This window comes from Xyrauchen texanus, chromosome 50 (genome assembly GCF_025860055.1).
Source record: "Xyrauchen texanus isolate HMW12.3.18 chromosome 50, RBS_HiC_50CHRs, whole genome shotgun sequence".
Taxonomy (NCBI): Eukaryota; Metazoa; Chordata; class Actinopteri; order Cypriniformes; family Catostomidae; genus Xyrauchen; species Xyrauchen texanus.
Genome location: NC_068325.1, coordinates 17,426,257 through 17,570,435, shown reverse-complemented (window position 1 = coordinate 17,570,435; position 144,179 = coordinate 17,426,257). Strand labels below are relative to the sequence as shown.

The window sequence follows — 144,179 nt, the reverse complement described above, 5'->3', positions numbered from 1 at the left end:
CTTCGGAGCACTAGACGGGGCCTATGCCAAAGAGAGGCATTACTTTTCTGTTTTATATTCATCAAATAAATGTCATCTTAAATTTCACTCAATTCTGCGAGTTTTCCTGATAGAAAAATGGTTCTGTCGTCAAAAAGATACAGACTCTATGAACCGATTGGTGAACTGATACTAAGAGCATATGGAGTGTTTGACTAATGGGGTGAAAAAAGTGTTTTAAATAGCCGGATAACAAAAATGCTAATTAAAACACATGGGAAATATGTTTCTGATTTGATTGTACAGTATAGCAGTTTTATCAACAAATACAATATACGAAACCGAGCTGCATTTAACCAATAGCATTTTACTAAAACATAAAAGCTATTTTTCATCCAAAAGATGCCAATTCATTTAATATTGTTTATTGTAAATGCAGATCATGTTTAGGTTTTAAATGACTATGATTTTATTAGCAGAAACATGGCTGCAGAAAACTGGGACACATGAAATTACAGTAAACACCTATTAATAAAATTGTATTAAACAAATGTAATAAACAACAATATCTATGCCTACATACTGTTTTAGAGCGTGAATAAGTCAGGGACTGTGTGTTAACATAATGTATGAAATGCAAACGCGATGACATAAAATAACTTCTGATTCGTTGTTTTCGAACTGGTTCTTTGAAACTAACTGTTCAGAAGAACCTATTTACACAAATGAGTCAGATTTCCAATCACTAGTTTTAAAGAAACCTGGCACATTCAAAGTTAATGCTATTGTATTAGCTATTAGTCACACTTGACTTTGAATTAGTAGAAGAAATTAAAACAAATAAATAGCATAATTGACGGAAACTTAGTCAAAAGCAAGCAATCTGTAACAGATTTAATAATTTTCGCTAACTCCTGGGGAAAATGGCATTTGCTCATTTTCATAAGGTCGTCTGATGGTGTTGGTCTGCAATATCTAAAATTCCCTGATGGGCCGTGTTATTGCTTTTAATTGTCTAATTCATTTACAGTAATTCACTCATACCAGCGTGGTATTCAAAATGCCTGCACGCATTCATGCGGCCACACACATTTACACTTACACACATACACTCTCCGAGTTGAGTGAAACCCTATGTCGAGACTGCAGAGTGCCTCCCCTGGAGGCGTTTTTTTTTACCCAAGAGTTAATTATATGTGCACTCGTGGGCTGAATGTTAAACAGCACTGAATGGGCCCTTCTCGGATGGAGTGTTTGGATTGTATTGGCAATTCATCTAAAACGGTGCATGTTTAAAATCAATAATACCAAGTAAAGTCATACACGGCCACCCCGTCATGTTAAAACGAACGTCCAGTAGATTACTATGGAGAGTCAGCAATGTGTCAGACCGTTCAGCTAAGCTTAGCATTTTGCTGTAAAGAATCAATACGGCGACCACAAGGGAACTTTTTTAATGACTGCTTGTTAACTCGTACAAGCAGAAAGTCACACAAATAGCTAATTTTTACAAAAATGTATGACTCAGCAAATCGATTGCATGCTCCAGTGCCATTTGTTTTGAATATGGCATCATTGTCATAATTCTATTGCAGTACCATGTTGTGATGATCATATTTACACCACTGCAAAGTCATAATTACTAGTATGAAACAGGTTCATGAATTTCTTTAAACCTGACGTGTGTAATTTCTACGCCACTAGTGTCAGAATGGCAAACAAAATGATTGATTTCAAACAGATTTCCCCGAATACTCACTAAGTCTGCTAATGGTCGAACAAACAGATAGTCCTCCCCCAAACTCATGCCACTGGTTAAGCCAATGTTGCTATTTCTCTAGTAGTTCTGACAGCACCACAGTGTTAACACTTTTTTCTGGGAGATATCCCTATAAATGGCTAACTTGAACATAGCAACTCTTGAACAATGCAGAGAGACTAGCTTTATAGTGTGTAAATACTTTATATGGTCTGTTCAGGGAGAATAGTTTCATATTTTTTGCATTGTTGTTGGGTTTTAAAGAGCTCTCTATGTGTGGTAGATTTTCAGAAGAGCAGATTATGCTAATTGGTGCTGGTAGCATTGATGTTAAAACTTAATGAGTGTAAAAACATAGCCTGATTCATTTTCACTTAAACTCTGGGGATTGTCATCCATTTTTATAGAATATGTTGTTGCAATGATGTGAAATTAAGTTCAAATTGACTTAGCTCTTCATTAGTTTAGTTTTTATACCGATTAGCCTATATGCTACATTCTTATAGAACTAAGATCTTAAAAATCATTTGAAAAGGAGACTATACAGACAATTTTCTCTTTTTTACGTATGTATGCAAGTTACAGATCACATCTAGCATAGCACGTTTTTCCCAGGGTGACAAATGGTTTGTCTAGCATAGAACCATCTGTGGGCTATTAGGCAATACTTGCGGACTCATTGCTGGTTGTTTCAGTTGACAGTTAGGTAAACTGTTGGAGCACTCTGAGGCTAAAATAATGATGGGGTATGCTAAAATGCTTGGCATGTGATTTTAAAAGGGGCAGTGGTGTCTCAGGGTTACTGACCAGAAGGTTGGGTGTTCAAGCCCCAGCACAACCAAGATGCCACTGTTGGGCCCTTGAGCAAGGCCCTTGATCCGATCTGCTCCAGGGGCGCTGTTTCATGGCTGACCTTGCACTCTGACCCCAGTTTAGCTGGGATATGTGAAAACAATTATTTCACTGTATATATATGCAAAAAAATAAAAAAGTATGTATAATGTGTGACCATAATTAAGGCTTCTATTCTTCTATTCTTAAAAAGCAACAGTCACATTTATAATGAGGGGGACAAAACGTAGGGCAGGATCAGTGTAAGTATTTCAAATTAAGTAGAAAAAAGTATTTCACCACAAATTACTAATTACCTTTCAAGAATTGTAACCGGATTACTGACTTTACTAATTACTTCTTCAAAAAAGTAATCACATTACTAATTACTTTTAGGTTACTTTTGAAAACACTTCACAAGAAAGCTTTTTTTTCTACTCAACAAACTCAATTATTTCTATATTTTAATCCTTGTTCATTGACTCGTTTGGGGTTCACATTTTGTAATTAGATTACACCCAACACTGGGTCTTAGCAATTAATTGGATTACAAAAAGTCTTACCTTACGAAAACCGAGAGTTCAGATAATTTTCACACTCAAATGAGCTTTTATATATTTTTTTATATTATGCAGTGGTATAACCTGTTATTTTGACACCATCACTGACACTTACAGTGCCACCATGCCTCAATAAATTCTCACATCAATCAGTCATTGCTCTCAACACGTCTAATTTAACCTGAGCTGCCTCTCAGTTTTTCACCAACGCTGTTTGCTGTGGTTGCGAAGATTAGCTTAGCTGACAGCCAGTGACACCTAAAAGCTTTGTCAGTTTTTGCATTCTTAAAGGTGCAATATGTAACATTTTTCATGTAATATTTGCCTTTTTTTGCCATTGTGTGAACGGCTTGTAAAACAACTTTAAAAAATGACCTCTTCCCGGACTTCCTAGGTTGCCTATTAAAGCCTGTAGACTGATTTTCATGGGAAGGGAACGGGTCGCTTTTGCCGGGAAAATCCAAAGGATGTGACAGTAGCGTCTCTTCCGCTATTCAACAGTGACAACAAAGTGCAACACTAGGTAATGTTATCTTAGAGATGAAATCCAGCAAACGTCCTGCTCCCAGCACAACACCGACTGCTACACAAATTCAGAGAAAGCCAAAATAAAAAATAAAAAAAAATTCTACTGAATCCCGTCTGGCTAAGCGGGAATATGATTGTGGTTGAGAGAAACTAGAGTGAACATCGGCAGGGCATTTGATTCCTGGAGGGATCTTCGTTCGGTTTTGGGGATCAAAACCGACTCTGAATTGGCATTCATCGTATTTGACAGGAAACCTTACATAACAGCAAAGCATGTGAAATATAGTGCCATAAGTATTGATCTGTGTCATTTTAGCTAACTTGAGCTTGCCTGCCAACACTGACGAATTTCAAGCTACCATGCTTCATCTCATTCAAATAATTTCTCGTTAGCTAGCTAACACCGACATAGGCTATCTTATAAATGCAGTCAATGTATCATGCAAGAAAAGTGATAATTTCAAACTACAGTCTTGCATAGTCAGACATATATCCACACTTTGTTTCAGCCCTGGCGAGTCGAATATAATATATAGTCACAAAGTTTGTAGTAAAACAATCATAACTGTGTAATTTTAATTATGCTACCTCATCTGTCAGCATGAACACATTCAGTCTCTTTATACTTTACGTCGTTGTTTTGAATGCTCGCTCACTCATGTCCCTATGGAGTGTGTGCGCGTGCACAAGCAACAGGCAGCTGGTTGCAGTTCACTTAACGGCCACAGGTGTCATTAATAACAAGGGTTTCTGAATCTTACATACTGAACCTTTAAGCTTTTGACAGGATTTCAACTGTGTCCTTGGTTGTATTCCTATGCTAATCATAAAAGCCTTCTTGTTATTTTCCACCTTTTAAATACATTTATTTAATAAATGTATGATGGAAGAGGCTTGCTTATCCTCATCTATAATGCTGCAAATGTGCACATGTAGACTGTAATATTTTCTTCATTCCTGTCTGGGCTGTTTAAAAACCACAAAGCTCACCTCAGCTTCTCGGTATTGCTGAATAGCGCTTGTCCAGCATGATAGTCCATGTGCACACCTCAGCGTTGATGGGAGGGGGGTCTGATTCTGTACATTTTTTTGTTTTGTTTCTTGTTTCCACTTAACATGTGATCCAGTGTTGGTCTACTTCATGGTATGTCCCATACAGAAATGTGATATATGGCAATACATTTAATTAAGCTCAAAATAATGTTCATGTATGTTTCGATGGATATATATATAGAGAGTGCTTATATAGTGCCACACAAATATTTCAAATACTATAACAATGGTTTTCATATACAGTATGTACATACACAACATATTTTCCCATTTCCACATATATATGTGCGTGTGGTCTGCATTGTTCTCAACTTAACAATTCACTGCTTTACCAGTTCGTTAAGTCAAAGTAGATATAGATTATGATAAATTCTGAGACTCTCAGCCTGAGAAACTGCTGAAAAATCCTTAAAAAAAACTCTGATTTGACATTATATATCTCATGGTGTAAATAAGTTAGCCCCCAAAAAACGGCTTTTGTTTTTTTTTTCCAAATCATGTCATCTGTAACTGAGTAAAATTGTGTGTTGATGTGATAAAGCAATCAAAAGTTATAGCATTACAAATATAATTAATTTGACACTGGATACTGTATTACATCATTGCCAATGAAAACATCGGATCCAGGAAATCTAAGATAGCCAGATAGCACATTATCTGTTGGGTGCACATTGTGCTTTGTGTGGATTATCTAATGATCTATGCATCCGATTATGTTGTGTGCTGGCCCATTTAAAAGGTAATCACCTCTTCTAAGTAATGTTATGTGATATCTTATGTTCCGTTTATTTTTCATGAAGTTATACGTGAAAACGTTACATTTAAGCAACACTATTCTACTCTTGTCTACTCTGTGAGAGCTTTTCAACGACATATGACACACGGCTATTTGATTAGTTTGATGTTTTTACTGATTACAATAATATGTGCAGTGCAAAATTATTAATACATTATCCACGCAGGCTTGAGTGATGTTTAAGATGCCATTTATTTGATGAATGTAAAACAGAAAAGTAATGGCGTAGGCCCCATCTGGCGGTCCGAGGGAGTTCTACTCGAAACCGTCATGTCCTTCCAGAGATAGGAGGCAGGGGCGAGGAGCCTACCTCTGTGCGGGACAGGACTCAACTGGTGGTGGTGGGGTGGTGGAGGTTGCCGTGTTAGCACACTGAAACAGCAATTTGATAGATTGTGAGCAGACTTATAAAGCAATGGCTTACATGCGATTGGCTAGGAGTTACCCAGCTAATGGTGTGATGATGAACAGCTGCTAGTCTTCCCGCTAGAACTATGCTGCGCTTACATTTCTGATTCGTCTCCAAATTTCAAAGCACTTCAGTTTTGGTCACAACTCCTAAATTCATTGTAAAGTACAGCTTCTACGCTTTAAAATTATATGTATTTTGTGGTGGTCAAGACTGTAGTTATTTATAATGTGATAATATTTTTTTCTCGGCGGGCCCACCATCCGAGCTTTAAGTGTTAACAAGCCATGATAAGTACATTCAAAAGCAGATAAATCTGTGAACACTATGAAGTCCTTTTTCTAAAGTTATTTATTTATTAATTCCTATCTTCCTAAAGTGGAATCATGACATACAGGCTGTTTTTTTAGCATAAAAGGGTTCCCTATTGTCAGTGTCCCTTTGTAGTACAACTGGATGTCACCTGCTAACAATGACTACTGTTATCCCCAAAGTGCTGTCTCAGTGTTTTAGCTTCTCATTTTGACTAATGCTTTGCCTTTCAAACATGAAAATTATGGTTTGGCTTTGAGACCCTTATTTATTACACTCTCAAACTTTAAATGTGCCACTTTCTTGTCGTATCAAACGGTCTCTGACAGAGACTAAGTCAAATCTTAATGAGAGGTTTGACATGGTCCGTTGAACACTGTAATTTAGCATTAACAAAAGCCATGTTAAGAAGCAATGAATTATTCGTGATAACAACTGCGATCGGAAATCTTGTTAAAGTCCCTCTGCTTCCTGCAATGCCAATGTTCACACTCCCCATCTTGGTGATCAAGTGTAAACTGTTAAGCATGCATTCAGTTCTCTTGCAGAGGTTGTAAAAGTGTGTTAAATTTACTGCATGTTATCTTGGTGCCACACAAAGGTGCATCCAGAGACGACTTAATTTGCATCTGGCTGGAATAAGCATATCTCCATTATGCAAGTGAAGGTTTCCAGCATATTATTGGAACGAAAGCGTGCATTTTCCTTAAATCACCACGTCTGGTTCCTAGAATATGCAGCTGTCATTAGGGATGTCTGGATGATGGCAAAGCCCCATTTCTCAGGGGAAAATAGCTTGAAATGAAGGCAGGAGTGCTTTATTATTGCCATGACAGCTCTTAGTAACTGAATGAATCGACTTTAATTTGTTAGCTCAAGCCTTGACCGAGGAAGATGGAGGAATGGGATTGGTGGAAGGAAAGAGGATAATTAAGCCACGAAGAGTTAGAAACCAGAGCTAGAATTATAAAAAGTCCAACATGTAGAGAGACCTTGCTCAGTAGACGAGATTCCGTTTTGTGTAAATTTGCCCTTAAACCTCACAGTTTATATCAGCATGAATATGCATTCTCAACCTATTATACTTCCATAATCAGACGCATTTCTAAGTGAAACAAGATGTTTAAAAAAATGCAGAGTGTAACTTTATTTTATCCATTTGGAATTGAATGTATATTGAAAAGTGGGCGTAATAATCTTAAATAGAGCCAGGCAGTTGGAGGGGAGGGTTGAAACATAAGTTGTTACATTTTGATGAAAGATTATGAAGACAAACATTTTTTATTTGGAACTAAATAGGTAATCTTTGTCAAGTAGAGCAAAGGCATTTTTAGGGTTTGTTTACGTACATTTGAATTTTTTGACAGTTGGAGTTTGAATTAACGAGCATTCTATTGGCCTGTTTGAATATTCCGTCTTTGTGACTTTTCAGATTTAAAATTTTCCGCTGCGAAAAAACTGTACATCCGATTAGTTAGAAAAGACATAGCACATAATTCCAGAACAGTCTAAAGGTCTGTACCAAGTTTGGTGGATGTAGCTTGAAAGCTCTAGGAGTAAGTGTTAGAAATCTTGGTTTTGGTTTAGAGATTTTGAAAAAACCCTAATCCAAGTTTGTAGAAATGTTTGTATGTTGATTTTGTCTAGCAATTTTCATGTCGAGTTGTAATACATATTGCAATGTGGTACGAAAAGTACAAAGGTGCCAAAAGCTGAGTACTATGAAGACCTTTTCAGTCGTTTGATGCCCCTCAAATAATTTGATTCGATTTGCTTTTACATGGTCTTGGGTTAAATCAAATCGACTTTAAGGCAAGTCAGGTCTCTAGGTGTCCACATTTGTAACACCTCTGGGAAGCTATTTTGTATAACTAAAATACAATGAGCAATAAAATCAATGGTGTCACAAACTGTGCTTCTTTTGCTCATATCTCGTAAAAAAAGACTGTTTTTCAGGCTGGTCCAGCTAATAAGCATGCACGATTTCAGGTGATGTCTATATTAAAATGGTGATTGGCTCTTTTAACTGTATGGGTGGATTTTCAATCCTACAATACTGAATCAACAACATATTTCATACAATACTACTACAATATTTCTTCCATATTTAGTGTTACAATGTCCCCCATTTATACGAATAACCCGTTTCATGCTTATATTGTCTCTGTGCAAAAGTGAGCCATCAGGCCAACAGAAGTAGACCTATTCCTTCATTCAACATTCTCTTGGTCCGTTTTTCTTTCTCTATGCATCTCTAAGCTCCTTTTGGGTCAGAGAGCCAGTTGCCTCAAGTACAGTAATCCTCCTATGCGTTATTATGGGTCTCACAAGCAATCCACTAAAGAGAGATTTCAATAAGACAGGAAAATGAGAATGCAAGCAAGACAGAATTAATCAAGAACCGGTGTACAACCCAAATAACAAAGCCTAAAATCCTCATGAAAATGCATAGCTTCTGGGAAGACACAGTGAACGAGCGCTAACTAATGTGCTAGTCATCCCAGTGCTGTTTGCTCACATATCCCACTGCGTCTAAAGCCTGGTGCACACAGAGCAAATTAATTTCTGTCCATTACGATTGTTGTTTGTCAGAATAGACGTCATGACCCCCTTAAGAACTTGCATAATCCAAAGCAAACTGTGCAAATTCAACATTCTATGTCAGACTATACAAAATACTATCTTAGGACTAAGGACTTCAGTCACAATTGACAGTGTTGACTGGGCGATGTCACGTTCTGACATCCTTATTGAAACACAAAAATTGTAATGGTAATGCACAAACCCAAAGCAAGCTGTTGCGCTACTGTCAGCACTGCAGGACAGCAATCCAAAACTTCTGACACTGTCAGAACTTGGACAAGGGCAAAAATTAATCGGTTAGGCATTTATTCAGCTGTCAGTGAGCATGTAACACAAAGCAATCCAAATATTTTTGTGATTTCATTCAGATGGTGATATTTTGGCTAAAATCCACATTGTACATGGGAATTATTGTGGGACTTTATGACTGACACTGTAAGAAATTCGTTGGAGGCTAAGCTACATCACAGAGGTAAGCATGTCACACTAAACATTCAAAAAATTGTGGCCAAAATTGTACAATGTGCACCAGGCTTAATTCAGAACTGGAGGACTGTGACCCAAAATAAATTTGTCAAAGGCAAAGATTCAGTGCAAAGGAAATCGGCCGTTAGAAACATGTCAAACTAAGCGATCCCAATAGTTTGTCTCAGATGGCAAAATCGAGGCCAGTAGAGCTGTTCAGCCATGACATCAATTTGTTGGTAAACCTTGAAGGTTAATTCGTCATGGGTTCCCACTGGATTTTCAGTTTTTGAAACAGGGTTTGTTTTACAGCAAACATTACACGCAGTCATACCTCAAAATTGGTAAGAATAAATTACCTCAATTTCGAAGCTGCTGTGTTTACAAAAAAAATATGTTGCCAACGAGTTTAGGACTATGAATACCACAAGCATGTAAGTAAACTTTCCTGACGAAATGGAAAACCATAGTAGTTCATATTTAGCAACTTGTTAGGAACATACTTTTTTAAAAACATCAATTCAAAATTCACTTTTGGGGTATGACTGTGTGTTATATCTGTTGTAAAACATCCAAGTGTTTTTCAGTACTGTCAACCACAGAACTTATTTTCTCATAAATCCAATACTGCCCTTTAAAAAATCCATTGGAAAACCTCCAAGGCTCGAACTAAAAATGTTTATATTGTACATTGTTTCATGCGGATTGCCACATATGCTTAGACAAAATAAATTGGTAAGCTAAAATGTACTTAATCAGCCAATAGTAAGCATGTCACACTTAGGGATGAAAGACAGAGTTTGCCTTACAAGGGAAAAAATATTTTACGAAGATTGTCTTAGACAGCAAAATCGTGGGCAAAATTGACAGCATACACCAGGCGTAATGCAAATCTACACAACTAAATGGTAAAACAAAATAGTATTCAATTAATTTCTGCAATCTTTGCTCTCTCGGCCTGGTCCATATGTTTAGCCATTTAGGGTTGGGCTATAACAGTGAAGAGGGGCTCTTCAGAGTTGCTGAGTATCATTCAGCACTCTTATGCAACTGTCAGGCCAGCGGCAGGTTTGACGCGGGTCATCCGTTCCTCCCAGCATGCTTGGCCTGTTGCCAGAGTATATCGGCCATCCACGCTATCAAAGTGCACCATCTCACTCGTGCTGAGTGCATACTGTATGGGAAAGAAACAATGCCTGCAATGTCACCATGGTAACCTTGTTTCATTTTAGCAGTGCCTTTCTAAAGTTGCTTAATGTCTTTTAATTGCACGTGTGAGCACTCAAGGCAAGTCTTTGCATTTGAACATTGTACCTTATCCAAAGACCCGTAATGCACTACTCACACATTGTCCATTTGTCTGTCCATCTATCTATCTATCTACTGTATCTCTCTATCCTGACCATTTCCTATATTCTACACAGTTTCCATTCATCCATTTCAAACAATAGCATCAGCATAGCAGCTTCGTATAATACCTTAGCAACCGCCTTGCAGGTGCAACTCATAATAATTTTACGAGATGGTGAAATCATAAGATATTGTGTGACCTAGCTCAAACAAAAAGGTACGATTTTAATTCCCATAGTGACCAACCAATCAACAAACAGAATTTCAAATCGATACAATACAGGCATCATTATTGTAGGAAAATATACGTCTATGAACATTATTGGTTACTCATTGGATATGTATTTGTGTTATTCAAATGATTGATATCCATTACTTGTACATTTGTATTTGTACATTTTTGAACGAGCCAACTCTAAAAAAAAATCTACTCATGATTTTGCCATCTCCTACTAATTATTATGACTTTTCATGAGACCAGTTTGCCTGGCAATCACCTAACAACCATACAGGATACCCTACCAACCACACAAAATTCATGATATGATACGATGCGATATAAACAGCGGACACAATTTTTTTCCCAACAATATTGCTCCCTCACTGGCAGTGGGGGCCTTTCGATGCCATCATCATTGTTCCCGCTACCAACCGACAACAACCTGCAGGCGGCAGCCAATACTACTGCATTGACTACTACCACTCGGAAGAGGAGAAGAAGGGTACCTACTCTTCAGTCGTTGCCTGGGCCCATGGCCATGGAGTCCGTTTCCCTGTCACTGCCAGTGCACATGACCATGGAGGTTATTCCCCTTTCACTGCCAGTGCCCACAACCACTGAGGTCGCTCCCCTATTTGTTTTTGTTTTGTTTAATAAATATTTACATTTTCTCATTCCTGCATTTCGGTCCTCATTCACATTCACCAGTTCATGACAGCAAATCCACTGATTTGCACGGTGATATCGGCATAGTGTTTGATGTACTGTAGCACCCGGACGTGACACTGTTGTTTGGCAAATTCGACAAGCTGTAACACTACAATCTACTTGCCGTTTGCCATCGATCTTCGAGCTCTCAACTCGCCTATGTAGACCAGTTGCTTTGTTTTCTTGTGAGTGCTCTGGACCACCTTTTCAGGGAGGAGACTGTTTGGCAGCTCTCCATGTTGCATTGCTTGGTTTTAATTACACTTATTTATTATACATATGATATTTAATCAAGCATTGTATTGCATGATATGATTTGATATTTTTTATACCCCAACAGTTTTTTTTATTTCACTTCTTCCAATTTCTATATTTTCTCTATATATGAAAATAATATGATAAATGCATTGATTCCTGTCTTGTTCAGAAGGAAATGCTGAACATTTCAAAGCAGACACGGCTTGGTAATGGTGTCATGCTTTAGTTAGTACACTCTTGTGACTACTTTTAATATCTCAAAAAGAGAGGGGGTGAGATTTTCAAGCCTTCCTGCTTAAAACTGCCTACTCTTATCTCCTCTAGAATGTCAGCATTGGCACTCTTGGGATTAGACTCCATTAAAATGGATTTGACAATCATGATCCAATCAAGAAGAGGAAGGAACACTGGATTCAGAATTTTTATAATGGCACACAACGTAGCCCTAATTGGCGCATGGGTTGACAATCCATCTGAATGGCACATTGATCCCCATTATGGGTTGTTGAAATTTCAAGCTTAATATCCATTCCAACTAGCCCCTTTGATTGTCATAGATACCATATAATATAAAGACACTATTCTTTATAAGGTCCAAATTGTAAAAAAATAAAAAATTTCTTAATGTCTGTAATCGGAAGTTGCTAGTGGGCATTGAAATTGTCGCTGTTGTCGCTTTTGTACGTTCCCATTGCTGATTGCTCAGGAAATGTCATTATTGGTTTTCATTCCTTGTTGCTGACATCAAATTAATGTTATTGCTTCTAAAAATAAATATTCTGGCAGGAAAAGATTGTATATAAATGGAATATCAAAGATGAATGAGAAACAACGTGTGCTCTTTGCCATTTTGTTTATTTAAATATTGACTCTTTATGTAAAACTTACTTTTTGATTCTGATTCAGATTTAAATGTTTATTGTGTTATATGTAAAATGAAGATTGCCATGTATATGTTGTTGTTTTTATAGCTAAATATGCTTATATGCAATTGTTCTACTTTAACCCTTAAATTGTATTTCCACAGGTTCCTTGCAACAGGGGACCCATACCGTAGCATTGCCTTCAGCTACTGGCTTGGGCACAACACTGTGGGTGGTATAGTGACAGCAGTGGCAAGGACCATTTTGTACTTACTGGACAAAGACTACATGCCAGTTCCCACCTATGAAGATTGGCAGGAAGTTGCAGCAGAGTTCCACCATCGATGGAGCTGTCCAAACTGTGCTGGGCCTATCCAGGCTCCCAACAATTCATGATTACTTTTCTACAACTGCAAGAGGACATTCTCTGTTGTCCTCTAAGCAGTTGTAGATGCCAAATACTGCTTCCGCATAATAGACGTTGGCAGTTATGGAAAAACTCTGATGGTGGAACTCTGGCAAACAGTCCCTTTGGTAATGCAATGCTGCTCCCAGGAGCAAAGCACCTAGGAACCAAGCCTCACTCCTTTGTGGCAGATGAAGCCTCTGCAGATACCTGATGAGATCCTTCACAGGTACCACCCTTCCCAGTAGACACAGGGTGTTTCATAGGCTTTCACGAGCAAGGCTGACTGTTAAGAATGGGTTTGGCATTTCCCAGTGTGTTATTGGTGTCAGCCCTGCCAACGCAGAAGCCTGTGTGAAGGCCACCTGTGTGCAATACTACCTGCGGAAGACAGCAAGGACAACAATGGACCCGATTACTCCTGTTGGAGATTGAGAATGATTTGCATTGCAGTATGTCATCAGAGTAGGGAGCAACAAGGCTGCATGGGAAGCAATGTGAGTGAGTCAAGTCAAGTCAACTATATTTATAAAGCACATTTAAAAACAACAAAAGTTGAACCAAAGTGCTGAGTGGGAGATACATATGTTGAATAGTTCTGTGCTGAGGGTGCAGTACCCTGGCAGCTAGGATGAGACGAGCAAAAAAGTTCTTTTAGGAAGGGCTCAATTAATAGCTAGCCACATTTGAATAAAATATTAATATTTTCATCTGTCATTTATTATAATAATGATATGCCTGCTACACTTCTGGATATGCCCATAAAACATACAACCCCCAAATACCTCACAGCATAAAGTATGGATAATAAAACTGGAGCACAACACCTAGAGCGTCAATGCAGTACGGTAAGCCTCTGCCTGAATAAAGGCAGCCAAGAGGTGTTTTTCAAACGCTGTCATCTTCCCAACCCTGTGGCTTTTTGATTTAACATAGGGAGAGCGCTCTATCCCTTGGCTGGCTACTGGCTAGGTCTGTCAAGTTTCTAGGCATTTCAGTTGCCATCATGGACTTCCTAACCCTTTCATGTGTAATGGGAGCCAGCTGGTAGATAGTGTGTAAACCTCACACTCCTGACCTCAAGAGGTGCACTAGCGACTGACGCTAGAGGCTTTAGCCTTTAGCCTCCTTGATAGCGCACCCACCTCCCACGCCGGAGATGCAGGTTTGAGTCCCGTTCGGAGCGGGGCAACCAGGGCTGCTTACAATGGTGCCATGACCCGGATATGAGTGAGGTTTAGGGCAGAATATGACACACGGAGACCTTTTGAAATTAGTTTGTATGTGTTGTAAATTATATAAAAAAAGTGTACTTCTGCACAATTTCTGAGAGACAGGTTTCAAAGTTATACATTTAAATTATATTTACCTAGGTTACGACTCAAAACACGTTCAAACCACAGCCATGATTCGTTTTAACCAATCATCAACACTCTTTCATCTAGCAGAGTTTGCCTAGGTCAAAGATTTGTGTGTGTGAACATGTGGAGATGTGTGTGAACAGGAGAAATATCACCAAACAACTTGGCAAAGCAAAACCGTCACTGCATGTCATCATCATTTTAGGTGAACTACAAATAAGGCTGTTCGCAGAGAATGTATAAATAAGCCCATTTACTGGGAATGCCTGTGATTTTTCACATATTTTTCCATGCATATTATTTTTTTTTTAAATATGTCCCGGTTTGCAGCCAGAGACATATTATATGATTCAATATCATTGATTTCTCCTTCATGTTGCCGACACTCCACTGACAGGAGATGAATGACGTGAACTCAACTGCCTTCAATCTGTTGGTAGTCGCTCCCAAAAGTCGCTCCTTATTTGTAAAAGTTCAACTTTGCGTGTCACATGCCATGGCCACATGTTGTCGCTAGAAGTAGCTCTGCTCACACTGAAAATGAATGACATCCTGTTGCATTGTTGCTGTGTGTCTCTGGCAGTATGAACAGGGCTTTTGGGATTTTTTTTAAAAATCCATTTTATGGTATGCTTGACATAAGTCATAAGACTGATCGCTTATGAAAAGTTAATCTTAAGTTAGAAGTATGCACAGAATTTCAACACTTTTAGGTGTAGGGAGATGTTGAAATCCCTAACCCTAACAATGAGCATAGTAATAGTGCCGCTCACCCTTCTAGATGGAAATTGTGGAACTGGATTTTAATCAAAATCTTCTCGCACATACTGCAAGAAAAATTATTAATTAAAGTCCATTAATTTAATTAAACAGCCATCGTCCACTCGTGTTTTTGAGACTAGTAAGAACAATAATTAGCATTTAAGTGTCTGCTTTGTAGACATCAGGTGAGAATTAATTTAGAATCGTGTTGCTGTCGTAATCAAAAAATCGAATGGTGCATGCTGCCAACTGTGAGACATAAATATAAGCTTAGCAGAAAAAATACACAGCCATCAGACCCAGCAGTGGAATATAGACTGTAATCTGAAACTTGCAACTGTGGCGTTTATTTTCCCTGAGTTGCTCATCCTTCGCAAACAGTAAAGACACTCCGCTGACCCCAATATCTGAGAATCGCCACCCGTATGGCTGCCTGGACATTCTGCCAGCGAGGTGGAAGGGGGCAAAAGGTGACAGCAGAGATAGAGTCCACAGAATTTAGTACGCCATCTGGTCTGAGTAATAAGATATATCAGCTTTCATCATATATCTATAAGGAAATTCTAGGCCCTTAAAGCTGAAGTTTGTAATTTTTCAGATGTTGAAAGACTTTCTCATATCCCAGTTTAGTATGCAGAAGCAACTAAAAGTAAGTAATTCGTAGGTTGATTTCACCCAAACTCTTTAAGCGTACCAAACAATGGTGTAAATTTGAGGCAGGATTATTGGTTTGTTACGCAATTGTCCTCGTGTTCCGTCGCCGGACACCAATTCCGAATAAACTTCCCTTCGCCTTTGAAGGAACGCAATGTGATGGTTGTACAAAGTAACATTTATTTTTTAACAATGCTATCAAAGTGAGTATCAGGTATAACAGCGCCGCTATAACACTGGCCGCCATCTTGATTGTTTTGGTTGGATAGATTCCATGACATGCGTCACATGACAAAAAAAACATAATTATTTACAGATATATCTGTTCACAGTCCACACTACAACGCGAAAATGACATTTTCAAATGTATCCACTTTGGATATGGGAAAGTATCTGCACACTGAGTCTCAGTGTGGAAGGAAGGACAAAACGGAGAGAAAAAGATGCGTTTTCAAACTAAAACACATTAGTGTGGACAAGGCCTGAATCAACAAGAAATGGCCATTGCAACTCATTTTTAATTGCGGAATTTGAAGTATTTCAGAGTGAAACAAAACAATGGGAGGGACATGATTTTATCCAACGCAATTGATTGAATCCAGAAAAGTGGGCGTTATTCATCAGAATGGAGCCAGGTACGTGAAATTTGTAGATGCAAGAATGTTCAGAATTGTTTTACGGGAAAAAAATTCAAGCACACTTTTTGCAGTGTAGAAACATATATTTATGTACTTATTTTTAACAAGCCTTGATTCTTGGTACTATTGATAGAAGTGCTGCTTTTAATGTTTTGTAACTTTTTTAACCAGATTGCTCTGCCATTTATTCCAGGTCTCCTATAAGCAAGTAGTGACTATTCACTCAAATTAAATATTTGCATTCACTTGCATTTATGCTTTTGTCCATTCAACCTTGTTTGTTATGTCAGTAGGTGAATCGAATGATTTCTTCAGAGATATAACAAATTATGTCTGACATTTCATACCACAGCCTGTGGTGAAACACAAGCCAGGTCTTTTTAAATGAGTCCAGTCCACACCGAAAGAATTCTCAAGTAAATAGATTACAGTCCGACAGCGGCATGCTAACAGAAGTAATGCCACCTGCCTGATTATATCTGACATTTTCAATGACATTTAAACAAAGAAACAAGGAATTATTACTATTGCTGTTTTTGTGATTGCAATGTAATACTTTTGTTTGTATTTCAATTTTTCTTTTGCCTTGTTGTGGAGATCCATTTTGAGGTGGTCAGAAGTTTAGTGTGTGTGCATGTTGGTGGCGAAATAAGTTGAGAGAGATAGATTTGAAAGGTTTGGAGCTAAAATGCAACAACTGGCACAACACACACAATAATATATATATATATATACACAAATATATATTATGTTTATTTTATTTTTCATTTTTGAACCCCCTATTTTCATTATCCACTTAATTATTTCATTATATATATACACACTCACCTAAAGGATTATTAGGAACACCTGTTCAATTTCTCATTAATGCAATTATCTAAACAACCAATCACATGGCAGTTGCTTCAATGCATTTAGGGGTGTGGTCCTGGTCAAGACAATCTCCTGAACTCCAAACTGAATGTCAGAATGGGAAAGAAAGGTGATTTAAACAATTTTTAGCGTGGCATGGTTGTTGGTGCCAGACAGGCCGGTCTGAGTATTTCACAATCTGCTCAGTTACTGGGATTTTCATGCACAACCATTTCTAGGGTTTACAAAGAATGGTGTGAAAAGGGAAAAACATCCAGTATGTGGCAGTCCTGTGGGCGAAAATGCCTTGTTGATGCTAGAGGTCAGAGGAGAATGGGCCGACTGATTCAAGCTGATAGAAGAGCAACTTTGCCTGAAATAACCACTCGTTACAACCGAGGTATGCAGCAAAGCATTTGTGAAGCCACAACACGCACAACCTTGAGGCGGTGGGCTACAACAGCAGAAGACCCCACCGGGTACCACTCATCTCCACTACAAATAGGAAAAAGAGGCTACAATTTGCAAGAGCTCACCAAAATTGGACAGTTGAAGACTGGAAAAATGTTGCCTGGTCTGATGAGTCTCGATTTCTGTTGAGACATTCAGATGTTAGAGTCAAAATTTGGCGTAAACAGAATGAGAACATGGATCCATCATGCCTTGTTACCACTGTGCAGGCTGGTGGTGGTGGTGTAATGGTGTGGGGGATATTTTCTTGGCACACTTTAGGCCCCTTAGTGCCAATTGGGCATCGTTTAAATGCCACAGCCTACCTGAGCATTGTTTCTGACCATGTCCATCCCTTTATGGCCACCATGTACCCATCCTCTGCTGGCTACTTCCAGCAGGATAATGCACCATGTCACAAAGCTTGAATCATTTCAAACTGGTTTCTTGAACATTCAAGATCTCAACCCAATGGAGCATCTTTGGGATGTGGTGGAACGGGAGCTTCGTGCCCTGGATGTGCATCCCACAAATCTCCATCAACTGCAAGATGCTATCCTATTAATATGGGCCAACATTTCTAAAGAATGCTTTCAGCACCTTGTTGAATCAATGCCACGTAGAATTAAGGCAGTTCTGAAGGCGAAAGGGGTCAAACACAGTATTAGTATGGTGTTCCTAATAATCCTTTAGGTGAGTGTAGTATATATATATATATATATATATATATATATATATATATAATAGAAATAAAACATAGGTAATGGGCAATTTCACAGCTTAACCATGATTATAAGAACAATTAAAAGCTAATGAAAATAATAAAGTTTTAAGCAACGATTTAAAAACAAATAGTGAGGAGGGGGTCCTGAGCTAATCCGGTAAACTGTTCCACAGAAAAGCATGATCTCCTCTATGCTTAATCTTGGATCTAGGAACAAACAGAAGTCAAGGTTCCCTGGATCTGAGTGATCTGGTTGGGTTATGCGGATGAACCGAATCACAGAGATAATGGGGTGCCAGATTGTTTAAGCTTTTATAGACAAATGTTAAAATCTTAAAATCAATTTGAAATCTGATCAGGATGGGGGAGATGTGTTCATATTTACGACTGCCAGTTAAAAGTCGTGCCGCAGCATTTTGGACCGTTTGCAGGCGGGATAGAGGTGATTGGTGCAGGCCAGAGTACAGAAAATTACAATAATAACAAAAGTGTGATGAAATAAAGTCATGTATCACAATTTCAAAAGTTTTCCTGTATAGGAAAGGTTTTGTTTTAGCTAGGCATCGTAGGTGGAAAAACTCGATCTAACCACTTCGTTAATTTGTTTGTCGAACTTTAGGCTACTATCAAAGAAAAAGCCTAGGTTCTTAGCATGAGAAGTGAGGTGAGCAGTGAGAATACCTAAGTCAATGTTGTTCTCTGTTTTAAGCACATTTGGTCCAAACAGGATAATGTATCTTTTATTGTATTAAATCTAATAGGAATCACCATTGAGAATAATCAAAATAATAAACTCAAAAGTAGAACCTGGACATGTTCTTGATAGGTTTCGTGAGATTAGCTTTTCATTACAGTACGTTAATATTATTTTGTTTAGTTTTTACACTTTAAACAAGCACAAAATACTCCATCTGAACACGTTACAGTAATTATAACTTTGGGGGGGGTAACTGTGCTTAATTGTAATGGAAATAATGTCACTATGCAAAAAATCTTAATGGGCCTTATTCAAGAAACACAAGCAGGACACATTTGTGTGTTAAATAATTCTTATGTAAATTGTTCCATTTAATGAAATTCTTATACAGTTGAAGTCAGAAGTTTACATGCACTTAGGCTGAAGTCACTAAAACAAATTTTTTAACCACTCCACATATTTAATATTATGGTAAATGGTTTGCACTTATATAGCGCTTTTCTAACCTTAGTGGTTTACACTGTGAACTCATTCACTCATTCACACACACTCACACGCCAATGATGGCAGAGCTGCCATGCAAGGCGCTAGCCTGCCATTGGGAGCAACTTGGGGTTCAGTGTCTTGCCCAAGTACACTTCGGCATGTGGAGTCGTGTGGGCCAGGAGTAGAACCACCAACCTTGTGATTAGTGGCCAACCCGCTTCACCACAGCCGCCTCACCTAGCTATAAAAAACCTATAGATTTGGCAAGTCGTTTAGGACATCTAATGTGTATGACACCAATAATTTTTCCAACTATTGTTTACAGACAGATTGTTTCACTTTTAGTTGACAATATCACAATTCCAGTGGGTCAGAAGAATACATACACTAAGTTAACTGTGCCTTTAATCAGCTTGGAAAATACCAGAAAATTATGTCAAGCCTTTAGACAGTTAACCAATTAGCTTCAGGTTTACCTGTGGATGTATTTTAAGGCCTACATTCAAACACATTTCCTCTTTGTTTGACATCATGGGAAACTCGAAAAAACCTTTGTCGACCTCCACAAGTCTGGTTCATCCTTGGGAGCAATTTCCAAACTACTGCCAATCAGCTTACAAACAATAGTATGCAAGTATCAACACCATGGGACCATGCAGCCATCAGACTGCTCAGGAAGGAGATGCATTCTGTCTCCTAGAGATGAATGTAGTTTGGTGCAAAAAGTGCAAATCAATCCTAGAACAACAGCAATGGACCTTGTGAAGATGCTGGAGGAAACAGGTAGACAAGTATCTATATCCACAGTAAAATTAGTTATATATCAACATGACCTGAAAGGCTGCTCAGCAAGGAAGAAGCCAATGCTTCCAACCATAAAAAAGTCAGACTACAGTTTCCAAGTGCTCATGGAGACAAAGATAAAAAGATACTTTTTGGAGAAATGTCTTCTGGTGAGATGAAAAAAAATTGAACTTTTTGTCCATAGTGACCATCGTTATGTTTGGAGGAAAAAGTGTGAGACTTGAAAGACAAAGAACACCATCCCAACCATAAAGCATGGGGGTGACAGCATCATGTTGTGGGGGTGCTTTGCGGCAGGAGGGACTGGTGCACTTCACAAAATAGATGGCATCATGAGGAAGGAAAATTATTTGGATATATTGAAGCGACATCTCAAGACATCAGCCAGGAAGTTCAAACTCAAATGGATCTTCCAAATGGACAATGACCCCAAGCATACCTCCAAAGTTGTGGAAAAATTGCTTAAGGACAACAAAGTCAAGGTATTGGAGTGGTCATCACAAAGCCCTTACCTCAATCTGATAGAACATTTGTGGCCAGAACTAAAAAAGCGTGTGCAAGCAAGGTGTCCTACAAACCTGTCTGGAGGAATGGGCCAAAATTCCAGCAGCTTATACAATAATTCTGACATTTCACATTGTTACAGTAAAGCAGTGATCCTAACTGACCTAAGACAGGGAATGTTTTCTACGATTTAATGTCAGGAATTGTGAAAAACTGAGTTTAAACGTATTTGGTTAAGGTGTATGTAAACTTCTGACTTCAACTGGAGGTCCTTTAGTCCATGTCTTTAAGGTTACTAAGGAATCAACAAGTTTGTACTTTTAATAATTTAGCCTGGAGACAGTGATTAGCAACACCAAGACAAGAACAAATCTTGAATTAAGAAGAAAGACAGATCCTTTTCTTAACTGAATAGCTAGCTCTGGAAAAGCAATGCTATGATAACAGCCTTCCTATTTTCTCTGTGTCTAAAAAAAGTATCTGTCTACACCCATACAGAACACTCCAACCCCCAGTTTCATCTGTCACAGTCGACGCAGACTTTTAAAATTGTCCTCTTGCTCATCTTCCTTTGCTCCACCTCACTGATTGCGTTATCAAAGTCTCTCAGCAGAGTGTGGAGGCTAGTTCTAGAAGGCTGAGACACTTTAGCATATAAAGACTCGCCAGGAATGATCATCATTACCTCACATAATGTACAATCATACTGAACCTGGGAGTGCACAGATAAAGGTGCCTGGTAATTTTGTGTCTTCCCTTTCACTTCTTTTTCTTCACCTGTCAACGCGAGCTAGCGACAGAAAGATCGTTTCATTAGCAGCCAGACCCTCAAGCAGTCTATCAGGACTTTTAGTCATCCCGTCTTTCTTTTCGACTCACAGATGAGAGTAATTGGTGTTAGCGTTGCTAAAGTCGACGTGACACTCACGTCGACTTAAGCTCGCTTCTGGTGTCAACGGCTGACTAGCGTTATTTTCCACCTTAATGCTATGCTTTTGTCGCTCTGTTTAATGGGACAGTGTGCTGAGCAAATGTTTCTTTACAAAAAGGGTTTTGAAAAGAGGCAACAACTGAAAAATATATCTGTCAGGTGTTGTTTATTTTGAGAGTGTCATTTTGCTAATTCATAAACTTCAAGAGGAATCGTTAGTTTAACATTTAAAAGGATAAATGAATTGCTAAAACGGTTTGTGTGGTAAATATATACTCCTAACTTAAAAACACTGTACGTAAGTATGTGAACGCAAACTTCTAGCTACAAAAGCTATATTTTGTGGGGGGGGAGTAGCGTCCTCAGTCGTCCGGCAACCAATAAATGTCAAATGATAGACTTTATAGTTGTGCTTCAATAAATGTTCCTTAAAACCACTCAAAGAAATTGTGACTATATTGTTGATTTGTCGAGTCTATATTTTAGGATATGTTAGAACTTAAATGCATATTTAATTTGAACTTTGTCAATCAAACAGCTCCGGAGTTATTACAGATTTTAAGTTGTAGCACCCCCTATGGGCAGAATTGTACGAAAATGTGCGTGCATCGTTAAAATTTCCTATTGTCTATATATACCAGGCTTCATTAAATTTGGACATTGTGTATTGGTCAGTTAATCAAATTAATAGATATTGGTCAGTTAATCAAATTGAAGGAATTCTATCACTAATATCTTCCGGATGATTTGATATATCAAAATTATTTTATATATTTTTGTCAGTGGGGTCTGTAGAGGATGTATACCAAAATTTTACGGCAAAATTTTATATCAAATTTATACCAAAATGTAACGGCCTAGGACAGGGGTGCCCAATACGTCGATCGCGATCTACCAGTCGATCGCAAAGGCAATGCTGGTAGATCGCACAAAATGTAAATGTACTTTCGTTAAATTTTAATAAAAATAAATATAATGTCTTTCCTTCTTTTAGTTTCTGTCTGACTTGCACTTGACGAGTAAATATTGACCAGGCGAGGTTTTGTTTATTCAGTTGCCATGACAACTAGGTTTGCGCATACGCGCCTTCCAAGGACTTCTGAGAACAGAGCGCGAAATTGCGACGCTACTGCCCGGGTTAGGCAAAACTGTCTGATTCCATTCAGTGCAAGTAAGTCATCAGAATAAGGTAAATGCCCTGGCTATTGTAATCTATTGTGCTGTAGGTGTTTTGGGTTTAGATTTAAAACTTAATGATATCAACATTGAACATTATTATATATTCTTTTATTAATTAGAAGATGAATTCCATGTAAGGATACATGCAGTATAGTCCCAAAAAGCATTTTCTTATTTTAAATGAAACTGTGTTTTTTTAGTTGGTAGATCTTATTGAGTTGGTCATTTAAAAGTAGATCATCACACAAAAAAGTGTGGGCACCCCTGGCCTAGGAGGAGTTTGAAAAGGTATGTCTTGTAGGGCTTGACATGTGACTATTTGTATTATGTTTATTAGCTACAAACAATTTTAGTTTGTAGCTAACAAGTTATCTCTGCACTTTAATCTGTCATATCTTTATAATAATTTCATTAGTGGCAGTATAACAGGAATTTAGTCATCCCATCTTTCTTTTTAACTCACAGATGAGAGTAATTAACAGACACTCGTGTCAACATTAGCTTGCTCGTTCTGGTGACATCAGCTGACTAGCGGGGTTTTCCGCCTCAGTGATATGCCTTTGTAGCATTTAACAGGCAGTTTGCTGAGCAAAAGCTTATTTAGGAAAGGGTTTTTGTAAAGTGGCGACAACTGAATAATTAATCTGTCAGGTGTTGTTTATTTTAAGAGTGTCATTTTGCTTATTCACAAACTTCAAGAGGAATCGAAATTAACATTTAATAACATGAATAAATGAATAAAAACATGATGATCAAGGTGGCGCTGCGGATGGCCACTTCAGTGTGGAGCTCTCCGATTCTTTTGTTGTTTTTGTTTGTTTGTCCTATGTTTAGTAATTTTTTGTCCAATCACTTTTACCAGCGACGAACTGTTGAACATTCGGCAGCACATACCAGACAATATTTTCCTGGTTTTAGAATATTCGGACGTTTTACTGGACATTTTAGTCAGAGGCACATCTGTGTTGTTAAAGCGTGCTATGAAATGCAAGTGAGCCGGCGCTCTGTCGAGTATTCATCTAGCGAATATCCGCTCCCCCAAACAAAATGGACGAACTACATCTCCTCACCCATACAAACAAGGACTTTTCAAACTCTGCTGCCTTGTGCTCCACAGAAATCTGGCTAAATGAAGCCATTCTGGACAGTGTACATGTAACAATGTTAAAGAAGATGTGCTGACCTAATTTGGAAGCCCTCAAACTGATGAAGTTTAGTCTTTATTTATTTTGTGTAGAGTGTGTACATCCCACCACAAGCGTGCGTGAATGCAATGATGCAACAGCTGGCTGATTAGATCACAGACATGGAGCAACAATACTCAGATTCACTTATTATTCTTCAAAGTGATTTTAACAAAGCCAACCTCACCTGTGAACTGCCAAAATACAGACAGAACATTACATGCCCGTCCAGATGCAGACATGTACTACATCCTGCTACACAACATTAAAGGATGCATATCGCTCTGTCCCTAGAGCAGCTTTGGGACTCTCTGATCACTGTCTGGTTCATCTTCTTCCAACCTACATGCATGAACTAAAATCAGCTAAACCTGTAAAAAAGACTGTAAAAAGTTGGACCTATGAAGCAGAGCTGGAACTACAAGCCTGCTTTGACTGCACTGATTGAAGAGTTTTTGTAGATGCAGACACCAATCTGGACAAGCACACAGGCACTGTAACATAGTTTATTAGTTTCTGTGAGGATATGTGCATTCCTTCTAGGACTTGTTTAATGTTTAACAATGACAAACCATGGTTTTGATCAAAACTCAGACAGCTTTGTCATGCCAAAGAGGATGCTTACAGAAGGGGGATGAAATCGTGTATAATCAGGCCAAAAATAATCACTGATCCTCAAATCTATCTTATTAAACGAAAGACTGAGGTGATAGTATTTGGCCCCTCTGAGACACAAAAAGTACTTTTAGTAGTGCCAAGGACCAGATTAAAATTGAGAGGGATTCCAAGCATTTTCAGTAGCAGCCCCAAAACTCTGGAACAGTCTTCCTGTGAGTATCAGAACCGCATCGACCATAAATCACAACTTAAAACATATTTGTTTGCGAAAGCTTTTAATCAGTAGTTGGTGCTTTTTAAATAAATTTACATTGACAAAACACACTAAGGAAATTAAAGTGGCTAAAAGATTCTACTCTGAGAAGTTAAAAGATCCTGCATCATTGTGGAGAGGCCTGAAAGACATTACTAACTTCAAAACACCATCCCCCAACACTGTAGGAAATCAAAAGCTGGCTGACGACCTGAATGTGTTTTACTGGAGATTTCAAAAGCCCAGTCTTACACCCCACACTGCTCTGACCTTCACTTCACACAAACACCAACACCTCCTGAAAACACTCTCCTCTCTGATAACTCTGCTAACACTCCTTGAGTGGCAAATATATGCTCTTAAACCTGAAACACACACTACATACAGTAAGTACCATTTTAACAACTTTCTTGCCATAACAACCAGGGCTGGACAGGTCCTTTTCTGCATATCGCGGTGCCGTTTTGTGGTCCGTTCTGCATAACCCGCCGGCTCATTTTAGCTTATCGTGGCCCTCTCGACACCTTTTGTGTGCTGTTACAATCTGAAAAACAATTATTGCAAATTTGTCGGTTTTCTGTTTCAGGTCAACTATTTTCATAACAACAAAAGGTTGAGCCTTTTAAATAATATCATATATGGTAGTAATATCTGAAGCGTTTTATTATTGTAGCTGTTTTTGACATTCCATTACGTTTACATGACCGTGACCACCATATATCCTTAATGTGCGATGTTTCGAGTGCTTTGAAACCGTGAATCATTTTGTGAAGCAATTGGTTTAATTGATTCAAAGTTTCAGAAAGCTTTGTTTCTCCCATTAATAACCAATGCCCTGGAAACCACCAAATGAGCTGCAAACTATTTCTAAGTTATGTGTCTGGTCATCAAGCCTTTCTATACGAATTTGTCCTCATCATTTAGGCCCATTCCATGTTTTCTCCGCTAAAGCTTTTAATTGATTTTACTGCCAACAGAAAAGAGCATAATAGGCCTGCTGACACTCTCAAGAAATCGAACGTAATAGAGTGCGTACATCCCTTCAAGAGCCTCAATCAGAGATGCCTCTCCTGTAGATAAACTGTATGAAATCAATAGAGATCTTTCCTTTAAAATCCTCCCCACCCACCCCCACACACAAAATCCAACATATACACAAAACACAATCACAGGCAGACACTGGCATGTAAAACATTTCCTGGGGGCAAAGTTAATGCAGTCAGGCAGCTCCGAAGAGGATTAGCATTTTTTTGTATGTTTCCAATTGGTTTTTAGTATAGCCCTTATGAAAATCGAGAGTTCGTGGCTAATTTGCCGCAGACTTGCCGGACATTTGCCACTGATCATTTTCACACGCAAATGAGCAAAATTCATTCAATTCCATTGTTGCCAAAGGTTTGGCTGAGGTTCACCACTAACGGTGAAGAGCTGCAAACTTCTGAAAAACAGTTGTGGCGAATCAAAAGCTCATTTGTATGTGAAAATAACGTGTTGCCAATTTAGATTTGTTGTAAGGGAACAGTTTTCAATTTATAATTAAAATAGAAGACTTTCACTATATATTCTGCAACATAAAGCTCCGGTGTGTTTTTTTTTAGCTTTATTTGCTAGCAAGTAGCTAAATAAGGTCTTCAACTACCAAAAATGGGTGAGTTAACCAGATAACCATTGTCGTCTTTATGTAGCAACTTGCATTATAAAAGCACACAATGGCTTCAAAATTCACCTTTGTGGTATGACTGGGTGTAATTTATGTTGTAGAACAAAATCAAGTTCAGTATTCTTGTGATCAACTTATTAATTCAAAATCAACTGCAGAAATATGCTAACGACTAGTCAAACACTGATCAATGTACGGCTACAACAAGAGAAATTAGTTGATGTGCGTATTTGTCATTAGAAAACAAGCAGTTAGCATACATGCTAGCGGAATTCATTAGCAAACTTTGAAAAGTAAATGAATTAGCTAATGATTACAATCTCTTTAAAACACAAAAATACAAGGATAAGGGTGTTGTCCTCACCTCAAATCCCAATACTGAAAGCAATATAAACGGTTATGGCACTTTAGCGCACAGTATTTTTAGCACAAAACGTCTTGTTTACTAACCATCCACAACTCAGTTTAACAAGAGGAAAATCTGCTGGAATAGCATTGTGCCTTGAGTGGGGAAAATAAAGTAATTGTGATTCTGTAAAGTGCAAACGCCTCCTTTCTACGTAAATTTGGCTTGTAATGTTTGTAGAGATTTTGCCTTATTTACAAAACTCAACGCTATTTACTTTGCACAATTAACGTTGTGCTATTACCACCAATTAAATGTTTGCACCATTACCCGATATGCATATTTCCTTTAGCGAATCAGGCACTACGCAGAAAGCGAGTGCAAATAAACGATGCTATCAGCGGTCACAATTCATTCTTGGCGAATTCGCCCCTGAATTTAAAACTGAACTGAATTAAAATGTACACTTTGCAAAAAGTATATCACCCCTGAGAATATGGGTGATATTCTTTTACCCTAAAACACTTTTTTACATTTTTAACATCTGTTTGAATAATTAGTTCTGTATAGCTGATGTCAATAGTGTCAGCCATGCATAAAGGTGTTCCTAATCCAGGTTTTAACAGAAACACTGTATGGCATTTAAATAAAGTGTGGGTGTCTAATAATAATAATTGACATCGACAGGTATTGTACCTAAATGGAACACTTTTATAATAGTTTTTTTTATTTATTTTATATTTATACCATTAGACACCTAGACAAGTCACAGTTTAGAAGAACAGCATGAGGTTTACTGTTTATATTTTCCTAAATATATAAGTGTGAATAGTAGGTTAGAGAGAGAGAGAGAGAGAGAGAGAGATAATGAGTCAGAGAGTCTGGCGGATAGAGGACCGGCCCTGAAGGCTGTTGAATTCTCCTCTCAGGTGCTTCACTGTGGTGGTTTTAAAAAGCCAAATGCAGAATTCTCGTGGGGTTGCCGGGCAACTAGCGGGGCAGGGTTGGGAAGAATTCGAAAACACTTACAGTCGCATATCTAACACCAACACTGATAAACAAAATTAAACTAAAATGAACTGAAAACAACACATGAATTTTCGAAACATTAACAATATTCAACAATTTATTTATCTTTTTTGTACACTGCAATCAATCTACTCATCCCTCTTTGTCTTCAAAAAAAGCAAAAATCAAGGTTACAGTGAGGCACTTTCAATGGAAGTGAATGGGGGGGCATTTTTTGGAGGGTTTAAAAGCAAAAAGGTGAAGCTTTATAAAAGCATTTAAATTAATTCTTCTTTTAAAACTTGCTTTTATTTGAGCTGTAAATTTGATTAAGTCGTAGATTTCAGGGTTTTAGGATTTATGGCTTTACATCATTATCAGGGCTGGACTGGTAATCTGATATACCGGGCATTTTCCCGGTGGGCCGGCGCACTTTGGGGCCCGTCAGGGGCAGACTGGCCATTGGGAGAACCAAGCGGGCTGGTGGGTCGGCTGCGAAAGGTGCCAAATGGGCTAAGATAAGCTAAAATGAGCTGGCGGGTTATACAGAACGGACCATAAAATGTCGCCGCGATATGCAATAAAGGACCTGTCCAGCCAAGACAGTTGTTGAATTGGCTATAACTTTACATAGAAAAGGTTAGTAAGAGATTTTATCCCATTAAAATCGTGTTAACACACAAATGTGTTTACGTCTTGCGGCTATACTTTTGAAACAGCAAGTATTTTAACATTTACGGATTGGCCCTATTCACTTCCATTGTAAGTGCCTCACGGTAACCCAGATTTTTTTAAAAGGAGGGCCAAATCGAAATACATTTTTGTGGTAATCAACATTATGCCACACATGCTGTCCATTGAGCTTAAGTTGAATTGAAGCTGAAATTTTCCTTAAAGTAATTACATCTCGAACCTAAAATAGGAATTTTTTAAATGTCAGACATAGCAATAATCTTCAAGTGTAAAAATGAATCATCAAACTTCTTTTTGAAGAATTAACAAGAAAAAAAACTTAAGTATTAAAGTACAATAAGAATTATGAAAGTTGTACCCTAAAAGAGAGAATTACTTAGAGTACTAAAGTAACTATTAAACTAGTAGTAAAACATTGAAACAAATTCAAGTTTAATGGATCCAGTTTTCGGTCAACATTCAACATAGGATGTTGCAAGTATTGGCAACGTAAATAATAGTTTAGAAGAAATGTCGTACATTTTTTTTTTTTTAAATAATAGTAATAAAAATGTCCAATCCCCACGATGCTGATAGCAACCCTCGATGGACACATTGGAGAATGAATCACCATTGGCTAGTAAATTAGTTTTTACTTGCCAAAATGTAAGCGTAACGCAACTGAAAACTGAAAAAGATATTAAGAAAACTGAGAAAGGGGCATCATCATATATAATTTATATAATCATATATAACTTACTGTATATATATTAGTTTTCATAAATATGATTTCACCCTATATATTATACAAGATTGTACATTTCATGTTCATATTTCATTTTTGATCCTTTTAAATCACAAATGTGCAAATTTCACATTCAATCAATTTATATGATGTCATAAAAATAGCATTTTTAATAATAATAAAAGCTGTTATCACTGTTTGAAATTTACTACATTTAAAAAGAGGTTGGAACCTAATGAAAATAGAATTAATAGTTATATTATAAAAATTATAATTTAAGTGCTACTCCATTCAAATTCAGGATTCTTTGTTCAATTATGAATGGTGCAAAACCTGGTCGATTTTGCAGTGGTCAACAACAACAACAACAAAGAGGCATATGGATCCATTTTGACAACATGAAATCTAAATGTATCTATTTACTTTCTTAATACATGTTCCTGGTAGTTGCCACTTTTGAAGTTGTAAATAACAGAACACTCACTCTCGAGTTGTTGATGGGGTGGGGGTGGGGGTTGTGGAGGTGCTACTGGCTGAAGTTTTCAGATTTTCAGCATATTTATCAAAATTTAAGGACATTTCAGATGGTCCCATTCCAACCGTAGGCACAATTTCCAACGAATATCAAAGGTGAAATGAAAGATTTTGAACGATTACGCCATGATGCCATCGGACCAGCTTTAATCTCGTATTGATTAGATACAGGACACATCATTTCATCTTTAAATATGGAATTATCACATATTTTACGGGACGGGTGGCAACCCTTGCTCCTGGTGTGTTGTAACGAATCCTAGGTGCACATTATTCCAAATAAAAATCAAATGTTTGTCTTTTCTAATCTTCAGAATGTCAAATCAAAATGTAATTACTTTTCACAATCTAATATATAGAGTATATATATTATCATTTAATATCCTGTTTCACTCAGAAATAAATCATATCATAGGAGTAAAATGGGATGAGAATGCCATTTCATAGATTTTATTTACATGGGAGTTTGTGTTACTTTTTTTACTCAAATACAATTAACTACTCTTACAGTAGTTACATACAGTAGCATAAAATTCTGAATACTGCAATCAACATTGTTTCCGGGTTAAATAGTCTTTCGCTCAACGTCTTGACCATGAACCGCCAAATGAAAACGCTCACCAAACAAAACTCACTTGTCATAGACTAAACGCAGTTCCGTTTCACCTGGTGGTGAAGGAAATAGCTTAGAAGTGAACAGAGGAATGAGCAGCTGGTCTTTTTTGCCCATCTGTTTAAATGTGCTAATTTATTCATGTTGATCCTAGGGAATACTTTAACCATTCCGAGTCTGAGTCTTGCATTGTAAAGGAGTCATTTTCACGTTTTTCGCTCATGACTCGTTTAGCACCTTGAATGAAGAGTGTTGTGATGTGAAAAGTCCAGACTTGTTTAAGTGTTTTAAAATAACTTGATTTAAATGGTCCTGTATGTAAAATTGGATCTTATCTGAAAGCCCTATAGTCAATGGGGATTTGTTTTGCACATTCGTTTGCTGACATTATTTTTATTTCCTACTATCTTAGCCAGTAAATACAAGGGTAGCTGCATTATTTACACCTTCTTGCAAATTTTTCGAGCACATCAAATAAAGATGCTAAACTCCTTTTCAGCCTTTCCCAATTCATCCTCAGAAAGGTCATCATCTGCTCCTTTATATTGGCATCTTTCTGCTGTTTTAGAAAGCTGACCAAAGGCAGAACAGTGACAAATATCCTAATATGAATGAAAATTTAATTGTTCTTGGAGGAAATTGACATACCGCATTACACCCACGTTGTTTCGTTTACTAAGTTTCAAAGATTTTACAAAGTTTTTACTTTCATACTTTACTTTTCATATCATTCTGAGAGAAGGCTGACAGACTTGTTTTCTGTGTGTTTATAGAGTAGTTTAGTGTGCCCTATCGCTACTCTGTTTTATGTGTGCGTGTGAGGGAGAGACGCCAAAGCGTTTTCGAGCTGAGATAGCACTGAGACAGATGTTTGTCTATTTTTGCTATGACACATTGGGTTATGTTCTACCTCTCTCCACCTGCTCTGTAAAAAGACAATCTCTCAGTGTCAGCATATGTTGGGGCAAAAAACTTCAAAAAAGATCATCAAAACAGCCTTGATAAGAATGGCACACCAGATAAACTTAAGTTTTGCAATTTGGGATGATAGCAGTTTGTTTTGCCACGAAAAGTTTGCTAATGTTACAATTACGAAACACATATGGAACTCGTTGCCTTTGTAAACAAGTAAAACAAATGTAATTGGCACTGTTCGCCAAAAGGCTTTGGTATCCCATTACCTTTTTTTCAAATATAGGAACACATCTAATTTTATTCGGAAAGAAAACTATTAGCTATCTTAGATTTAAATACAACATTGCTGGAGCGCAGCTAGTTTTAAACACATCAAGTTCCATTTTCTCAATTTATACACAAATTGTAGTGGGGACTGCATTCATCTAGCTCAACCATTCAACCAAAGTTATTGTAAGAGAAAATGCTCATGCAAATGTACTTTTTCTTTAATTAATAGAGTATATACGTTTATTAATAACTACAAACCAGCATTTGCTCCCAGACTAACTTGTATGCTCTGTGTAACAATGGTGAACTATCAGTATCTCATATGCGTGTAAACATACATATTATGCATGCTATTTCTTACTCTAATTGGCCCTGATGTGTTGGTGATTGACTTGATTTATATTTGACATTGCTATTTGACAAAGTAGCAAAGTGGAAGTAAACTATAGCAAGTGCAACACATAAATAGTATGATTTGGCTATTGTCATTTGTGTGTAATATTGAAATGATGTAAGTTGTGCATCTATTCAGGTCTCAAAAAGTGCCTGAGAAAATACATATTGTAGATTATACTTGTGTAGATTATGTGTTATGTGTTCCTCAATGTGTGTTTTAAAGACATTGAAATTTTACTGTGGAAGTATCCTCTTCAACATTTGTTGCATCATCTCTTTTCTATCGGGAAGACATGCACGCAGGCTTGAGTGAAGTTTAAGATGCCATTTATTTGCTAAATGTAAAACAGAAAGTAATGTCTCTCTCTTTGGCGAGGAGCGTACCCCCGTGTGGGACAGGGCTCAACTGGTGGTGGTGGGGTGTTGGAGGTTGCCATGTTATCACACTGAAACAGCAATGTGATAGATTGTGAGCAGACTTATAAAGCAATGGCTTACATGTGATTGGATGGGAATTACCCAGCTAAAGGTGCGATGATGTACAGCTGCTAGTCTTCCCGCTAGAACTACGCTGCGCTTCCATTGATGTATGAAAAAAACAACATAAAAATATATCAGAATATATTCTATTCTTTTATTATCTAATTGTCTTGAAAATGTTTTGAAAAGTTGACACTATCTGGGCATTTTGTAGATCCATTTGTGATAGATATACGTGCCGCGCGAATTCGGCGATAATAGGTCAAAAGTTCCTCAGCTGAAAACGGTCTGCGCTTACCAAAATTCAAACTAATGCCCCCAGATAGAAGTGTTTTTGAATATATGAGCACATGTGATCTTCAGTTTCTGGGTGAAATGTCCATGGAATGGTGGCAAAAGCAAGTTGCAAAGTGAGTTGTTTTTAGTAGAAAATGTCAACAGAAATGCATATTTTACTAACCATATGCCCTAACACCAACCCTAATCTTAAGTGGAGTAAAAGTGTGATCTTAGAGGGAAAATGCAACCTTCAAATTGCTCTCACCATTGATTATTGCTGCCTTCATGTGCTATCGGAATGATCCTACGAAATCACGAGTACATCGCATTCAAGTGCTTTGATGTCGGAAAGAACAGGAAACATGGACAACGCCAGGTTTATTAATACATATTTCTTAAGGAACTTTTATTATGACACCATGCTAACGATAATGGAATTTTGCTCAAATACAAGCTATTTTCATGGAATAAAATGTACAACATGCATCAAATGGATGCTGATATACATAAATTAATGTGACTAAAACGGCAAGCGTCAACAATTAGTTGTCAATCCTCCCTACTCGAAAACTCAGATATTAAAATGATCTCAGAGTTTCCCAGTCATAATTACGACTTGTGGGGTTGTTTATAACTCCGAGTGGGAAACTTGTATTTGTGATAATTCCGATAGCACGCGAAGGCACCACATGTGAACGTGATTACTTCCATGTTCCAAATGTAAATTTGCAGCAAATGTTTGCCAGACGTTTGAACCTCCGTCAAACCATTGGCAACAATGGACCATTTGACGCAAGTTTGCCGCAAAGTTCATTTGCATGTGGAAATGATCAGTGGCGAATTTGTGGCAAGTTTGCGGTCGACAGAATGGGGTCGATGTCAGCTTACAGCCTGATCATGTTCTTCAAGATTAAGCATCTCCTCCCACTGACCATACATTTTTTTTTAAAGTTTAAGCCTTACTTTGTAAGAGTGTAACAGTTACCCTTTTCATGGTAACTGCCATCTAAATTGGAAAACGATAACCTTGTGTTGTTTCTTTGATTTAAATAACAAAATGTGCTTAAAGGGTATTTAGCTCCATCCTCCATAAATGTATCTATCTTCCTCCTACGTCCATCACATCTGTCAGTGCCGTATGCTTCTCTGTCATCATGGAGATTAACATTTACTTACCCAATCCTGACCACACTCTCCTGTTTAATACTAAATCAAGCCTTCCTGATCCATGTCTGTCAACAACGGGTGACATTTTGATTCATGAATGATATGCCCTTCACCTTTCGAAGGGGGATGGGGTAATAAAGATAGAAAAAAAAGAATAAACATAGTAGGAAAGAATGCTAGGGGTGTGCATTCAAAAATGATAGCGGTGTGAAGCCATTAGTTTGACTTGATCTGAGCTGAGAGGCAAGAGTTTTAGGCAGGAGACAGAGAACTAGAGAGATGATCGATTTGGCAGAGAGGTTGTTCATCATAGAAGCGAGGGGGGGTGGGGTAGAGTGTTTCTGCAGCTTTGAGTGATGGCGTGAGATAGTTACGGCTGAGTTCAACTCAGCTCTTGGACTCATTTTAATGAAATTACTGGTTGAAGGCCCAGCCTTAAATTAAAAGCTGATATGTGGCCACAACGCTTGCCATCTTTTCTGCTTCGGTTAAATCCCATCTCTATGCTTGTATCATTTCACCTACGCCCTCTCAGACAGTCGTTTGCTAGTTTTCCACCTTATCCATTTTTCAAACTGTATTACACTGCAGGAATCAGTACGGTTTCAATTTCAGCAGGAGTTCAATGTAATATTGGCTGTAAGGTGAATGAAATTCTTTATCTGACAAATTTATGGATTCGTAATTTGAAATATGGCTAGTTGCTAATGATTTATACCTATGCAACTGGAGCGGGATTGTGGACCAATGAGATTTCACTGTGGGCGGGACAATTTAGCACAGTGCAACAGAACGAGGTTATGTTTGGAGTGTTTAGGTCACTGTGTCAAGTTAAAACGTAGTTTGAAACTTAGAAAAACATGTCTTGAGATCCCCGAGTTCAATTTTGTGTTACATCAAGCTGTTTGAATGCAATAACATGTTCTCATCTTGTGTTGTGAAGTGTGGTTTGTTCTCCATCGTTACCTATACAGCTGTTGTTTCACTTACTGCCCCCTGGAGTAAACAGGTGGTACTCCTAGCTTAAATTGCTCCGATGGAAGGAAATATTCCTTATTGTGCAACAATAGTGCGAGACACTGTTGTCACATGACCTCATTACGTTTCATTATTAATTCAGTGAGTGGTGGTTAAATATATCAGAAATAATTAAAACTATTATTTATAATTTTTGTGTAATAATGTAAAGATTGCTTTTGCCAGTCCAATAAATTTTAGTACGATGGTAGTATGCTATAAAGCGCTACAGTCTGATTCCGGAAGTAAAAATCCAATTCAGTTTTTCCAGAAACAAATACATTTTTAACGCTAACTTATAATTCTTTAGACAGATTACCTTGAGCTTCGAGGTTGTTAATTGATGGTATATGTTTCCGTTGAAGCTATCAGTTCATGTTAATTAAACGTAATTATTTACAAATTGAGCAGAATTCCTGGTGTAGATCTACACTACCCCTGATCCTGAAGAGAAACACTCCTCCAATTGTAGAATTGCAGCTAACAAGCGCTGCAGCGGCCACCCACTTGCATGACATACAGTACCTGTGTTGTAAATATCTAAATATTTTGAAAAAAAAAGTTTTAGATATTGTTTTTATACTTTCGATTATGTTACTCGAAATGCTTCATGGGATTGTAGTTCATTCCCTCATCATCTTTTTGTCCAATTTTCAGATATATTTATTGCTTCAAATCAAGGTTGTAATGTTGTGATTCACCTCAAAGCGGGCTGGTTTGGTTAATGGCTTAGAACTCTTTTATGAAGGACTTTATGCAATCCCTATGGAAGAAATGAATGGGGAAAAATACTTCTGGAACTAAGATAGCTGAAAAAGTAGGTGGGCACTGTTGCGTTCTATTCCAAACATACACAAACCAAGCCTTCAGCAAAATGTCCTGCCACTCCTTGCTTGTTGTAGTCGTGACTAGTTGGTACAAATACATTTAAAAGATTAACAATTAAAAAAATAGCTTTTACTGTAGTGTTTATCGTACATTGTGCATAGTAAGGACAGGTTGTTATATGTAATAAAAAAAACTAGAAATTAGCTAGATAGATTCAATTTATGCAAGTTTTGCCATATCTATTTCCTGAAATGAAAATTTTCAAAACATTCAAAAGTTAGCATAGGCATTAGCATATGCACGACTGCAAGACTAGCATTGTCCAGTCACTTGCTGCAAACAGGATTATTTTTCACTCATTTTCAGTAACATAATGAGAAGTAAATTGACCCCGATGTCCTTTTCTCATGTAAACACAAAACCTTTGGCTAATCACCAAGCTATAGCGGAAAGAGAGGCTATTAGCCACATAGCACTAGAGACGACACTAAAACAGATAATGAACATGGCAAATGCAAACACATTTTAGCTAACTCTTTTTAGAAACCTTGTATGTTTCAGGAGCAGAGCTTATCAAGAGCTCACATTCATGTTCAAAAATGTCAATTTTAACTGGTTTTACATAAAAATGTTGTCCCTTGGATTTACCCAAAAAAACATGGAAAAAAATAAATAAATCCCACAGACTTTTTTGAAGGAGGGACCCAAGCTATATCTAGGTATCAGAATATTAGATACTTTAGGGTGGGCTCTTTTGACTTGTGCCAGTAAGCACCGACCTAGCAACCACCCAGAACACCCTAGCAACCACATACAGTAGCAATGCAACCCTCCACAACATCCGGAGGCAAACACTACTCTCTTTCTTCAGAAAATGCGAAATTCTAGTTAACCAATCTAATTTAGCCCCATTGGATAATCAATAATATAATTTAGTTAAATGAGACAGCAAATTTAATGAGAAAGTCTAATAGTATCTAACATGACAACAGCAGGGAAAACAAAGATATCTCAAAAGGAAACTCAGTTTGAATAATAATAAGAACCAGATTTAACTCCTGTCAAGACTTCTAACCAAGACTACAATTTGTAATTTTTCTTTTTCAGAAATATATTTCATTATTTCGTTTGATTATTGAATATTATGCACTAACAAAACACTCAGCGGCTGGACCAGATTAGCAAGATAAGACACATGAATCTATTGAGATTGTCTGCCCATATGGAAATATTAATTTTGGATCTTGGAAAGAGACAACGTGACAATGAGTCACTTGATATGGTGACATGAATCCAGTCTTATCATCCTCCTCCACAACAGAGCAAAAAAGTAGAATATAAAGAGGCCATGATTTTTCGCAGTGTTAGTTGATACTCAACCTTTTGTCCTACAACTTGTTAGATGGTTGCTGTTGACACCATATCCCTTCCTGTCTGTCTTTCTGCATTAGAGACTCAGAATTACCTCTCTACATTTACCTGTGCTTTATTTTCCCTGACACCCAGATACCTGATACAGTCCCAAAAGTGCTGGCTCCACACAGAGCAATCTATCTGTGCTGGATGTTGAATTCTTCTCCAAAAGCTTTTAACAGAGCTTAATTTGTTTCTCTTTTCTCTCAATATCAGCATCTGAAGCCACCCAAATAACTGAGTTGTTGCAATTGTCGCAAGATGAAACTTGAATAAGACTTCCAGGTTCAACTGAGAGTGATCAAATTCACTAGGATAGTACATGGAAGCTAATTCTAGGTCAGCACTTTAGTTTTGAGAAAAGTGATACAATAGATCTCAACGAATCATGGTTTTAAAAAGAATCAATGCTAACAGTAAAGTTTAGTATGGGACTACATTTTGGAGGTATGAAGCCCGAAGTATGCTTTGGTTTTCCTGGGTGCCAGGACGTCTGTAGCACAGTGTGCGTAATGCAAATTTCTTCATCAGCACAGCACTGACTGCGTTTAGCCTAGTTTTTCTAGACTCACGAACAGTCCATGTCCTCGTGCGTTGTCAGCATGCATCTGACAGATTAGCCGTTGGCTAATGTGCTAAAAGAGTTTTACAAAGCAGTTGTAGTGCACATGTATCAAAAATGTCCAAATTGTATACTTTGAGGTCTCGACAGTGCACAAGATAGAACAGCATGCAGAAAAAATTATCCCCTAACCTTAAGACCGGCCCTAATAATAATCCTCTGTCTTAAACTAAGTTTTTATCCTAAACAGTCACAACCATCAAAGACGTTTTTTGATGTGTAGCTCCGCCCGTAGTAAAATTTCCTTGGTCCAAAATCCTGCTTCTTGTAGTTGTATTCGCAATTTGAAACATCGAATATACTCTGTGGCAGGGCGGAGGGTGGGGCCGGGTCGTGATGCCGCACACCCGGCCCCCAATCAGGCTAATTAGCCCTCGAGAGGGATAAAGGCCGACCGAAGGCGGCAGTTCGAGAGAGAGATATTTCCGGATAGCTGTCCAACACCTGTTTATGTGTCTTTTTGGTTAAGTGTATAGTTAAAATATTATTTATATTGTCAAGCCGGTTCTCGCCTCCTCCTTTCCATTAATCCTTTTACACTGGTGCTGAAACCCTGGAAGGAGGAGGAATGCGCCGTAGTGGAGTTCTCGGCGCTACCCTCCACCCCAAAGGAGCAGCCGCGGCCATCCGCTGGAGGACGGAGGAGACGGCCGCCTGGAAGCGGAGGAATGGCCGCTAACCGCGAGGGGAGGAGGGGCTCCCAACCAACTGCCTGGAGCGGTTACTGCTGCCAGGGGCGTGGGAGACCCCTATTGTCCACCAAAAAGCGGCACGGTGTTCTGTCCGCCAGGGGACGGAGGACTGCCACTATGGACCTCACTGGATGTTTTTGTAATTGACACCATTCTGCATAAACTCTGTTGTGTCTCTCACAAATTACTGTTGTGTATGAAAATCCCAGGAGATCAGCAGTTACAGAAATACTCAAACCAGCCCGTCTGGCACCAAAAATCATGCCACGCTCCAAATCACTGAGATAAAAAAAATTCCCCATTCTGATGGTTGATGTGAACATTAAATGAAGCTCCTGACCCATATCTGCATTATTTTATGCATTGCACTGCTACCACACGATTGGCTGATTAGATAATCACATTAATAAGCAGGTGTAGAGGTGTGCCTAATAAAGTGATCCGTGAATGTTTATATTTATATTAAAAGTTTATATTTGTATTAAAGAGATATAAAAATTATATGTCATGCATATTTAGGACAAGTGTAACTCCCTTAAACTCTCCCAGAATTACATAAACCCAACATTTCTTTCTTTCTTTCTATCTTTCTTAATTTCTTTCTTTTTTTTTTTTTTTTTTGTCTTTATGCACTTTGAAAACTATTTTCAGAGCCATTTCTAACACTTGACACCTTCTTAATGAGTGTAAGCCCTTGAGAACAACAGTCATTGCTAGTTCCTGTCAAGACCGAGACAGATTCTCAATGCATGTCAAGAGCTATTTTAAAATGACTATAACTGATATGATATGCTAATAAGTATCCTGGTTAGACAAAAATGAAACACAGAAATGTGACACAAAGCTAAAAAAGTCTCTGTTTATTGTAATTAAATATACAATTATATACACAATAAACCTGTATAATTCTAACCATAGAAAACAAACTCAAAATAAATAGTAATAATTAGAATACGGCTTATTATGTCCATAACATCATGTGTTTTTTTTATTCATGTTTAATAAAATATTTAAATGCACTTGATCGCAGTTTGCGTATTTTTTTTTGTCAGTTTTGTTTTGTCGTTTTTTTTTTTTTTTTACCGTAAGGCCAAAAACATACTCTATGCGAGTATTTTAATGCTAAAACATCTAGCTACTCAAGCTCGATTTCATGCATTGTTGAATTCAGAGTGCAATTCGTAACGCAACCAAAGTCTGTGTTGCATTCTCGCCATTGCCACAAGGGGTGCTGTTGCAAGTAATTACGTAAAATGTCTTCAATGGGAAGTTTCCTCTTTCAGGGCATTTACTCCCAACAGTATGAAGAGAATCTTGCTGAGCAAGTTTAATTTAGTTGAAACTGTTGACATGTTTATAGCTAGCTACCTGAATGACAATATACATAAATTATAGGCACAGACACAAGACTCCATCTTGAGTACTGAGGGATTTTTATAATCACATTAACCCAAGAATGAACAATAAGATTGTACAACATTGGCCAAGCATTTACATCTGCAAGCGCACTTGCATAGAGTATGTTTCTTGCCTAAGAATCCTAAGCAGGTGCATTGCATTCAGCCGAGGAAATGCAATTTAATTAGTTCAGATAGTAACACAAGCTCTTAGCTGTGAAAGGTCTGTGTTATTTGTTAGTGCTGTCTGGTGTGCTGGATGTTCTAGGTCTCACTTCTAGCTTGTTAGTGAAAAGAACACTGTGTGCCTTACGTGACAGCAACTCAAACATCTACAAAATGGCAAAACAGAACTGCAACGGCTATAAACACGACACTTCAAACCTTCAAAATACAGCAACTACTACTTTATATTCCTGCTTTTAGTGTAAAACAGAACACTTAAACTATATTAACGGGTTTTATGTTGCGTCCCACGTGGTAAAAACGTTTGACAGCTTCAATTCTACTCATCCGATTAATGTACCATCATAAAAAAATTTGCACATCTGCTTTTATTGGTGGAGCTTAATTTAAATAAATAAATAAAAAGTAATATTTGCTAAATCTCTCTTAAGATCACTCTCAGATTTTGAATTTCACGATGTGTTTAATGTAATTTTGAGTGTGACCATGGTTTAAGGAAGGTGTACCTGTATGCTGGGTTGTAAATTTCAAGGATTAGTAGCAGCCTGACCGAAGCAAATCGGGTGCGATTAACCGAAAGTGAAGCGCTGCCGGCTCGTCATGTGCGAATGGCTTGCACGCGCTGCAGGACTCTGTTGGGTATACTGCAGTCTCTTCACATTTAGCATCCCATTTAGCTCATGAAAACATGCTGCGTGAGCATGAGGAAGGATTACATCAAGACTGGAATGCAGGTGCGGAATTTATATAAATAAAATAGTCTGCTGCTCTCTCACTATTGCTAGCATGCCAGTGATTACCCCTGCCATAGGTTGCCGACTCCTGGGCTAGAGTATACTTAGTTTTTCCAAATGCCATTCCATCTTGTGCACAGTTGAGCTCTAAAAAGTATACTAATTTGAACATGAGCCCATAAGGACACATTTGACATATGTGCACTACGACAGCTTTGTGATACTCTTTAGTACAGTCAACGCCAGGAGCACGCAAACAGTCTCCGTGTCAAGATGTAACGGCACTTGGAAAACGACTTTTTTGTACTTTGTTCAAAAACGATTTAACGTTTATAACTTTTTCATTTTCAACCTCTCCCCTTCAACTTCGACCTGGCTTAATTGAGGTATGCAATGCCCATTTTTCACAACCCTATCAATTCCCAATGGATAAAATCAAGTCCCATTGTCCCATTGTACAGTACATATTGTTTTGCTCAAAGTACCACCATTTAAAAGTTTGCACATCTGTGCTTCTAGTGAAGTTTATCTTAATTAAAAACCCATCATATATCAAGCTTTCTCTGGGTGGCTGAAATTGTTGGGGAAGCTATCCTGCTTTGCGTTTTGAAAGTATGAATATCTGATATCTGAGATTCACTGCCTCTGTGAGATGCCCTGAAATCTAATGAGATGAACGGACTGATCGTAGTACATTCCGCTGGTGTTCATCCACGGAGAGATGGATTTAGCTGCAGTTTGGACTCAGCTCTGAGCCCAGGGCGGTTTGAGCGAGGATCTATCATCACCATACCATTGCCAGAATGACATTTACATAGATCACCGCTAGATAAATATCTAGCATTACTGATTCTTTGTCCTGACGCCAATGAAAATGACAAATGAGGGGGTAGGGTGGAGCGATGATTAGATACCGCCTTGAAACCTCACTCTGATGCATTGTATGCGATTATCGGAGGAATTTGAATGTCTTGCCCCTTTTCTGTTAAGAACATTTTCATCCTGTTTTTGAGTCTGGGAACCAATTATAGTTGCATTATATCTCAGAGGTATCTTAAATCATAAATATGATCAAATCCATGTGAGGTTCAGACCAGGCAGCCTTTAAAAGGATGTGAATGATATTTTGGCTCCATTACTCACTTCCTGTAGAATATAATGGAATAGAATCATATCTGGCCCGGAACAGAATGAATTCTCATATTTCCACTTTAAGTTTATTGTGGCCTCATGTGATGCACTTCAAAGTGATTTGTGGTGACTCTATGGAAACTTCATGTTCTGGGAAAAGAAAACCCCATTTCTGCTCAAACTTCACAGGTAAAAGGTTTACAAAAAAGTAATTTTACGGTTTTGGAAAAATATGACGGTGAGTAAATCATGACCTTTTAGTCCATGTCAGTTAGCTTTGAGGCCGTTTATATGCTTTTGTAACCCAAAAAAGTAAAAGTAAAAAAAACAAAAAACATTAGCAGATATTTACATTTAAGGCCACGTCCACACTAATACATTTTTGTTTCTCTATGTTTTGGCCTTCCGTCCACACTGAGACAAAAACTAAATGATTGGGAAATGGACCAAAATATGGACCACCTGCCACTGGCCAGCAATAGCCAATGGTAAATCTTGGACTGTAGGCTAAATGCTGAAAGAAAACTATTCATCAAACCATTTCAAAATTGACAACATGCAGGCCTACTTTTTTTAATAAACATTCTTGAAATGACTTTCCTGCTGAAGTAACCAAGCCCACAGGGGCAAGGAAAAAGAATATCAAACAATATTATCATAGCCCAATTTTCATGATCCAATAAAATTCCAAATGGATGAAATCAAGTACTGTCATTTTTCCTGCTATATATTCTGAATCCCTAGAAATACGTCACATTATGAAAATGAATCTCCCCTATAGTCTAGTATGTAAAAGCTAAAGTATGCTTCGGTTTTATGCATGACGCTACTTCTCAGCACAGTCCGCGAGCATTTCTATTTTTCTAGCCTCATGTACCTGTGCGTGACATCTGTGCACATGTGTTGAATGCGTTCGTTCAAGCTTGCGATCAAAATAGTATACTCAACTGTGCGCAAGACCTAACAGCACGCTGAAAAACGAAGTACACCCTAGCCCTTAATGCCAAACATTAAATGTCTTGTGAATGTTTGTCCATGTTGTCTATAAAATAAGTAGGGATTGCATGTATCAACAAGAAATAGAGGAATGGAAGGAGGAAGTGACAGAAATCCACTGGTAACATCACCTACTTTATTTGTGCTCGCCTATGGCTGAACAAGACCATTCTTGCTGGATTGGTACTGTACCAGAGCTGCTTGATTCGACATGGTCCAAAGACTGGAGACCATTGAGTGTTTGTTTGTCTGCTAGACTGACTCGAATGTGTGCACGCACCAACGGTTTCGTAACCTCTTTGTTGTCTGGTTAAATAATTAGCCCTGATAGCAAGAGAGAATTGTTTTGATTTTTTGTCCTCTAAAAGGGCTGAAGGCCATGTTTGTGTAAAGCTTCATAGCTTTGAAGCCACCTGATCTTCTAACTCCTAGGAACACAATGAAAAACCACTGCAAAGAACCACCGCTGTGAAGACAGAGCCAGTCTGTTGAAATCCACCATTCTGCCAATGCAATTGTGGCATAATCCAACAGTCATATCTGCATCATTGCCATTTGTACATATACATACGATCAGGGTTTCTTTGGCTCTGCAAAACAAGGTGGTTTTATGCTACACAAGTTCACGAGGCTCTAACAATCCCTTGCCTCGGGCCCATTTCGACCACCTGCCCTACCTGGGACCCAGTTAAGGGCACTAAAATCCACAATAGTAGTATCTATTCCCTGATTCCTGTATGCTAAAGGAAGTGGTTTGGAGGGTGAAGGGCACTGGATGTGTCCACAAGGCTCAGCTGACTCCCCAACCTTTGTCCACTAGTTTGGCGCCACAGGCGGGATCAGAGTGACCGAGTTAGTGTCATGAGGTTGGACGTCACAGGTCAGATGAAGTACTCCTTCCTGCTGTCTCTCATGACACTGTGGACGTCCAGCTCAGCACGGTATCTAAGCTCTGGCCTGGGCTGGTGATCTTTCTCCTTGACGGTGGGAATCTGCCGGGTGCGTTCGTGTCGATGACGGTAGAGGAAGCGGGTCATTACGGCCACTGCACAGAGGGTAATGAGCACAACTGCTGCTATCAAACCTACAAGAGAAAGAGAATAAATATGTGGATAACTGTTGGCTAGACATTCTGGGGTTTGCAACCAAAAGGCTGTAGGTTCTAACCCCACAAGGGTTAAATCGATAAACTTTTGATGAATGCATCCACAAAATTATGAATTATTAAATAGTATTGGCCGCAGAAAACCCAATAAAGAAGAACAATTTACAAGCTACCTGACGGGACAGAGACTGTCTGAAAGGTTTGAGGCATACAAAACTCAACATTGCTCATGAATAATAATTATGTTAAGTGACCAGTAGTCCTTTTAGATTTGCTTAAAGCCGGATGTTGGAAGGTGAGCGCTAACCATAGTGGAATTAATTTGTTCAGTGCATTATCGACAACTGTTAGGCAGAGGTTTCTCCTAAGTCTTAAAAGTGAAAAACTCTATGCAAGTATGTGAAAACTGGCACTTCTAGATGTGCAAGCTCGATTTTGTGTGTTGTTGCCTTCCAAAATGCGTCAGACTGCAATTCATAAGAACACAGGTACGCATTGCAGTCTCAACGTTGCCGTTATGGGAGTTATAGTGGAATTTAGAGTAAACTGTCCACTTCTATAATACATTTTCTCTTTCAAGGCTGTGTCAATACAATCAAAATATCAATATATCATACAACACTTTTTCTCATAATATTGTATCAATACTTTAGATCCATGTATTGATATTTATATTAAACTATTTGTGTATTCATATCATGTAAACAACAAAGGTCGCACATTGTTACTTCCAAATTGATTGAATGTGCTAAGTCAGTATATTTATAGCAACTTACCTGAATGACAACATATCCAGGTAAATGGCACAGATTTTGAAGGTAACTCTATCGCACCCTTAAGTAATGAGGTTTCTTACTGTATACACCACAAAGAAAGAACACACGATAAGCATGTTCATCCGGACTGCGCATTGGCAATGCATTGGCCTAGTGATTGCATTTGTGTACTTGAACTTCCGTTAAGCAACGTTTCTGGCCATAAAATCCAAATTTTACATGGCTTGCTACATTTCTTTCTTCGAGCCTTGGCTAAGCTGAACAAAACTCTTAAAATCAAATAATTGTATCGCAGAAATATAGGGAGAGATGAACTTTACATTTACATTTATTCATTTAGCAGATGGTTTTATGCAAAGCGACTTACAAATGAGGAATACAGCAAAAGTGATTCGTCATAAGGAGGCAATAACATGAGATGTGCTGTCATGCAAAGTTTCAAACTGCTCTGAGAAGTACAAGTAGGGAGGAAGGTGAGAGTGGTGAAGAGCGAGGAACAGTCGAAGTGAAAGTCTGAAAAAAACGATTTTGTGCTTCTGTGAGATGGCACCACTAGATGGTGTTCACTTGTCGTTTTTAGGCTTCAAACTTGTCATTGTTGCTATACTCCTGGCTACCAGCTTGTGTTGATGCAATCGTAGATGGTTGAGATTTAAGGGCCGATCACACTGGCAGTGGTTAAATCACTAGAGGTCATCAAATCCCTGTACTGATGGCTGCTAGTAGGCGTTCGCTATATCAGGCATCAGACCACTCAAGTGTCTACCCTCCCAATGAATGATGGCACATTGTATCAATGCTCATTTGCATAAAGGTGAACTCTTCTTAACTTTTTAAGTTGCTGTCGCTCATGTCGCATCAAATCGCCAACTCTCATTGGAAGAGAATTTCTTGAAGTTGCTATATCATTACAAATTGCTATAAATGTGAACGTTAATTTAGTCTTTCAAACCCCCGTTCATTACCCCAGGTGCCTAAATGAATGATGACACCACATAATTGCGTGTATCCAGGCGAAATTGGCCTCTGAGTTTTGATTTGACATCTTGTTTGATTTTGAAAAGCCCTGGGAGTACAAAGGTACAGAAGAGCAGTACGTACCTCCAATTACTGCAGAATCACTTTGGGAAGCATTCATAAGCTTCTTCCCTCTACTTCCTGTGTCTGCATTATCTGTGAATAAATCAACTAAATAAGAGATTTAAATGGTATTTAAATGTGCCTTGAGTTCAATGTTTGACTTCATACCAACCTGATAAAGATCTGGATGAAGATTTATCTGCCAGCTCACCGCAATTCGACTCGACCAAATTGCCGAGCACACTAACCAATGAGCTTCCTCGATTCAGTATGGCCGCCTTAAGAGGAGCCAAATGGTTGAACTGAACAGAAGAAAGACAGCCAATGAAACCTCGCGATCCGGCCTGGAGCACCTCCTCGTCTACTCCAGCTCGGCCTATGGGAGACAAGGAGGTAGTACTTTAAAGGTGGACAGAAAGTTCTATACTCTTTTACACAATGACTAACTTTCATATTTGTCCTATAATACTAGAGATGGTCGACTAGTTTTCCAACAGTGGGCAAGTTGGTTAGTGAGGTCGACAAGTGAGGTCGAATTTCTTTATTTATATAGCTTTAAATGTATAAAAGGTATAGATATTTACCCTATTTATGTGTTAATATGTGATTTACCCTATTGAAGAGCTACATTTGGCGTCATTACAACCCTAAAGGGAGGTTTGCAAGGACGCGTTATTGCATTCAGTCTGTGCTACATTTTCAAAATGGTTTGTTTTGGTGGTCTTCACATGCAGGTGGTTGTCTTTGGGCATTGTGATGTGTCTTGCTGTTTCTTCAGTGTCTTGCACCACGAGTGTTGCATTTTTTATTAATTTTAAGACATCAACTTTTTTAAATGTTTGAGACCCTGCGTTCTTTCTATTTTGATGCTCTTAAACTTGCTGTTTTTAAACACATGTCCAATGTGAATGCCCAATTAGAGACATCTGATCTGGATCTAGACAACATGAACCTAAAAAAACGAATTATTGGAGGATTCCTTAAGACATACTAGTCATTCAGACAACCCGAATAGTCAATTTAAAAAAATATGTAGTTTTGCACATGACCAAACGAAATATTTTTGCACATCAAACTATCCCAAGGTGGATTAGAGTGGTGAAATGAGTCAGTTAAACACAATCTTCTACACCAACACCTTTAATCTAGGAGTTTAATTAAACTGCCTACCTGTGACTTTTCCCAGTGTCAAAGACCTTATCGTGATCAGCTCTTTGTCTGTGGACAGTCTGTATTTCAGATTGGTATCTTTATCAATCTAAGAAGGACAAGGATACAGAAGAGAAAGAGAAAGTCATGTGGCATGACTCATGTATTACTTGTGCAACATACCATTACATACCATTCTGTTATGAGATTCTAAAAATACTCTAATATTTATTTTTTTGGAGCAAAACAATCGGTTGTGGGTTAATTCGCAATGCTGTGTAGAGAATGCTGATGACATCCTTCAGTTTATCCACTGCTCAAGTCTGTTTAATGGGGGCTGAATGAAGACTTCAACATATGATCAGCCATGCACATCAGGCCACTTTAATAAACTCATAATTTAACTTCAGCCCGAAACCAAATCCAGTCGGAATCATTAGGAAGGAATATGATAAATAATACACACAGCAACTTTTTACTTGGCAACATTAGACCTTATTTATGAAATATTTCAGTGTAAATTGTTCATAAAAACATTCTTACGTTAATTGCCACAATTTGTGCAATAATTGCCTTATTCATTAATCAAAAGCAAAGCAAATTTCTTTTCTTAGTCATTTATAAAACTTTATAAACTGTTGGATGAATGTGATCCAAACTATGGATATCATAAAATATTGATATATAAATTATTGATTGGCACTTTGTTTTATCTATACATTTTTGAGGACATTAATAACATGAAAAATTACTATTACAATTAAAAAACAATTGCCTCCACGTGCAGCAATGACAGCTTTGCAGATCGTTCTTTATCCAGATACTCAGGTGACATTTCACCCCACACTTCCTGTAGCACTGGCCATAGATGTGGCTGTCTTGTCAGGCACTTCTCACGCACCTCACAATCTAGCTGATCCCACAAAAGCTCAATGGGGTTAAGATCCATAACACTCTTTTCCAATTATCTGTTGTCCAATGTCTGTGTTTCTTTGCCCACTCTAACCTTTTCCTTTAGTTTTTCTGTCTCAAAAGTGTTTTTTTCTTTGCAATTCTTCCCATGAGGCCTCTTTAGTCTTCTCTTTACTGTTGTACATGAAACTGGTTTTTAGCGGGTAGAATTCAATGAAGCTGTCAGCGGAGGACATGTGAGGCGTCTATTTCTCAAACTAGAGACTCTGATGTACTTATCCTCTTGTTTAGTTGTACATCTGGTCTTCCACATCTCTTTCTGTCCTTGTTGGAGACAGTTGTCCTTTGTCTTTGAAGACTGTAGTTACACCTTTGTATGACATCTTCAGTTTTCAACTGTGTTTGATATAATGGCAAGTGATTTTCTAGCACCAAATGATCAATTTATCATGATTACTCAAGGATAAGGTGTTGGAGTGATGCTGCTGTCTAGATTTGATCAAAAATGACTTTTTTCAAATAGTGATGGTGTTGTTTTTTACATCAGTAATGTCCTCACTATAGTTTGTGATCAGTTGAATGCCACTTTGGTGAATTAAAGTACATTATTCCAAACCTTTGGCCACCAGTGTATATCAATAAACATCGGTTCAATCTTCCGAGAATCAATATATGAAAATGGCATCAATACCAAGCATAGACACACCTTTAATCAAATATCTGGGTAAATTGTTCATAAAACTATTCTTGTATAATTTGTTACATTAATGCAACCCACACATTTAATCAAATTAGTTTTGTGTGTTGAGCATTTGATTCATCTCAAATGTTTGCCAGAAGTTTGCAGCTTTATGCCAGTAGTGGTGAACCTTTGGCAAACCACTACTGGATGGACAATTTGCCACAAGTTTGAAGCAAAGCACATTTGCATGTGAAAATGATCAGTAGCAAATTTGCGGCAAATTTGCCATAAAGACACGATTTTCGTAAGGGTTGTTTTAAACATGACCAATAATGTTTTAAACTGCACAAATATTTACTATGCTCATACTTCATGTGTTGAGTTGCCATGAAATTGTCTCAATTTTGTTTACTTGCAATGTGTTTATTTGAAATTAACATGATTTTTACAATAGCGCCCCATATTCGTCAATTAACTCTAACTCACCTGGACGTACATGTCCCGTCCCTCTCTATGGATCTGGACTCTATGGAGCTGTCCATTGGCCATATTAAGAGACGATGGCATGAAGACATCAGGCTCTTTCTCTCTGTTCAGCCGATACCATATCTGCAAACTCCCTTCAGGAAACCAATTAGACACGAGAAAGACGTGTTTTTTGAGACATGAGTGAGACAAAATCAAGACAGCAAAACACACTCAACTGGCTTATTTCCTTCCCCTCTGAGGAGGGTAATTGCTAGCTTGACCACTGTTTTGAAATGTGAGAAATGCAGGAAAAGATGCTGCTCTCCAATCATCATCATCACTATCATCATTGTAGTAATCATCTACAGCTTCAAATAAGCAGTAATCAAAAAACAGTTCTGGCTGATCCAACAATGTGATTGTCATAACAGGACAAAAGCATCAACAAAGAAACATTTGTCTACTGTATAGCCATTAGCTTCTTATATCAATATCAGTATTATATAAAAGGTAAATTCAGCCCATTAATTAAGAGTGCACAATTTTACTTTTTTTTTTGCATTATTCTCAATGCTAATTCAAATTGGATGTATATTATTTTTAAACAGTATTTGTTTACTGTATTACAGTAAAAAAAAAAAAAAAAAAAATATACACAATTTCTTTACTTTAAATTTTTCTTAAAGCAGTGCAACAATAATGTTGTGATGTAAAAATTGATTTCAACTTAAATTTATCACATTACAGTGATAAGAATGATATTTTTTGTATTACGGTAATAACAGATGGGGGAGAAATGTGCTAAATTGTCTGAAATATAATTTTAATTTAATGAAAATAGGCTTCATTTCATTTAAACAAAAGATACTTTCTTTTTTCTTTTGACTTTGGAGTGAAATATGACCTGTATTACCAATATAACAATATAACAAAAAATAATCAGCAGAATACCATTGTTAGCCAGTATTACAGCCATGTACTGTTGATGGTAGGTGTTGACAGTCAAAAGCATTGCGGGCGTCTGTTTCGTGAGGAAACTGAAGGTGATGCTCTCTCGTGAATTGCTGCTTTGGGCGTAGATGGCTGAGGACTGGCGACTGTGATTACGCATCACAGAATAAGGTTTCTGGAAGGTGTAGGTCACAGAAGACCCGCTTTCAAAAGACACGGAAACTTCTGCAAAGCAGGAAAACACAAAAAGCGGGAAAATGTTGAAGCAAACGCTGGCAGGTAGATTTCAGATACTCATTGGCTGGTGTTTTCAGTCCCCTGTCAGGATATTTATGAGCTATTGAACATCAAGGACACAATACTGAATGGAAAGTCCCCCAAAAAATCTGCGTAAATTGTTTGTAAAACCATTTTTATGTAAATTGTCTCATAAATGCCAGCAAACACATTTTTGTGTGAAATTTCATTGAATCCATTCTTGCGTAAATTGTCCAATAAATGCCACTCACACCTGTAATCAAATTTCTGTGTACATTTTTGCTTGCGCAAAATGTCGTATTGATGTGACTCACAACAGTAAACAAATTTTTTGTGTAAAATGTTCGGTAAAACTATTTTTGCGTAAATTGTCGCATTAATGCGACACACCAGTAAAACCATTTTTGCGTAAATTGTCCCATTTATGCGACACACCAGTAAACACATTTTTGTGTAAAATGTTCGGTAAAACCATTTTTGCGTAACTTGTCGCATTAATGCGATACCAGTAAACACATTGTGTAAAATGTTCGGTAAATCCATTTTTGTGTAAAGTGTCGCATTAATGCGATACCGGTAAACACATTGTGTAAAATGTTCGGTAAATCCATTTTCACGTAAATTGTCGCATTAATGTGACACACCAGTAAACACATTTTTGTGTAAAATGTTCGGTAAAACCATTTTTGCGTAAATTGTCACATTAATGCGACACACCAGTAAACACATTTTTGTGTAAAATTTTCGGTAAAACCATTTATGCGTAAATTGTCGCATAAAAAAGACATACCATTAAACTTTTTAAAAACATTTCAGTGTAAATTCTTTGTAAATCCATTCTTTCGTAAATTGTCGCATAAAAGCGACTCTCACCAATAAACAAACTTGTGTGTAAAATTTTTGGTAAAACCATTCTTGCACACCTGAAACTGAATTTCTATGTAAATAGTTCGCAAAACTATTCGCACATAGCTGTCACATAAATACAGCTCACATCCGTAATCAGATTTCTTTGTGAATATTTGGTTAAATATTTTTATGTAATTGTTACATGAATGAAACCTACAGTATCCTTTTAATCAAATTTCTCTATAAAATGTTTGTAAAACCATTCTTTCACAAATTGTAGCATGAATCTGGCACATCATTAATTTAATTTCGGTGTAATCTGACTGTAAAACCATTCTTACATAAATTGTGTGCTGTTGAATTTCAAGGACACAATACTGAATGGAAAGAGTCCAAAAACAGATTAACGACAGATTTAACTTTTAAATGAATGCATAATTATGCTTGGACTGCGAGTGACCCTATGCATCTTGGAGTGTTCATTTACTCATAATATTATCTGATAGAAACACCAATTCTCAAGAGTCCAAAAAAGAACAAGCAAAGCCAAGAACGTTGTCTCATTCACTGAGCATTCAATGGCCCTGCTGTCTGGTCTATTGGAGGATCAAATGTGACAAAGGATGTTTTAACGGTGGAGATGTTTAGCATTGAATGTGATTGGCAGGGAGGGTCCCTTGGGGTTGGTCAGGTTGCAGCCCTTTGAGGAAATGTACCCAAACAGTGGCAGTTCACGGTCATGAACTAAAGCCATACAGACAGAGGGAGAGTAAGAGGGATAGAGAATAGCAGAACTGCAGTGAATATCTCATGTTTTATCCTTCTCGGCTTTGATCAGGTGCAATCTGTGGGCACATTGCCGTCTACAGAAATTGAGGCTACTGAGCTCTAAAACTTGCTCCTTCTGGAACACTCTTTGATACCTTGTAGAAGCATAGTGAGCATACCAAAGTAAAAAAAGGCTCATTACAGAAATTCAAAAAGCTTTTGTTTCCATGCCTAAAATAAAGAAAAGCTGGTAACAACGCATTTAAACACATGTGGATTTTTTGGTCCACACCAGAAAGTGAAAATACTGTATGAGCAAAAGTGGCAAAAATATATACAATTATAAAATAATAAAAAAAAATAATGACTGCTTTCATACAGGTTTCTCAAACTCTGCCCCAGTCTGCCATTGGTCAAACAAACAGAAAGTCCCGCCCACAAACTCACACCATTGGTCGAGCAAATGTTCCTGTGACGGGCTGGTCAGGATGCGCAAACAAACAAAGCGATATTTTGTTCGCAAATATGGTGATATTATGATTTTTAATAACATACCTTTCTTGCAGTTGGGTCCTCCATAGGCAGAATGTGTGCAGTCGCAAACGTAACCGCTACTCTTCTCGATACACTTCCCCCTGTTGTGGCACAAGCTGTTCTGGCTGCTGCAGTGACCCGGGCATCCCGAGCTGACCCCAGGGGTCATTTTAGCTCGTTCCATAAGGTCAAGCGTCATTCCGTTGATGTTTAATGACCTGATACATCCAAGAAACCCTCGCTGCCTGGATGCTGTTCCTCCTGTTGACAATATATACAATGTTACTACAGAAACTAGTAATTGGTATCCATATAGATCACCGCATTTTAATAGTAATCTACATCAGTAAAGTTGACCGTTTTAATAGATCTTCTAGTGAAAGACAAAACGGAAATAGAAAATGCTTTCATCATTTACCCAACTGCCCTCACCCGAATGCATATCAAGTTCCAGGGGCTATTAAGTCCCAAAAAAGTACAATAAAGTGGTCCATTTGACTTGTCCATATTTACAGTCTTCCCAAGCCTTACGATTGAGTTTGTCATTTTTTACTGAAAATTGTCCCCTCCGTAGCTCTAAAATCTCATTCGCACATTTACGATTCGAGATACGTCGCGCTAGGTTTGACGCTAACAATTTTGAACATCACTGGTTTTCGCATTTCTTGTGGCCAGTTGCGACACGATGCATTCGAATATTTCTTACTGAATGCAACTAAATTCATCGAATCTCAAATTTCGCACTCGCATTCAATTCGAACATCACATAGCAGCTGGCTACAAGATGTGCGAGAATCAACGCTTATCGAAATCATTAACGTCAAACCTCGCGCCTCATATCCTGAGTCGTAATTGTGCAAATGAGATTTGAGAGCTAGAGCGAAGGGGAACATTTTGAGCCAATGTGGACTTAATTCCAGTGTATTCCTCAAACAAATCAATCGTATGGCTTTAAAATACTTGAAATAAAGAATAGGTCATGTAGGGCTACTTTTTGTGTTTTTTATTTTATTTTGCCTCTTTGCAGCATCTTCCGTATAAATCACCATCTACTTTCATTGTATGTAAAATAGAGCGCCTCGGGTAATTTTGTTCCACAAAAGAAAGCTATTTTTATATTAGGGTGAACTATCCCTTTAAAAAAACAGTACATATCATTATGAAAGGAATCTAAAAGGGATTAACAAATAAAAATAAATATTCAAACAATTTGCTTTTAAAGTATATTTACAACATCTGTGTAAAGGTACATGGATATTATTCTCTTGCACCCTGCTGGCACGGGGCTGTCACTCATGGCTATGCCTACCAATAAACAGCTGGCTGTTAAGTTGGAGGTGGGTGTGGCCTTCGGAGGGGGCCTCCAGGAAGCGCAAAGGCAGCTGGTCCACCTGCAGCGATGCCTCCTTTACGTTTCTCTCTGCTCCTACGTAATGCCACTGCTTGTCATTCAACGGCATGTGAGATTTTACAGTCAGAACCACCGGCCCGTTCCCAATATCAAATGTGAAGGTCACGATAGATGGCGCTAGGCGAATCAGATTGCAGTGAAAAGAAAAACAAATTGCACAAATTACATTTATGCATTTGGTAAACATTTGGTAGATGCTTTAATTTAAAGCAACTCACATAAATGTGTAAATATTCATGGCATATCTTTTATCAGTATGCATGTTCCCTGTGAATCAAACCTATGACCTTAGGGAAAGTGTTAAAGTGATAAATCACCCAAAAATGAAAATTCTCTTATCATTTACTCACTTTCATGCCATCCCGGAAATGTATAACTTTCTTTCTTTAGCAGAACACAAACAAAGTTTTTTAGAACAATATCTCAGATCTGTAGCTCCATTCAATGCAAGTGAACTTTGAAGCCCAAAAAAGCACATAAAGGCAGCATAAATGTAATAAATTCGCCTCCAGTGGTTAAATTCATGTCTTCAGAAGTGATATGATAGGTGTGGGTGAGAAAAAGCTCAATATTTAAGTCCTTTTTGACTATAAATATCCACTGTCACTTCCACATTCTTATCCTTTTTTTTTTTTTTTTTTGCGATTCGCATTCTTCGTGCATATCACCACCTACTGGGCAGGTAGGATAATTTATAGTTGAAAATTACTTAAATATCAAACAGTTTCTCGCCCCATCTATCATGTCACTTCAGAGGACATGTATTAAACCACTGGAGTCTTATATATTACTTTTATGCTACATTTATGTGCTTTTTTAGCTCAGTCACTATTCACTTGCATTGTTTGGACCTACAGAGCTGAGATATTATTCTAAAAATCTTCATATGTCTTCAGCAGATGAAAGAAAGTCATACACATCTGGGATGGCATGAGGGTGAGTAAATAATGAGAGAATTTTCATTTTTGAGTGAACTGTTCACTTTTCACTTTTGAGTGAAAGATGCACTCCGAAATTTACTTTGCATGTCATCTTGAATTTACACTGACACCTAGGGGCATGGATGAAGCATCATTCAAACACTATAGTTTTCAGTTACTGATACAGAGGAACTGAAAACCTAACGCAGTATGAAACTATTGAAAATGAAGGCAAGCTCTGAAGGTAAGTTGGGCCAACGTTTCAATTTACATGTTTACATTAGTGTAATTACCTCTTTTATATGCAGCCAATAGATTCTGAGAACACTCAGTGGAAAACCAACCCTTATACTTCTTGGAAATATTATAAATAAAGAAAAGATGATGGCAGGCAATATGATGAAGACGAACGGCATCTGTGAACTCCGCAGTAATTACACAGTTGATGATTTCAGCGGCTACTGAACACAGCGGCACAGTTCAGTTAAACTGCTCTTTTGAGTCAAACTGGCGGCGTCTGCTCCTCTTTGCAGCAATGACTAATGACATGGTATGAGTATGAGCCCGTTTTAACATTTCTTTTGCACATTTGTGTTGCTTGAGCAATTGCTAGATGGGTGAATCTCACGAAACCTGTCAAGAACGTTGGTCTTGATATTGATCTTTACAGATTCTGCCATTTTTTCTATCTGCATCTGTAGATTGTGGCCAACCTAAAGTGGGAATCTCAGTTTTATGGTCTGGCTATCAATATGAAGAGACTCACCACTTAGCTCCACTCTAATGAAGTCTTTCGCACCCAGATTTTCCAGGAAGACTCCAGAGGGAGCTGTGGTTTTGAAGTAGAGGGAGATGTCAATACTCAGTTCGGCCTGCAGTGTTGGGAAGTGCAGGTAGGACGACTCCTGGTAAAAGGAGGCGGCGTTCCAAAGAAACCCTGAAGTCAGAGGAAACCTTGATTTTTTCATTTATATTATTCATTGCATTGATTTTGCACTTCAATGAATTCACACATTTTACTATGATGTATTGTTGAATAATTATCATTACGGCCTTACGTACTGTCCCCATAGCAGTGGAGGGACCCCACTCTGTAGATTGCCTCTGACCCTGTTCGGTTTGTATCGCCTACCAAGATCTCGGTCACTGGTAAGTGTTCTTTGTAGGACAATACTCCAGTGTCATTCTCCCTATTCACATATGAACAAGAGCTATGTTTACATACGATATATGAGGCTGGGCAACATTCTCTATGGTTATTAATCACTAAACAGCTAGTTAGATTATTTTCAACAAACCCTGCTGAAAAAAGATGGTCTTAGCTGGTTTCCAAGCCTGGTCAGGCTGGACTGTTTGCTTGTTTTTGAGGGGTATTGGGCACTTCAGGCTGGAAGACCAACTGAAATCCAGCTAGACCAGCTAAACCCAGCTTGACCAAGCTGTGAGACAAGCTAGACCAGTTAAGACCAGTATACAAGTATAGGTTAGTTTAATTATTTTTTTTCAGCAGGTATGTCAAGCACATGCAATAATGAATGGCGATTGAAGTATATGTCTGTTTACCATGAGCTGCTGTCAGCATCACAGTTGCAGAAGTGGTTCATATCGATGCAGTTCTCATCCAGGCTGCAGGCGCATTGCTGCACCCCCGGGAGAAATCCACCCCAGTACGTCCTTCTCTCTCCTGCCCGGTCAAGCCACCAGGACAAGGGCGTTCCATCTGGAACAAACAACACAACACATCTTTTCATTTTGTCAATGACTGTTACATATACAACCACTTGAGCACAGGAAAAAAATACAAATAATAATATAATAATAATAATAATATATAATAATATATATATATATATATATATATATATATATATAGCAATTCTGTGCGACTGCCAGTTATACATCTACACTGTTTTGTCTGTTGTTGTTCTTTTAAAGAGATAAAAACAACATTTAAACTATTGAGAATTTTTTTTTACCCAAAAAATCATAATATTCAAAAATGAATAAATAAAAAACACATTTACAATATTTAGATAGTAGAATTTTATTAACATTTAAAAATAAATGAATGATCGAATGAATATAGAAAATTAATGAATGAATAAATAAATAAACAAACAATAAAAAAAAATTTTTAAAAAAAACTTGTTAATATTCAAATATAAATGAATAAATTAATTAATAAATTAATTTTAATGTACCATCTAGAATGTAAAATTTTTACAAAAAACAAGCACTAATAATATTTTAAAATAAATACAAATAACATTTACTATAGAATGTAGAATTTTAAAACAAAGAAGCGCTGATAAGGTTTAAAAATAAAAACATTTCACTATTTAGAATGTAAAATTATCTAAAATAGATGCTGCTAAAACATTTCAATTAATAAATAACATTTATACTGTATAATATAAGTTTCATAAAAATAAGTGCTGATAATATTTAAAAATAAATGAATAATAACAGCAAATACACTATTTAGAATGTAGAATTCTGCAAAATGAAGCCTTGATATGTAACAAAAAATAAGTAAATCAACATTTATACTATATAGAATGTTACAAAAAATATGCCTTGATAATATTAAAAATGTTATAAATGTATTTATTTAAATGATTTTATAAATAAATTAGATAATCTAATAAAAAAATTCAATTTTAATTAAACTACTTCAAAGATTTCTCATCAAAAAACTTTCATGTGCAGCAATGACATCTTTGCAGATCGTTGGCATTCTAGTTGTCAGTTTGTCCAGATTCTCAGGTGACCTTTCACCCCACACTTCCTGTAGCACTTGCCATAGATGTGACTATCTTGTTGGGAACTTCTCACACACCTTACAGTCTAGCTGATCCCACAAAAGCTCAATGGGGTTAAGATCCATAACACTCTTTTCCAATTATCTGTTGTCCAATGTCTGTGTTTCTTTGCACACTCTAACCTTTTTGTTTTTCAAAAGTGTCTTTTTCTTTGCAATTCTTCCCATAAGGCTGCACCCCTGAGTCTTCTCTTTACTGTTGTACATGAAACTGGTGTTGAGCGGGTAGAATTCAATGAAGCCGTCAGCGGAGGACATGTGAGGCGTCTATTTCTCAAACTAGAGACTCTGATGTACTTATCCTCTTGTTTAGTTGTACATCTTGTCTTCCACGTATCTTTCTGTCCTTGTTAGAGCCAGTTGTGCTTTGTCTTTGAAGACTGTAGTTACACCTTTGTATGAAATCTTCAGTTTTTAGGCAATTTCAAGCATTGTACAGCCTTCATTCCTCAAAACAGTGATTGACTGACGAGTTTCGAAAATACTGTTTCTTTTTTGCAATTTTTGACCTAATACTGACCTTAAGACATGCCAGTCTATTGTATACTGTGGCAACTCAAAAACAAACACAAAGACAATGTTAAGCTTCATTTAACGGACCAAATAGCTTCAGCTGTGTTTGATATAATGGAAAGTGATTTTCTAGTACCAAATGATCAATTTAGCATGATTACTCGAGGATAATGCGTTGGAGTGATGCTGCTGGAAATGGGGCCTGGTGCTGTTTTTTTACATCAGTAATGTCCTGACTATACTTTGTGATCAGTTGAATGCCACTTTGGTGAATTAAAGTACCAATTTCCTTCAGAAACAGCAAAATTTGTTTATTATTCCAAACTTTTGACTGCCAGTGTATATAGTGTATATACATATATATAACAGCTGATATATTGTACATCTCTTGAATTAATATTTGCACATAACTAAACATTGTAGAGTAGAAGTACAACACCAGCTGACCGTAAGATGTGGATAACATTAACAATTAGCATCAAGGTTAACAGATGAAATGGAGCCAGTCAAGATTCATTATGAATACTCCCACCACCAGATCTGGCAATGTTTTTTTTCTCACACATTTAGCATTTATACTCCATATTCCCCCAGGGAAAATCTGGTCAATCACTGTTCCACGGCTCTACAGCCACCAGAGGACTACAATCTGCACCCAAATTCAGATCTCATTATGTAAATTCTCTGAGCCCGGCAGAAACTGATGAACAATTTCAAGGAACGCCTAGTTCATAAATGTCTCCATTTCCCATAAATTAATATTGTAATTAGATTGGGGTCAAGTCAGATTATAGATCTGAACAAACTCCACTTTGGGTAAATCATCTGATGAGGTGAGACGTTTTAATCAAGGGACAAGGACTTGGAAAAGACGCAATTGAACTGATATTGAAAGCGAGGAGTGACTGCTATCCCTGAAAGGAAAAATGATCAATGAATATCAAATAACATTTTATAATAACTTTCCCTTTCATTAATATATCAGTGCAGTGCATAAAATCAAGCAGATACGGGTCAGGAGCTTCAGTTAATGTACACATCAATCATCAGAATGGGCAAAAAACCCTACCATGGCATGATTGTTGGTGCCAGACGGGCTGGTTTGAGTATTTCTGGGATTTTTACACACAACAGTCTCTAGAATTTACTCAGAATGGTGCCAGAAACAAGAAACATCCAATGAGCTGCAGTTCTGTGTATGGAAAGGCCTTGTTGATGAGAGAGATCAATGGAGAATGCTATTCTGAGATGTGGGATGGCACTGTTATGGTGGCATGATGGAGACCTACACAATATTAGGCAGGTGGTTTTAATATTGTGGCTAATTGTTGCATATACAGTATAATTTAATGTCAGTTTATTTATAAATCACAATTAAAAACAATGGTAGTTGACCAATGTGCTATACAACTACATATGGAAACAAAATAATAATACAAATTTGACAGTAAGAAAAATTACATAAATTACATAATTTATAAAGTGTTAATGCAAATTGTTGATTTTTTTTTTTAATAAAATAAAATTCACTTTCAAAAGTTACAAATTACTTTTATATGGAATATGCTGTCTATAGAGTGGCCCCAAAGAATTTGGACATCTAAGATTTTATATATATATATATATATATATATATATATATATATATATATATATATATATATATATATATAAAAAACTTTCCAGATGCTACTGGGTTTGATATGTTGTTATATTTACCATTTTGAGGGCCACTGTAGTTTACTTTTAATATAGCATAACATTCAAAAAAAGAAAAAAATATATGTCACATGTTTGTAAGGATAAGACGAGAGAGCAGGATCCACAAGCGGCAATCCTTTAATTAACAATGACGAGAAGGTAAGTATGCATAGAAGATGATGACTAGGGTTACCAAAACAAGACAGTCTTTTGTGTCAACATAAACAGTGCAAAAACGAACAACAAACAAGAACTGACTAAGAATGGAACTGAACTAGAGGATATATATAAACAAGGTGCTGATTGGGGAATGGAAAACAGGTGGCTGTGATGAGGAACAGATGGCAGTGATGAGGGCAGTGCATTCTGGGAAATGTAGTCCGGGGGAAACAGAAGACAGAGGATGAAAACCACTTCAAATGAAGAATCCTAGTAAACATGGTGACTGTGACAATATAAGCCTATTATATCACTACTTATTTAACAGTAATTTAATTGAATAATTTAACTAGTTTAAAATGCACTCAGTAATCCTTCCTAAATTTAAATAGTTTTACTCCTAAAGAAATTAATTGTAATTTTGAAACATACTGTGTAAATATAAAATCATGAGCTGAAGACTCCAGTCATTTCAGTTACCTTATGAAAGCCATTTTATTCTACATGGAGAGGGTCTTCCCATGGGGGCTGCCATGTTATGATCACATGACCAGCTCAATAGTACTTGGTTAAGTTCAGTAACCATCCTATTATTGGACAATTGTACTCATGGATTAAATGAATCACAGCATTGGTAATTGAAAATATTTTTTTAATAATACAGCATCCAGGCCCCTAGGTGTCAGTGTAAATTCAAACGAGATGCATAAAAATGTACTAGTTGACATTTAAAGCCTGTATAATACCCACCCCATGTGTTGAAGAGGCGGGACTTCCTGCAGAGATAAAGCAGTTCCTGTTGACACTGTTCAGATCTGCCCACAAGCGTCCGCAGTTGTTCCAGAGATGCGCTGTAATTAAACCTCATCACGTGAGGCTTCTGAAGGGACGACCCTTGAACTCTCACCATCTCTGTGCTGTTATGTGTCACTACGGTCCAAACCTTATCCTCTGGTGAAAACACACACACAAATACACTCATTCATTTAGCTGCAACTAATTTGAAATGTAATTATAATGTCACCTAATTTTAAGTGTATGGACTATCAACATAGGGACATTACTTCCAGGTAGCGTTACACCAAAAAGGTGACAACCTAACTGAATTTACAACATATCCAAACGACTATAAATTTACCATGCACATCAGTCAATGGATTTGTCATAGTGGAAGAGGATACACAGTTTTACTACTGTAACAAAATACTACTCTATTTGAAAGACAGTATGTAAGCAGCATGTACAGTATTCTGTGCGCAGTAAAGCTCATCTGTCAGTGGATGTGTCATCTTGGAATGGCAAACTACTTCTTACTACTATTACTACTTTTCACTACATATTAATATATTTGAAAAACAATAATATGCACCATGTATACTGTGCATAACGCACATATTTACCCTTTGCTAAATTGAAAACACTAGAAGTTCACATTATATGATGGTTTACCTCCTGAATTTAATTTTGTTTATGTACAGTCATTTCAAATCAGTAATGGATATCATGAACATGGGCTTGGGATTACTTTAGTAAACCTTTGTTAGTCAACTCCACTCGCCGCTGCATCCACAGATGCAAGTTAAGACTTTCCTACGTAAAGGAGAAGCTGTACATCATCACTGTCCAGAAGGGCTGCTGACTTCTCTGGGCTCGATCTCATCTTAGATGGAAAGTAGAACAATAGAACCATGATTTTTTGTCAGATGAGTCCACATTTCAAATAGTATTTGAAAAGCACAGCCGTTGTGTTCTCCGGGCCAAAGAGGAAAAGGACCATCCAAGCTGTTATCAGTGTCAGGTCCAAAAGCCAGTATCTGTATAGGCCAGAGGGGTGTCAGTGCCTATGGCATGGGTAACTCACACATCTGTGAGGGCACCATTAATGCAGACAGGAATGTACAAATTTTGGAGCAGTATATACTGCTATCCAGCAGGACGTCCTGGAATTTTCAATCCATTTGATTTCGCTCCTCGTGTTTGCTGTCCAGTGCCAGTTTGTCTTGTGATCCAGTCGGTCCTGTATGTGTTTTTGATCACATTCCTCGTTGGTCCTGTTCCCCTACCATGATCCTGTTCGGTCTGGTCAGTCCTGTGTCCTGTTTACCTTCTTTCTCAGGCTGGATTGTTTTTTTGTTTTGCTTTGATATTTGCCCATAAGTGAGGTCATGTGGTCAGCATACTGCTGTTTGACACATTAATAGTTGCATACGCCATATAATATAACAATATTTAGTAGGCATCATGCAGTATATACTACACAGTATGCTATATTATTCCTTTTCAATCACAGCCTTGCTTGTTTTTTATCTGTACTGTCAGTTTCAAAGTCGATCTTTTACTAAATTTAAAGTGCAAAAGCAGAACCCACACCTCTGCATGGTAATCCAGATAATAGCTTACACAAACACAAATGAGTGAGAGCACGACTTCAATTAGCTTTAAAAAATAAAGCCGCGAGGCAAGTCTCTTCCCGCGTTAAGGCCAATCTTCGTGACACCTCTGACGTCAGCTCTCAAACAGCTGCAAACACCTCACCAGGGAGGTTGTGTTTACCCTGCCAGCTGGCACTTAAGCCTGTTTGTGCCAGACCTTATAGTAATTTACATTTCCTGCGGCATTTCTAATTCCGGTTGGCCAAAGTCAATGGCATAATATTCTAGTGGATGTTGTACCAGTGAATATGGGTGCAACAGAGAGGGGAATGTTTTATCACAATTTTGCAGGAGATGGGTAATATTTCATGGGAAAAGCAGGCCCTGATAAGCCTGTCAATCTCCACCTTGGGACACATTCATCAGCGACTGGACAAGTTCAAGTTCTGAATAATGACTCCGACTTCCTGTTGATTCAAACAGATTTACCCTGGCATAAACTTCCCTTCGATAACTCTCAAAACACAAATAATCAGGAAGTAGAGACCAGAAAGTAATATACGGCAATGTAACTGCAAAATAAAACATTTATAAAATGTATCTTACGTATCTTTGATTTGATTTTCTTGTATCTCCTTCTATATGTATGTTCGTGAATCTTTATGTACATATACAGCGCCAACCTGCATCTCAGGATAGCATTCTGAGGTGATATTCTTCTCAACACAGTTGTACAGAGCAGTTATCCGAGTTACCTTAGACTTTGTCAGTTTGAACCAGTCTGGCCAATCTGTTTACCTCTCTCATCAACAAGGCGTTTCAGTCAGCAGAACTGCCGCTCACTGGATGTTTTGTTTTTGGCACCATTCTGAGGAAACTCAAGAGACTGTTGTGCGTGAAAATAACAGGAGATCAGCAGTTACAGAAACACTCAAACCAGCCCGTCTGGCACCAACAATCATGCCATGGTCCAAATCATTGAGATCACATATTTTTGCCCATTCTGATGGTTGATGTGAACATTAACTAAAGCTCCTGAATACTCAAATCAGCCCGTCTGGCACCAACAATCATGCCATGGTCCAAATCACTGAGATCACATATTTTTGCCCATTCTGATGGTTGATGTGAACATTAACTAAAGCTCCTGAATACTCAAACCAGCCCATCTGGCACCAACAATCATGCCATGGTCCAAATCACTGAGATCACATATTTTTGCCCATTCTGATGGTTGATGTGAACATTAACTAAAGCTCCTGAATACGCAAACCAGCCCATCTGGCACCAACAATCATGCCATGGTCCAAATCACTGAGATCACATATTTTTGCCCATTCTGATGGTTGATGTGAACATTAACTAAAGCTCCTGAATACGCAAACCAGCCCATCTGGCACCAACAATCATGCCGTGGTCCAAATCACTGAGATCACATATTTTTGCCCATTCTGATGGTTGATGTGAACATTAACTAAAGCTCCTGAATACTCAAACCAGCCCGCCTGGCATCTCAGAATGCTATTTGGGTTTTGGCGGCATGAGGGGGACCTATACAATATTTGGTGGTTTTAATATTGTGGCTGATCGGTGTTGGATAAAGCACTTTGTAAACACTGTTTTGAAAGGTTCTACATAAGTTATACTTAATTACTTAGGTTGGCACAATATATGGAGTAAAATAAAAAAGAACATAGTTTTAAGTTCTAGCCCAGCACTTTATAAAGATGACACTGAGAATGCTGGACTGCATTCACATCATGTAATATTCTTTATGTATTTAACATAAAAAAGCCCTGCATATATTTGTGTCTCTATTTTTATCCCACACCACCAGTATTAATGTTAACGCTCATGTTTTTTTTTTTCCCCTCGGTGGTCTCACCAGTTATGTTGCAGTAGACGATGGTGGATTTGAGCGGTCCGCTTCCATCAGGATCGATTGAGAAAAATCCTGAGGCACTTCCTGTGAGCCGGTGGGCCTCACAGGAGGGTTCAAAGATAGCTGACCAGAAAACAGCAACAAAATATCAAATCAGTTCATGTTCAGCTTCATCAAACAAACCAAGTGCTTATTTGGCATTTGTAGGGAAGATACTTTTTTAGTTTTTAGTTATGCTTAAAAACAACAAACCCAAGTGTTTAGAGTTTATTAACAACATAAAAATTATATTAATAAAATCATACTATATTTATTTATTAGTAAATATATACAAAAACTAATTCTCTGAAAATAAGTCTTTTAAATGTATCTTTTAAGTTTTAAGGATGTTTAGATATTTGTAGTGTAAAAAAAAATATTAAATGAAAAGTACATTAAAATAATTTATAATATAGAGTAATAATAATAATAATAATAATAATTTTGTTTATTAAAATAAACATAACTCTAAATATTCTCTGAAAACAAGCCTTATCTTTTTTAATGTATATTTTACGTTTTTATCTTTTAACTTGAAAAGAAAACAACAAATAATTAGTATATTAAAAGTACATTAAAAATAAGCAGATTAATAAGTTAAGTTATTAAAATAAACTTTATTCTAGATATATCCTCTGAAAAGAAGTCTTATCTTTTAAACGTGTATTTTATATTATAAATATATTTAGATGTTTTTACTTGTAAAGAACAAAAATAATTCGTTTATACAAAGTATATTACAATTATTTATTAATAAGTATACTAATAAGGATTTTTATTAAATAAACTTAATTTAAATATTCTCGGAAAATAAGTCTTTTAAATTTATATTTTATGTTTCAAGGATAATTTGACATTTTGACTGGAAAAGAAGACAAAAATAATTAATATATGAAAAGTATATTAACATTGTTTATTAATAAGTATACTAAAAAGTAAGTTTATTAAAATAAACTTAATCCAAGATCAATTCTCTGTAAAGAAGTTTTATCTTTTAATTTGAACTTTTACATTTGAAGGATGTTAAGACCTTTTTACTGTTAAACAAGTAAACATGTTTGAAAAATTGTTATTTTTCCACTTAGTTACAGTGTATTTCTTGATTTCTCTGCTTTTCTCTTTCTCCCACAACCATGCTAATGCTTACAAAAAAAAACAAAAAACACACAGACCTGACAAAATGCATGATTTATAGCTTGTTCTTTTTCAATCACAAAACCCAAGGGAGTAGAAAGTTTGTAGCTACTTAAACATTTTTTAAAAATTGTAAACTATGATCTCATTATCATTGTTGTTTGTGCCGGTGTTCTAATTGTGATCATTGTTGTTCTTGTCAACTCACAGTTATGACAAGTTGCTCCCGTGTACCCGGTTCCCGAGCAGTCACAGAAGAATGTATTCCAGGACTGAGAACATTCCCCGTCATGCTCGCAGTAGTTAGGAAGACATCTATGGGGAAAATAAGATTACTGTTCAAAGGTACAACTTTCACAGTACTTACAGGGGTATGGCAAATACATTACCAAATTACACAAATCACACAAATGACACACTGTGACTGACATAAGGTACAATAGCGATCGGTAATGCATTTCGTGCTAGGGAGAATTTCATGTGAGGACATGGCATCAATCAATAACAATAAGTGACTATTAGGAAATAGATGTGCAAGGCTGAAAGCTCACAAATGCTGCATCAATTTTGCGACAGACTTAATGCGCACTCAAGGATGAGAACGGTAGACAAGTGCTGAAGCATTGAAATTGTGATGAAGTCAAGTCAAGAACTCTCTCTTGCTCCCTGTGCGAGATGTATTTTATTGTCAAAGCGGGATATAGCGACTATTAGTGACTGTTGAAACGATTGACGACTTTGTTCATTCGCAATTCGGTTTATTGACTGTAAACAGGTTACATTTCTCATTTATTTAGAGTTTGATCTCTCTAATCATCAGGTAAACAATTTAAACAGCCTAATACATTACGAAACTCATAAAAAACATCGAACGAATCCTTAACGACAACAACAAATGACTTCAAAAGGGATCTTGCCCTGAAATTTATGTTTTTTCCGAAAGGCAACAATAAACAAGTGTTCTGATGCTTTGAAAATGAGAAACAATTTAATGTAAAACATATGCTAAATACCTGTGTGTAAAAATGCTTATTAAAACAGAAACACAGTTGCACTCCCTTGTTAAAATTTTATTCAACAAAACCATCTGGGTATGTACAACCTCTTTTGAAGTACCTCTCCACCAGCTAAACATTAAAGACTGTCAGATCTGAAAGGTTCGTTAATGTCCTAATAGTTTCTGTCACTAGATGAAATTGAATAATTGAATCAACTAATCAAATGCTGTACCAAATATTAATACCTGCAGAGGTGTGGGAAAAAGGACTTCAAAGAAGCGTACAATGCATAACTGTACTTTGATTAATTTTGCGGGAACAAAAGATCAGTATAATGAGATGACGAAAACACAGCTGTCAGGCTCCATCTCAACAGAAATAACTCATCTCCATGTAGCATGTGATGAGGGAAGGGAGTAGAGAAATGACAATCATCTTGCCTCATGGGCCAGGGGATTGCGGCCAGATCTGAAGCTCAACAGAGGATGATTCTAAACCAATACGAGCTGATCTGAGCGCTAATGGGCTCCCACACTGCAAGACGAAACTGGACTGAAGTTCAAGTCACAAAATACGGTTAAATACTTCTCTAATTGTGTTGTTTCTGCTACGTTAAGCACAAGAGCACAAAGGCCATTCTTTTGGAAAAATGTGCTTGATACAGAAATGTTTAAAGAAAGGCACTATGAATGGAAATATAAGGGATATATGAAGTGCAGTGTTAAGATTCTTCTCCTACTCTATGTTCAGTGTGATTAAAAAATTTATTTTGACATGAAAAAAAATGTGAGGAGCTTGTTAAAGCAGCCAACATGATGTTTGAGTGATAGCCCGGGCATTGCTAGGAGGCTGCTTACTGGCAAAAGTCAAAAAGAGCCCACAATAAACCGTACACATGCGTGGACATTGTTGTTTGGCGTTACAATATGCCATGCACTATTTAAATTAATTTAAGCCTACTGATCGCAGTTCAGTTCATGTGACAAAACAACATAGTGCCGATCACAGCGGAGTTTGTCTTTGGGAGAAACGCCAACAAAACTACATCTGGCAAGAAACCTAATTAAGTTTTACATTGAAACCTGTTTAAGTCAAAAGAGAAGAGTCTCTAGTTTCATCCAATATGCCATTTTTTAAATTTGAGCAATTTATCGCGAAACACCACTGTGGCAGGGCGGAGGGCGAGGCCAGGTTGTGATTCTGCACACCCGGCCCCTAATCAGGCTAATCAAGCCTCTGAGAGGGATAAAGGCCGACTGGAGATGGCGTTGCGACAGAGAGAGATATTTACGGGCAGCTGCCTGACACCAGTGTGTGTTTGTGTTTTTTTTGTTCAGTTTATAATTAAAATATTATTTATATTGTGAAGCCGGTTCTCACCTCCTCCTTTCCATTAATCCCTTTACAACCACGCTGCTAAACGCAATGTACACTAATGTTTACTTTAGCACATGTTTTCCTTAAAAATCCTATATTATTGTGCATTATCACATTGAGAATCAATGGGTTCAGGGCCGGCGTTGGCTAAATTGATGCGTTGGCCAAATTGATGCCCTACGCAGGGGTTTTCGTGATATGAGCGTGAAACAATCATCTGTGTTCTGCAAATGCTTTCGGGTCCTTGAATAACGCATAATGTGCGAGTAAGGGCAGCCGGTGTACTTTCAGCTGCCCTCCTAGGGTAAGACGGTGCCCCCCTAGGGAGTTGGTGCCCTACGCAGATTGCGTAGTCTGTTATAGGGAGCGGCGGTACTGAATCGGTTCATCCAAAAGTTGAAAAATGTTGCTTTCAGAGGCTTTATATGGAGTGCATGGGTGTATTTTGAACTGTTCTGAGACCAGTGCAGACAGACAGCACACTGGAGTTTAAGTCACTCACTAAATAGGGAGCATCCGACCAAAAGTTCAGTTTCAGGCTGCAGATGATGTTTGGACCACTCAACATGTTTGGCAGACATGGGACAATTATAATCAGTACATAGATTCAGAATTTATAATGTATAATTTATTTTAAGATGGTTGACAGTGATTGGATGATGCTGGCCAATACTTTGAAACTGAATTAATTATGCTAATTTCTGATGTAACTTCTGTAACGTCTCAAAAACATGAATAACCTACACTCCTGGAAACATTATAAACAGTTTGATTTAAAAACATCTGACTGACAATTTCACAACTTTGTCCCGCTGTCCACTTATGAAAAAGTATACCTTAGCCTTTAAGTCTCTATGATATTCTGGTCCCTAGAAATGGCTCAGATTCCTCCTTCATTGTATATCTGACATTTTGTACTTATTTAATCTGCTGCTAGGTAAAAATCGTAAGGGGTTTGTTCAGATCCCAAACCCTAAAGGCTAGGGTTTACTTCGTTTCTCAGTGAGACGGTCCAGCACTTAGCCTTTGAAAATATATTCTTGACTATGATCCCATGGATGCATTCAACGCATGCGCACTACGACTGCTTTGTGATACTATTTTAGGACAGTCAAATGCATGCGGCAACAATATGCAAAGACGACGTATGCAAATGGGGAGTGGTGGTGGCATTGTGGGCTAAAGCACATAACTGTTAATCAGAAGGTCACTGGTTCGATCCCCACAGCCACCACCATTGTGTCCTTGAGCAAAGCACTTAACTCCAGGTTGCTCCGGGGGGAATGTCCCTGTAATAAGGGCTCTGTAATTCGCTTTGCATAAAAGCATCTGCCAAATGCGTAAATGTAAATCTAAATGGTCCACACATACTGTGCTGATAACTAAATTTCTATCAGTTTCACTGTGCAAAGTATACTTTGGCTTTTAAGGCTGGGGTATACTTAGTTTTTCCGTGTGCTGTTCCATCTCATGCATGGTTCAACCTTTTAAAGTATACACTTTTGACCGCAAGTCCATATGGACGTGTTCGACGCATTTGCCCAACGACTGCTTTGTGATTTTTTTTTAGCAAAGCCAACGGCAGGTGCATGCACAAACAATATGTGAAAAGAAAATGCGTGTAAAAATGATTCACATGTCTGGATCACGGAGGATAGTAACATATTTTCGCCAACAAACCACCTCCTCTCTGCGGGCTCTATTCAGGGCAATGGGAGGGGGGCTGTTGGCAGGAGCCTTGGCTTCTTGGCCCAGTGGCCGCTTTCCAAATCTCTATTTGTCTTCCTGGATGTATCAAACTGAACTCAGCTGGCCCACGCCAGGGACTTGGGGTCTAGCTATAGGTTAGACAGAGTGATAAAGAGATGAAGAAAGTTGAAAAAAATACAACAACAAAAAAACAAGATATAGAGCGATAAAAAAAGTGTGTCTGAGGTGAAGTACACTAGACTAGCTCTTCATAAATGATTTAGGATAGTGATCAAAGGTCATCGCGGAGGACTGCACCTTCTCATGACTTTGGCACTTACTCTAGAGGACAGCCAAAACCTATAACTGCCTTGGTTATCTTGATTTTCTACATCTGATAAGCTTTACCGAACCAAAAACAGAAACACATTTCTACAGCCTTGGTACTCAAACGGGGACTCAAATTACAAGTATTTTCCTTCATCTTGACAGCCATAATGATAGTGTTCATTAAAATGTATGTCATGTCATTATGACATGTCGATAAGGAGGTATGGACGGATGTTAAGCAAGTGCGAAACCCCAAAATCTACTTGCTAAGCAATGCTGCACTTTATACTCTGGGAGAGGGACGTTATAAAGAATCCTTGTCCATTGCGAATATTCAGTGTAGGTATGTATGTATGTAAGTACCACTGCCGACACAGAGGTCACTGCTAAACCAAGCAACCTCCTGTTGGTCAATGGCGCAAATATGCAAGTGAAAGTACACCAAACTTGAACCACATGCAAAATTCTTGTTGGGAAATTTCAGTGCCACAAGAAGTTCATCTGGCGAAATTCCTTAAAGAGTGGATTCACATTTAGATGTGCAAAGGTAAATGTGACCAAGCCTCTACTCTGGGTGCTCCTTACTGACCAATCAAAATAAACATAAGACCCCTTAAATTTAAACGTGCCAAGTATGTTTCAATTTTACTTATGAGTCACCCATATGGGTCACCGTGGCTTCTTGTGCAGTGTTAAATTTGTCAACACCGTTTTGGCCAGTTTTGATTCTGAGGTGACGGTTGGTCAAAAAAGCATCTCAAATATTGTTTGACAAGGATGCATCAGACTGAGTGGGTCATGAAAGCGTGCCTGGAAATGTCGTTTCCCCTGGACCTTTCACAGCGTGTTGGCAGAGCTAAAATCACAATTCATCCCACGCCGGCTCTGCCAGCAGTCATTTGCCCAGGTGCCAGGTCTGAGCATTTGCTCATTGAAGAATGTGCCGTATGTTGCCAGAAAGACCCGCAGAGACGAGATTGACAGGAAGAGAATTTATAATCTCTCACCCTCTCTCTCTTTCTCTCTTTTTTTCCCTGGCTAGATTCTGTAACACTCTTACCCACACATGGCTAACTTTCTTTCTAGCTTTCTCTTTGTCTAATGCTCTTACGCCAGCTTTCTTTCTTCCTTAAGTGTCTTTCTTTCTTACTTTCATCCTTCTCTTTTTGTCTTTCTTACTCCCATCTATCATCTATTCTTTCTTCCATCCATCCAACATTCTTTCCTTTAAATTTTTTCCTTTTTCTGTCCATCAATCATTTGTTCTTTTTTATTTTTTATCTTTCTTTCTTTCTCATCCATCTAGATTTCCTTTCTTTTATCCTTCCTACCATCCTTATTTTCATATTTCTTTCTTTCATTCAATCCCTTCTTTCTTCAATCTATCCATCCATCCTTTATTCCTTCCTTTGTTCCTTCCATTCTTTGCTCCATCCATTAATCCTTCTTTCCATTCATCCATCCATCCTTCTTTTCATCTTGCCTTTTTTCTTTTATCTTTTCTTCTATCCATCCATCCATCCCTCCCTCCTTTTCTTTCTTTCTTTCTCTTTCTTGCCTAACTATATTTCCTTCCTTCCATCCTTCTCTTCATCTTTCCTTCCTTCCATCCATCCATCCATCCATCCATCCTTTACCCCTTCCTTTTACCCCTTCTTCCATTCCTTCCTTCCTACCTTCCTTCCATCTATCCATTCATCCCTCTGTCCTTCCATCTGTCCATCCATCAATCTATCCTTTCTTCCTTCCCTCTTCCCATCTATCCTTCTTTTCATCTTGCATTGCTTCCTTCCATTCAGTTTTCCTTCCTTCCTTTTGTCCATCCCTACTTCCTTCCATTCCTCCTTACTTTCCTTCCTTCCTTCCTTCTATTCATCTTTCTTTCCTTCCTTCCATCTTTCCTTCTTATCTAACTTTCATCTATACATTTTTCCGTTCATCCTTCCTTCCTTTAATCCTTCGATCATCTTTTATTTCATCCTTCCATCCTTTATCTTTCCTTTCATCCATTCCTCCAACTATCCTTCCTTCCTTTCATCCTTCCTTCCTTTGACTAGCTTTCTTTTTCTCTAAAACTCTTACTCTAACCTATCTAGCTCTCTCTTTCTCTCTCGGGCACTCTATCTCATCTTTATTCCTCCGTGTTTATCTTCCACTTGTGTGTACATGTGTGCTGTAAAGTAGACCGCAGAAAACAGGCCAGGAGGCTGAGGGATGGAGGATAATGGAGAAACTGTCTCATCTGCTCATACCCTCTATCCATTCAAATCTGTCATTATATTGCTCACAGTGCAAGCAACAGTGTCGAGCGCTGTGGTGTCACGAGCACAAGGAGAACACGCATACAAATGCACTGTAGCAAGACAAAGCGATATGTTACCCACATCACACACACATATGTAAATACCACCTTTAAAAGCAGCAGCTCTCTCTTTCAATAATATCCGGAATCTCTCTTTCCCAAGCTTGATAATTACTTCTAATTTATTGCAATCTTCCAAACACTGAACAAGAGTGTAACAAAGGTTGCGTCCTTGTCAGATGCTAATGCTATTCAAAATTATGCCCACGGCTTTTGTGCTCACCCAGAATATACCACTGTTAAATAAACTTCAGCTGCATAAGGTTTGTTTTTAGTCACATAAACAACACAAAAACCATCAGTCCTCTTAGGCAAGGTTTCCAAAGATTTTATGCAAAAAAGGTGAAGGCCAATTAGCTTGAAAATCACTAGCATGGATTTTAACATAGCACTTTTTTTTATTTTGCAGCTGTGCTTGTTTGTGTCGCATTATCTCATAATGAGTTAATATCAGTTGTTTAAAAATGTACTTGTTATTTGCATATCAAAAAGAATATCAAACAGTTATACCTGTCACGAATGCCACAGATGTCAACCTGGATTTTGCTGTAGTTTCCAAGCAGTCCTTGTTGCACCAGGTAAAGGTTGATTGGGTGGTTGTTTATGACAACAGAGCGAATGCAGCCTTGATAGGCCAGCGTTGGATTCCGACATCCCAGATTGGCTAATGTTGGTGGACAGCCTGTTAAAATATTTACAAAACTACTTTTCTTTTGTTCTGTACTCTAGTTCTGTAACACAACATTACATATCATTGTTCTTTACATGTTCTTAACACAATGCTAGTGATTACGCCTTCATCATAGAGACAATCATAGACATGGTGATTAAGCAGCCCACACAATGCAGTTTTACATAAACGATCCACATCACTTCACACCACTGGCTAATTTTCACAACCAATGCATTTAATTATAAAATACCACCAAACCTCCAATTAACACACTCTTCCCAGGCTGTGCCGTCTCTTTCAGCAGCAAGGTCGACGGTGGCTCATCATCTACCGAAAGAGACACCTGCAGTCCACCCACGCTAACGGACATGGTGTGCCACTGGCCATCACTCAGCGCCTGACCTGGCAGAGGAAGACACAAAGCGACGTTACACCTCAAATGCTGCACATTAATCACGGCGAATGATTGACAGATCTGGGGTTTGGGCGCTGGAGCTGAACGAGTTAATCTGCATATGTCAGCTCGGTAGAGAATCCTCCATTACCCTTGAGAGGGATGTGCAGAGAATCAGTTTGGTGTCTGCAGTGGCAGCCTGCCAGGCAAACCGCATCCAAAATTCAGTCGACATACAGGTATGTCTGCCAAAAGAGTGTTAAACATCTAAAATTCCTGTTTAAATTCTTGGAAAATGCTTTTATGGGGAATGTGTGCACATGGAGCTTGATTTTGTTTATGTCCTTGTATGGTGGAGACAGAAACATAAAGATAAGCAAAAAATTTTACATATACTACTATCCGTTGGGGGTTGTTACTGTCAATTACAATTACTGTACAATTACTGTGCATTCATATTGAAAATATGAAAAAAATATTTTCATAATTCACTATTTTTGTTTTCTAGTAAAAATATCAAGCATCATTAAAAATCCTTAAAAAAAAACTTCAATTTACTTGAGAAGAAAAATTGTAAGATAATAAGACTTGTTTTCAGGGGAGTCTATCTTTAACATTTTAAAAAATATCTTACTAAGGTTTGTTAGATATATGCTCTAAATTTTGTTTTAAATAAGTTGCCTAGAAACAAATGTAACACACCCACACATACACAGTTGCCACACTGTAAATCATGAACACAAAATCTATTTTAAACCTTGAAAACAAAAAAAGTTTTATGATTTTGAAATGTTTAAAACAAAGGTGATGGATGAATGGATACTGTAGATATTATTACAGTCAGACATACAGACAGACAGACAGATGATAAATAGATAGATAGAAAAGAATGAGAACAAAATAAATAAAAAAGAAAGACAGGCAGACAGACAGACAGACAGATAGATAGATATTGTCAAACAGACAGACAGACAGATAGATAGATAGATAGATATTGTCAGACAGACAGACAGACAGACAGACAGACAGACAGATAGATAGATATTGTCAAACAGCCAGACAGACAGACAGACATACAGACAGACAGATGATAAATAGATAGATAGAAAAGAATGAGAACAAAATAAATAAAAAAGAAAGACAGACAGATAGATATTGTCAAACAGGCAGACAGACAGACAGACAGACAGACAGATAGATAGATAGACAGACATGTAGATAGATAGATAGATAGATAGATAGATAGATATTGTCAAACAGATAGATAGATAGATAGATAGATAGATAGATAGATATTGTCAAACAGTCAGAAAGACAGACAGACAGACAGACAGACAGACAGACAGATAGATAGATATTGTCAAACAGATAGATAGATAGATAGATAGATAGATAGATAGATAGATAGATAGATAGATAGATAGATAGATAGATATTGTCAAAGAGTCAGAAAGACAGACAGACAGACAGATAGATAGATAGATATTGTGTCAAACAGACAGACAGACAGATAGATAGATATTGTCAAACAGACAGACAGACAGACAGATAGATAGATATTGTCAAACAGACAGACAGACAGAGATAGATAGATATTGTGAAACAGACAGACAGACAGACAGACAGATAGATATTGTCAAACAGATAGATAGATAGATAGATAGATATTGTCAAACAGACAGACAGATAGATAGACAGACAGACAGATAGATATTGTCAAACAGATAGATAGATAGATAGATAGATAGATAGATATTGTCAGACAGACAGACAGACAGACAGACAGACAGACAGATAGATAGATAGATATTGTCAAATAGGTAGATAGATAGATAGATAGATAGATAGATAGATAGATAGATAGATAGATAGATAGATAGATAGATATTGTCAAACAGTCAGACAGACAGACAGACAGACAGATAGATAGATAGATAGATATTGTGTCAAACAGACAGACAGACAGACAGATAGATAGATAGATATTGTCAAACAGACAGACAGACAGACAGACAGATAGATAGATATTGTCAAACAGACAGACAGACAGAGAGATAGATAGATATTGTCAAACAGACAGACAGACAGACAGACAGATAGATAGATAGATATTGTCAAACAGATAGATAGATAGATAGATAGATAGATATTGTCAAACAGATAGATAGATAGATAGATAGATATTGTCAAACAGACAGACAGACAGACAGACAGACAGATAGATAGATAGATAGATATTGTCAAACAGATAGATAGATAGATAGATATTGTCAAACAGACAGACAGACAGATAGACAGACAGACAGACAGATAAATATTGTCAAACAGATAGATAGATAGATAGATAGATATTGTCAGACAGACAGACAGACAGACAGATAGACAGATAGATAGATAGATAAATAGATAGATAGATAGATAGATAGATAGATAGATAGATAGATAGATAGATAGATAGATAGATAGATAGATAGATAGATATTGTGTCAAACAGATAGATAGATAGATAGATAGATAGATAGATAGATAGATAGATAGATATTGTGTCAAACAGATAGATAGATAGATAGATAGATAGATAGATAGATAGATAGATAGATAGATAGATAGATAGATAGATAGATATTGTGTCAAACAGATAGATAGATAGATAGATAGATAGATAGATAGATAGATAGATAGATAGATAGATAGATAGATAGATAGATAGATAGATATTGTCAAATAGGTAGATAGATAGATAGATAGATAGATAGATAGATAGATAGATAGATAGATAGATAGATAGATAGATAGATAGATAGATAGATAGATAGATATTGTCAAACAGTCAGACAGACAGACAGACAGACAGATAGATAGATAGATATTGTGTCAAACAGACAGACAGACAGACAGATAGATAGATAGATATTGTCAAACAGACAGACAGACAGACAGACAGATAGATAGATAGATATTGTCAAACAGACAGACAGACAGAGAGATAGATAGATATTGTCAAACAGACAGACAGACAGACAGACAGATAGATAGATAGATATTGTCAAACAGATAGATAGATAGATAGATATTGTCAAACAGATAGATAGATAGATAGATAGATAGATATTGTCAAACAGACAGACAGACAGACATACAGATAGATAGATAGATAGATATTGTCAAACAGATAGATAGATAGATAGATATTGTCAAACAGACAGACAGACAGATAGACAGACAGACAGATAAATATTGTCAAACAGATAGATAGATAGATAGATAGATATTGTCAGACAGACAGACAGACAGACAGATAGACAGATAGATAGATAGATAGATAGATAGATAGATAGATAGATAGATAGATAGATATTGTGTCAAACAGATAGATAGATAGATAGATAGATAGATAGATAGATAGATAGATAGATAGATAGATAGATAGATAGATAGATAGATAGATAGATAGATAGATAGATAGATAGATATTGTGTCAAACAGATAGATAGATAGATAGATAGATAGATAGATAGATAGATAGATAGATAGATAGATAGATAGATAGATAGATATTGTGTCAAACAGATAGATAGATAGATAGATAGATAGATAGATAGATAGATAGATAGATAGATAGATAGATAGATAGATAGATAGATAGATAGATAGATATTGTGTCAAACAGATAGATAGATAGATAGATAGATAGATAGATAGATAGATAGATAGATAGATAGATAGATAGATAGATAGATATTGTGTCAAACAGATAGATAGATAGATAGATAGATAGATAGATAGATAGATAGATAGATAGATAGATAGATAGATAGATAGATAGATAGATAGATAGATAGATAGATAAATAGATAGATAGATAGATAGATAGATAGATAGATAGATATTGTGTCAAACAGATAGATAGATAGATAGATAGATAGATAGATAGATAGATAGATAGATAGATAGATAGATAGATAGATAGATAGATAGATAGATAGATATTGTGTCAAATAGATAGATAGATAGATAGATAGATAGATAGATAGATAGATAGATAGATAGATAGATAGATAGATAGATAGATAGATAGATATTGTGTCAAACAGACAGACAGACACTCAATTTCTTGCTTCCGTTGTTGCACACAAAATGCAAAATAAAAGCAGTTTCATTAGTGGTCTCAGACTTTTGGACCCCACTGTAACACAACTAACACCATACAATATCTCACCTATGACGATGTCTGAGCTTTGCAGAGCTGATCTGTGGTGTGTAAGTCTAAGTTGCCCATGTACAAGCAGCACCAGCAGTCTCTCAGTCTCTCTCCTCAGCCAGGTGGACAGTAACATCCCTTCCCTGTTCCACGTTCGGAACTGAAATGTCACAGACAGTTGTTCCTTGGCTCCGTCCATTACACCGTCCGCAGGAAGTGACAGGAAACTGCTGCTGGAGCTCAAGAAAGTGGCAGACACAAGCTGCGGCTCTGAGCAGGTAAAGGTCACGTTTCCCTGAAATGACAATTTATGGATTGTAGTGCTGGTTGAATAAATTCAGATTCTTATGTTATGTCTTACTTTTTACTTCATATCCATTAAAGGGATAGTTCACCCAAAATAGCATACAATCCATACAATGTCCTTACAATGCAAATTAATATTGTTCTAACTTTGAAGCTCAAAAAGCACATAAAGCACATGTTCAGCAGATGATGTCTAACACTGACAGCCGAAAGAATAATTTTTTTTTGGGTGAACTATCCCTTTAAGAGCCCATGTAGTTAATATTGTAGTATTCACACACAAACTGTACAAACATCCTCTACTAACCTAAACACAAACACATGTAGAAATATATTTGTCTGACATGTTTTGCCCGCAGGCAAGCAGACAGACCCACCAGGGAATTAACAGTGAAGTCAAATGTCAGGGCTTCAGTGACTGCATGTCTCCAAGGAAACAGAGCAGGGGTCTGTTTTTAGACCAATACTCCAATAGATGTGGACTGTATATAGTGAACAATTCATTGATCCAACTTCCTGTGTGTTCTCAGACAGCGAGCGCCATAACAGAACCGGTCTGACTGGCTCCAGACCTGTAGACCATTGCATGGAGACAGTTGGATGGAAAGAACATGTGTGGATTCTAAAGGAAGGAGGTTGCGGACTGCTCGTAGGAAAGGGTGAACTAGCTAAATGCATTTAAGTAAAAACCCAAACATCACAGAACTTCAGAACACCCAAGGATTCATCCCCACGCATCATGGCTTCTGGTTTGAGGGAATGTTGCCGTGTCTGACAACCGCTGTTCCCCGCTTTCTTTGATGTTAATTTTAGAGAGATTTTATGCATCCCATTTGAAGTGACCACTCGTGAATTTTTATGGACTATTGACTTTTCATCTGTCTGAGATCTATGCAATACTCCCACTGCATCACCATGCTCGGATTTGACCGGCCTACCTAGGTGTTCTGGCCTGCATGGAAATTGAATCTTGCTCATGTAGATGGGCCACCAACGATGTTTTGTCTTCTGTTGATCGCTCTGGCTTGCTGGAGCTTGGCCGCTGATTTTCGTCAGTCCAAAGCGAGGAAATTGGTGCTTATTTGCCGGCCCATGTTTTTATTGTTTTCCCAACATGGTGCTTTATTACTCTACTGTGGATTTACAGCGACTGAACTCGTCGTACCATCTTCCCGTTGGAGTCTACAATCATTGTGCTACCCTTGGTATCACACGTCGCCCCCGGTATGTCCACCAGGGATCTTGCCAGGATATCTACTCGAGGATGCCGGCCATCTCCCCCGACAAAACCACATTCCGGTTATCTGGTCTACACGTCGCTTTTCCCCACTGGTTCAAGCGATGAGCGTCGGAGAGTCCATTTTTTAAATCAGCTCTCATAAGAGTACAAATTCTGATACAGTCAAGATGGCCTTAGTGAATGCAAGGTCAATATCAAATCAACCTTTTATTCCAAATAACTTTTTTATGTCTCATTCACCAGACTTTTTATTTGTGACTAAGACGTGTCTTAACCCCGGGGATTCATAGTCTCTCTGCGATCTCTGAACATTTGGTTGAAGCTTTTAATGAATTGGGTTCTATTACTCTTGACAGTGTTTCTCCACTTAAGCCAAGGAGAGTAAAGGGTACCTCCCAGCCTTAGATAAATGATGTCACCTGCGCTCTCAGACAAGAGTGTAGAAAAGTGGAGCGAAAATGGAAAAGGGACTAGCTTCAGGTCTCATCCGATATTCTAAAGGCATGTTTAATTAATTATCAAACATCAGTAAAGGAGTCAAAATCAAAGATCTTTTGAAAATGTATTGCTGATAATGCAAATAGACACAAAGCTTTGTTTAAGACAATTGATTCGGTTTTAAACCCTGTTACTAATGTCTTTCCCAATGCTTCCACAGAGACCTGTGAACATTTATTATATTACTGTATTCACAAAATAAAAAAATATGCATTTCCACATTTATCTCCACCTGCCAGCTGTCTGTCTCACTCAGACTCCATATCCCAGCTAGCTGATGTAATTTCAACGATGAAATGTTCAGGTTACAAGTTTGATGTTCTTCCTGCACATCTTTTCAAAGATGTTTTTAAGACAATTTGTCCAAGCGTGACAGCTATAATTACAGTAATAGCTCCCTAGCTAATGGACCAGTTCCAGCTAGTTTTAAACATGCACTTATGCAACCTTTGTTAAAAACCCCATCTTGATTCAGCAATACAAAGTAATTACAGGCCAATTTCTAAATTGCTTTTTATTTCCAAGCTTTTGGAAAGAGTCGTGTATTCACATTTCACTCTTACCTGAACACTTTAAATTTTTTAGACACATTTCAGTCCGGTTTCAGATCGTGTGTCGTTTGATGCTAATGACCATAACATTCTTCTCAAATGCCTTGAGTGTATGGTTGGCACCCAGGGTCTGGCCTTGCAGTGATTGGCTTCTGAAAGATAGGACCTTTTCTGTAAATGTAGGTACTTTGTCCTCTACGTAAGCCCCCTTATCTTGTGGTGTCCCTCAAGGATCCATATTAGGTCCATTATTGTTTTCCCTTTATGTGCTTCCACTGGGTTAAATGTTTTGGAAATATAATATCGCTTATCACTGCTATGCTGGTGACCCCCAGTTTTACCTTCCAGTTAGACCAGACACTAACTGCTTGTTTGAGAATCTGCTGAAATGCCTTGAAGACATTAAAAGTTGGATGGCAAATACTTTTTTGCAATGTTGATTTCCTCTCCTGTCTTGGAAGTCCAGTTAGGTCCATTTTCTTCAAATGTACAAAAGAAAGTTAATCTTGGGATAATTTTTGACTTTTTGCTTCTTTTTGATAAACAAATTAGTTCCCTTAGTTATTAAGGGAAGCTTCTTGCATTTCAGATTTACTGCAAAGCTAAAACATTTCCATTCTGGTAAAGATCTGGAAATTGTGATCCATGCTCTAATTACATCGTGGCTAGACTATTGCAATTCACTGTACATTGGCCTATCTCAATTTGCTTTATCTCGCTTACATATTGTTCAAAATGCAGCAGCCAGGTTTTTAGCAGGGTCAAAAAAGAGGGATCATATTTCCCCCATGTTGGCATCTTTTCACTGGCTTCCTGTTATGTATATTATGTCATAAAATCTCATTTTTAATAACGATACAAGCTGCTGTCACTGTTTGAAATTTCGTACACATTTTTAACAAAACAATTCACAAGGTAGGAACCGAATAATGAAAATTAGGGGTCACGATTGTGAAATTTGGCTGACAATTAATTGTCAAACAAATAATTGCGATTATGACGATTAATTGCCTGTTTTAGGGCTATGATGATTCATTGTCTGTTTTAGGTGTTTCACGAATATGACGATATTCAAAACGTATGATTGACAGTCAAATATAAAAGTATAAAATTTAAATAATTAAAATAATATATTAATTATCAAAATATGCCTAAATAACTAAAATATATCTCTCTTATTTGTCTGATTTACTTGGATGTTTGTTTTCTTTTGCTTCTTTTGTAACCCAGCCATCCTGTATAGGTATTATATTATATTATATTATATTATATTATATTATATTATATTATATTATATTATATTATATTATGCAATAGTAAAATATTTCTGCCTTAAATTCTTCACTTTCGCACATTATTTTAAGTTATTTTAATTAACTCTCAAGCCTTTATTTCTCTGAAGGAAGACTTTGAGATTCTGTTTCTTGGATGTTATCATCTCCACAGAAATAGAGTAGGGCATCTCTGTCTCACTGCCTGTTATTAACACTGCGTGAATAAACCCACAATGACCACAGATATTTGCCATTACATGGCCATTAAGTGAAACCGGAGCGCTTTGCTTTCACAAAATTAATACGTTTACACCTTGTTTATATTTTCATGGGAGTTTGGCGCAAGCCTCTGTAGACAGTGTGCACATCAAAGCCCTTGAGAAGTGGTTCATCTTCACACTATCTCAAGAGAACTGCTCTTGTGACATCCGCGGTATGGTTCACTGACATGCTCAGAGTTCAACTGAAGGAGACACAAGTGCTTTTTCCTGCACGCTCATGAGACAGCATGCAGGGAAAGACGAGGCTGAATCCAGCTTCTTAATCAACTGCTTTTTATTCAGTAAAATGGCCTCTGTGCTTCCACACTACACAACTCTATCACTGGCGAGTGAAATGTTAATATTTACTTGGCAGTGGCTAATAACAGAAGTTTTTTGGTCGCGTAGTGTGAAATTTACTGGCATACACGAGTGATTTACTCACAACGTAGAGGGCTTCTTTTACACCCTTACTCTCCATCCAGAGAGCTCAGATCTTCCAATCAATTATTTTTGTTTGTCCCCCATTGTCGATGTAAAGGGTGATCAGGCCTTTTCTGTGGCCGGACAAAACTTTGGAATCGTCTCCTCTATCACGTGAGGTCTGCTTCATCGTTATCTATTTTAAAATCATCCTTTAAATAATTTTTTTATTCTTTAGCTTTTGAAAATGTTTAAATGATGGATGTTGATTGATTCTGATTCTTATGTATATGCTGTTTTATTGTTTTTATTCTTTATATTTTTCCTCTTTATTATTGTGTTTCATTTTCTCTATTGTACAGCACTTTGGAAAAACTTATATTGTTGTAACATGTAAATGTTGATTGACTGATTGATTGATTGATTGGTTGGTTGGTTGGTTGGTTGGTTGATTGGTTGATTGATTATTGATTGATTGGATGATTGGATGGTTGGTTGGTTGATTGGTTGTTGATTGATTGGTTGGTTGATTGATTATTGATTGATTTGATGATTGGATGGTTGGTTGGTTGATTGGTTGTTGGTTGATTTATTGATTGGTTGGTTGATTGATTGGTTGGTTGATTGGTTGATTGATTATTGATTGATTGGTTGGTTGGTTGGTTGGTTGATTGGTTATTGATTGATTGATTGGTTGGTTGGTTGGTTGATTGGTTGGTTTATTGGTTGATTGATTTATTGATCAATTTATTGATTGGTTGTTTTATTGATTGGTTGATTGATTGATTGGTTGATTGGTTGGTTGATTGATTGATTGTTTGGTTGGTTGATTGATTTATTGATTGGTTGATTGATTGATTGGTTGGTTGGTTGATTGATTGATGGATTTATTGGTTGTTGGTTGGTTGGTTGATTGATTGGTTGGTTGATTGATTGATTGATTGATTGACTGGCTAGCATCACGAATTACCCGGGTCAAATCAAACCAATTAAGATACACTTAACATATTACACTTAAAACGGACATAAAATGTTGTAGACATCTGACCTAAGTAATCCCTGGCACAGTGTATCTGACACTGCGAATCTGATATTCCAAAGTCCCACTATGATCGTGCTAGTTCCACAAGAGACTCCATGCCTCATTGCCTAGACCTAATTGGGCTCCAAATGTCCCTTAGGAGCCTATATATTTGCCTCACTGAAAAACTACTGCATAATTGAAAGAGAGTGAGCGAGAGGTAGGGATAGATGTGTAGAGAGAAAGCTGGCGTCTGCTGTGAAATTCTCAGAGGGTGGCCTAGAATAAGTAGGACTCAGGCCTCTCTGTCATTACTACTGAACTATCTCCCGGTCCATTAAAAGATGCAATATCCAGCATGTGGCTAGATTAATGGCAAATGCGATTAGCTGTTCGCTGGTGTAGCCCACTGCACTGATATGACAGTGGACGGCAAGCCATTACCCATGATCACAGTGAGAAATGGATGGTAACAATGTCAGAGCACAAGAATAAGATCTCCCAAAATTACTTGATTTAGAAATGATTGTAAATCCACAGTCATAATTATTGGTTTATGTTTAAATTAGGGCTATTCTGAGATTAATACATTAGTTATATTTAATGTAATTTTATTTTATATTTTACATTTTATTTTAAGCAATTAATGCTAAATCAGATTTCACTAGTTTCAAGTTTTTCCCCACTTGCTAAAATTGGCTTATATAGTCAGAGCTGTAGCCTAGAAAGCTGCGCTCATATCATGTGGAGCTGATGCATCGGTGACCAGAGTTCGAGTCCCGGCTCGTGATGTCCTTTCCCGATCTTATTACCACTCTTCTTCCCTGTCATTTCCTGTCCCCTCTCCACTAACTCACCAACAAAAAGCCCCAGAAGATAAAGAATAAAAAAAGTGGCATATATACATTTCCAGGAGGTACACACTGACTCGACTGCACATCCTAGTACAGAAACTGATTGTGTGGAGACGTTTGCAGTAGTTACGTCCAACACATGTCTTGGGTATTATAAACACAGAAGCATATATGTATGGAGAATGGAGACTGCACACGCAAGTGGCGAGCTAGGTGTGGGAGAGATACGGGCAAGCTGACGTGTCTCTTTGCATCGTGCAATAACGCTCACTTACTGTCATTGGAGCCAGTGTCAAAAGCAAAACCGCGCGATGGACTAAACGGCAGCCAGAGAAAATTATAGTTTTGAGATTTTAAACTTCAACATTCAATTTGTTTTATATCTGTATGTATAGTACCTAATAATCCATAAGTAATGTATCCTTAAGTTGCCATTAAAGCTTGATATAAAGTGAATCTGCCCATTTGATCCTATAATTGAAAAAGTCGTAAAACGGCAAAAGATTTTGCCCAACTTTTAATTACAGCATGCCCACTAATTTTATGCCATGTATACATAAAACATGTATTAAAGATTTATACCTGAGAAAATGTGCCTAAAAAAACATTTTAACGTACATATTTAAACAAAAATTTTTAAACGAACAAGTTCTTGCAAGGTTTGAGACCAAGTATAAAGTAAATACTGTATATTTCTAATATTTTTTTAATGTTTGTTTAATTGGTGATTAATCACAGAAAACTGTGCGATTAATTAGTAAACATATTTTTAGCGATTCACAATTTAAAGTCTTAGTTTAAACATTCTAAATAGCCAAAAATATAATAATAATAAAAAAAGTGCCTGAAAAATTGTTTTTACATTTTTACATGAATTTATTTACGTTTAAATGTTCTAATAATAATAAAAATGCTTTATAAAGTGTTTGAAAGCAAACATTTTAATTGTGAAAAGCAACATTATATTTGTATAATTATCTAATTCATTGTGCGAAACTTACGGATGTATGCACATTTCACAAAAATAAATGAATGAATAAACACACACACACACACACACACACACACACACACACACACACACACACACACACATATATACATATATAGTGTATATATAAAATTAAGCCTATTTTGGCAACATTAAGACTTTGTGGCATAATATGGCAAAATATTAATATTTTAATCATAATAAATATCAGTGGGTGAATCTTAAATAATCAGAAATATATCCAGGCCAAAATATATATATATATATATATATATATATATATATATATATATATATATATATATATATATATATATATATTGAATTATTATTATTTATTGGGCTTTCTCAGCAAATATGTTGGTATGCCATTAATTGCGATTCATTTGATTGATTATTTAATTGGCGTACCATGTAATTAATTCGATTTAAAATGTTATTTAATTGACAGCCCTAATACTGTATACATACATACTGTATAAATAGTATATAAAATGAAGCTTACTTTTAGCATCTAAAATCTTGATTTTGTACCATTATATTCATGACAATTAACCAAATTATCCCTACAAATTCTTGTTTCCATACTATTATACTACTAGTAGAATTTCTGCAGTATACAGTATGTACACGTATATTGTGCAGTAATGTATGATATTGTGAAAAATTGTACGTATGTTTCAGAACTCAGAGAAAAGAACCTGGATTATCTACTTTAGCTTTAGTCATAACGGTATAATATTATGACACTTGCAGGGAAATATGCTTAATCGTCATGAAAATAATGTCACAAAATTCTTTAAGAAATTATTATCGTTTTCATTAAGCAAAACCAAATTTCTTAGTTATTTCTTTTGATTTATGGGGTGAAACGTAAATGTGTTCTGGACACATTTTGTGATATTCAGCCAATTATATCCTGTACATTTTAATATATCAATAAATATGAAATAACCTGCACATTACACCTCTGCTGTAGTCAGATAACCAAAAATATGTTATTATGCTATTAAGATATCCCTCTCATAAAAATCCCTCTGTTATTTCAAAATGACTGCAATTTAGTCCCAAGACTTTCATGAGGTATGAGGTATTTGTCAACTGGTCATTTATGAGGCATAATCCAAGTCCCGAGCAGCTCTAGGAGACTGATTGCGCACCTTGTGAAAGATATTTTAATGATATTGCGTTCAGCTCGGTGGGAATAATGTGGACAAAACCACAATTCATTCTCTTAAAAGCTCCCTTGTGGAGCCAAAGTGTACTGGCAATGGCTCTAAGAAATACTGTAGTAACGCTGAAAACAGCTCAGTGGTTAAGGCTCTGGGTTAAAAACCAAAAAGGTCAGAGGTTCAAGCCCCAGTACTGCCATGATACCACTGTTGGGCCCTTGAGCAAGGCCCTTGACCCCATCTGCTCCAGGGGTGCTGTTTCATGCTGACCTTGCACTCTGAACACAGCTTAGTTTGGATATGCAAAAACAATTGCATTTTATTGGCTCTGTACCTGTACTCTGCACAATGACAATAAAGTTGAATCTTAATCTTAATGAGATGACTAAGAATAAGTGTATAAGATAAATGTCCTCACCACACTGTAGATTTGAGGTTTGCGTCGTTTTGCTAGGTCAATGATGTTGACTCCATTGTAATAGAGGTTCTCTATACATCCATGGAAGTTTTTCCTCAGGAATGTGCCTGGTTTTCCAGGAAGAGGGATGCCTCCAAAGCTGAGCTTTGTGAAATGAATGGGAAAAACAAAGATGGAGAGGTTTTAAAACATGAGCGGGAAACGTGTTCTTTTAATTTTGAAGTGATTTAGCTTGTGGCATTATACTCTTTAATTAAAGTAAATAAAAATTAACTGGTTTAGGTGAATCTTTAAACCACTGGGTAAAATATTAATAATTAATTTTAACATCTCTTTTTTTGACTGCCAAAAGTGAAGACAATTTTACTCAAAAATACAGTGGCAAGAATCAGTATGTAACCCTTTGGAATGACCTGCATTTATGTATACATTTGTGTTAAAATCTGGTTTGACCTTCATCTAAATTACAATAATGAACAAACACAATCTGTTTAAATTAATAATTCACAAATTGTTGTATTGTTCTTTTACATATTGAATACATCATTCAAACATTCAGAAAGCTAAATTAGAGTCATGATTTGGCAATCCTTGCATCCAATTACTGAAACGAGTTTGAAGGTGTGGGTTAGAGTTACTTTGACTTATAAAAAGCACTCAAACATTTTGAGTCTGCTGATGTGGACCATGCCTTGCAAAAAAGAGATTTCAGAAGATCTACCATCAAGAATTGTTGCTTTGCATAAAGCTGGATCGGTTTACAAAGTTATCTCGAGAGCTTAAATGTTCACAGTTAGAAAAACTGTCTATAAATGGAGACGTTTTAGTACTATAGCTACTCTCCCTAAAGTGGCCATCCAGCAAAAATGACTCAAAGGGCACACAGCAGAATGCTTAATGAGGTAAAAAAGAACCCAAGAGTGACAGCTAAAGATCATTAGAACTGGTTAACATCTCTGTTCATGAGTCTACTATATGGAAAACATTAAACAGGCATGGTGTCCATGGCAGGACACTACGAAGTAAGCTTTGCAACAAAAACACTGCTGCATGCCTGATGTTTGAAAGACCACTTTAACATTCCACAACGCTACTGGGAAAATGCTTTGTGGACTGATGAAACTAAGGCTGAATTGTTTGGGAAGAACATGCAGCACTACATATGGCATTAGGAAGAGTTCCCTTCTGAACATTGTGCAGGTCTAATCCGCAGCTACCGGAAACGCTTGTTTGCTGCCAATGGAGGATCAACCACTTATTGAATCCAAGGGTTCACTTACTTTTTCCACAGCACTGTGAATGTATATTGGGATGTGTTTAATTAAGACATGAAAGATTATCATTGTTTGAGTGTTGTTAGCTTAAGCACATAGTGTTTCCACATTGAGATCACATTTTATGACACCTAATTCCAAAGAGTTCACATACTTTTTCTTGCCACTGTAAATGTTAAAGTCCAAAATAATAATTTTCAATGAAACTGGATGCCACTCAACGCAGAGTATTACTGAAACGTTTAAACATTTATTGCAAAATAGTCCTGACTGTTTCACTTACTATTTTAAAAGTGTATACTCTGCAGTTTACAATAAGTAGTAACCTAATAATCCATTTTGAACATTGGCAGTATGTTACAGGTAACAAACGATCTACTACGCGTTCCAAGATGTAATCCGCAAAACGTTTTCGGCAATATGTGCATGTATTCTTGGGGGAAATCGTTTTCTTCGCACTGGATTTTAACTTGGAAAATAGTTCAACAGATCTCAGAGTGGCTGAAATGAATTCAAATGGACAAATATTTATATATATACAATATAACAGTAATGTAATAAATATTTCCAACCTAAATAACCGAAAACATTCTCACCTCATAATCGACTTCCAGTGAATCATCCAGTCCACCCGTCCTCACATGCCTGGTTAGTCTGTCGACGGTGAAGTTGATCTGTTTGTTAAATCGTTCGATCAGGACAGAGTGCCAGTGCTGATCGTCCAGAAGACTACCCAGAAAAACAGAAACATGACCGCTACTAGGGTGCGTCTTGGCGTCGTCTGGAGAAAAAGACAAGGAGCGAAAATGAACAAAATAACAATACGTTTAGCATAATCTCACCCTCCGTTCCGCCTTTACACATCCATTTCTTTAAAGGTCCATTTTGCAAACTTGCGTACATAAAATCAAGCTTAAATAGCTAGAATTGTTAGCATTCATGTACTTCTGTAGAGTAGGCTGCGTTTTGTGTCTAAAGCACTCATTTCCAAATGCATGATGTATTTGTCGTACAATGTTTTATAAAGATCAAATCTAATGAAAATCACCAATGATCAAAATGCAATGTAAAAAACAAATGTCTGGATGCATTACGGTAATTTGGTGGAGGGCATTTTTTTATTTATTTAATTGTGCTGGTAAACACAACTGAAGTGTGATATTAACAATCAGAGCATGCTGGGTTCTTACAATACCATTCAACTTATTCCATCTGACTGCGGATGCTAAATGAACAAGGCAAGGGATGTGCTGGGACTCTTCATAAGATCTATGTGACAGCTCGCACACTTAGATGTGATTACAGCGCCGATTCTGCCACTTAATCAACTCTTCGTTTTACAACAGCCTCTCATGTGATTACGATAAGATGCTACGATTGCGTCAGCGAACATTTCTTTTTGGTGCACTGTCTGAAGAGTTCCAGAAATACCAAACAAGTGGAATGACCTAAACACTCATGCATCGCTGTAAATATCTGTTCTTTTAAAGCACAAGGAGTTTCAACGTCTTCTTGGATGTTTCTACTAACATTTCAAAATACAAAAATAAAAACATAGACCTTAAAATACTTAAAAAGTATAACCTTGTGGTTCTATGGCACTATCAAAACATTGCTCTGTTTGAGCATTTCAACCTGCCTGACATTGCAACATTTGCACAAGCAATTGTCTGAGTTTGAGGCGGGGCTATCTATATTACCACCAATCGCAGACTAGGGGAGTGTTTGGGAAACATGATTTTTGCAATTCCATTTGGTGAAACTAATGCCGCTGAAATTACACACTTCACCTTTAAATACAAAGAATATAAAATATTCTAGTGCTGTTTGTGAAGCATTGTAACACTTACATGAAGTTTAAAAGGCTTTATGGAATGTTCACTGACCCAGGTTGATATGCAGAGCCAATCTGCCCTTGTGTAGCTCCAGTGTGATGTAATCGCCCCTTTGACCCTCTCCGTGCACGAGCACCCCATCCGCACGTTGACTCTTAAACCGCAGCGAGATGACATCTTTCACTGTACTTGTGGATTTCTGATTAAACCGGAACAGCAGAGAGCTTCTGCCATTGAAGTCAGCCACATCTGACTCTGAGCATGGAAAAAATATTAAACAAAATCTATAATCATGGTCATAAACACAAAGTAAGATAAAAGATCTAAATTAAACTTTATTAAAAATGTCTTTGAAAATAGGACACATATTTACAACACAAAAAAAAATATACTGTATGTAATAATGTTAAACACTGAAATAATACAGCAAAATTAACTTTTTTTACTTTATTAAAAATGTCTTTGTGAAAATATGAACAAATCAAATAATAATTTATTTCATGTTCATTATCACCAACTGGCATAAAAGCTAAATAAATGTTATATATATATATATATATATTTATATATATATATATTTATATATAAAAGTCTTGGTTACTGTCATAACCTCATGATGTTATGAGGAACGAGATGTTATGTTGATGTAGTGACACTAGGGGTCACTCTTGGGAGCTCCAAACACCTCTGATATTTGAGGAAAGGCCAATGGGAATTTGCGAGTGGAATTTGCATGCCATTCCTCATAGAAAGAGGAATATGGGTATAAAAGGAGCTGGCTCGCAACCACTTATTCAGATTTTTTCTTTAACAAAATTGACTTTATTAAATTTTTTGGAATAAAACTGTATTTAAGAATACAAAACATAAACAAACCAAATATGAATCTATCTAATAATCATAAACACTAAAATAAAACAACAACAATTACTTTACTAATTTACTTCTACTTTTACTAGTCTTTGAGAATAAGAAAAATATTAATAAACAAAATATAAATATTTATATTGATCATAAACTCTGAAATAAAAGAGCAAAATTAACTTTATTTACTTTTTCAAAAAATGTCCTTGAGAATAAGAAAAATATTAGCAAAACAAATATGAATATACAGTATACTGTATAGTGATCATAAACACTAAGTTAAAACAGCAAAAATAACTTTATTTGCTTTATTAAAATGTATTTGAGCATAGTAAAAATAAGAATAACCTAATATTAATATATATCATGTTCATAATCACTGAAAATAAAGAGCAAAATAACTACATTTACTTAAAAAAATATTTGAAAATAGGAAAAATAGAAATAATCTAAATATGAATCTATATAAAGATCATAAAGTGAGATAACAAGTGAGATAAAATTGACTGTATTTACATACTACTGTTCTTTAATCAATAAATAATACTTTCTTGCAATCTAAAACAACTTCTTTCCAGATTATATAACCAAGACTGCATAGGAAAAATCTGTTTAACCAACTAGATTTTATTTATACAAAAAAGTTCTGGAGCTGCCAGTCCCAAACATTCATCATTTTAAAGAAGAAAGCTTGTCTCAAAGCAACAAAACAAATTCCACCCGAGCAGTAAAAAGCAGAAATATGTACAGTATTTTGACCCAGGCACAGAGGTCAGACATTACATATCTCTTTCTTTCTCCATCTCTTTTTGCCAGATGGAGTGGCTGCGTATCCATGCTGAGTGCGAGAGACTGAGGTTAACTAGCCGTGACAAGCAAAGCCACACACAGAGCTTGGAGCCGTCAGCTGAATATCGAACTAACACAGAGGGCCCAAGAAACATCAGCAAACCCAATGAGGCTGAAGTAGATAAAGTAAGGAAGATCAGAGAAGAATGTGTTTGGTTTTAGATTTTTTCAGGAGTTGACGTCTTGGAGACACAATGTCAAGATGGAACATTAACGAAAATACATCTTCATTTCAAAGGCTGTTTGTCTAACACACACACACACACACACACACACACACACACACACACACACACACACACACACACACACACACACACACTGCCAAAAAAAAAAAAATTCTTAAAGGAATATTCCGGATTCAATACAAGTTGAGCTCAATCAACAGCATTTGAAGTAAACACACTTAAAACTGTTCAAACTTGTGTATTATTTGAGCTTTAAAATAGTTTAAATGGTTGTTTTTAGGATCGTTTTAGGGTTTTAATGTTTACAGCATCACATCATCATGGCACCGAATTAACATCCATATTGTTTATGCCTTGTGGCTATACTTTTAAAAAAATGAGTATTTTAAGGTTTAAAAATTGGCCCCAATTTACTTCAATTGTAAGTATCTGTAACGCAAATTTTTGTTTTGTATTTTAAAAATATATATCAACATTATGCCACAAATGCTGTTGACTGAGTTTAACTTGTTTTGAATCTGGAATATTCCTTTAATCTGATTAAAAATCAACTTAATTCATGGTTTATTCTATGAAACCAAGTCTTACAGTATTATCTTACATTATTTTGCTTCTCAAGTATCTTGTTTTAAGGCTGTTTACTGGAGATAGTTTTACTGGAAAACAATACTGTTAAAGATTTATTTATATATATCTATATTTCTGACTTGCAGAAATAATCATCAAATCACCATGAAAATGACATCGCATTGACCCCGAGAACAATATGAGGGGGCAGACACAAAGAAAAAGAGAAAATCCAAGCAGGTTTGAAAAACAAATGCATATTATATTATTCTTCCTGAGGGGAAAATAGAAACACGGTTAAAATTCAAACTCTGGACTGCATCTGAACTCAGCCAGACTGCTCGCTTAACACAACACACAGTGGAATCACGTCACGTAAAAAATTATTTATGACATTTACTGTGGATTGTAGATGGAAAAATAAACGTATAACCTTCCTGTCTACCTTATTTCTAGGCATGCCCAGAATATACAGAAAGCTCTGCAGATTTCCACAGAGTTTAAAGAAAGATTCAAATACATGTTTCTGGTTTTACTGTGCAAGATTTATCAGTGCACATTATTCCAAAGAAAATAAAATGTCTTTATAGTCTTTAACTTTGTGCGACCCTGCATCCACATGCGAGGACATTGTGTTTTGGCTTTCAATGCATAATTTTATTTAATTTCAACCTACTCAGTTACAGGGACTATGTGCTCTCAGAAAAGGGTTAAACTTCTGACAAAACAACATGGCGCTGACCACAGCGGGATTTGTCTTTGGGAGAAACGCCAACAAAACTCAATCTGGTAAGAAACCTAATTATGTTTTTACATTGAAACTCATTTGAGTAAAAAGATTAGTCTCATCTGTTTCATCTGTTTTCCCATTTTTTTAATTTTAGCAATTTATTGCGTAACGACATGTTGTTAAACACAATGACCACGTACGTGGACTGTATGCTAATTTTCATTTAAAATATCCTATATTTACAGTGCATAATCACATTGAGAATCAATTGATGCATCCAAAAGCTGGAAAATGTTGCTTTCAGAAGCTGTATATGGGAGTTAGGATGAACACAAACAAAGCTGGCCACAAACCTACAAGAACTGTAGATCTCACTGTATGTGTCTCTTGGTGGTATCAACATAGCAGTGCACCAATGTGAATTAATGATTACAGCACAGGGACATACACATACAACACACAGACATACTTACAGTATGTATGCTCTTGCTATGCTACACATCCCTTATTTCGAACACACACAGACACACCAAAACAGTATATAACACGAAGCCATGGCCTTAAACTGCGGTTAGCAGCAGAGGCACTTGACAGATTTAAAACTAAATGACTTCGGCATCATTAAGCAGTGCATGAATAAGGCCAATGCACTACTGAGGATGCTCGGTTTAACCCCCAGAAGAGAAACATGAAAGGAGAGAGACCATCCGCTGTTCTAAATGTGCATGTGTGATCTCTTTCTACACCTTATACTTTCATTCTATTTATCCCGTTTGTGACGCCAAGTCTTTATTCCCAATATTAATAATGTTAAAGGAAAAGTTCACCCAAAAATGAAAATTCTGTCATCATTTACTCACCATAATGTTGTTTCAAATCCAAAAGAGTTACGTTTTTTTTTTTTTTTCAGTGGAACACAAAGGGACAGGATGTTACCCACAGTCACCATTCACTTTCATTGAATGGAAAATGATTCTGCCTAAAATCTCCTTTTAAATCCCAAAGAAATGGGTTTTGAAAAAATAAACATGAGGGTCATTAAATGATCATTGAAAACTAAAAAACTGAAATGCAGTTAAAACAAACATTTATGTTAAATGAATAAAAAAAGACCACAACTTAAAAATGTTTAATACAAAATGTAAAACCTTTACAACCCACCATTCAATTAAAATACTACTAGACAGCGTTAATATTAGACGGCCCTGAAAAATGTAATGGAGAAAATAGTTTTCAATGAAATCAGTTAAAGCATTAACTTCAGCAGCAAAAAATACTGAGAGTAAAGTACAAAAACACGAACAACTACACTGAAACTAGAAACACGGATAACTAATCTGAAACACAATCAGAGTGAAAACGGAAACTAAACTTAAATTTGAAAAACAAAATTGAAATGAAAACATTGAAAATGCTACTAAATAGCGATGGCATTAGACAGCCCTGAGATATTTAATGTTGTAAAACAAATTTCAGTGATATCCATTAACATGTTATCTTCAGCAAACCAGAAACTGAAGTAAGAAAAAACTAACCTGAAACTAGAAAACACAAAAAATTTAACTAAAACACAGTCAACGTGAAAACGAATGCAAACTAAACTGAATTGAAAGGACAAATTGACAAGAATTTAGAAATAAAAACAATTCAAAGTTATACTAACCCTGATTATTCCAGGAGTTCAGATTAGCAGACAAGTTCCTAAAGTGCTAGGCTATGTGCTAACCTTGAATGTCGCTATGTACAATAAAGCCGTTATATGTTCCAAGCATTCAAGGACAGGGCCAATTATAAATGTAATTACTAATGACAAATTCACTGCCTGATTCATCTACAGCTCTTATGGAAAGTGTGCTTGCTCCCAGTGCTAATGCTAATGCTAAACTGTCAGCAGTCTGAATTGTGAAACCACTAGCGTCTCTGTTATCAAACCCTATTACTGAAATACTGTGTGGTCAGCACCCACTTATCATGTTTGATCAACAAGGTAAACCGAGTCGCCCCCAGTAGTGTCTCATTCCGCACTATCTCACGAAATTAACATCTAGCGAATAAACATGCCGGTGATAGGTCACCGAGTCAAGCTCAGAATCGACAATAGGTTCAGCTAGCGTGCCGACTGCAAATTCATTGCACCCGAGGAGAGACAGAGAGAGAGATGAACAGGGAGGGAGTGAAAAAAAGATAGAAAACAACCACTAGGAGGGCTGTGAAGTGTGTGGCACTGGGTACCCTTGAGATTACTGACTGATTGTTACTCTGTACTTTGATACACAGGGAAGGAAAGTCCAAACCAACTGCAGTTAAACAACAACACAACAGTGAACTAGTGGCAAACTAAAAACAGACTAAAACTTTTCCTTCCATCCTTTCTTCCTTATATCTTCCTTTTTTCTTTTCCTTTAGCTTCTCTCCTATCCTTTTTATCTTCCTTCCTTCCTCTTTTTTACCTTCCTTCCTTCTTATCCTTGTTTACCTTCCTTCTTTTAGTTTCCTTCCCTTTTCACCTTACTTCCTTCCTTTTTTTTACCTTCCGTCTTTCCCTGTTTACATTTTCTTCCTTCCTTTCTTTCATTTTTTACCTTTCTTCCTTCTACTTTTTGCCTTTATTCCTTCCTTCCTGTCCTTGTTTACCTTCTTACTTTTCATTTTGTTGTTTACCTTCCTTCCTTTTTTCTTTCCTTCCCTTTTTACCTTCCTTTCAACCTTCCTTCCTTCCATACTGTCCTTGTTTACATTGCTTCTTTCAATTTTCTTGTTTACCTTCCTTCCTGTTTTCACTTCTTCTTTCCTTTCCCTTCTAAGCTTATTCCTTCCTTTTTACCTTCTTTCTTTTCTTTTCTTTTCACCTTCCTTCCTATCCTTGTTTGCAATCCTTTTTTACTTGTCTTTTTAACCTACAGTACATTTCTTTCCCCCTTTGTTCTTCTTTTCATCCTTTTTTCTTTTATCCTTCCCATCTTCCCTTTTTACCTTCATTATCTTTTTTACCTTTTTTACTTCCTGTCCTTGTTTAACGTCCTTCTTTTCATTTCCTTGTTTACCTTACTTGCATTTTTTTAACGTTTTCTTGCTTCCTTCCTACACTTGTTTACCATCTTTTCATTTCATTGTTTTCCTTCCTTCCTTTTTTCACTTTCTTCTTTCTTTTCCTTTATTAAATTTCTTCCTCCCTTCTATTATTTCTTCCTTTTCTCTCTTTTCTCCTTTTTTCTTCCTTCCTGGTAAGACTGTATTTTTCACTTCAGAGGGTTAATACACAGTAAATGAAGGGTGGTAACACTAGATTTTTTTCAATAGACTGCAACATTATTTTAGACCAATTAACAAATATGGTCAAAATGATATGATTTCACACTCTAGGGCTTCTCTTTTAATAAATTGCAAATAACAATTTATAATAAATAAAAAATGTAAAAATAGACTTGTAAGAATAGGCTTTTGATTGGCTGAAGTCTGATTTAGACTCCCCCACACCAGTAAACTTATTCAAAGACATGAGCTTCTCTTCATAAAATCTATTTTTTGTTTGATCGAAATTTTCTTTGCTCTGTTGCAGTAAAACTCCTTAAATAACATCGTTTTTTTTTCTTCTCTCCATTCAGACACAAACATCCCAAGAAGTTTGGTACTCACTGTATGCACAACCATAGACTTCGACTCTGAGGCCCACCCATCCCCCTGGACTCAAGTCGACTGGCAAGAACCGCAAGAATCTCGTTCTTATTGAGTGTGAGAGCTTGTGGTGAGCAATCCCATCAGAATTAGTATTTCCCGGGAAAGTCTGCAGAAGTAAAATAAGGAGGATAAAGAGTAGAGAGAGAGAGAGAGAGAGAGAGAGAGAGAGAGAGAGAGAGAGAGAGGAGAGAGTAGGTAATGGTTAAGTGTACATATTGTTAGCTTGCACAACTGGAGTTTGATCACAATTTTGCCTTGGAGCACCCACAAGATCTTATTTGTTTTTATTTTGCAGCAACATTGATAGCTCTCCACATCTGTTGTGTCTATCACAAGTCTTGGCACACATCTAGATATTTCTCACATACATTGCTAAATTGGAGGTATGGGAAAATAATTCTGTGTCTGAGATGCAAAGGTGACAATTAGCAAAGTATATTGTTATCACTTCTTGCTCTCAATTAGCATATAACTTTGCCTCAAAATACATCTTCTAAAAATAGTTTTTTTTCCTGTTTTTTTTTTCTTTCTGCTGCTGGATCGAAGGCATTGAATGTCATAATGAGCCAGTCCTGAATGCAAATCTGCAGTTGATTGTGGAGGACTACTCTTCTCCTGAAACTTCACTGACACCCAATGTAAGTGCAGCGTAGTTCTAGCGGGAAGACTTGCAGCTGTACATCATTGCACCATTAGCTGGGTAATTCCCAGCCAATCACATGTAAGCCATTGCTTTATAAGTCTGCTCACAATCTGTCACATTGCTGTTTCAGTGTGCTAACATGGCAACCTCCACCACCCCACCACCACCAGTTGAGTCCCGTCCTGCACGGAGGTAGGCTCCTTGCCCCTGCCTCCTATCTCCGGCAGGATATGACCTAGTACAAGTTCTTCGGACCGCCAGAAAGGGCCTACACCAAAGAGAGACATTACTTTTCTGTTTTATATTCATCAAATAAATGTAATCTTAAATCTCACTCAAGTCTGCGAGTCTTCCTGATAGAACTTTCGAGAAGGGATCTAGAAGGTTGAAGTTCAACGAATTCCAATAGCAGCTCTTCTTGCTAACCGATCTCTCCAAGTATCACAGATCTCTTTGTTCCTTACTCTCAAATTCAACTACGGAAATACATTGTCTAACAGAAAGTCTTCTGAAGTCAGAGTTTTAGATGAAGTTATCTATATATAGAACTATATAAAGATTATCTATACATAGAGCTGAACCATTAGCCAACCTGCACCCACATTTCAAACCCCAGAGTTGCATTTACCTTAGATTTTAAAAATAAAATGAAAAAGTTAACAGGGAGCCGCTGGCAGCGTTAGTTTCTTTAAGCTGTGCTCAAAGCATCGCAACTAATCTAAACTCCAGTTTTAGAATAGCTGGGGGTCCACCCTGCAGCCATTCCGTCTACTACAGAAATGGTGCAACCAGGGGGCATCTAGGGCTCTTTAAAATGTTCCACATTTTTTAATCTTGCACTCATTAAAATGCTTCACACCTTCAAAGACTTCCATTAAACTCTCTTTCTTAAACGAATCCACACTTATTTTCTCCCACTGAGTTGAAGATAAAAGAGCCAAATATTAAATCATCAAGCAAACAGAAAACAACAAAAGCTAGCCAGAGAAAATGTATACCACAGCCTCTCCCAACACTGTATTCTATTCCCCTTTGTTTGTTTTGCTCTGATGATTACTTTAGCAGGAATCCGAGCTTAAGTAATAAGACATGATGGCGATGCCAGCCACCATCTTGGTAAAGTTTCAACCCCAGATCTCTTCGAGCCAGCACTAAATAAGAACACTGATATGAACTGATGAAGCCTTGACATTACTAGTATTGATTCGGGAAAGGTGGGTGAAGCCCACTTGTTTGCCTTTAAGTGTGGAGGCAACACAACCACTATCTCTTGTGGTGCTAGGGCCAAATCAGATCGATTCCAAAGTTGTCAAGTTAAAACTATTAGAAAAAAGGAGAAGTAATTCAAGTTGGGTGGACAAGGATTTTAGCTTCACTGGCACTGACCGGTGAGGTTAGGGACCATGAAATAAGCTTTTTCATGGATATAAAGCCATGTCACTCAATATTGGTGGTCGAAAATGTTATTTTAACATGGCTGGCAGTGATTGGATGATGCTGGCCAATACTTTGAATCATAATTAATTATGCTAATTTCTGATGACGCAAACAGTATTTCCTACACTAACAGTATAAGGGAAGGCAAATTAATTTATTCAAGTAATTTATTATGGTTTATTTAAAGACACAGATGTTTAAGGACTTACTGGTATATATGCATCTTTTTCCGCTCATAAAAGCTCCCCTGATTCACATTATCCAGAAAGCTTTTACTGTCCTTATTGCACTGGACGAAGCACTAATGCATTATAAATTTAATAAGAGTACTTTGATAACTCACCCCTATGTTGTCATCCTGTCTGTACTGTTTCCAAGCTCTTCCTGTGTCACTGTACAAAAGCATGTAGCTAGTCACCCAATCAGGGCTTCCGAAACGGCCCTGGGTCGCCACCGCTGTGACCTCCACCCTTTCCCGCAGATCCACCTGTAGCCATCGTAGTCTGTCTGAGTGTTCTGGAGCCCAGCCGCCACCTCCTAACACACACACACACACACACACACACACACACACACACACACACACACACACAAGAAAAGAAGGGTTGTATTATAACTTAGGTTGGGTTCAAAGTCAGCCAGTATTGAGGAAGCTAATTTAAAACTATATAACAATGTATTTTAGGTAATTATCAGATTATATAAATGAAAAGTGAATGAAAATGTGAACCAGTTTATTGAAATGAACCACCTGAACGAACCGATTAACTAAAATCAACCATATGAACTTAGTGTGAACACTGTTGGGTGATTACTCATGTGAATCAGTTTATTATTTTACGAAACCATTCACTGAAATGAACTGTCTGAACGAACAGATTTGCTAAAACAATCTGTCGAAGCTCAATGCCATCACCGTTGAGTTATGACTCATATACATTTTCTAATCTATTTTGTGAACCAGCTAATGGAAATGAAATGTCTGTATGTTAAAACAAACCATTCATACTGAGTATGAACACTGTTGAGTGATGACTCCTAGGAATCGTCAAATCTATTTTGGGAACAAGTTCAGTGTGATGAACTATCTGAACAAACCGATTCATTCAAAATGCTCCATAAATGTTTAAATGCTCTATAGAGTATTCATCTATTAGGAATATTCCTCCTTATGTAATGCTTTGCAAACCTAACAATATTATTATTATTATTATTAACTAAATAATGGAGTCCTATCGTAAAAATTCCTGATAGGCTTACGGGACTTTCACCTGTTTGTAGGCTATATTGCCTACATTATATTATATTTAAATTTATTTTAATGTTTGAATTTGTTTTTATTATTCATTGCAAAATGTGCACATTTTTCTTGACACCTCCTGCCTTAAGAATAATGTTGTTATACATGCACAGACAAATAAAAATGTTGTTTCATTCAGATATTAATATCTGAAATACCTGGAGAAACCTCAGTTAACAACATATTCCACAGTTAATGTATCTTACAAATTAAGAACAAAAATAATAAAATAATATTTTTTTAAATAATAATTGTATAATAATAATAACAATAATTATTATTATTAGGCTATTATTATGAAAAGGCATATACAGGGCGTATTTAATTAAAAGAAACTATAAATGTAAGAGTAGTACTTAAAAAATGGGCATTTCAATTTTAAAAATTAGTTTTGATGCACTTCCGGTTTAAGCCCTGCCCACAATCTGTATCCGTATTCTGTACGAATACGGATACAGATAATTGTGTCATATGAACAGATACAGATACACGTTTGTTTTTCAATTTTCTTTTCTAGGAAAGTTTGTAGACTCCCCCTGTTTTGCTTCCTTTCTCATTTAATATGAAATAAATGTCATATTTTGCTTTCCAAAAACTTGATTTCTTAGTGCCAAGACAGAGGAGAACCAAAACCATCTTGTTATGGTTTTCCCAACCTATACTGGGATGAATCACAATGCAGAGCTACTGAAAAGATTAATAGTGTCGCTACTTTAGTTAAGTACTTTCTAACACTGTAGTCAGCATTATGAAACATATCCTCATTTACAAAAGATAGACTTCTAATTAAAGACAGAAAATTTATTTGAAGCAGCATTTAGCAGCCAGCCAAAATCATTTTCAGACAAGCCTGCCAAATGAGCTTTTAAGCCAGTCTGTTCACTCTAATTAGCTAAGGAAATCTAACTCACACTGACACTGTATCTGTTAAAAAGATGGAGCAAACAGACAGAAATTCCATTGCTAATCTAAAAACACAGAACCGCACTGCTAGCACAACCTCACTGAGTCATCAGGATATGTTCCTGCTTCCTGTCAGGCAGTAATTCACTGTTTGGTTGGCCCTTGACGTGTAAGTAAAACTGAATTACAATCGAATCAACTCTGAAAGGCTGGTAAATGTTCTCTGTCACAAGTTTAATTGGATATTTATCCACATTCTGAATACACAATGCAAGGCGCAGAGTAAAGACAATCATTAAATCACAGCTAGATCTGTGATTTAATTCCCTTACAAAATGTACCATGGTAATAATTTGGACCCACAAGATTTTCCTTTCCAAATAGACAAGCTGCCCACCCTAAAGATCAATTACTCACCGTCTCTTCTGTTGAGTTTGGCAAAATATGGTGACTGGTTTTCAGAGGAAGATGAACTCTTGAATGATGTGGGAGGAAGTGCAGAGACCAACGGCCCATTGCAGTGATCTACAATAGCAGGAAACAGATATTAGCCAATCAGATTTGTGACATTTACTCGAATATACTTCATCACGATTAATTCGAAGCTGCGATTGTTAGCATTCTCCTTATCATTGGCCGAAGAGACTGGTTAATGTACTAGCTAGCTAACCTGTGGTACTTGTATGGGTAAACTGTGTTTAGCAAGACAAAAATGGACTCTGCATTCATGGACCCTTTTTAAATTTCTGATAAGGGGCTCTAAATGTGATTCTACCTGAAATATTTTCGATTTTTACCCATTTTCGGTGAATGAAACCCAAATGTAGGTTACATGGTGACATGGTTTCTGTGAGAAGGGTCCATTCCTTCAGTTCACATGTTGACGACAACATTATGACGAGAAAGAGATCGAGTTACATAAAGAGCAATCTGAGAGTGCTTCTCATCTCTCAGTGTCTTATTTCAGTGTTTGAGAAAGCAGCACCGATTTCGCAGCTAATTAACCTTTCAAAAGCTTTTTGAAAGAGCCCAGACGTCTCAAAGTATCACTCACAGCATTGCAAATGTATTCCCGATCAGGCAAAGGAGAGATGGGGAGAATCAGAGAGAAAGAGAACGATTGAACAGCAAAAGAGAGAAAAGTGTTAAGTATTGTGTAAGGTCATTACGATGTCTCTGAGAGACTTCAGAGTTACCCAAGCCAATGAATCCAAACGAAACGTCGTCTTCAGGCTTGGTGGTATCTTTAGTTCAGTGAGAGTCCCTAATGAGAGGACCAAGCAACCTCTGAAGTAGGTTTTTCGCCTGATAAAGCCTTTTAAAAACTAGCCCCACAATGCATTTTTCAACAGGATGTCTCTCTCGCTCGGTTCTCTCCATCTTCTCCGATGTAAGTGAGTAAAGTGAGCAAATCGAGCAAGTCATGCTTCTGAAACCCATAAATATGAATGATGGTGAATGACTGACAGGGGGTTCCTGCCCGTTCCTCATCTCCAAGCGGAGCAATTCCTTGCGGTGATGGACATGTGAAATAAGTTTGAGGTGGTGCGTTAATATCCACCAGATTAGATTTTCCTTAACCAGAGGGGAAGTGAGATAGCCCTGCCAATGGCTTAGCACCTGATGCTCTGAAGTTGAAAGCCAGAGATGGAAATCGATATGGCATAACTGCAAACCAGGAGCTTTATTCAATGAGATGGAGAGCTTGATTGGTAGGAATGTGTGAAATACATTTTGATGATGTGGAAGTAAAGCTGGGTGGTATATACACAATAAAATCGCAGTGATTTTCACGATATAAACTAAGCAATATTGGGAATATTTACACGTATTATTTGACGAGTGAACAGGATTTCCCAAATCAAGAAGTCGTGATTATAATTCACTATATAATTGCGATGATCTGGCTGACCATATACAATTATGCAATATTGTGATGATTTTAAAGGGCTTATTTTTTTGGCCAGTAAGTTTCATAAAGAGCGCCTCATTGGACTAATTTGGAAATATATCGAATTTCGTATTTTGTAGCCATATCACCCAGCCCTAGTGTAAAGTGGGAAAATCAAGTGGGAATACAACTGGATTGGATTTCAGCTATCGCAATTACATTTCACGATTGAATTGAATTTGCTTATGTTACAAAATTAAGCAATATGGTGAATAGCAATATTAATAATAATATACACAATAATATAAAAGTGCTTTAAAAAGTGCTGGTTTTAAAGCACTTTTTGTAGGCCATTACGTTTTATAAAGGGCTATGTTACTAAACTACTTAAGCAACTACTTAAAATTAAGCAATATTGTGAAGATTTAAAAGAGATTATTGTTTGTAGCCATATTGTCCAGCCCTAGTGGAAAGTGGGAAATCAAGTGGGAAAACAGCTAAATGGATTTCTGAAATCATTATCATATTACACAGTGTAATTGTGATGATTTTGCTGAAAATATAAAATTAAACATTATGAATATCAAAATTATTTTAAAGCTTTTTTTTTGGCCATTCAATTTCATAAAGAGTGCGTCATTAGCCAAATTTTGAAATGTATCGAATTTCGAATTTTTGTTGCCATATTGTCCAGCCCTAGTGGAAAGTGGGAAAATCAAGTGGGAATACAGTGAATTGGACTGGATATGGTGAATATTACTATTATTTTAAAACACGTATTATTTGGTCATTGTGTTTCATATAGAGCACGTCATTAGACAATTCCGAAAAATATACAGTTTCAAATTTTGGTAGCCATATTGCCCTGCCTTAGTGTAAAGTGGCAAATCAAGCAGGAATATAGCGAATTGATTTTCAGAAATCGAAATTTTGAGAATGGTAAATCTGCATAGATGCTTAATTGTCCAAACACTTCATAATCTCGTAGATCAGGATTCTCTTATTCCTTCCTTCCACTCATCCATGATTTCGGTGACAAAATGTAATTAAGTAATGTTGTCAATATATAAATTACATTTTAAAGAGCTTATTTGGCCATTAAGTTTCATAAAGAGTGTATTATTAGTCAAATTTAAAAAAAAAAAATATATTTTCAAGCCATATCGCCCCTCCCTGGTGGAAAGTGGGAAAACAAATGGAAATGTAGTGAATCAAGTTTTCTTGTCTGAAATTCTCATTGGTCAAAATAAAGCCAATGTTAGTGGTCACATGACAAAGAAAGCGTCACTTTTGCAGTCCTTAAAGTGTTTCTTCTATGTCTTTGACACGCACCGTCCTTTCAGAAACCAATGGATTCCCAGAGTTCTCTGATGTAGCATTAAAGGATTAGTTCACCAATAAATAAAAATTCTATCAACAATTACTCACCATCAAGTTGACTTACTTTCTTCCATGCAACACAATAGGTTATGCATTATGTTGGTAAACAACATAAGGTTGAGTCTTTTATTTTTATGTGAACTATCCATTCAAGCAGGAAACTAGTGCCAATTTGATTAATTTAATGTTATTCTTTGAGCCAATCATCACAATGCCATATATAATTTATTCTAATCAAATATAATGACCTGACTACTGCATGCATGATTAGTTAATCATGGTAATATTCATTTCATTTTAGCTTATTAATTAGTGGAATTGTACTCAAGTATGTATGCAATTAATAAAACTGTTAAACGAATCAAGGGCAGAGCTATTGTTTCTTTCTTTACACACAACACCTACGAATAGCAATGCATGACGACCATGGAGGCAGATTTGCACACCACAAGGGCTGCTTGTTGAACTGTAAAAAACATTATTTTTCTTTTATTTGACAAACACACTATGCGTAATTGTTTCTACTGGGATCAGACGGATGCTCGCTATAAATGCAAAGACAGGTTGGTGGGTGGGGGGAGATTAAATTTTTATGTTTACCTTGGAAATTCTCATAGTCAGCACTGCTAGCTCTACTGACATATGCATGCTGCGAAATTAATGTTTATGGGAAAAAACAACTCAGCACCACTGGTATTAGCTGAGGATAGGTCGTCTAATTTGCTGTTGTGCTTGCTAGACATTCAGACAATGTAAAATGTTAGCATTTTTAGAAAGGTTTTGTTAAAAATGTCGAAGGCAGTTTCTTCAACTATGGGAACTTTTGGCACTGTGGACTTAGCGAAATTAAACTTCCATAAAAACAGTTTTCAAACTCACTAGCTCACTTACTTTGTCTGCTAACAATGTTCAATGGTGGATTTACATGCATCACAGGAGAATTGTCATTTTGAGAACAAATGACTGAATCGGAATGATGGCCAAAGACCTGATTTTTTATTATTTATTGGTAGTACAGATCCATCAAAAGCCAGTACACACAATGCAAACCAACCAACATAAGCCACCATAAGAGATGACCCTAAGGTTAGTGTTTGGTTCCCGAGTTGGGTGACGAATGAAACAAAAATAGAAAAGGATATACAGTATTAATGTTCTTTAATCTACCGTGTTGCATTTCTATGTCACTAAAATACACCATGCGTTTAGCCTACTTTATTAACGCAGCAAAGATTTCTCACGTTTGGGTGAACAAGATAACATTAAATACATTTAAATATCATAAAGTATGGACTAGTTCTCCCTAATCTTAATGTTGTTTCAGAGAGAACTCCATATAAATATGTGTAGAATATATCGCAAAGCCACTCATAAATAACTAACAGTTGATTTTAAAGGGTAACTAAACCCTAAACCAACTTTTTTTAGTTAATGATCTGTAAGAATGGGGCTTTATTAGTACTGGTCATTGATTCAAGTAATTTTTTTGACATTTGTGTATAAAGTGTTTTAATTCTACAATATATGGTGTAAAAACGAGTGCTGCCCTCTTCAGGTTGAACGGTGGCTACTGCAGTTGAATTTTCCTATTGGCTGTTTGCGGTAGTTCGTGACGTAAGAGGTGAGAGCTGACGTAAGCAGGTTCCAGCTCACCACGCCCTTGGTGCGAGCTAGACACTGGCCCCATTCTCCCTTGCGCGGCTGCTTCGCTAGCATCGTCGGATGCCGATCGTGATGCGGGAGTTAAAACTGCATTTTGAGCCAGCGGCTCAAATTGATATGGCTCCGGCCCTGTGTCCACAGACAATTCACCCTCCTCCACTTCAGGTGAAGGTGGGGGAGAAAAGTCCTCCACTTCAAAAGACCGCTCCGTGGCAAAGCTACTTGCGTCACTCCAGTCACTCTCCATTTTAGAGTCTGACAGCAGCTGTCAATTAATCCGTCACTACGGGTCTCAGGTGCACGCCCCCCGCTCAGCCCCGCCCTCGGTTCGTCCCCTCTATCTCCGCTGGGGTCTGCCCACTTTTCCAGCATTTTTCAAATATTGCTAGTGGGTGGAGTCAGACTCTGAGCAGGGGTTTAGTTACCCTTTAAGGTCCCACTTTATTTTAGGTGGTTTTAACTACTATGCACTAACATTAAAAATACATACAATACAATGTACTTATTGCGTAACTACATGTTGTTCTGCCAAATTTTCACAAGATTCACTTTTGTTGCTACTGAGGTTGAGATACAGGTAGGTTTGGGTTAGTGTAAAGGGGGTCGCACACCGAACGAGAAGCGCAGCGCCGCGCCGCGTCTAGAACAACTCACAGGTATCGCACACCGGACGCGCACATTCTATTCGCGCGAGCTCAATTTTGAATCAACTCGTGGTAGAAGTCTAGAAGAGCTGCACGATGGGTGAGTTTTAACTTGATGTATTATTTATTTTTTATGTTAATTTAATAGCTGATGTTTGATCGTTAATCGAGTAAAAGTGTCTATCACGTTGTTAAGTCTGTTATTTTGTTGTAACGTTATCCGTTGTCTTGGCAACTATGTTACATACAATAGTATTTATTTAGCTAGCGTTTAGCTAACCCGAGTGACAACGTTAACCAAACAAGTTATTTGATATATTCTTTTTTATTATATACGTAACTGACGATATGTTATGTAAGAGTGTATGGTTAGTATGGTAGAGTATTGAAAAATGGCACAAGAGGGGAAAATGAAAGATTTAAAAGGGCTATGTTTGTTATATATTTTTTCCAATATGACTTTATTCAAGCTGTTAAATTAGGAATGTTAAACTAAATGTATATTGCAGCACAGGGTGAAGTCAGTATGTATATTAACGACGATTTGAGACAAATAAATGTACATTTAATATACAACTATGTAAATGGCGCTCTGTGGCGCGGCAGGGTTTTGAACAAGGTCCTGAGCCGTAGCTGGGCGCCGCGGACAGACGCCGAATGGCGCCGCCGGTGTGTGTACACTCATAGAGAATAATGTGTTAGAATTTTAAAGACATGGCGCTGCGCTGCGCGGCGCGGCGCTGCGCGTTCGGTGTGCGACCCCCTTAAGGGTTAGATGATAGGGTAAGGATTGGATTAGGGTAATAGTGTAAATACATATGTGATTAAATGCAAGTATTTTAAATACAAGTACAATGCAACAACACATATGTACATAATGAGAACATTGTATCAAATAGTTATGTACATAGTAGTTAAAGACACCTATAAAGGGAGTCTAATTGTAAATGTTAACCTTGTGGAAGGGTGATTATAAAAAAAACCTTGAACTCATAAACTTTTGGGTTTATGCACCTGTTCTCTACACATAGATTCAAAATAAGAGTCCCTCTATGTGTACAGAATGTCCCCTGTGGTTCGAGAATGGAAAACCATCCTTTATGTTCTGTTCATCACACTTACGTTGTTTTTTCTGTTTTGATTCACTCGAGTCCATGCCTTAAACACTAGTAGCTTTTCACTTTTCAATTTTTTTTTAAAGTAAATGAATTGTTCTCGTTCACTTCCATTGTTTCGACCGTGGAAAACTCGGTTGAATCAATGATTCAGTGACTCAAAAACTAAAAGACGCTTATTTGTCAGCATCTACTGTCATAAATTGTGCCTGAACAAATTTATTTGGTGAACGAATTAAAAAAGACATTTGAAAAGTACGGTAAAACGTTTCCAAGACAGATTCAAATAACAAAAAGTAGTCTAACATTTAAATAAAACTTTTAATAAAAAACAACCCCTGGGACATGATAGTGCCTGTAGTTTAAGAATTATCTAGAAAAAAAATTCAAACAGACAAATGCTTGCTTCTGCTTTCCATTAAGAAAGCTTGTGACCTTACCAAGTCCAATTCTACTGGTCCCAAATCTACTAACCCTTTGAGTGTTTAAGAGTCAAACCTTTTAAGCAAATGCTGAAAAACTTGTACAAGGCTATTAGTGGACTCAAGAATCCAAGAAATTGTAGACGGCAGTTCCGCGCCAACCCTTTTTTCCCCCTTAGCAGTATTCTCACACTTTATTAGACGTAAAAGCAGCCCCTTGCAAACCCAGCATGACAGTCCATTTTTCCTGACCCCAGCTGTGCTTTTAAGAAACTCCACCTCTAATGGAATCCCTGGATGTCCCAGTGCATCTAAGCTGTGACAGAACATGTGATTTCTAATGCAGTTTTCAAGAAGCTTTTCCCACATTGGAATGGGTCTGGTGCCTCCAACAAACTTTTCCGATGGAGGAGAGAGAGTGAGGAAGAGGTGGGGGGAAATGGGAAGCTAAAAGTTAAATATTAAATGCTGTATGCCTTGGTATATGTGAATGGACAACAACATCCTGTACAACGTGTGAAACATTAATTTAAATCCTGTTGTCAAGTTTTCACACTCTCAAAGTGTCCCACATCTCTTTGTAGACAGCCCTTCCTTTGTGGATTATACTGTAGCTTTCATCTATAAGTACAGTACAAAAACTTGTATTAAAACACTGGATAGTACGCCAAAGTCTTTACTATTAGAAAAGAGGACACGTGTTGAACCTTATGTGAAATGTATTGTTTATAAAAAGTGGCTGGATGGATGGATGGATGGGTGGGTGTGTTGGTGGATGGATGAATGGAGGGGTCGATGGATGGATGGATGGATGGGTGGATGGATGGGTTTGGTGGATGGGTGGGTGGATGGATGGGTGGAGAGGTTGGTGGATGGGTGGATGGATGGATGGATGGATGGATGGGTGAGTGGGTGGGTGGATGGATGAGTGGAAGGGAGGAATATGAGAAACCTGATCTACGAGATTATGATGTGTTTGGACAATTAAGCATCTATGCAGATTTACCATTCTCAACATGTTTAAGTAGTTTGGGGGCAGTGGTGGCTCAGTGGTTGAGGCTCAGGGTTACTGACCAGAAGGTTGGGGGTTCAAGCCCCAGCACCACCAAGATGCCACTGTTGGGCCCTTGAGCAAGGCCCTTAACTCCAGGTTGCTCCGGGGGGATTGTCCATGTAATAAGTGCACTGTAAGTCGCTTTGGATAAAAGCGTCTGCCAAATGCATAAATGTAAATGTGAATGTAAATGTAGTTTAAGATTTACCAGATAATTCCTGAGCCTTGTGAGAGGGGTTTAATCTTGCATGTAAAAATAAATTGAAGACCAACATCTGAGTACTTAAGCGGCGATTGGATTATGCCCTGTTGGTACTGTTTTTACCAGCCCCATATTCTGTATGTTTTCAAGGAGAAAACTACAGAAACTCAGTATCCTTCCTTTACATTCAGGATTCATGTTCAGATATATCCCATTTACGGCATCCCTCAAACCTTGGTGCTCTCTCTCGCAGCATTTTAGGTAATTAAAATGACTCGGGCCACTTTTTTTGCCCCTCTCCTCAAGCTTGGCATTTAGCGCTGACCTGATTTTACTAGCGGTTGCCCATGGCAGCAAGGTCTGATGTAATAGGGGAAAATGAAAGAGAGGCTATTATTTAAAGCTGACAACGACACAAAGAGACTCTTCACTTCCATTGTGACACTGCATGTTCACCTCAGCAGGTGAATTACAACAAGAGGAGGAAAAAAGATTTGCAAGCAGAACAAACATTGTGTGATTTACTGTCACCTATTTAACTGGGGCTGATGGAAATCTGATAATTCTTTGTTTTTCTAAATGTTTTTGTAATTAATTCTGATTAAAAGTAATGGCCAGCATCATCCAATCACTGTCAACCATGTTCAAATTTAATTATATATTCTGAATATATGTACTGATTACCAATATCCCATGTCTGCCAAACATTTTGAGTGGTCCAAACATCATCTGCAGCCTGAAACTACACTTTTGGTCAGATTTAAGGAGTGAACTTACTCATTTCGCTGCATAGAGAGATATAGGATGCTCCCTTGGTCCCTACTTAGTGAATGACTTAACCTTCAGTGCAATGTCTGTCTGCACTGGTCTCAGAACAGTTCGAAATGCCCCCATGCACTCCATATAAAACCTCTGAAAGCAAAATTTTCAGGCTTTTGATTGAACTCATTGATTCTCAATGTGATAATGCACAGTAAATATAGGATTTCTAAGGAAACAATGCGCTGAAGTACACATTAGTGTACATTGTGTTTAGCAGTCTGGCGTTTCAAGATAAATTGGAAAAAAATGTAATGGCATATCGGATGAAACTAGAGCCTCTAATCTTTTGACTTAATCAGGTTTCAATGTAAAACTTAATTAGGTTTCTTACCAGATGTAGTTTTGTTGGCGTTCCTCCCATAGACAAACTCCGCTGTGATCAGCGCTATGTTGTTTAATCATATGATTTCGTACTTCGAAAGTTAAACCTTTACTGACAGCACAGTCTTCTGAGCTGAGATCAGTTGGTTTAAATTAGTTTACATTATGCTTTGCGTATAGCGAAGCTAAAATACAACATATATGCATGTGTACGCAGGTTCGCACTTTCATTTTCCTTTTTTTTAGTATTCACTCAGATTGTTAGTTTTAGTTAAGCTTTAGTTTTTTCAGTGCTTCTACTGTCAGTTTTGTATATTTTATTTTATTATTTTTTGGCTGCCAAAGCTAAAACATTTACTAATATCATTTAAATATGTTTAATATCATACTTTTATCTGCAGCCAAGTGTTACTGCCTTCTATTGGCATTTTCATCTTTAATGAAAGCGGACTGTAAATGTTTCAAATTTTATAATATTCTGTGTATCAAAACTAAAATTAATTTGAGGTTATTTTTCTTTTACTTAGTTTTGGAGTTACAAAAAATTAATTTAGTTTTGCTTCAGCTTCCAAACATTTCGTTTTTATTTTTATATCAGTTAAATGTTCAGTAAGCGATTGTTGCTGTTCCACTTCCACGCAATTGAGCCGTTGGATTAGTTACGCCCCCATTTTACAAAATCCTGCACTCCAAAGATACCAAATGAGCTTTTACTGAGACCGACATCATGCAGAAATGGATGTTTAAAACAACAGCAGCAAAATTGCGCCCTCAACTGACAAACTTTATGAACATGGCTTAGAAATGGCAGTAAGGCTCAATAATTCGCTACTATAACACAATGAGAATGATTGACAGGTAGAAAGCGTCATTGTCCGCAGTCCGTGGACACATTTTTGTATACTGTTTTCAGAGTCTAGAGCTGTCACAGAGATGTAAGATATCTTACAACACTTATTTCAGTAATATCTCGTCGTGAGTTGGAAAAATGTTTGCATACCTTTCCATTAAATAAATCGTTTACAGCACCTTTAATAAAAATGTTTTCAATTAGTTTTTGTTTTAGCTTTCATTAATGAAAATAGCACTGATTGTATAAACACCATAAAGACGCAATGTAAGTAGTCCATACTTACATATACACAATGTATGGACTACTTATATTGTACTTTTGTGGTGTGTATTTTTTCAATAGATAGATAGATAGATAGAACAAAAATAAATAAAAAAGAAAGACAGACAGAAAAGTGAGAAAGACAGACAGACAGACAGAGAGAGAGAGAGAGAGAGAGAGAGAGAGATAGACAGACAGACAGACAGACAGACAGACAGACAGACAGACAGACAGACAGACAGATAGATAGATAGATAGATAGATTGATTATTATAATTACATTTTAAAACTGGAATATTTTCAAGCTAGACTCTACTAATGCCCTGGACTTTGAAAAGATGTCTCTTTAATAGCATGAGTTCTACAAAGGAACTGGAAGTACAACAATGTTTAATTGTTAATATTTTAACAGTTGAATCTGCTTAGTATGCACATAGCCAGGTATAGTGTTTTTCATTGTTTAACACAGCAGTCTCAGAAAAACAATGTTCCTTTGTTCGATACACAAAAGCCTTTGATTGGCTGTCCACTTAAAAAGACAACAATGCACAATTTGCATTCCTGGCCACCATCAAAGGCATCAAAATCCATTTACAAAAATGTTCTTGGCGATCAGAGTGAGAAACCAATACAGCGCTGTTTCTCGAGAAGTGTGGGACGTCGGCAGAACTTTCTATGGAATAATTGTGAAACGCCATTTGCAGCTTGTTAGGGGTATGTTGTGCTTTAGGTGATATTTACGAAGTAGGGGAGCATATGTTTGGCAGACTAAACGACCACTAACAGACTGGAGAGCATCTCATTAGAGGAAGATACATTAAAGCAGCATGTTTTGCAAGGATCTCTCAATAGAGATCATCAGTCTTTATGATCAGTTGGGTTGTTATTACCAGCTTTTAGTTTGATGGATTAGACCAGTCAATCATTTCTCATGGTTCTCTGGGGGGTTCGAGCTGACAGAAAGGTTACGGTAACTCAGATAATCACTCTATACAATAGTAAGCAGAATAGCACTTCACAATGCACAACATTAAGGCGGATTGGCTACAGCAAATGAAGACCATGAAGGGCACTTTATTAGGACCATAGTGTTCCTTATAAAGTGATAAGTGATTGTAGAGACCATTTTTATGATCCAGCTAATTCCTGATGGGTTAAACAAGTTCATTTCTTATATTTGAATATACTGTTTCATTCAAAAATATGTTACAGTAAAAGTAAAATTGGTTTCGAATGTTATTTCATGTTGACTTCTAGGTTTATGGTATTTCCGAGAAGGACGTGTTTATGGTTCAACATCTTTTGGTGGTCCTTAAACAGAATTTCGGTTAAACAAACATCCTAACTTTATGCCTAACCCCAACTCTATCCTAACCATTCAACATGCCTAAATTCAAAGGGAAAGGATCTGTTGATAATAATGTAATTCAAGTTCTAAGCCCAACCCCTTCCATGAAATCTGTTGGGTTGTTAGAAATTTAGATTTGAGATTGAGGATTCAACAACATTCTTGTTTTTAGCAACAACATTTCCCTTTGATTTTATGAGTAGTTAATGGCTAGCTTGAGGGTTGAGATTAGGGATAGGGTTGTTTGAAATATTTTTGAAATATTATTTTACCAAACAAATGTGTGTCATGTTTATTTTGTATTTTATTTTTTGCTGCAAATTATGTGACTGTGGTGACATTTTAGCAAAAACGATTTTAAGTGGTTCCTTACACGTAACGCGGCAGTTCCAACATGAAATGTCCACCGTTTGCCGCTAAATGCTCCCAAACAGATGAGGTTTTTAAGGTTTTTAACCAAACCTACCTACCTCCCTACCCTAAACCTTAACCATAAATGAGAATGTCATAAAAAAAGCAAACGTGAGTGTAACACAGTTAAAGGATGGGCAAGGAGGAGGCGAGAACCGGCTTGTCCACATAAATTATATTTTAATGAGAAACTCAAAAACACATAAACAAACACACATGACGGACATGTCCGTAATTCTCTCTCTCTCGAACCATCGTCACCGGCCGCCTTTATCCCTCGCGCGCCTCATCAGGCTGATTGGGGACCGGGCGCGCGATATTCCGACCGGCCCCGCCCCCCTCCGCTCCACAGTGAGATTTAAAAAAAATAATACATTTTTGTACAAACGACTTCATTTTGGGCTAACGTGTCGACTTGCATACTCTTCAGGACTTGTACCCTTGTCCTTTGCATCACAAGTGCAACGCTCTCTTAGCCGCTACCACGCAATTTGAATGCGCTTGAACAAGCTTGTAAATGTATTTGGTTATGTTATGAAAACGGTAAAATTTATCGCGTCACATGCTACAGTGTGCTTAACTTGAGAATTTATGCTATTTGTATGGAACAAAAATAGCATTTTTGCTTTTTTTTGCAAAAGGATGTGATTGGTGAACGGCCACTAAAGCCAATGGGTATTTTTTTTTCTACATGCCGTTTCCGTCTTGCACACATACGAGCGCAGCTAACGCAAACAAACGCGAACTGTCCGCTTCTTTAAAAAAATTGTTTTTATTTTATTTACACGCAGACAGTCTCACAGCGCTTACTGTGGTGATGACGAAATTAGCAGCATTCGGTTAACCGAAGTACACTTGGCATAGAAGGCAGCTGCCTATGTAGGCAGTGAGGCATCTCAATAGGTTTTTAAAACAAAGCTTTTTTACATATACATTTATGCATTTGGCAGACGCTTTATCCAAAGCGACTTACAGAGCCCTTATTACAGGGACAATCCCCCCCGGAGCAACCTGGAGTTAAGTGCCTTGCTCAAGGACACAATGGTGGTGGCTGTGGGGATCGAACCAACAACCTTCTGCTTAACAGTTTAGTGCTTTAGTCCACTATACCACCACCACTCCATAGTGCACCATATACAATAGGAAGCCAAGTTATATGGAAATGGAATCCTAATATTGACAGATAATAATCTTTAGTAAAAGAATATGAATATTTATTACTTTTCATATATTTTAGTTATTTAACTAGTACCAGCAGATTTCTTGCATTGAATCAAAGCCTCATGAAAAATCTGAATGTTTTACTTCTGTTTTGATCACCGGCTCCAAGTTCCTATGAAATTTTCTGCTGGTTTAAAAAAAATATATATATATATATTCTGTTGATCTCACAGAGAGCAAATAAGATTCTTTTCCTTTTTTCCTTCTAATTTTCTCAGCTTTTTTTCTGTCATCATCCCACGCACCTTTCAAAATAGATTTTCTGGCATTTATAAAACATCTTAAACTACCCAATGGCACTGTCGTGATAAACACTTCACCGCCGATGAGAAAACCAGACAGAGACATGCGTGTAAAAGGCCATTTTTGAGCTGGACTTGAGTTTTGCTGGGGGAAAGTTGTTTGTCTTTAACTTCTAAGGTTGGGCTCAAACAACAGCCATGGATCCGCCTTTTGTTTGCGGACCAAAATTACACCTGACACATGTGCTGACAAGATCGAGGCAATTATTGAGTTAGACAATGATCTACTGTACAGTGCAAGCACTGCGATTTTCTTTCCTAGACAGGGGAAAGAGAGCACATTTGAGAATTAGAAGGCCAGAAAAGATGCTATAACTCTCCATGAGGTGTAGTGGAGACTGACTTTGCAAAAGTTCATATATATGCCATTTAATTTATGAAAAGATCTCTCTTTTTAAGTGGACATACTGTAAGCAAAATCTTTAAATAAATACGGTTTAATAGTGACTACGCTACTGCCAGCTAGTATCTGGCCTTGTCTTTGTCATACTTCCATGAGCTCTTCATTTTATAAAGAGAGTGATCCATAGTTCTTTTTGAACATAATACCTCAAAACCTTTTTATTCCAATGATTTAAGAGCAGAATAAAGGCCCACTGTTTTTTCAGAGTCTGGACCTTACTGATCAGGTAATTAAAAATAGTAATCGACTCGAGCACCCGAATGCTGTCAGGCATATTCGATCAAAGTGTTGAGGAAATCTAGGTCACCGAATACAGACTCCCTCTCAAAGAGACATTTGGCCCTCATTAGATTTATTAGACTGCTATACATTCAATTCACAAGCATACATATCTCCACCAATTGCATATTTAATTACGAGGCAGACTTCTATCTATTTGCAATCTGTTGAATGAAGAGTTTAATTATAATTTCTGCAACCTAATGGGTTATGGGAATGGCAGGGTAAGTGCGGTTATTAATATCGGCAAACTGCTCATACTTATCCACAGATGGTTTCACGCCTGCAATGTCCTGCGGCCTTCTGTTATATCTCTAATCTATAATTTTATCTAATGCTAATATTTATTTAGCAAGAAACATGCTACTAATTATGCAGACCACATGAAGCCATTGCCTGTCAAGAATGCAATATTTTTTTACGCATCCAGTTACAACAGATCAAACAGTCTTCCAATGAGTCAATCAATGAGTCGTTTGAATGGCGATGTCATGCATCAACTCAATTTACAGACACAAAGAGTTCTTCATTTGCATATGATTATATATTTATGACATCATTATGGGTCACACGCATCTTCTAATATTAAATTAACTCTCAGGGAACTAGTCGCCATCCAAGAGAGCTGCCAAGCTCTATTTGGAGGTTGTTTAGACACATCTGCTACTGAACCACAGGGAATATGCAAATTTCGTGTTGACAAACAAGAGTGCTTCCTGGGAGAAATTTTGAACAGATAACACCAGCTCCCATTTCTGTCACTCACTCAATGTTGTGTCAATGTAGTGATACTAGAGGTCACTCTCGGGAGCCACAATCACCTCTGATCTTTGAGAAAAGGCGAGTGGAATTTGCATGCCACTCCCCTGGACATACGGGTATAAAAGGAGCTGGCTCACAACCACTCATTCAGATTTTTTATTCTGAGCTGAGCGGTGTTCATTCATGAATTAATTAATTGAATTCCACTGCTGTTGCATTCACCTCTGCGTATGCTGTTGGATATACAGCACATTTCAGCGGATCATCCCCCTCGTACACATATAAGTGCAGAGAATGCCCCTGGACCCTTCGACAGCTAAAACAGATTATACAGTATATTCTGACAATTAAAGAGTATATTTTCCTCTAAAAGAGTGCCACTGACGGAGAGCATCTTTTTATAGATGCCTTTCCGTCTGTATATATTTCCTGGTTGTGGTTATTACCTCTCTGCGATTACGATCGCTGCCTCACGTGTCTACAGCCATGCTGAGACAGCTTACGTGGATGGCTCATTGCTCTCACTGCGAGAGTGTAACCATGGCAACGTTGTGGTCACTGCTTTCCTTCTTAAAGGGAAAGCCACTCCAGCTACTCCCCGCCCTGGTCCTTCTACATACGGGTACAAGGCCACGTCGGTTAGCACTGGGGGCTATTTGGGGACCCCACTGGGACTGGTTCTACCATGTAATCCCCACAGACCTCCCATTCTCCAGTATGCTTGTTTGCCCCAGGCGAGTTCTGGGATGAGACAGGTGGCTCAGCAGGATGAGGTCTCAATCACAGCAGAGAGTGGGCTGATCCAGTTGGACACGGAGGACTTGACTGGGCTCCCACCTTCATGTGTGGTCGCCCATTCTGAGGCCGATGCAGAGCTGGTGGCCATGCTTGCCCGGGCTGCCACTAGCGTTGGGTTGAGTGGAACCCTCCACCCTGCCCTGAGCCCTCGCAGCTTCATGATTGGTTCCTGGGCTCAGTGTGCCACTCATGGCCGTGCACACCCCGCTCCCATTCTTCCTGGAGGTGCACCAGGAGCTCATGAGGTTGTGGCAGGTAACTTTTACTGTCCGGACTCAACCTCTGAGCCTCTCCACTCTCACTACCCTCGATGGTGGAGCAGCCAGGGGGTAGATGGCGATTCCCCAGATGGACAAGGCGGTTGCGGTGCACCCGCAAAACGGCGCCACCTAGCGGAATCGACCGAGACTCCCGTCCAAGGCCTGTAAGTCCACGTCGTCCTTCCCCAGGAAGGCCTCCAATCACCCCTGAGACAGATGACCCATGGACGAGGAGACCCACTGTAAGCTTGGAGGTTGTTGACAGACCACTCCAACCCCCAGTGGAGGGCCGGGAGGAGAATATTTTGTTTCCTTTGAATTTGATTTCACCGCACGCCCTTAAGAGATACAGCACCCACATTTTCAAAGAAAGAGTGGTTTCCTCATTTCCTTTCACAGCAGGCACGGCGCTTGTTTGGTTTATTGGTTTTGTTTGCCATTTGTTTCGAAGTATCCTTAAATCAAAAATCAACCAAAACGGAAAGTGTAAAAAAAGCTTTGAAAGCTTAATTTGCTTTCAAATTTTCTGAATTATTATCAATCCAATAAGTTATGTGCAAGCATAACAATAGCTTACCGCATTCAAAATAAAATTATAGTTAATCATAAAGACTTTTCATGAACTAATACAATATTTCATGAACTTCTTCCAAATAATGTTATTTCTTGTCTTAATTAACGTCCTACTAAATAATTGCATCTTTGAAGTCTTTATGTGGCAAGTTTATGGCCCTTGAATGGAGGCTTATGGTTCTTTCAGATGTAAATCGCTTGATGAGTTTGATTTATAAGGGGAAACAGCGCCTCCTAGCAGTGGTATATCCAAAATATCTCTAAATTGGCTATAGCAAAGTATTCAAAGACATTCTTTACATTTTATTGATCAGTATATCTATTGATTTATTGCAATGATTTATTTACTATTCCAAAGTCTTTAATGATTGCTTCACATTCATGAATTTCACCTTTCTTGGCAAGCGTTTGTTCATGGACTGTATAAACATGTAAGCCAAAAAGTGCAACTTTGACTGACTGTTCCTATGGACTGTTACATTTCTCCCTCACTGCCCTCATTAGTTCAGTGGCAGTACCTTAAACATCTGCGTCCATTTAATTCAACGCATTGCGCACATTGACGCATACATACTTAAACTCATACTGTAGAAACCATAACAATATAATGAACAAGTATGCGGTCTCTCGATCAGTCATATTTCTGACAGCTGTAAATTTTCCCAAAAATACACTGTTTTGAATCTGTAGAGAGTTTTGAACTAAGATTTTATTAGGAAAAATATGTAATAAATGGACTATGAATTTTTTGCTGAAAGCGCCCTAATTTGGTGTAAAAATAGCAGTATTATTATTTTTTAATCATAATAGCATATTATAAAACAAGTATTTTTATTTATTTATTTATTTATTTTGAACTACTTTTTAAAAGTATTTATGTATATCATATATTTTTATATTATATAAAGGCAATTTATTTTTTATATTTATATTTACATAAATATTTAAAAATCAGTTATACATTTTTTATATATTTTTAGCACTCTTTAATATATTTATATGTCTTATATACTTTTTCATTACACGTATAGGATATATATACTTTGACTGTATAAAACAAGATAACATTTTTTTTAAAGTGATATATATTTTTCTGTTTCTAAATTATTATTATTTTTTATATTTATTAGTATATTTTATATTTTATATTTTTTATTATTTTTGCATATTTTTCAATCAAGATATATAATCGTAATATATATTCATATTAGAAAACAAGTTATTTTATATATTTGAATATTTTAAAATACTTTTTAAAATATTTATATTATACTGCACATTATTACATTATATATAGGTTATTCATTTTGTATATTTATATTCACAATATAAATTATTTTAAAATCGTATATATGTTTTGTTTAAATATATTTATAATACTTTTTCAAATATTTTAATGAATGTTATACTTTACATGAAGGCTATTTATGATATATATGATATATACACACACAAACACACACAGTATTTTTCCTTTTATTTTTCCTGTTTTTAAATACTTTTATGTAAAATATGTATATGTATATATATATATAAATCAAGATCACATATAGGCTATCAATATACTCACAGTTATTCGCTGCCAGAGTTGTTCGTAAAGCGCATATGAGCGCGAACGCGTGGAGACTCAGGAGCACGTCCCTCATCTTCTCTCTAAAAACACAATAAACCGTATCCAAGTCACTATATTCCCAGGCAGGGTCAAATAGCTCCAAAAGTCTCCCGGTGGTTCGGGTCCGGCGGCTGTTCGGCTGTCTAACCCCGAGCTAGTGTTGCCAGTGATTAAACGAATGAGACACTCCCCCCATACTTCCTCGTAAAACGTTTGACTCTTCCCAGGAGACTCTATGTTTAGGCTAGTAAGTTTCTTGCAGGTTTTTGTCTTGGTATCTTTACATTTGAGTCATATTCCGAAGTGTGTAGGTCCAGGTGAAGTCCAAAACAGACTGTCTGGTGTGACGGAACAGAAAAAGACTTGTGTCTGATGCGTTTTTTGCGCGTTAAGCCGACAGTCACCCTGAAGAGCTTGCGCGCTCTGTAAGCCGAATGATAGAATCTGTGGAGAGCAGAGACTTTTGAGTTGAGAGAGAGAGAGAGAGAGAGAGAGAGAGAGACGTCTATAGAGCTGATTTCAGCACCGCAGATGTGGACAGCGCTCTAGTTAGGGGGCGTCACCTAGGATGCGTTCCACAATCCGTCCGATAATCATATCTGGCACTTTTAGGTTCCCAGAACGTTGCCAGGTTCTTTTGGAACTCCTCCAATAATTCGTTATTTGGTCTTGGAAGAACTTGACCAGAAATGTTTGTTTAAGACCTCTTCTGAAACTCTAGATGAGACACTTTTCATATTACTATTATCTTTTTATCAAGAGAAGCCTTAGTGGCAGAATTAAGCAAACATCTCCTTGCTGAAAAACCCGGAAAGCAGCTATATTGAAACTACTAAACCAGTACACTTGAAATCAACTTTTACATTTACGTTTCACATGAAAACAACTATATTGCGTGAAGTCCAAGTCATATTAAACACAGTCATCAAAAAGTTATATTAATATGAAATGTTCAAATGGATTCAGACTTCTTACGGATATTGTTCACTCAAAACGATTTATACTGCTTGCTTAATTAACTTATTTAAAATGAGCTAATGCAACACAATTCTTTATATTCTAATGCTAATGTGTATGTTGCTAGCTAGCAACAAGCTCCAAGGTTCAATATAATGATTTAAACAGATTACATTTAAGTTCGGTTAACTCAATTCAACACAAGTATTTGAGTTGAGCCTACATTTAAATTTCATATCAAAGAAAATTTGAAAAATAGATCTTTGACTGAACTTGATTTAATCATGGAGATCTTTCCACTTGTTTGAAATGAGTTTTCTTAAATTAAAATAACTATGCAATCTCAACACTAACATTTTGTGTAGAAAGAACTAAGTTGAATTGGGTACACCCAACAAAATTAGGCGCTTCCATCTTTTGTGATTTTGTACTAATTTGTGAAAGTAAATTCTATCAGGAAGACTCGCAGACTTAAGTGAAATTTAAGATGACATTTATTTGATGAATATAAAACAGAAAAGTAATGTCTCTCTTTGGCGTAGGCCCCGTCTGGTGGTCCGAAGAAGTTGTACTCGGAACCGCCATATCCTGCCGGAGATATGAGGCAGGGGTCAGGAGCCTACCCCCGTGCAGGACGGGACTCAACTTGTGGTGGTGGGGTGGTGGAGGTTGTCGTGTTAGAACACTGAAACAGCAATGTGATAGATTGAGAGCAGAATTATAAAGCAACGGCTTACATGTGATTGACTAGGAATTACCCAGCTAATGGTGCGATGATGTACAGCTGCTAGTCTTCCTGCTAGAACTACGCTGCGCTTACGTTACATGCTGGTTGGAGTCACTACAGAGTGTATTTTAGTAATTATGCTATGGTTAGCACAGCCTTTGCTCAATCAATTACATGTGCAACATCTACCTGTCCTCATCATAAGCTCAAGTTCCACTCTTCACTACAGTAGTAACCCCCAAAACTCCAACATAACAGAAACTCTTCTAAATAACACAGCAGCAAGAATGTATTTTTTGAGTGTAGTAAACAGTACCACTATACGGTACATATCTAGCATATAATAGTATATCAAAATAATATAGAAACCCATTTTACAGTATATTGGCATCACATAAACAGAGGACTTTCTGCCTTGAAGTCTTAAAACTTATGAGAATTATTTTTTCAAGATTAATATCATCACTGCCTTGTTTTTCCAGAATTGAAATGGTAACTTGATACATTTCCTTTGAGATGAAATCATTAGAGTTGGATAACTGAAGCAATTACTCTCTGTATCATCCAAAATAACTAGATGAGAACTCCGTAATCCATACTGTAAAAATATGCAGCGAAACCTTGCCTGTGAAGATCTGTGTATAACGTTACTAGACTGTTGTATTAACCTCATGCATCTGTGCACAGACTACTCAAATAAATTACATAGTTGCTTATGCTATATGTATATATATATATATATATACACACATTAGTCTTAATGCATTTTTAAAAGTGTAATGGTAATATCTTGGGTCATAGGGCACAATGGCATGTGTTTGGGACTGGATTATGGGAATCTAGACGACAGGGATTAGAGCATTAATCCCAGAGGTCATTTGGACAGGGAGTGACTCCATCCTCTGTTCATAGAGCATCTCTGATACAGTCTGTACACACTGATGATGATCAACCACAGCTAGGAAGTTTGTATATAAAAAAGAAAAAGAAAATATATTACATTTATCAGTCAAGTTTTATATTCGTAGAGAGTGCTAGAATAAAAATTGTTTTGTTTTCAAGACCCTTGCTATAAACAAAAATAAACACCGATATAGAACTGTGGCAACATATTATTCATACTATTCAGAAGACAATATTAAAATTCAACAAACTGTATTATTGGAAGTAAAAAAGCTCGCTCTCCCTTCCCCCAGCATCTCATGTCCTCCGTCCGCGGTCAAAGATCTCGCCTTCCATCTGTGGTTTGGCACGTTTGCATTCATTTGGTTAACCTCAATTTAATAAGCCAGGAAAATGATAGATTGGATTAGTGTCATCCAGTCTTATGAGGGTAAAATAAGAGATTTGGTAAAGGAACAGTTCACCAAAAATTGAAAAGTTTGTCATCATTTACTCACCCTCACCCTTTGAAGCACCGTGAGGGTAAGTAAATGACAGAATTTTCAAATTTGGGTTAACTATCCCTTTAAGAAGGAGAGTGAGGAAGTCTTTATGGAAAAGGACACAGTGTTCATCTCCAGGAGCAAAGCTTTGAAAAAAAAAGATAAAAGATGGGAAGAGAGAAAACGAAAGAATGAGATGAAGTAAAAATGCACCCTCAGTTTCCAGAAAAGGTGAAGCCACACACAGACAAAAGACAGAGCAAGAACAACCATTAATAAATAATGACATTATTTATTAATTACATATACTGGATGATGTTTCCTATTTATGTTGTCCATGTTTTTTTGTTTTTTTTACCTCTCTTTCAGTCATTCTTCTTTTTTGCCTGTAGTTTTGAACTCTGTGTGTTCTTGGTTTTCCTCAGTCATTAAATATTAAGAGGGTCAATACACATGTCCAGATTTTGATTATGGTTGAACTTGATGAAGTTTCAACCATCGATTTTAATACACTGGCCCATTTGGCTTCTATCTTTTATATCTTTTATCTTTTATCTAGAAGAGACTATTTAAAACGATGAAAAATAATAGTCACTGGAAGTGATAAGTGACAGTGTAATAAAGACAACCTTATGTACTCTACACTGCCTACCCCAAAAAAGCTACATACTCGAAAATTTCGTTGGACCACCTTTAGCTTTGATTACGTCACACATTCGTTGTGGCGAAACTTATGCAACGTCACAACATTTATTTACATCCAGATTTGCATTCATTTTGGTCAGAGATCTTGTATTGATGAAGGGAGAGTCGAACCACTCCGTAAAGTCTAAAATCCCAAAGACTTTCATTGGGGTTAAGGTCAGGACTCTGTAGTCTCCAATTCATGAGTGAAAATGATTCCTGAAACACTCTTTCACAATTTAGCCCAATGAATCTTATCATTGTCATCCTGGAATATGCCCGTGCCATCAGGGAAGAAAAAATCAATTGATTGGATAACCTGGTCATTCAGTACATTCAGGTAGTCAGATGACCTCATTTTATTTATGCGCAAGTTGATGAGCCTTGACCGGTCCAATTGAAGCATCCCCAGATCATAATACTGCCTCCAGAGGCTTGTACATTGAGCACTACTCTTGATGGGTGCATCACTTCATGCACTTCCCTTCTTACCCTGACACAATCATGACCTTTTTCCATTGCTCCACAGTCCAATCTTTATGCTCCCTAGCAAACTGAAGTCGGTTTTCCAATAAGCCTCACTAACAAGTGGCTTTCTTGTGGCCACACAGCTGTTTAGTCCCAATCCTGTAAGTTCTCGTCGCATTGTGTGTGTGTGTGGAAATACTCTTAATTTCACTATTAAACATAGCTGTGAGTTCAACTGTCGATGTCTTACGATGTGACTTCAAGCGCGATCGTTCGAGATTTTTTTCCAACCACGTTTCTTCCTCAAAGCTCTTGGTTCACCACTATCCTTCCAGTTTTTAATAATGCATTGGACAGTTCTTAACTCAATCCCAGTGATTTCAGCAAACTCCTTAGTTGTTTTCTTTGCTTGATGCAGGCCAATAATTTGCCCCTTCAGATACTCAGTAACATCGTTTCCACAACAACGGGATACATCTAACGACATGGTTGTTTAAGAAATGAGAAGCTATGCAGTAATTTTTGCCAGCTGAAATACATTAAACACTGCAATAATGATCCAATCATAGGCTCTTAAGTATCTACACATTTAAATCCAAATGGCCACTTTTTTCTTTTTTTTTTTGGCAAGGTAAGTGTTTGACAATATATTTCTATATTACTCTATGAAGCTATAGCTTGGAATGTTTAGTTGCAGGTTCAAATACACTAAGGGGTGATCCAGGAGCTATGCTGCCATGCAAGGCGCTAGCCTGCCATTGGGAGCAACTTAGGGTTCAGTGTCTTGCCCAAGGACACTTCGGCATGTGGAGTCATGTGGGCTGGAAATCAAACCAACCACCAACCCTGTGATTAGTGGCCAACCCGCTGTACCACCTGAGCCACAGCCGCCCTGGTTTTAAGTTGTTTAAAATGATTTAAACAACTTTATAGCTCAAAGAATACATAAGTTGTAACAGAAGAATTAATGTAAGTTCTTTTATAAAATTATAAGCTTCATATTTCTGAATTTAAACCCAAAAAATGTAATTGAGCTTAACTTGTATTGAACTGATTTTTCCTTAAAACTGTAATTGAGTTTAACTTGTATTGAACACTGATTTTTCCTTTAAAGAACGAAACGTCAAATCCGCAACAATGCTTAGTTTTATCCGCCCTTACGAAAATCGCAGAGAATTTGATCACTGATCATTTTCACATGCAAACAAGCTTTGAGGCAAAATTGTGGCAAATTGTCAATTGCTGCCAAAGGTTTGCCAGAGGTTCACCACTACCGACGTAAAGCTGCAAATGTCTGACAAACACTTGTAGCTAATTAAATCTCATTTGCATGTCAAAATAATGAACAGCAAATTTGCATCAAGTTTAGATTTTTTTTTAAGGGCACTCATTAACGTGCTTTGAAATGCAGAATTCTCTTATGACAAGAATTTCAGGGATCTGTGCAAACAGGAGAAATATTGCAAAATGAACACCTTAGCAAAACAAAAATATCAGTGCATTTCGTCATAATTTTTTGGCGAACTAAACGAAGCCTGTTCATCCATTAGGTATGAATTAGCAGAACAAAAAAGGCAGTGCATAAAGTCATAATTTTAAGCCGAACGTTAAGCATACCCATTAAGTATACATTAGCCTTCCTTTAGTCGCTGATGTTCTTTGCCTTCTAAGGTGTTCGTTTGGCAATATTTCTCCTGTTCATGTACATCCCTGAAATTCTTTACCTAGGACAACTTGGCAAGTCGTTAATCAAAAATGTTTAATCAAACATTAAATTAACGTTAAACACAAACAAGAGAAATACTGCCAAACTAACATATTAGCAGAACAAAAACTTCAGTTTGTCATAATTTCTAGGCAAACTTAAAGTGTGTTCGCTCATTAAGTGTAGTCACTGAAGTTTTTTTTCTGCAAAGGTCTTCCACCTAGGAAACCTCTTCAAGATGAAGAGCATTAATCACGAATAGTAGAAGTATCACTAAAGGAACGTATTAGCAGCAAAGAAAAACTTTCAGGCAAACTAAATGAAGCCTGTTCATCCACTAAGAATAAATTTGCCATTAGTCACTGACGTTTTTGTTCTGCTAAGATCTTCATTGGCTATATTTATCCTGTTTATGTATATCCCTGAAATTCTTGACCCAGGAGAACGTAGGTAGTCGAAGAGTGTTGATAATTGGTTAAAATGAATTGTGGCTGTGGTTTGGACATGCCATTCTTTATTTACAATTGCACGTACCACCTGAGGACATTGTAGGCATCTTAATGTTTAAAATGGTAAACTTTAAAGCCCTTCTCTGAGGCTATTGTGACAACAATTTTACAACAGAGATAACTTACTGGGGTATCGTCCACTCATTCACCTAGGGTGATTTATCTCATTCAGGCAAAAAAGTTCATCACTTCCACTGGGAAGCAACCGACCATATTCCGGCTGAATTTCTCCCACTTCAAAGTAGAAGCTGGAACCAAATAGCTTTTCAACTGTTCTTGAAACCTGATAGACTCTCCTTCATTCATCTCTATAGTTCTGCAGCAGATGGGTATTGACAGCTGGCTGACATCCAGTGTGTTTGTGTGTGGCTCCCCATCAGATTCTCTGTCCTGGAGATATCTGTCTGTCTGCATGCGTCTCACTGTGTGGTGTCTTTACATCTGTGAGGAAGTCTATTGGACTTTAATAATGGCTTCTATTTGCTCTGGGTGAAAGGTAAAACAAGTGTTTTTTGTTTTTTATATATAGTTATTGCTCTCGGTTGAGCAAAGTTGTACAGAAATCAATTTCCTTTTTTCGATCAGCTCACAGGAGAACTTGCTTGTCTATTATGAGTCCATGGTTGTTTACTATTGAACTTGTCAAGTAGCTCTTCTCATCCTTGATGGGTTAAGGGCAGACAAGTGGATTTTACCTAACATAATGGGGTAAAATTGCTTGTCGATTAGCGGCAAATTTTGTTAAGGTGTGAATGTGCTAACGCCGATAATTCGCCTAGCAAAATAGTGTGAAAGGGCCACTCGTCTGCGATTCCACTGGCATTATTGCATTGCCTCTGGTGTGAGGCAAAGGCCTCAAGGCAGCACACATTCATTTGACTGCTTAATCCTTAGAGTTCTAGTACTGCTCTGGTAAAGTCTTATCCATCACAGATCTTTGGTTTCTATGGAGAGCTCCAAGTAAGTGCTTTAAAGTCATTAACACATGCTAATAGTGTGAACTTTACCAAAGGGTGCTAATGGCAGCCCATCAGATCCACATTTGCACATGCATGTATGGATGCTCATATTTATTCATGCTGTTTGTGCAGAGGTCAAATATGCTTATGTCTCACTTGATGTGTGAATCTGCATTAAGACAAGCCCCTTTTTGCATCTCCCACCTCCGTTGGCATGTAAGTGTTTTTAAAGGGCACCTCAGGTCACACGGAAGAATTGTTTCGGCATGTCTGTGCTGGAAAATAGCTGCCTAGGTGAGGTAACATCTGTTTTCAATGGATTCTGTCCCACCTCGCTGTGAAGCCAGATGGAAAGAACGAGAGATAAAAAGAGATGGGGAGGATGTGTTGGAAAGATGTCTACAAAGAGGAAAAATCATTCAGAAAGGTGACTAATTACTCGTCTGATGTCTGAATTCATACTGCAAAACTGAATTACACATCTAACGGATTGTGACTCTAGAGAACCTCTTTGATTGCTCAAGGTATTACAAATATTTCACACATTTTATTTCCCTAGAAAGAAGCGCTGGATGTGCTTCCCATAAATCTAAATTCACTTAATCTCGTTAAGCAAGATGCAATACAGTTCGGCTGACAAAGCACTTCACTCTTAATGGAGATTCTCCACAGCATTTAAAGGCCTCTGGTTTCTGTTTTCGAGAAATCTACCCTCATTACCTGAATCAGCCTGGCATTCCAGTATCTCGGCTTTGTGGGGTTAAATTTACGAATGCACCGCCCATTTCTGAAGAAATGCTATTAACCTATTGCATTAGCTAATCCTGAGCATATGTTGAAATTTATTAACTTTTAAGACCAACGATTACAATGATTATTTCCATTATAAAGCCAGTATGAGGAGCTTCCATAAATGCCTCAGATTTGTGACTTAAGGGAGGAATTACCCAACAACTCACTGTCATATCAAGTAACGGCAGTCTTTGTACATTTAGCATAATTTCTAAGTGAAGTTTAGAGTGTGTTTGCAGTTTTCATGGCACAGAAGGTGAGCAGGCCAGCAATGAGCTCTTTCACAGCGCATGAATTATTTGCATTTGACGGTCCATTTGACAACACCAGTGGCGTAGCTGTGTTTAACCGCAGCATGCTCATGTACATCAGCTATTAAAATATGAATCTGTAGAGGAAACGTAGTAAACTAACATCAGTGGTGCACAATGTAGACCAAATTGGGCATAATCTTCTGTTCTTGTCATTCAGAATGACCATTATTCTGTAGGAAAGAGAAATCACAAAACCTTTCTTCTAGACTGCACTGTAATTAAATGGACAGTCCCTTGTTTCTCAGATTTTTACATTGAGCAAAAGTACTCAAATGTGTCTCGTTTGGAGTTTTAGAAGAGATCTCAACAATTCTTCAAACTGTGCTCAGATTTGGCAAGATACCAAAGTTTGAAATCAGAACATGAAGTCAACATTTCTCATAAAATTATTCCAAGATAACCACTCTGTACATTTACATTTATGCATTTGGCAGATGCTTTATCCAAAGCGACTTACAGAGCCCTTATTACAAGGACAATCCCCCCGGAGCAACCTGGAGTTAAGTGCCTTGCTCAAGGACACAATGGTGGTGCTGTGGGGATCGAACCAGCAACCTTCTGATTAACAGATATGTGCTTTAGCCCACTATACCACCACTCCTATACTCTGTACAACTGTAGTGAGCAGAATAGCATCTCAGTATGCACAACACATCAAACTTTGAGGCAGATGGGCTACAACAGCAGAAGACCACATTGGGCACTTTACAAGGAACATTGTGTTCCTAATAAAGTACTCAGTGATTATACTCTCAATACTAATTGTATAGCTTTGTGCTATTACTGTAACTCAACAGTATTTTGTCTCATTTGTTTAAAATGTTGCAACAACAAACTGATCAAACGGGAAATAGACATGACGCTTCCAAATGCATCTACCCTGAAGCTGAATTACTGATCCTAACCCGTAACCCAACCCCATTCAGCTGAATTACTGACAAGCGACATCGCCCTATAAGACATTTTTGAAACAATTCAAGAGTAATTACTTTCCCCTCTAGCATTACTGACATGGAAACCTCCGAGACATAGGTTCTGGTCCCTTGGGAACCCAACTTTGAAAATGGATTAAACTTCACTTAACCATATAAACATGGAAGAAATGGTAAAAATACTTTTTTAATTTACATGCCTCTTTTAAGAGTAGACTTTCCCCTCCACTCACTCGTCTCCCTTGATTACACCTGAACTTCGCTCTCTGAAAGCTGCAGGATGCCGCCTTGAGCTTCTCTTTACGAAAATTGGCTTAACTGTTCACTCATCTGCCTAAAATGACCATATGCAGATATACGCTGTGCATATTTTTCTTCCCTTATCAATAATGCCTCTTCCAGAACCAATAAACTCTTTTCCACTGTTAACAAACTTATGAACCCACCTGTGTCTGTTATTTCCGATTTTGCTGAGCTTTGACAGTACTTTCTTCACTTCTTTCAAAATAAAATGTATTCACTATACAAACTTTTCCCTCCTATCGTATCTCCAGATTCACAACAGGATTTCCTGTCTGACCTCTTGATTGGCACATTTTCGGTCTTTTTTAAGTTAATCAAATCCTACTTCTTGTCAGTTAGACCGGCTCCAACCGCATTGCATAAACATTGTCTATCTGCCATTTCCCTCCTTATCAACAGACTTCTTAGTACTGGTATTGTCCCTATAGAACTAAAAACTGCATCTGTCACCCCATTTTTTTTAAATCCCGGCCTAGACCCCCTCAGACCTTAAAAATTACCATCCTATTTCAAATCTCCCTTTTCTTTCCAAATTGATGGAAAATGTGGTTGCGTGGTTTGAGTATTTTCAGTCTGGTTTCCATCCACTCAATAACGCAAAGATTGCACTCATTAGAGTCCTTAATGATCTTCTAATGGCCGCTTCTTGTTCTCTTAGATCTCGGTTCTGCATTTGACAAAATCTCACACAGCATACTCTTTTCTCACCTGAATTTCTGGTACTGTACTATCCTGGTTAAATTCTTGTCTCTCTAACAGTCAACACTACATCTCTATTCGTCAGTCAAAATCTCCTACAGCTCCTTTTCCTCAAGGCAACAGGGTTCCGTTCTTGGTTCACTGCTCATCATCACTTATATGCTTCCCCTGGGTCACATCATCCACCGGCACGGACTCAATTTTCACTTTTATGCTGATGACACACAGCATTGTATCCGTTCAAAACCCATTGTCCCTTTATCCACAAGCTCCTTAACTGCAATGACATCAATACCTGGATGACCATACATTTTCTCAAACTTAACACTGACAAAACTGATGTACTTTTAGTTGGTTCCACAAATCTTACATCTCGCCACTCACTGATCAGTCTGTTGATATTGATGGTGTCCTGATCAGGCCCTCCTCTACATTCTGAAACCTCTTAATATTTTTTATTCTTCACTGTCCTTCCTCCCTTACATCTCTTGTCTCACAAATGCTGCTTTCTTTCACCTCTGTCAACACTCTGCTAATCCTGAGCATATGTTGAAATGTATTCACTTTTACGACCAATGATTACAATGATAATTTCCATTATAAAGCCATTTTCATTGAAAGAGCTTCAGATTTGTGACTCAATGGAGGAATTACCCACCAACTCACTGCCATATCGAGCAATGGAAGGTCTTTGTACATTTAGCATAATGTTTAAGTGAAGTTCAGAGTGTCTTTGCAGTTTTTATGGCACAGAAGGTGAGCAGGCCAGCAATGAGCTCTTTCGCCGCACATGAATTATTTGCATTTGACGGTCCATTTCACAACACCAGTGTTTAACCGCAGCATGCTCATGTACATTGGCTTTTAAAATATGAATGTGCAGAGGAAACTTAGTAAACTAACATCAGTGGTGCCTTCCTCCCTAACATCTCTTCTCTCACAAAAGCTGCTTTCTTTCACCTCCGTAATATTGGCAGACTACTCCCCATTCTCAATACAAAAGACGCACAGACTCTTGTTCACGCTTTCATCACTTCACGACTTGACTACAGTAATGCCCTCTTTTCTGGTCTCCCCATAAAAACAATCAATAAACTGCAATACATTCAGAATTCTGCAGCTCAGGTTCTCACTTATTCCAAGAAATCATCTCACATCACCCCCATTTTACATAGACTGCACTGGCTACCTGTCTCTTACGCATTCAGTATAAATTACTCATCACTACATTTAAAGTTCTACATGGTCTTTCCGATCCTTACATCAAAGATCTTATTCATCCATACACACCATCTCTCTCACTCAGGTCTTCTGGTTCCGGTTTACTATTCAATCGCACATTATAAGCTAACATCACTGGGTGGCAGGGCTTTTAGCAGTACTGCTCCAACATTATGGAATTCTATCCCACAATCCTTCCATGACCTCAACACTTTATGATGTCACATTATGATTTCAAAACCCACCAGAAAACTCTATATGAAAAAAAAAAACACCTGAAAAAAAGATCTCTTTCCCCTATGTTATTCTGACTCTTAATTGATCTGCTTTTTTTCTGCTATTTGTAAAGCGACCTTGAGTTTGTAGAAAGGCGCTGTATAAAATAAACATATTATTATTATTATTATTATTGTCTTTTTAAAGTTTTTTCATTGTGATTAATAAAACATCTGTTTACATCCAATGCATTGCACACACACACTGTATACATAACTAAAATTTGATAAAAATTTGATCCTTTCTCGCAAACACGGTACATCCTGAAAGACACAGGAAGACACAAGACAAGCAATTGTTGAAATAGGTCCTTCACATTTTTCAGAATGTCATGCTATTGTTTTAATGCCTGCCGGCCTTTCTCAATATTGCCATTCTACACTAGACTACGGATGACACAGCTAGTTTCCTGAGGCAATGTAGTGGTCTGTCAAATCAGGGCGGAGATGGTATGGTTGTTTATGGCTTCCCCTAATACGTTCACACTCTACTTCTTCTTAATTCCCTCTTGTGTTAAATTGAAAGACTTGGAGACTCGGAAGCTGACATTTATGTCTATGTTAGACTTCGATAGGTCAAAACACAAATGCTTTATCAAATGCTGTTTTTCCTAAAAGAGATTCAGACTTACCACCTCTTGTATGTCGTACGCTGAAGGGAAGCCCAGGCAGTTTGTCAATAGACCTATTATGCGACCTGTCAGGGGATATGACAAGGGCCCATGGCTCTCTTCGTTACTGTCTGAGCTTTGAAAACCTTACAAGACAATGCCAAAGGTTCCTACAAAAATTAAAGCTTGTTTCTGCATTATATCTCACTGTTGTCTGAATAAGGCAAATATATCACTGCAAAACAACCACAATGGAGCTACAAAGTCTTGTAAAGAAACTTCTGAAAATTCAATAAAGCCTTAGTTATCTTTGAATTGTTTTTCCTCTGTAGACCTATTGCTTTTTATCACGTCTCATGCATGAGTGCTGTGTTAAACTTCAAATTTAAAAACGCATCTCAAGACACTTCCATTCGCTGCCACGCTTCCAACTTTTATGGTATCCTCCAAAAGGAAGTTAAAAATGCAAGAGCAACGTTTCCATTTGAGAATTCTAATGAAATGCATTGACAAAACAGTTTATAATCTGGAAAGTCTACAATTGAAAAAGCCAAATGGGTCAATCATGAATAGTTCTCCTTACAATGTCTATTATCTCTTTTATCTGCATCCCTGGCTCCCTAGATTTCATACAGTTGTGTAGTGAGGACAGTGTTCTTCATTAGTTAAACAGGGTCAACACTGTATTTGTCCAACATGCAAATTCCAACGAATCAGCTCCACTTCCGGCTACCCCTCACCGCGGCCATCGCAACAGGTGTTTATTGGTAATTGCTGTGTTTGGCACTTCAGATTGTTTGTGCTGATGGTGGCTGTTCCTTCCCAGGCATGACTATAATTTTAGGATAAACACTTTCCTTATACTGCACAACTTGTTTTTAGCAGCAATACAGCATTACAGGTATTAAGTGGGAGTTTACATAGTCCAAGAAGGCGGTTTAGAATAACTGTTCCGGCATGTTCCAGAGTAATTTACAGTTTGAGGAATGGAATGTTGAATTAAACAATGTTTTAATGCATAATATTTCACTGTTCATGCTTAATAAGCTGACAATGTTTAAGGCCTTAAACGGAGATAAACGGTTTGAGCAAAAGACATTTGACACTCCTAGATTTTTGTCCGTTACTCCAGTCGAATCCAGTCGATTTGTGACAGTTATCAGTGTATTGTTGTGCATAAAACACACTCATTCCCTCTATTTGATTATGTGGCCTGCATTTGATTTAAACAACGGCTAAACATAAGATGTACATGATGAAAATGTAAAAATGTTTTTTCACATTTCACATTTTATCTTTAAATATCGATTTCGCTTTCAACTAATTTTAGAACTAATCACTGATTTGTCAAAGTCTGCCAGGTAAATGGCATTAAATCTTGCAAGAAGGTATTGAGTTTTGTTAAAGGCACTTAGTAGCAAGTAATCTAGATATCCAACAAACTGTTGTCATACAAACGTTTTTAGGGATTTTTTACCTGAGACCAAAATATCTAACACTAACTCCTCCTAGAAATTTAAAGCTACATCCACCATACTTGGTACAGACCTTCAGACTGTTCTGGAATAGTTTGCTATGTCTTTTCTAACTGATCAAACTTACAGTTTTTGCACAGTGGATGATCAAAACTCAGAAAATTGACAAAATGTTCAAACAGACCAGCTGGTTAATTCAAACTCTAACTGTCAAAAATTCAAATGTAAACAAACCCACAAAAGGCATTTAATCAGCTTCAAGTTGCTGTAAGCGAATTTAGCCATTCTATCTTCCACGAGACTGAGCTGTTGATTTAGCCATGCCTTCTCTTTCCAAAACACAGCACCGATACTGTTGAAACCGACACATAGCATGTTCACATGGTTGTCAAACACAACAGTAATGAAACAGCACCCTCAAATGTCAAATTCTAAATCAAAATTTGGCATTAAGCCTCAATAATTTGCTGCAATGACAACAATATGAGAATGTGCAATATAACAGGCAGAAAGCGTCAGAGACCACGGACACTTTTTTTGTTGCTGTTCTGTTGTTTACAGAAACTTGTGTATATATCTCGCAACACTTATTTCAGTGATATCTTTCAGGGAGTAGGAACATTTTTTGCATACCTTTCCATGAAAAAATAGCTTACAGCACCTTTAAGTTGGTTAGTTAGTCAGATACGGCCTTGTCATGCCAACATCAAATTTAGTCTTGACAAACTTTACCTATTGATACATATTAAATTTTGAAATTCTTAATTAAAAATCTACACACATCCCCCTTTGCTTTTTTAGAGTGCTTTTTCTCATGTGATGATCCGTATAGGGATGATTCCTCCATCTCCCAGACAACATTTCACACCGTATGCAAAACTCTTGCAAAAAGGCATCGATATGAGAGATCTTAAAGCCCTTCCATCCATCTGTACTCGAGCTGGGCAAATCTGGAGTGAGACAAACACCTCAAGGTATTAGTGGAGTTGTAAAGACACCTGGAACGAAAAAAAATAACTGTTCTACTTCCACATAGGTATTTTTTTAATATATTTTCATCGAATCCACAGGTGGAACTGTTGACAAGATTGGTGTTTTAAAATTGGCTCAGTGGAGCGACTCCTGTTGCTTTGTGGCTTTATATAAAAAGACACAAAAGCCAAGAACGACTGCAAAGAAGAAGAGAGCAAAAGTTTGAAAAGCTCATCTCACTTGCCTTTGTACAGTCTTAAAAATAAAGATTCCTCAATGGTTTTTTTTGAAGCACCTTCCGTTCAACAAAGAAGCTTCTTTTAAAGAACCATTTTTGCTATATATGATTGAAATAAGGTGACTCATTCTTTTTATTTTAAACTGAAACATATTTTTAACATAATTTTACCGTGAAAGTACATCTATTGTTGTGATAAAGCTGAAGTGTTATTTCTGTGCCACTGGTGTTCCCAAACACCCTCCTCATCTTCCATTGGTCGAATAAACATTTGCACTCCAAACTCACACCATTGATTGCCATGTTGTGCTGGTGCATGTTGGACTCAACCAAAAAATGACTTAGGCTACTTAAAGTAGTCTCTGTGTAATATTAATCTGGGATGGGAGAAAGTATTTTTATTTTGTAAAAACTTTGTACTTCAACTTTAAACATAATGTACATTTTCAACATAAATACAATAATTCATTCACTTGTATTGTCTTGTTAAATTAATGTTACAGTTTAAAACCACAGTTATATTTAAATACTACAAAACTCTGCTTGGTACTTTGAAAATGAACTAATATTGAAAAAAGAACATGTACACAAATATTGTATAATATGTATGTAATATAATATAATCGTAACACTTTACAACTAGTATTCATTAACATTATTTAACTACATTAGTTAACAGGAACTAACAATGAACAATACTTTTTCAGTGCTTATTATCTTGGTTAAAGTTAATTAAAAAATCTAATTATATATGTTTACTACATGTACATCTTAACATTAGTTAATGCAATATAAACTCATGTGAACAAGCAATGAACAATTGTATTGTTCTAAATTAACATTAACCAAGATTAATTAATGCTGGTTAATATATTGTTCATTATCAGTTCATGATAACTAATACATTACCTAATGATAACTTATAGAAACTTAATGTAAAGTGCTAACAAGTAAATTTAATACAGTAATTCATACTTTGTTGTTGTTGCCAAAATACTATATTTACATTAGAATTACAGTGTTGTTTTGTTTAATTGAATTTAAATATGTAAAATATGTATAAATATAATTTTATTTTATATTATATTTTATTAATAGAACTTTTCACAAAATAAAAACATTTCTCTTGTGGCATCAAGCTTTAAAACCACTTTTCAAGTGTACTCAGAGATTTAATGTAGTGTGTATACAAGTTAAAAGGTTCTCATTTATTTGAGCCCAGCATTACAGAACTGTATTGATTAAAACTGTATCTAATTATGGTTTGGAACATAATTTCCGAAGGATAAGGCACATCATCCCCCAGCTCTGTTTTTTTTATTTGTGATTCAAAATGCTCCATCCATTAATACCCCACTTGTGAAAGAAGTTTCATTAGATTATTTATTTGTTTGTCTGTTAGAGGAAATGAGAAGAAATGGAAGTGACCTTGCCAGCCAAAATGTTTCTCTTTATAGATAAGGCCGGCTGGATATTCTGTCCCTGGGCTATTGTGTGTAATGAAAATGAAGACCCTTGGTAGCCCACTGAGAAATCTGCAGGTGCCAAGCTCTGATCTATTATTCTCGGAGAAAGAAAGTGGCACAGAAAATGAGGTAGACCACCATTTGTCAGATCCTGTACAATGAGAATCTTTCTACTATTTTTCATTCACTCAATATTTTGTATCTAACAGTAAAAAATACACATTTTGGAAACACAAATTTAAGAATCTGTGAATATATCGTAAATATAAACTAATTCCATGATACATAAACAGTGTTGGGTAAGATAAACAAAAAAGTAATCCACTACAAATCAATATGCACTTATATAAAAATTTTACTCAGATTACTTTACTGATTACTTTATCAAAAAGTAATTGCATTAGTAATTAAGGTAACACTTAATTACTTTTTATGAAGCCCATATTTATAATGCATTGTTAAGGCAGTATGATGCATTAGTAATGTCTCATAATACACTTTATAATCTGTTGTAACCTCATAAATAATTGTAACCACAATAATAATACATTATATTACTTACAAATTCATAGTTATACCTGAGAGTATAATGCGTTGTAACACAAGCAAAATCCAATTTTATCTGTATAACATTTATAATGTATTACATACTGTATTTTGTAATGTGAATATAATAGGTATGCTTTAAGTAAAGTGACATCCATAAGATATTTTTAAGTGGTTATAAGACATTGCAAGTCATGCTGGAAGTTATATATATATTGTTCATAGTCGCACGTAATTCATGCACCCACACGTTCTCGCTTACAATGACTTAATATGGTGCATACCCCTTCAGCTGTCACATAAATGCAAAGAGATGTACATATAAGCATAATTCATGTTTTAAATTCTACATAATACTGTACTATTTTAGATATGTGTAACCCAAGTGCTTATAAGTAATCAACTTGATTGATAGTCAGTCACTGTAGTCTGATTACTAAAATTTAAAAAGGAATGCATTACTGCACTTTTGGACTCAAAGTAATGAATTACTTTGTAATCAGATCATACCCAACTCTATACATTAACTTTTTTCTGTAGGTCTGTTTTGTCGCAGTACTTTAAGAATCCGTGCCTTACATCTCTCTGAATGAAATGTTCCTCCATCGAGCACTTGCATTAATCTTCTTCTTGGATTAAATTTCATCAGCACTGATTCTTTATTGAAGGTCCTTATCAGGCCTCATCTATGGCTGATCTGCCTGCAGGAAACTGCCCCATAATGCTTAGGTTGCAACTGCATCGATCTGAACAAGCAAGGAAAGATACACATAGTAGTCCACAGATGCTGGCTGATAATCAACCCGCAGAAGTGCCGCCCACCTGAAACGGAGAAACTGCAAGATGACTGAGCAGCATAAAAACTCATGACTGCAGGTGATTTAAAAAAAAACAAAAAGACTTACTGCAGGAGAGACATGCAAATGGACGGAGATAGGAATATGACATTTCAAACTGCTGAGTTTGAATGAGTTTCAAATGCGTTAAGGGGGCCATATACTCTCAGAGGACCCGATTGTATGTACTGTATTAACATGAGTTAGCGATAGAATAGTTTCCCTTGGCATATGCCCTATTCTACGGTTCAGCATCAGGATTCTTGCTCAAACCATCAGATCCCGCCGGAAGGCAATGACAGCAGGGGAGAGGAGCTTACCCCTTACAGCATGAAGGGACCTAAACTGGTGGTGTTGGGGTTGTGAAAGCAATGCGGCATAACGAGCAATGTGAGACAGCCGTAGGACCTTATAAGGCATAGGCTAGACAATGATTGGATGAAATGACATACCACAATTGAACAAATGAATGATGTAATGCTTACTATGAGACCTCTGCCATAATTATCGCTTAGGCTTCCATTTCTACACTTTCAAAACAATTCTGTAAGATGTCCACTTTAATGTAAGTCGAAGATTAAAGGATCAGATGTCAGACAGCATTTTCCATCCTAGTCAAGAAAGATACGCAAACACAAATGTATATGTGAATGTTTGGACTTCGCATTAAAAGTTTGTGTTCATGTCTGTTGTACATACTTACCCTTACAAAAAAATCTAAACTAGCCGCAAACTTGCCACAAATTTGATGCTAATTATTTTCACGTGCAAATGAGCATTTGATTCACCACATATGTTTTTCAGAAGTTTGTAGCTTTTCGGCGGTAGTGGTGAACCTGTAGAAAACCTTTGGACAATTTGCCGCTAAGCTCATTTCCATGTGAAAATGAATAGTGCCAAATTTGCAGCAAGTTTGCGGCAAATTTGCTAAGAACTCTTAGGTGTAACGTGTGCTTGTGTTAGCCCAGAAATATTACACACAAGTATGTGTACGCAATGTGAGCACATGACCAATGCATTGCCAGCTTGCAATCCGGTTGAACATGCTTTACGTGCGTTCTTGCGTTACTGTGGCAGTAACAAACCTAAGGGTAAGTTATTGGTAAAAGGGACGGGGACCGGATGCTGCATGTGTTCCTCTCCTGGGTCTGTGCAACAAATATATATATATGAGTGAATGGTAAAGTGCTCATGGAAAATATGTGTTTTAGCCGTTTTTTTAAGACAGTGAGTGAGTCTGCTTCACAGATGGAGTTGGGAAGGTCATTCCAACAATGTTGTCCAGTGAAACCAAAAGTCCGGGAATGTGTTTCGATGCTTCTTTGTTTTGGTACAAGACTTCTGATGAGAACACAGCTCTGCAGAAATGATTTTAGGGAAGCTGGAGCAGACCCAGTGACTGTTCTGTATGCCAGCATCAGAATCCTGAATTTGAAACGTGCATCAAACGGCAACCAGTGTAGAGAGACAAGGAGTGGGGTAACATGCGCTCTCTTTGGTTCATTAAAGACCAGACATGCTGCTGCACTCTGGATTATTTGCAGAGGCCTAACTGTGCATGCAGGGAGGCTTGCAATTAGAGCGTTACAGTAGTCCAGTCTAGTTATGACAAGTGACTGTATAAGAAGTTGTGTGGCATGTTCAGAGGAAGGATCTGATTTTCCTGATATTGTAGAGTGTCAATGTACATCGTGCTGTCTTTGAGATGTGGTCTTTGTAATTTAGCTGGTTATCGATGGTTACCCCGAATTCTGACCGTTTTGGAAGGCGTTATTGTAGTTGAACCTCATGTTGAAAGTGAATCTCCAACAAGTTTCGGGAAACACTGCAAGTTTTAACGTATGTTAACGTATTATTTTAGGGTTGTTTTTGACACTTCACTACTGTTGAGAGAGGACAAGAATCAAACCTATACTTCCCACATGAGAACCTCAGCTCAATGTGTCATAGCACACGTGTCAACTGCTAAACCATGTCTCCAGTGTCTTTCCTTTTGCCATTTTGATTTCTAGTATAGTACTAGAGTGGGCAGGAAGTGATTCGGGATTGGGAAATGTTGCAAGCTGGATTCGAACTTGGGTTGCCAGCATAAGCACCAGGCACAGCACCAACATTTGTTTTTATGTGTTTATGTATTTAAAGGCACAGAGGCCATCAGATTAGACGGGTAGGAGTGTTTACTGAGGATTCGAAAGTAAATGTCACATTTACATGTGTATCTGTGCAAGCGAGGCCAAAAGAAAGAAACTGGTATGATCTTATATTGCATTAAAGAAGCAAACCATTTTTTTTTTTTTTTGCCAGATATTCAGACTGAGGGATACACTGTATGGTGTGTCTTGGCCAGGCGAAGAGGAGGGCATAAATCTCTTTCAGAGTTTTTTATTATTATTTTTTTCAAACAGATAATGCTAGAATGCAATACTCACACTCACTTGCTCTCTCTCACACACACACACACACACACTCACACAGTCCTATTTTATTATTTTTTATTTTTTTCAATTTAAAGTTTCCCTGCACCAGGAAAGATATCTTCAAACTGCTGAAAACTTACATTTAATCAGAGAGTTCTACAGTTAATATGAACGACACACTGATAATAAGAGTATATTAATAAGGAAGAAAATTGCCACAATGCTAATGTTGTTGTGAGTGATTGCTAGGGGCATTGCTGTGTTGACGCTTAGGTATTCAGAGTACTTTTTGTGTGCATTGATATGTGGTTGGTAAGATGCTACTACAGAAGGGTGCTCTGGGTTGTTGCTGGGTGGTAGCTTACTTTTTAGTGCATTGCATATTGCATTTACCTTTTAGTGCATTGCGAGTTACACTTATATGAACTGTCTGATGAACCAATAGACTAGACTAGGTTTAGGATGTATCGCCGCTACTTTTAGTGAGTTATACCCCAACATTGCATAACACTGTTGATAAACACATTCTGATAGTATGCAGTGCTTTCAAAGAGGGCCGTATGGTTTTGACTCAGCATTCTCTCCTTGTGGTTGATACTTGTGGGTGTCAGTTGCCCATTTGTTAGACCTCTTAATAAAAAATGATTGTCTGTTGAGGCTGTAGTTCAGCGCTTTGTGTCTGTTTTTAAGCATGATTGACAATATTATCGCCATCTAATAGCACGTCATGATTTATGTAACTTTTATTAAGTTTAAATTAATAAAATACTGCATAATAATAATATATACTGTTTATAGGCTTATATATAAACTGACTTTTGCCTAACATAAGCAAATACTGTCATCTGTCCATCCATAATGTCCATATTGTGAGTGGGGAAACTTAAATAGAGTGTCACTCACTGGTCCAGTTTCGGACAAAAATGGCAAATTTTCCCATTTGCGCAAGAGGCAGATGCAAATAGGACTCGTGTATGGAACCACTGATTTAGAGTGCGGCTCGGCTTGAAAAGAAGGTGGGGAAATTTTACCATGATACGTGATGGTGGCTCAAGGTAAACAGCCTCACTGCCACTGAATACGCATGGAAAAACACTCTTTATTAATGCGCTGATATTCACGATAGCGACAGCTTCATTACTTTTGGGAACGTAGACTTTAATAGCCAACTAGGTAATGCAAATTCAGAAACAGAATGTGCGTTTGCATTTTAAATTTTTCATGTTTTTGTGCTGGTTCGTATGAACACACACATACACTGTACAGATGCAAATCTCACTTATAAACACTCAGAACATTCTAGCCACTACATGACAATGCCAAAGAAAAAAGCCCCACTCAGAACACCCTAGCCGCCACATGCCATATGTTACAAACCACCCGGCTCAAGGTAGAGTAATATGAAGGGGAGGCCAAAATTAATCTTCTTCTTGGATTAAATTTCATCAGCACTGATTCTTTATTGAAGGTCCTTATCAGGCCTCATCTATGGCTGATCTGCCTGCAGGAAACTGCCCCATAATGCTTAGGTTGCAACTGCATCGATCTGAAACAAGCAAGGAAAGATACACATACTCGCCCACAGATGCTGGCTGATAATCAACCCGCAGAAGTCCAAAAAGAAGTAAGAAAAAAAGCAGATCCTGGTGCTGGTGAGAGAAGGCCAACACACTGGGGAGACATAGCCTTTTTATGGGCTGCTCTTTCCAGTTCTTATCTCAGGTAATTCAGAACACCTGCTCCAAAACAACCCAGGGTTGTAACACATAGCACTAAAACACCTTAAGCCTTGTGCACACTACCTGACTCAAGCTTGTCTCCTTTGATGTTTTTAGTCGGCGATTGGTCTGCGACGATGTCTTGGATCTCACTGTGAAAGGTCTTGTTGTGTGCACACTCCTGCGACAGGCCAAGACGAGTCCCAGATGCTTGATGTCCGTCCTATGTGTGTGTTTGTGTCTTTTGGTTTATTTCTTCATTAAACTATTATTTATATTGTCAAGCCGGTTCTTGCCCCTCCTTTCCATTGAACTGCTTTACACTGGTGCCGAAAGACACAAACACATCAATAGGACGGACAGCTGCTCGTAAACGTTCTCTCTCTGTCGCACCACCATCTGCAGTCGGCCTTTATCCCTCTCGGAGGCTTGATTAGCCTGATAAGGGACCGGGTAGCCCTCCGCCCTGCCAACTGTGCTCCGGTTTTTAGCACTTTATTTCTCCGCTTTTACTTTTTTGCCATTTATTATCATTCAGTAAAACACAGACGTACCCTTATGAAAATTGAGAACTCATGGCAAATTTGCCGCAAGTTTTCTGATAATTTTCACATGTAAATAAAGTTTGCTGCAAACTTGCGAAATATTGTCCATTGTTGCCCAAGGTTTGCCGGAGGTTTACCACTACTGGAGAAGAGCTGCAAACTTCTAGCAAACTTTGCTGTAAATTTGCAGCTACTTTAGATATTTTGAAAGGGCAATGACTCAACTGGTGGTGGTGGGGTGGTGGAGGTTGCCATGTTAGAACACTGAAACAGCAATGTGATAGATTGTGAGCAGACTTATAAAGCAACGGCTTACATCTGATTGGCTGGGAATTACCCAGCTAATGGTGCGATGATGTACAGCTGCTAGTCTTCCTGCTAGAACTACGCTGTAGAAGGGCAATGATTAATGTATGCCTTCATGAAATCAGAGACTCTCTCCTTGAAATCCAAACACAAATGGTCAAAAGGGACGACCAGGTATAACAGTGATGTCTCGCTTCTACATTTGTTATCGGATCAGCCTAACCTCATCTTAATAACAGGTGTACACATGGTCTCAGTCGGGGATGAATGGTCATGTAGATACACTACAGTCCTGAAGTGTTCACACCAGTACGATGAAAAACAGGACTGTGAGTCGCAGAGCGCCAATTGCAAGTTTTGTAGTGTAAGCTTGTCTTTAGTAACTGCATGGTAATGCACTAGGAAAAAAACACTCAGAACACCCTTGCAACCACATAGCAACACATTAAAAACCCCTTAGAATACCTTAGCAACCACAAAGTAACACCCAGGCATTTTCATGGGTAAGTACCACAGTTTTCATCACAATTTGTCAAAATCTTTTTTATTATTATTTTATTTATTTATTTTGATCCAGATCCTGAGTCTCAAATTAAACTAAAATTTCTCTTCTACCATATGTCAGTTGGTAGGGGGCCAGCACCATACAGAGCGACAGTACAACTTGAGCAAAAACATGGAGTTTTTGCACTGATGTTCTCATTCTGCGGTGCACCTTACACTTCCAATCAAAATGTCAAGCCAAAAGGAAGAATCTTTTTGTGATCGCCAAATCCAGATCTGTGAACCTACACATTTATTGACTCAGGACCTGTAGGGTTTCAAAGAGCTGAGCTCACAATACTTAATCAGCTTACACAGTGTAAGAAGAGAATAACTGTCCCAATTATCCCTGCGTTATTCATTTACAGTACGTAAACTCGGCTGCATCTGCCTCCTGGCTACGATCAGCATGTTTAAAGGATGGATTTGAGTCATCTTTTAATTTTTGTTTTCTCTTTTTTTTCATTTAGCCGAGAGGCACAGATGGCGTCTCTACCTGCTACATGGTGCATAATGCTGCTTATTTTGTGTTTTGTGCTACCGTAATGCTTAAACAAAGAACAGATAAAAAAGTGCATAATTAGTTTTATTTACACAGCCTGATCGATGTGTCCTGCACTCGCGCGACCCACGGGTCTCATCCAAGGCTTTGCAAATTGATTAAACTGTCCTGTCAATTGATTAATTGAGATCATTCGATTAGATGTCTCCTCCGCTTTCCGCTAAGATACAGAACAGATCAGTTGATTTAAGCATCTTTTACTATATGGCAGAAACATAATCAACACAGAAGTGGCGTTAAAGAAATACTTCACACAAAAATAGAAATTGTGTCTACGTTCTACGCACCTACTCACTACTCAGTTGTCATTCCAAATCTGCATAACTCTCTTTCTTCCATGAAAAACAAATGAGATG

At 37.3% G+C, this 144,179-nt stretch overlaps 1 protein-coding gene across 1 annotated transcript; it reads right to left on the bottom strand.

Annotated features, from left to right (window-relative positions):
* Positions 1-39,698: 39,698 nt before the first annotated feature.
* cntnap5b (contactin associated protein family member 5b) lies at positions 39,699-101,863 on the bottom strand. Its single transcript, XM_052123738.1, has 24 exons — positions 101,860-101,863; positions 101,480-101,587; positions 99,203-99,396; positions 96,738-96,885; positions 89,955-90,158; positions 88,665-88,849; positions 86,795-86,938; positions 77,805-78,081; positions 73,450-73,593; positions 73,029-73,200; positions 65,971-66,077; positions 64,593-64,712; positions 61,086-61,286; positions 56,705-56,861; positions 56,204-56,331; positions 55,908-56,078; positions 54,120-54,338; positions 52,832-53,071; positions 50,402-50,626; positions 49,469-49,602; positions 47,410-47,497; positions 46,412-46,615; positions 46,261-46,332; positions 39,699-44,362 (listed from the first exon to the last, which is right to left on the bottom strand). The coding sequence occupies exons 1-24, from the start codon at positions 101,861-101,863 to the stop codon at positions 44,160-44,162; spliced, it is 3,849 nt and encodes a 1,282-aa protein (XP_051979698.1). The 3' UTR covers positions 39,699-44,159.
* Between the last annotated feature and the right edge of the window lie 42,316 nt (positions 101,864-144,179).

Bases quoted from the DNA above. Each gene is read 5' to 3' on its own strand.
- cntnap5b (XM_052123738.1), bottom strand. The intron at 78,082-86,794 runs GTGAGGACATTT...TTGTCATTTCAG, and splicing joins AACCTCAAATCTACAGTGTG to GGAAACGTGACCTTTACCTG. The intron at 56,079-56,203 runs GTACGTAAGGCC...CTCTGACTTCAG, and splicing joins CCTCCACTGCTATGGGGACA to GGTTTCTTTGGAACGCCGCC.